This window comes from Chrysemys picta, chromosome 8, assembly GCF_011386835.1.
Source record: "Chrysemys picta bellii isolate R12L10 chromosome 8, ASM1138683v2, whole genome shotgun sequence".
NCBI lineage: Eukaryota > Metazoa > Chordata > Testudines > Emydidae > Chrysemys > Chrysemys picta.
Window position 1 is genome coordinate 31,623,083 of NC_088798.1, and position 123,763 is coordinate 31,746,845.

The following is a 123,763-nucleotide window of genomic DNA, read 5'->3' on the forward strand; positions in this document are numbered from 1 at the left end:
TGGATTTTTCACGCCCCTGAGTGACTGACATAAGTCTGTAATGTAAACTTGGCCTAGGTCACAATGAGGCACACTAGCTGAACAATGTGGAGAAATTTGCACTGCATCTCTGCACTATCTAAAAACTGTCTGTGCAGTTTTTAGATAAAGGACTTTAGTCTCCATTTCTGCTGTAGACCTTAAAGACAGTGGCTTAGACATGGATGAGGCCAAACAAAGGGAATAAGTTATCAAAATCAATATAAGAGTTCAAAATGTATCTCTCTGTGTACAGTAAGAGGGAGAGGAATACAGCAAGCCTCTCCTCTGCCCATTGTGCTGGGAGCTAGGCTACAGTTGCAATAAGGACAAAGTTGGCATGAATCTAGCACTGCTGGCAGTGATAGACGTCTCAAAGAGGGCAAGGACATATTCCTCTTCCACACTGGCCAACATAACTGAGAATACCTATGCTGCACCCTCTCGAACAGCAGCAGAGCTCCTGCTCTGGTACGTGCTCCTTGCTCTTCCGAATCAGCCAGAATGACTTTCACAGCTGTGCAATTCATTTCCCCTTCCTCCAATGCAAGCCATGGCTTGAATGTCACAATATAGCTCAAACTGTTTATTTCTGGTATTTGTAAAGCCTTTTGTATGATTTTATGTTCCTAGAATCTAAAAGGTGCCACACGCTACAGCAAAAGGAAGCATGTGAAAACTCTTCAATAGCATCAGAGCCCCAATTTCAAGTAAACAGATTAAGCATCCATACTAGTGGCAACTCTAAGTCACAGCTGTCAAAACTGCTTCAGAAATGTAGATCTCTTCATACAGGATACCACAGCTTGAATCTTAATGTCTTGAATACATCTTGCTGGGAGCTTATCTCATTTGGATGATGAAAGACAGCTGAAGTACAGTCTTTGAATCAGCCACCATTTGTTCCAATAAAGGAGGATTTGGGGAAGCTATCCTTGTGATTGGAAAAACAATGAAACAATTGAGACCAGGAAAAACTTTGTAAGAGTACAGTTGTACTACTCGGATGAATCTATGTATCTGGTAATAAGATTCTCAGAAAACTTAGGCCTTATGCTATAATGAGCCAGGAGCATAAGCACAGGGATCCATCTGTGCAGAACTCATTGCAGGGTTGAGGCCTAATACATTAAGACCTGATCCTATAATCAGGGCCGGCTCCAGGGTTTTGGCCGCCCCAAGCAGCCAAAACAAAAAAACAAAGCAAAACAAACAAAAAAAGCCACGATCGCGATCTGCGGCGGCAATTCAGCAGGAGGTCCTTCACTCCCAGGCGGAGTGAGGGACCGTCCGCCGAATTGCCGCCGAATACCTGGACATGTCGCCCCTCTCCGGAGCGGCCGCCCCAAGCACCTGCTTGACAAGCTGGTGCCTGGAGCCGGCCCTGCCTATAATCAAATTGAGTTCAAGTCAATGGGGCTCAGGATGGTGGCAAGGATCCACCTCAATGTTTTTGATTGCCGGACTATAGCCTTAATTTAAAGACACCCTACACTTTGTTGGTATTTAGATATATCAGTATTAAAAACAGTTAACCTAAATTAATTGTCATCTTAAATTCAAACAATCCAAGTTATAATTCTTTATAGAAACAGGCCCTGATCTTGCAACTGACTCCACACAGGCAGGCCCATGTCCAGACCGAGCCCCACTGAAACCTGTTGGGGCTCCACCCACACAGAGTCTGTTGCAGAATTGGGCCCATCATAATTTTTCATCAAATTATTTCTTCAGACTATTTAACAATCTTTAGGGAGTAAAATATAATTTTAGCCAGATTCTGATACTTTACATAGTCTTTAAATGAAAAGTAGAGCACTATTTACATGCCATACATACTGTACTTCAAAAATATATGCACAGGAAAAAACGCTGACCCCTTATATCATCCTAAATCTGAGTAATACAATCTGAACTCAAACATCATGCATTCAATTCAAGAGAGAATAGTGCTATTTTTGTCACCTCAGAGGACTGGATTGTAACATTTATATGAGTGTGTGTTGCATTCCAAGACTTGACAGCTGAAGCACCTTTTGATTGGAACAACAGCTGAATGAGGATGACTCGAGTCAGGCCACACTAGGAACCTGATCCTGCAATAGATGAACTAGCACAAATCCCTGTGCCTGCATGGAATCCCATTGACTTCCCTGAAACTCTGCACAAGTGGTAGTACATCCATTTGCAGCACTGACGTCTTAGTTTATTAAATTATAGCAGAGCAACAGCTAAGGAGAGAAGTGCATACATTCTTTGAAGTTCACAGTCTGCATCAGTTTAATACAGGTCAATGGCAGGCCACTGGTGCCTTGCCATTGGTACTTCAGTAGCAAGGTGGGATATGAGATCAGTCTGTGGATTTAATGAAGGGTAGAGGAAAGTATAGATTTTTTAGATGGTATTCTATGTGCAAATATGCAGGGGTTATAAAAAGAGTATGAAGTGGTTCTACATTTTACAACTGTGGTATTCTGTCTGGGCATAGGCTCAGAGTTTGAGAGTAGAGCAATTGCAAGTAGCAGTGAAAAGGCAGAGTATATGCGTTCTGAGTGTTGGGAGGTGTTGCTCAACAAGAACAGAGTTAAGGTTGTGTGAACATTTATCGTCACTCTGTATTTCCTGGTCTTCAGAAGTTTGAGTTTTGCAGAACTCTATGTTCTGGAAGGGCATGAGCTATCACCAGGCAACCTTAACTTTGTATTAACAATTTTTTTGCTATTTAATTTCCTAGTTTTTTAAACAGAAAAATAAACACTTGTTGTTAGGAGTTAATGGTCTGTAAAACCATGTTTGTCCCTTCCTGGTTGGAGGGCTGGTGCTAGCCAACATTGATTACAGAATGAGCCCCACCTTAGAGGAAACTGTGGCAATACCTGCAGAGGCTGTTGGAAGTCAGAAAGTTCAGCAGGGAAGGCCTGGGGAGAAGAACAAACTTGAGGAGCTGGGAGGCAGAAAGAAAGACCCTTGTGGAGGAGAGGCTGTGACTAACTGAAACTTGGATAAGGACAGTGAGTTTTTGTTCTATTTTGAAAAAACTTTGTTATTTTGGATTACCGGGAGAGAGACACTGAATTGGGTTTGGGGCCTGGAGGGCCAGTGGCCCTGAGGACTGAATAAATTGGACCCCAGGTGGGGAATGTTTAATTTCATTTGGACTGTGTGGAGTTTGTTTAAGAAGCCCAGAAGAAGGGGAAAACAGGCAGAGCACTGCGTGGGCACCCATGGCTACAAGGGCATGTTCTGGAGGCAGCTGGTCAGTTAGGCAACTGTTCTTACCAAGTTTGCAGTTGATATGCTACTGTGGCTAGGCAATAATTAAAAGACTTGGAGTTTATATAGTGCTTTACATCAGTAGATTTCAAAGAACGTTACATCATTATCCCCATTTTACAGATGGGGAAACCGAGGATCAAAAAGGTGAATTGACTTGCCCAAGGTCACCTAATAGGTCGGTGGTCTTTCCACCGCACCACGTGGTTGCTATGTGATTCTGTAGTGCTCCTTTCCCCAGCTCATCGTGTTAAGCCATTGGTTGGCAATGTAGAATTAACATATAAGAACTTGTTCCTTGCTGTCTCCCATCCTGTGCTTCATGGATTCCTATCACAGGCAGCAGCTAGAGGGGCACACACTACCTGGGTTATATAGCCTGAGCTGCATGTTGAGCTGGGCCCCTCACTCCCATTACTCTGCTCTAGCTGTGACTCCTGTTTCTGCTTTAGCTAGGCTTCCCCAGCCAGGCCGGGGGATCCCCCCAGCCTGCCCCTCCCACACACACTCTGGCCAGCCTCCATCAACCCTACATAGGGGTGATGTGTATCTTAACTTTTTGGGAGGGGATTTCAGATGTTTAAATTTGTTACCGTCAGTCCCCCCATTCCAGATCCCAGAGGAGGAGCAGGGAGAGGGGCTCAGACACCCAAGAGGAGCAGGGTCCCCCAGAACATATAGCTGAAAGTGAGAGGGGCTCAGATCCCTGCAGGGGAGAAGGGCTCCCCGAGATTCCAGCACACATGGAAGGGGAGAATTCAGGGCTGATTCCTCCCCCCTATCCCCAACTTCCTTTGCTACTCATCATATACTCCAACACCTCCTCTCTTCTCCTCTCCCATTCCCCCTTACCTGAGCCACCAGACCCTCTTCTCTCCCCTACCACCCTTTTATCTCTATCCCTTGCTGCAGAACCAACCCTCTCTTCCACTATTACCACCCACTTTTGTGCCAACTAATCATCCCTCTCCTCTCAGTGAGTACTTGAATGTGTTTCTTATCAAAAAGTTTCAGCACTGTCTCAAATTCTAAGGTACTCACATTTTGTTTCCCCCAAAATAAAACCCTCCTTTGATAGAGGTAGACTGGAGCAATATACCTGCCCCCCCTTTTTTTTTTAAACTTCAGATTTATACCTGGGTTAGATTCAAACTCTCAGTACCTGAGGCCTTGCTTGGATTTGATAATCATTGATGCCCTCAGAACCAGCTAAGTCCTGTGATTTGAGATAGTTTTCCAGATAGTTAGCGCCTCTCTGAATACATGCTCAGTATAATCCATTAGGTGTGTGAGCCTTCTCAAGAAGTTAACTAGAAAAGCCAACTCTTTCTGAAATAATGTTTTAATTTGATTTCCCCCAATGGGTCGGTGGGTGCCATGTATTCTATTAGAGTAACCCTTGAACTTATGAGACCCTGGTTTGATTTCTATCTGTGAACAAAAACACATTGCTAGAATGTTAACTTTAAGCAAAGCTGTTTTTTCTGGATACCATAAGTTGGGAACCCCTTGATTAAATGTCCCCAAATTTGGACTGCTAACAAAACCCTGCATTCTCATGAGGGACACCAAATGTCAAGGCAATCCAATCAACTGTATGGATTTTAGAGCACTTAAAAGGTCAAGCTTTAAACAGAAAGCTGGTCTTAACTTAATATGTATAAAATGCAAGCACTGCACAGACAATCTTATCAAGTGTGCAATGATCAATAATGGGGCAACAGTTCTATCATGGAAATAACTTGTAGAAAAGTTATGAATAGGTTTTATGAATAAAAGTAACCAAATAGTTTAAGAACAGACAAATACCCCTTATTTAGCAGCTTTAGTGCTATCAGTTCTACATTTCATTCCATGCCATAATCCCCTCCTCTGCATCATCAGTGACAGTCTCAATACTCCACTTATGCACCTCCCAATGACCCCATTTGGTGTGGAATTCCCTACACAAACTAGTTCACCAAATCAGCACCTTCCCTTCATTCAAATTCTTCCTAAAAATCCAGCTTTTCTCATAATGCCTATAAGAAATTTAAAAGAAAAGAGAGTTTTACATGGGGAAAAAAGCAGCTGCATTATCCTCCATTCTCATTTTCACTGCATGAGGTTTCTTTGAATGAGCCTCTTTTTAGACCACAACATATTTGAGATTTATTAAAGATCCTGAGTAGTTAATACATTTTTTTTCTTATTTCATAGTACATAAGAAAACCAAAGAACCACATTAAACTACAGCCCACCCTCAATAGCTTTTGTCCCTGAATAGAACTAACTGCGAACTTTTTAGAGTACAGCTTTATAACCCTTTAGTTCCCACAATAGGAAACAAAATTAAAAAAAAATATTTTCCAACTTTTCCCTCATGCTTCCATTAACAGGAAGGAAAATTAAGAGGAAAAACTAACAAAGAATAAAAATATGTTCCTATTACAGTGCTGAGTCAGCGCTCTCCATCTCATTTTTCCACACCCAATGAGCACACCCAGGAAAAAAAGAACCCCTGACTCCTCTAGCTTCATCTGCACATCTCCTCAGAGAACTCTGTGAGGTCTGCAAATTGCTGCTGCTAATCCTGGACCACTACAGCTATGCCTAATGCAGTGAGTCTGTGAAGAGCAATGGTAAGTCTAGAATTGTGTTGGATACAACACAGAAAATGGTAGTTTTTGTTGGGGATAGGTCAAGATTTGTTTGCTTGAAGTGTCTCCTGCCAACTCTAGGAAATACAGAGTTAAGGTAATGTCTCCCACACCAAATCCACACACAACATTAACTCTGTATTTCCTGATAGTCAAAGGCTGAAGATCAACCACGTTCCACATTTTGGAAGGGCATGAGAAAGCACTAGGCAACCTTAACTCTTTGTTAACAAAGTTTTATGACAGTGAATGTCCCTTGTTTTCTGAGGAAGTGGTGGTAATGAGTTCTGACTGAGTTCTGTGGACCTCTCCACCAGAGAACCAGTTCTTTTGGACTCTTGAACTGGCCTCTCTGGTGTCATTTTTATACCCCTGCCCCTTTTGTCAGACCAGTTTTCAATAAAATATCCTTATGCAAGCAGATTTTAGACTAACTTTCAATATACTCTAAAAATCAAAAGCAGGTCATTGTGCATGACTGTATGAGGCTGTATTTTGGGAACTCCTTGACCAAATGACTTTAAACTTGCACCACAAAGTTTACCCCAATCCCTGTTCTGGCATACCAATTTTCAAGATAATCTCCTTATGGATATGGAACTTAGAGCACTTCAAAAAATCTGTTCTAAATCTCTTCAATAATCCTGCCTACACTTGAGGCACAACTACCAAAAGAAAACTCTTTGCAGCTTCTCCCCCCAAGCAGAGTGCTTGCATAACCAGACACTTCCAGGTATTTGCAAAGGAGAAGACTTGTACTCTTAGCCCTTGAACAGTCTTGGGTGCAGGACAACTGCTTATTCCCCTATGCCAGGTGTAGTCAATTATTTTTTGTCATGGTCCAAATTTCTTGGTCAAGATATAGTCAAGATCCAGACTCCAGAGAAAATAATAAAAAAATTAACAATAATGATGATAATAAGTAAAGAAAAAGATTTTTGGGGTCTGTTCAAAAGTGTCTGGCAGCCCGCATTTGGCCTGCGGTTTTCCTATTGACTACCCCTGCCCTATGCCACCAAGTGACTGTCATGTGAGCTGAGCTCCATTCAGATGGTCATCACGGTACTGTGCCCCAAGCTTTAGGTGCACTAATCTAAAAGTGTATGTGCAAATCACTTTCTCTGGCATGCATCACAGATGTGTGCCAATTTATAGAGCCAGGAAGACACTTTAATAACTCTATTAAATATTTTTGGGGGAGATACTGTAGCTCTGGAATATCTTGGCAAAGTGATGCGACATTGTATCAGTGTCTGCATCCTCGGCCCAGATGAGGCAAACCAGTTTTCAAGACAATCTGAGTATACATGTGAACGCTAGCGCATGCTGAAAAACTGGCTCTTAAAAAGAGAGCTCAATTCAACCTATGATTTGGTAAAGCCGCTCCATGATTCCTGTGTGTAGTCTAAACAAATTAATTTAGTCTTGGACAACATTCTCTTTCTTTTCCTTGCCCCATAGAACAACAATCAGCCTTTTATTTAAGGTTCATTAAATAACTTTTAAGTTGCATAGTAGGTGAAAACTGGCTGAGTTGCACCAGCAGAAGATTTAGTATAACCCAAGAAGGGGATGCAAAGATTATTTTAAATCACCTTTTTGTTCCCCATACAGATTCTGAGTCAGTCCCCTCCCCTAGTACAACTTAGAGTAGCCTGAAGTAGGTTTATATGAAGGGTCTACCCTAAATATGGTGCTATAAATAAGATGAAGACTTGACATACCTGTCCTTTCTCGATCCATTAACTAAAAATATGACGAATTAAGTTCCCATGATAAAGTTGTCATTATTACCCAAAACTTTCTGGATGTGTGCCAGCGGGACCCTAACAGTAAAATCAGGACGACTAGTTATGCAGTTGCAGAGTAAACCTTGTTATATATTGTCTATAATAGTTGTTAGGAAATAGTTGTAATTTTTGTACATCAGCTTCAACGGGGCTACTTACATCTGAAAAGTTAAGCATGTGTATTTGCAGGATTCAGATTTAAGTAACTATGTTGTTATAAATAACTAGGCCTCATTTATATAAAGATACCCCTGAAATATAGATACAGATTGATCTGATGACTGTAGAACTATTTTGACAGCTTTGTTTTTATGTAAGAGAGACAGTCTGCATGTTCACATTTAATTATTTTTGCACTGCATGCCAGCTTCTGCTGGGGAGTGTTACTGCTTCCTTGTTGCTCAGCAGCAGTAGTATGAGTACACTCAAGCTGTTCTGGCCAATCTCTGTTGGCAAGCCCAGCCTGGAAATAATCATTGTAATTTATTGTTTGATTTTTTTATATCTGTGAAAACATAAATTCCAGTTCTAGAGTATGCAAGCTACATTTAAACCTTGTCTATACAAATAAATTACACTGGCTTAACTAACAATCTGTTTGTAAAGCAATTTTAAACAGGTGCAAATCCCTGTGTGGACATACTTCCATTAGTTCATAAATGGTAATGTCAGTTTAGACTGAGCAGCTACATTTACTGAAACAAGCTAAACTGATGTAACCCAGCGTCCACACTTGGCCTGGCACCAGTTTAACTAAATTTGTTTGAAATCCTGTTTGCAGCTAAATTGGAGCAACTTTGTGTTGGCTGTAGACCAGGCCTTAGTACCAGAGAGGAGGAAACAAATGGCTTGAAGGTGGGGTTCTTTCTGACCTGGGGAGGCAATGAGGATAACTGGCTGAGCCTAATCTCCAAATGTGGCAGAGATGCCCCTCCTGCCCAAATCCAGGCACAAACACTGCTGTCTGTATCACAGATATATTACTGAACTGCCCCTCAGTCTCCTTCGGGGCTGTGTTTGTGTGTTGTATTGCCAAATCCAAGTGGTAAGATTAGAAACTTAGTTTAAAGAAAGCTGAGCGTTTTACTTAGTAACAGGACTCCAGGAGCTGGGGATTTGCGGACTCAAGGCTTCACGCAAAAAAAACTAACAAAAATTCAGGAGTTGGCATCAGTGGGAGGCACCATCTTCTCTCATCCCCGCTTCACAGCGATGGGGGGCGGCCCCTAGGCCGTGCTGAGCGGCTGCCCCCTACACTCGGCGCGTCCCCGCTTTGCTCTAAGTGGAAAGTTGTAGGGTTCGCGCCCCACGAACCTGCACCCCCCCATCACGTGCTCATACGGAGCCGCAAAGCAGCGATGCGTTTGCGACAGGGTGACAGCCAAATGGTGCGACAGCCGCGGCGGGCGGCCCCAGCCAGCTGCGGTGGAGGCGGCGGCCGAGGGCTGCTGGAGCCGAACAAGGAGGAGCCAGGGCGGGGGAAGCGGCGCTCGGGTGGGCGGCCAGCCGGGGAGCGCAGCGCCCGTGCCGACCCCCATGAGAGGGGGGGTTCTTGCCCCTCCCGGATCCCCCAGGCTCCCGCCCGGGCTGAGCACTCAGCGCCCCCTCCCCCCGATTAGTCCCGGCCCCAGACCCGCCTCCCTCCCCTCCCCGGCGGCAGCGTCCAGGTGCGGAGTTCAAACCAGAGCGCAATGGCGTCCAACACGGCGGAGAGGGAGATTCTCCTCACCGACCTCCAGGTAAGAGGGGCCGGGGTCGCTCAGTGCCCGGGCTCAGGCCGCCGCGGGGAGCCCGCTCGCCTCCTGCCCCCGGGGGCCGGGCCCCGTTCCTGTCTCAGCCCCGCTGCCTGGAGAAACCAACCGCCCCCTGCCTCCTTCAGGCCCGGTCCCCGCGGCACAACGCTCCGCGGACTGGATGCTGAGACCCTCCCCCCGTCCCAGGCCGGTTCCGCGGGTGCTGAGGGGATGGACCCCACCCCATTCCGCCGCCCCGCCTGGGTCCGGCTCTGGTCTCCTCCTCCTCCTCCCCCTTTCCAGCGAGGGGATGCTGGGGCAGTCGCCTTCCCCTCCGCCAGGCCCCCAGCCCCGTCTGGGCTCCTGCTTAGCGCGCGCTGCCCGGAGGATAATCTTCTTGGCCAGAGCCGCTTCCCTCCCTCATCGGATTAATGCCCGGAGTGACTCAGGAAGCGTCCCCCCCCTCTGGGCAGGTTGTTTGAGAGTGAGCTGAAACGGCCTCTCCAAGCCTTGTCTCGAGCTCGCAAACAGATTAATAGCCCCTGAAATCCTTGTTCAAGTGGTGTGAGGTCCCTTCTCTTCCACGTGCCGCTGCCGAGATTTTTCTTTCCCCTTCTCGCTCCGTTCAGCCCCTTAGGTGCACATCAAGTTGTATTTACAAACACCCGAGTCGGTTCATTGAAGGAAATAAATGTAATTGGTTAGTCAGCGCTGGGCACCCTGTGCATAGTAGAGGATGTGAATAGAGCAACTTTTTCAGCTGTGTCACTTGCAAATGTTCTCTCCAGCAGGGAAACAGTCAGGTCTAATTCCAGTCTTTTTCTAGTAGAAAGTATTTTTCTTTGTTTTTTCATTCCCGTTGAAGTGCTTGATGATCATACCAGATGCAGCTTTTCTTGTATGTAGCCTTTGGGCTTGTAATCCATGCAGAGAAGAAAATGGACAGATAGAAATGTAGTTCAGTACATTCAGAGAACTCCTTTCTTTAGTTGTAGAATAATAACTGGTAGAATGTTATGAAAATGCAGCTGTTTGTCATTTCCAAGCCTCTCTGAAAACAGGCCAGTTTCCTTGACTTGTGTAAAGTATGGAGTTAGACTATGAACAGTGTAACTGTTACAGTTCTCCAATATGTTTTGACTACAAGATTAAATAGAGATCTTTAGTAGACTTGCTGTGTACTTCTACTGCATGTTAGATTATTTCTCAACTAGGAAATGGATTTTGGTAGCTCTTGCCCCCTGCTCCCCAACCTTCTGTTCAGACTTCATAACTTTAATTAATCTATACAAAATAAGGGGTTACAGTTTTTATAGGGCAAAGATGCAACTCTGAATATCACCTTCAAGTTAGTAATAGGACAATAAGCTAAAGTCTGTAACTGGAAATTATGTAATTTGAGTGGAAATGAACAAAAGGTCCCTGAAAGAAAAACGTTTTACTTTGAGTAATTTGTATGTAATTTTTTTAAAATGTAGTAGTGGTATTTACAGTATGTACATGCTTACTACTAAGAGTCTACGGCACGGTTGGGCAAACTTTTTGTCCCGAGGGCCACATCTGGGAATAGAAATTGTATGGCGGGCCATGAATGCTCACAGAATTGGGGTTGGGGTGCGGGAGGGGTTGAGGGCTCTGGGGTGGGGCCAGAAATGTGGCATTCAGGGTGTGGGTGGGGCCTCTGGAGTGAGGTGTGCCCGGGAGGTGAGGGCTCTGAGGTGGGGCTGGGGATGAGACGTTTGGGGTATAGGAGGGTGCTCTGGGCTGGGGATGAGACGTTTGGGGAGGGGAATCAGGGCTGGGGCAGGGGGTTGGGGTGTGGGAAGGGGTGCAGGCTCTGGCTGGGGTGCGGGTTCTGGGGTGGGGTGGAGGATGAGGGGTTTGCGGTGCAGGAGGATGCTCAGGGCTGGGATTGAGGGGTTTGGAGGGTGGAAGGGGGATCAGGGCTGGGGCCGGGGGTTGGGGTGTGAGGAGAGGCTCAGAGGTGCAGGCTCTGGGCAGCGCTTACCTCAAGCAGCTCCCGGAAGCAGCGGCATGTCCGTTCTCCGGCTCCTACGTGGAGGCGTGACCAAGCAGCTGTGTGTGCTGCCCTGTCCGCAGGCACCACCCCTGTAGCTCCCATCAGAGCGCTGGAGGGGGCCATTGGAGCGCGGTCATGCCGCTGCTTCTGGGAGCTGCGTGGAGCGGCCCCCAACCCTGCTCCCCAGCTGGAGTACTGTAGGGGGGCCATGCTGCAGCTTCTGAGAGCCGCATGGAGCGGCCCCTGACCCTGTGTGCTGGCCGAAGTGGGGCCATTTGGCTGCTTCTGTGAGCCGCATGAAGCGGCCCCCGACCTTGCTCCCTGGATGGAGCGCTGGAGCAGGGCAAGCTCCAGACCCCGCTCCCCAGTGGGAGGGCAAGGACCTGCTTAAAACAGCTGGTGGGCGGATCCAGCCCACGGATCGTAGTTTGCCCACCCCAGTCTAAGGGAAAGAATGTACAATGAATATTGAGCATACTTCATTTACTTACTGCAAGGGTAGTCAGTTATTTTTGTCATGGTCCATATTTCTTGGTCACGGTATAGTCAAGGTTCAGACTCTGGAGAAACATTTTTCACACCAATAATGATAATAAGTAAATAAAAAATGTTGTGGTCCATTCAAAAGCATCTGGCAGTCCAGATTTGGTACATGATCTGCCTATTGACTTACTGCCTATAATGAGAGCAAGACTAAAGACAAGGCACTACCTCAAAAGTTAAACTTCAATTGCTGGTTCATAACATGACTTTCTATCGAAAGAGTTTATACTAACCTTTCATAAACTATCAGTGTTTTAATACAAACTTGATATTGCTGATACCCAAGTTGTGTGACATTTTTGAAACATCCCTGTGGCAGAACAATACTTTAATTAAATGGTTGTCACAATGTTATATATACAAAAAAGTGAATATGAATAGAGGCAAAACTGAATTTATTTAGAAATACTAGAAATATTTATTAGAAACTTTGTAGCAGAACTGCATAGTAGAGAACAGTGACATTTTTTTATGGAAAACCCCAGAGTGGAACGAATCCTGTGTCTTCTGTATTTTCTACACTACGAGTAGTAATATATAATATGTACCAATATATGTAAATCTAGCTGTCAATACAGGAAGCTTACAATATTAACAAGGAAATCCAAATGAAGTTTAAATTTATTATTCTGTCAACTCTGCAAAATATAGAAAAGAACCATCGTATCAGAATGGACAACTTTGTGAAAGTTATATAATTTATTTTTACAGTGGCATGGATTAGTTTTATATCCCCTTTTCCTATCATTTTATATTATTCACTTAAACTGTGGTTTATTAGATTTCTACTTTTTTTCTGGAAAAATTGCATATCCGAATTTTGAATTTACCACTCTTCTTATTTAAAATAAGATTTAATGAGCTGTATTAAATCATATACATTAAAGTTTTTTGTTTGAGATGGTTCCAGTATAAGGCACTTAACTGTAGTTCACAACAGGAGTGCACAGTTGCACTCACGTTTCTTTAATTCACTGGCTCATTTTTTATCTACAAGTAACATCTAAAACTACTGTAATTGATATGGGTTAGGAGAATTTATTTTCACTTTTACTTTATGTATTTGACAGAACTTTGCCTAGTCGGTTTTCCCTAGGTAGTCAAGACAGTCTCCTTTTGTTCATGTGGGTCTTTTGGCAAGAAAACTTGGGAGCAGGTGTACTAGCTGAAACTGTTTCTAACTCATTTTTGTGACATTGACAGCTATTGGGTTGAAGGTCCCATACAGTGACCACTCTAAATGTCTCATTCAGTTTCCACTGTAATTTCATTCAGTCTTTAAAGACCATTTTTAAAGCCTCGTGTTTTCACGAGATACATTTCACTGTATTTTAGTCATGTTAGCTTGGGATTCTGCTGGGGGGGGGGGGGCGGGGTGATAAGGAACTGAAGAATGTGGCTTCCAGTGCATATGCTGGTGATCTGGAATTTCCCAGTAACAAAATCTACAACTTTGTTCTCTCTGCCAGTAACATCATTACAAGCAGCGGTAAAATATTTTATATCTATGCTAATGGAGAGTATTAAGAAAATGTTAAAAGAATGCATAGAACCAACTGATCTTATAGTAAAGATTCAAAGCATTACCTAAATCAGGTATAGTCTAAGTATTTGCTAGAATTCTGTAATTAGAAGGTAATGTTTAGTTTTTGGACAGTACTTCATTCTTGGCAAAATATGATGAGCATGATAAGGCGAAAACATTCACAAGTAGCTGACAGTACAGTTTACTAGGAACTGATGCAGCAGTTACTGTAGCAAATATGCTTGTTTCAAAATGAACTTGACCTACAAAGAGAGATTTTGCTAACTTTGACATATTAACTGGACATTTCTTATGTAACAAACACAAGGTTTGACTGTATATCTGATTAAATTGATTTTTTTTAAAAGAAATTAAACTTAAAATTTGTTTTGGCTTCCATATGTAAGTAGGAAAATAGATTTCAGTTGGTACCTTAATTTTCTATATCTGTCTTCAGTAAAATACAAAAAAAGTTGAGTACTGGATTGTTTACAGAATTATTAATGAAATATGGAAAAATCTTGCACTTGTCTCTAGGTTGCTGGTTCAGATTTGCCAAAGGTCAGAAATACAGATCAGTAGCTGTTGAATGAAAATACGTTAAATGAGTTTGGTGGTCTGTCAGATTTGTTCATAATAGGTTCTGTTTGGCATCCTTGTTGGCTTATCAGATGACACTGCCAAAGTCATGGAAAATAAACTACCTTTTTACCCCTACAGATAGTCCCTTCATGTCACACAATTCAGATACTTCTATAGGAGTGATGGGGTGAGGAAGAATAATCACCTAGGTATAAATCAAGTATTCAAACTCTTTCCTGTTGTGCTACATAAACAGTAGTAGTAATTTTGAGAAAAAGAGAGGAATTACTAAAAGCCTATGCAAAACCTGGTTTTATGACATTCTGTAGCTTACATATATAACATCATCTATTTCACAACTTAAACAAATATGTTTAAAAAAACCAACCCCTCCCTTCCAAATACTTACCATCTGCATCGTAAGCCATCCACATATGCTCCCCTTTTCAGCTTCACAGGGAAGAAGTCATTACAAATAAGGTTTTGTGTGTAGTGTTCTGTTTTCTAATTGTAAATTTGACAATTTGTACAAGAAGTCTTGTCTATTTCAGACTACTGGTGCTTCCTTGAGAGTGGTGAAGCTTAACAGAAGCCATATCGTTAAGAAGTTGTTACACAGTTGGATAATGAAAATACTTATGCATGTGAATAGCTTTACTCATGCATATTAAATTGTATTTATATGAGTAAAGTTACTGATGACCTAATTGTGTATAGGACCTGCTCCTTAGAGGTACAGGGCTTTGATTTTGCTCTTGAATCCTCTTTCATTGATATTCTAGAATATATTTAAATAATTAAATTTCATATTCATTCAAAATTTTGCCCCAAACAACTATTAGCACTTACCATTAGTTTGTTCTTTTGAGTTATGTCTACACTGGTAACTGAACGACCAATCTTTTGTCTTTCAGAGGTGTTAAAAACATACACGAAAGACAAAAGTTTTGCCGATGACAAGCGCCGGTGTGAACAGCACTGTGTTGGCTGACAACGCTAACGCTGCTTGTTGCGGATGGAAGTTTTTTGTGAGCAGGAGAGCTGACAAACAGTGGCTACACTGCACGCCTTTTGCAACGTGGTTGTAGCGAGACAGTCCTGTTGCTAAAAGCTGCGTAGTGTAGACATAGCCTAAGTATATTATTGGCAGCGGTTTTTTAATTTAAACTGAGTGGCAAAGAATTAGGACCTAACTCCACCATTACTACAGGCCATAACCTAGTATGATGAGGAGTCTCGTTTTCTTCAAATTGGGCTGCTGAAGTTCGTAAATTATTCACGTTTTTTCAGAATTGGGTCTTAAATGTGAACAAGTATATTTACCTAAATAACAACTTTATTTGTAAACGTCTTTTTCTGGAGTATACCTATGGACCTGAGCAGAATAAAGAAAAAAAATGTGTTTTATGTTTTCATAGAAATTTGATTTTGATGAAGTCTTCCAGCCAGCCCTGTTACCTGATTTACTAATCAGATACTATATTGCCAGCAATCTTTCCAGGCTAAACTTCACAAAAGAAACCTTTCATAAGTCATTTTAAATGTTTACCTCAAAATGGAAATAAGTTAAAAGGATATTACCAAGTTAATTTAGACAGAAGTGTGTTTTTATTGTTTGAAATGGCACTGAACATTATCATAACAGAATGTACAGGGAAAGTGATATACACAATGTGCCATTCAGTTAACTGAAATGATTATTTTTCTCTGGCAGTTAACTTCTCATGTTTGTGTTTGTTTTTTTCCACACCTCAACATGGGAGAAAAACACTTAGAAATGAATGTGATTTGGGGGGAAATGGCAAGGGTATCAATGACATGTGTAGTGCCTGAAAATAATTAACTTATTTTTGAAATAAGTTTTACAATTTTTTGAGTACTACTATAAAATTATTTTTGTCTTAAATGAAATGGAATATTTAGTATCTATGTTTTGGATTAGAGCACTGGGCTGGAGCTCAGGAGACCATGGTTCTATTCCTGGCCCTTCCACTGACCAGCTGGAGCTGGGTGATCTTGGGCAGTCACTTCATCTCTCTGTGCCTCAGTTGGGATAGGGATAACGAAACTGACCTCCTTTATTAAGCACTTTGTGATGTACAGTTGAAAAGCACTATATAAGAACTAAATATTATTTATTATTCAAACTTAGTTAAAATAGTTGGGTGAATTTTAAAACTGCACAAGAATCCTAGTTACTCTTTTGAATAGTGTACTACTTTCAGAAATTAAACTATAAAAGATTACCCTCAAATAACTTCTTCATCTCAGTTGTTCCTACAGAACAAAAAAGCCCTCACAGGTAAGCCTAAAATTGTCCTTGACCATCCTTTTGTGTCATAGGTATTGAAGTACCTGTAGAGTTGCCCAGTACTTCTCAGATCCTTGAATACTGTCCCCATAACATGGGTTTAGGGAAGAATTCCAGCTCTAATTCTAAATTTCTCTGCTTGTGTGGGTTTAAGATACACTTTAATTGTAATTGTTTTTAACATTTCATTCTCTTTAAACATTTTTAAAAGCTGGAAAAATTCTTAATGGGACAAAAATAATCCTTAAATATGTAGTTTTATTGATGTGTTAATTTTGAGTCACCTTTTGAACTGCTGTCCTGTCAGCTGATCTATAATAATTTTTGGCTACCTTTTCTTTTACTCAGCGGCAGTTGGTGCTTCTTGTGTCGTTGGATACAAGACTGTTGCTTTAACTTTTGTTCAGCATCCAGTTGCATGCTGATGGGCAATAGCGACATAGATATGTATTCACAACATGCGTAATAGCTCCTCCATCTGAGCAGTTTTGTATATTGTGAGATTGGGTATCCATTATGGTAGAATTCAAAATACCCTAGTAGAATTCCTTATAAAAGCTAATTGTACATGCACTTCATGTTGGGGGTGAGATGGCTCAAGGGATTAATAGTGGGATAGGCAATCTCCTCTCTAAATCCCCAGTTCAGCAGAGCATATAAATACATGGGTAAGTGCTTTAATGAGTGGGGATGAACTGCTGAATCTGGGCCTAAAACATCATTTCACATCTGGCTCAGGTTCATAGTGACCAAGCATTGTGGACTTTATACTGTGGTCTCAGTCTAATTTTTCCCCATCACCAAAACCACTGTTGCACTTGGCACTAGTTGGTTGTTTCATTGCTCTTCTTAGCTAAGGTGCCAGTGATTGAATGAGAATAGAGACTAAACTGGACTTTCACCTCTAGGGATGTTTCCTGCAGAACATGAATGAGACATTTGAATAGTGTGTTGAAGCTTTAATAAGCACAGGCAGTAGTATACTACTTTTGGGAATAGTGGGCTTAGTTTCTAATGCAGTTGAGCTAACTTCTTTCATAAGCGTTGCATTAACTTTTTAAAAATAATTCCTAGGTTGAGGTTTATATTAATTTCATATGCCTGATTTTATAACACTTTGAATAAGTGATTAAAAACTGCTTTATTGCAGCATAAGAAGTTGAGGCTTCATAAAGCCAACAAAACACTTGGAAAAACATGCCGTAGGAGCTCGGGGGGTATAGACTGGCAGGGACATGTAGCAGATGACTTACAAGTTTCATTTCCTTGAATCGGTGATTGAAAAAATTAATAAAATTTAAGATTGAGAATTTTGCATACACAAAGGTCAGGGAACTTAAATAAGCTTCTCACAGACCACTTATCTCTTCTGCCTTTAACATATAGTAACATCATCCAATAACCATACAAATATGATTAAAGTATTTTAGTATTTGTGATCAAAACTATATTAAAGTGTTTTTTAAGGGGAATAGATTTGTTGTATTTTTCATACCCATGAGCATGGGTATCTTAACATGTTTTGATTTCTTTTAAATGTAACTTGTACTCTGAATTTCTTGTGTTTATAATGTTTACAATAATTAATAATTTTGCTTAGGTGCAACCTAATTTCTTCAAATATGGCCAAACTCCAGATGGATAGTTAATTTGGTTTATATACACTACGTATATTTATTAGGAGCAGGATGAGAACATCATCTACATACACATTAATTTGTGTGGGTCTTCTAAGCAGCAACAGGTAAGAGAAAAAGTTTAAAAAGAAAGTCTGGTGTAAAACAAAATAAAACTGGCATGGGAACTGAGGAGAAGGTTATTTATCCCTTTTAAATGACTGGATTTCAAGTTGGAGTCCATTGAACAATGTGTCATTCAAGAAGTCCCTAAATAAATCTTTTTTTTTTTAAATAGTATGAGAAGAATATCTTCTGTTATTGATGAAGATGTTGCTTTATTGAGTGTATACATTTAGACACTCATTTTCTTCATGTTTATGGATAGGGCTCTACCAAATTTATGGTCCATTTTGATCAATTTCACCATCATAGGATTTTTAAAATAGCTGAAATAATGAAATTTACTATCTAAATCTGAAATTTGACCCCAAAAGGAGTTGTGTGTGGGGTCTAAAGGTTATTGTGTGTGTGTGGGGGGGGAGGCAGTGCTGCAACTCCCCTAAAATAACCTTATAACCCCCCCTGCAATTTCCTTTTGGGAAGGACCCCCAATTTGAGAAATGCCGGTCTCCGCCATGAAATCTGTATAGTATAGGGTAAAAGCACACAAAAGACTGGGGGAGACCAGCTTTCACAGTCCATGATGCATTTTTCATGGCTATGAATTTGGTAGTGCCCTATTTATGGCAGATGAAGATACGTCCTTGCACAACTCCCCTGAGTATGGGTTGTGCCAGTTAGTATGAGAGGAGTGTTATTTAATCTTTGTCTGTCTTAATTACGTTGATAAAGTTAGATGCATGTTCTTATGCCTTGCATTAAGGCCATATGTACACTAGCAGATGTAGATGTAGTTTGTTAAAGCAAAACTGTGCTTTTGCCTGCATAGCTAATTCCAGCCTCCTCTTTCTACTGGGTGAAGTAGGATAAACTGTTTGCCAATATATAACTGAGTCTACACTAAGGGCTTTTGCCACACAGGGTACGTCTTCGATTTATCCGGATCGAGATATTGCGTCTCGTTAGACCAGCCCACAGCTGTCGGTCAGGGATAACACCTCTTCACACTCTCTACTGACTTGGTTATGCTGGCAGAAATTTGTAGTGTATATATGGACTAATTAGCTAAAATTATCTCTTTTGCCTGAAGTCCTGTGGTGTGTGTGTGTGTGTTTTTTGTTTTTGGTTTAGAAATATGAGTTTCCTTTACGGTAGATTCTGTTTCTTGGAGATAGACAAACTGTTTACCTAATTTCTGAATAAGTACAAATCTGAGGATATGGTGGCTGCAGCTGGAAAATATGGATCTAATTAATGGCTGCTGTTCGTACTTCTATAGTTTACTGAAGTTTGTACAATAAACTAATGATCCTATTGAAGATTTTTTTTAAACCATTTTCTTTGTGAAGAGGTGGTAACAAGGATTATAGATTTCAAATTATGAGTGAACCTTATTTTCTGTGTCGCAGTAACAGTGTTTTTCCTGTTAAAGTTGAAAGGTATTTCTTTTGATAACTCTCTGACAGCATTTTTTTGGGTGATATGAAAAAGAGTAAAAAGAACAGGAGTACTTGTGGCACCTTAGAGACTAACAAATTTATTTGAGCATAAACTTTCATGGGCTACATAGAATGCATAGACTGGAACATATAGTGAGGAGATATATATATACACATACAGAGAACATGAAAAGGTGGGAGTTGTCCTACCAACTCTAAGAGGCTAATTAATCAAGAGAAAAAACTTTTGTAGTGATAATCAAAATAGCCCATTACAGACAGTTTGACAAGAGGTATGAGAATACTTAACATGGGGAAATAGATTCAATGTGTGTAATGGCTCAGCCGTTCGCAGTCTCTATTCAAGCCTAAATTGATAGTGTCTAATTTGCATATTAATTCAAGTTGAGCAGTTTCTCGTTGGAGTAACTGAAACTTAGGTCTAGAGCAGTAAGAGAGGAATTAGTAATATGTGCATAATCAGGTATACGTGCTTGCATATCATGGCTTCAGAACTGATCACAGAAGAGTTGTGGGGTCTATCTATTAGCATTACAGAAGTGTTGCAACTGTACCAGGTTGGAAAGAGTTACTTTTAATTTGGATTATAAATCAATTACACAAAAGTAATAGGTGGCAGAATTAATAAGTGTTGGGCAATGATCCAAAAATATTGTTCCAGCCCTCTAAATATAAGTGCTGATATACCTGTTTAGATGAGATTTATAGAAGTTGATATTCAGAAGTTTTAAAAAGGTTATGTTTTGCACACTGCCTTTATAGGCATAAGAGAACTACATGTATATGAACATTCCAAATGCATATATTACATCCCTGCTGTGTGCTTGTTTGTTAAATTACCAAAGGAAGTCGGTACTTAAACTAATGTGACAGATATTTGCCTGAGGTGGAAAGATATTTCTGGACTAAGTGGTTCAGATAACGCCTCCACATGCAAACAGGCACAAAGGTATATTGAGGGGTAGGGTGGAGGAATGAAATCTATCAGATCAATAGGCAATTTCTCATTTTAAGGTGTAGTTGTATTCTTGTGTAAATACTACAAAGAATCAAGTAAGACAGACCTGAATAAATACAATTGTGTAAATCGTCTATGGGAGTTGTTTGAGAAAGTTACTATTATGTACAAATATTGATAGAGATAATATAGCTCAGATCTTTCAGAAAGTTCCATGTCACAAGTTTCTGTAGGTATGGAAATATAAGGGTATACAAACAATCTTAACTGTGCTGTATACTGACACAATTTAAAAAAAAAAATCCTCTGATCTACCATTATACATAAAATTGTGTGGCTGTTGCATAGTGTCACAACAGGTCAGGTAAGGTTGTATGTTTGTTATAACTATGCATTTCTTTACTTTAATATGTGTGGATTGATTTTAATTTGAATGTTAACTCTGAATTTCCTAGGTTTATGCTTGGGTTTTGGGATTATAAAACCTACCTGCAACTTTTATACCCAATATTGCGCATATATACTCAACCTTAACTCCTTTTTAACGTAGTCTTTGATTATAAAATAGAAGTCCCAGTAATTATGCAGACTTTTATCGAAGGCAACTTGCCACATTTTTTTGGGAGAAACAGTGAGAAATTGAAAGTAGATCCCTTCTATTTTGCCTGTATCTAAAATTATTAAGTTATGTGAGAAGTTCTTTAGCACATCAAAACAAAGCTTCGTAGTTCCACAGGAATTGTAGTAATATTATGGGGTAGTCCTTGCTTACTGTGACCCTTGTATTATAGTTTAAAGTTGACCTATGATTTTTCAGTTTAAAAGCGGATTTTTTCCCCCCAAAGTGTTCTAAAATCCCCATGCATATATAGATTGTCTTGAAAATTTCTGGGCTTTAGTGGGGCCCAGGGTAGGTTTTTTGTTGTAAACTTGGGATCATTTTATCTAAGGGTTACAGAGAGAGAGAGCCCGGGGGAGGGGGAAAAAGCCTTGTCAGTAAACTTTTCCATTATTATTATTTTTTGTTTTTGCTTGTACCTATGGCTCAAACTATTGCACTGATTTCCCCCTCCCCCCCCCCCCATCCCTCAGCCCCAAGTGATCTCTGATTGGCTTTGATCACCGCTAGCATCTAGCAGAGGGTATTTTAAAAGTTTGGGGTTCATTCTAGCTCTTCAAACTGGCACCTCTGGGATAAACACTACGATGATTTGCACATATGCCCTGAAGGCTACTGCTCTGTGGCGAGTAACAGTGCATAGCAGCATGCCTGATATCAGTCAATGGATAGCTATAGGGAAGATACTAAAGAATCTGAACAACAGCCACATACTGTGAGTTCAAGTCCTGTCCTTGGCAGATTTCTGAGACTATTCATTTTGCGTTTTGTTTTGAGGGGCTCTGAAGAATCTAGTTCTGTGAAAAGAGGTAATATTTCCTTATCTCACGTATTTGGATCTCTTGCATAGCACACACCGGGGAAAAAAGAGGTTCCTGAAAAACTCTAGCTGCAGTTGCACATCCTTCAGATGGCAAGTCTGGTAATTTGCTACACCTAACACAATGAGGGCCTGAGTGTTTGAAGAAGCATGATGGCGTAGTGTAGAATTGTGTTGGATACAATACAGAAAATAGTAGGCTTTCTTAAGAAGTCAAGCTTTGCATAGTCCCAGTGTCTATTGCCAGTGACCGAGGGACAGAGTTAAATTTATATGGGTATGATATGGTGTGGGAGACATTACAGTAATTCTGTTTTTTCAGGTTTTCATAGGTTTGTGTTAAAACCATCTTCCACATTCTGGAAAGGCATTGAGGTAGCACTGGGCAACATTAAAACTATGTGTTAGTGAAACATTTTGGCAGTGAATTTTACGTCATTGAGTGAAAGGAAAACTGACTTGATGAGTGCGCTGCTGAAGGTGCACAATAAATAGAACATCAAACTTTTGGAGATGGAAAGAGCTCCTGTTGCCAAACTTCAGGATGGACATTTAGGACCCAAGAACTCTTTCAGTGTAGACCTTTAAAGTATGTGGAGGGTTTTCCTTACAGGCCTGACTGTTCTTGTAACTTGGGTAGCACTGTTGTCCAATACAGATCTTAAAGATGAAGTATCTGAGCTAATAAGTGGTAAAACATTTTCATCATATTTATCAGTTACTGAATAACAAATATTTTAAATGGTTCTTCACTGAAGAAAGCAAACAATCCTGGGTTTCATGTCTACAATATTATAGTATGCTCAGTGGTGGCATGAGTGATTGTATAAGGTACTTATTAGACCTTCCTTGGACAACTGTGTACAGTACTGGTTGTCATGCTTTAGATGCTTAGCCTGGCCAAAACTCCATAGCATATTGGTACAGAAATGCCTTGTTAGTTTCAAGTAAATCTGTTTATTTAAATATTGTTTTTAAGTTTTTGTTTTATTGGCTTCTATTTGGCAAAATATTGGCTTTCTTCCCCCACGCTATGGCCCCAGTCAATCCTGGATCTTTCTTACTTGTCATGATTGTTATCAGTGATGCCATTAGAGTTTTGCAAGTAGGATTTCTTGATTTACGGTCTCTGTTGGCTAGAATGTGGCTTTTCGGTAAGCAGAGCAAAATGATGCTCAGTGTTTTTCATGTCCCACAGTTCTTTACAAACATAATCTGCATAGCATCCCCACAAAGTGGTAACATTAACCCCAATTTACAGATGAAGAAACTAAATCACATGGAATATTGGTGGTCAATGAGAGAAAAAATCCTTGATCCCATCCCTGTGCTCTCACCCCTAGGTGACATCAACTCTCCAAGCCAATGCAGAACTTAGGTTTTTTGTTTCTCAGCAAAAGTAATAGATTATTTTAAAAAGTTTTGATAAGATGTGTGGACTAAATACTAAGGTCACACCCCTTCCCCAAGTTAATGTTAAATTGCTGATGCTCATAATTTATAATGTGTATCACACATTATAAGATAAAAGTAGTTTATCACTGGTTTAGTTTTTATAAACCTGATAGTATCAAGAAGTTGCCTAGAAAACTTAAAGAAAATTGTAAATTTTCAGTCTGGCCTTTGCTTATGGTTTTAGAAGCACCATATTTAAAACACTCAATAGCCTTTGAAGTTCTAAAAATGTTGTTTTTTCCTTTGACCTGTTTCAGTGAAAGATTTCTCTATAGATTTCTCTATAGATTTAATGTGTGTAAGGTATGACAAAATTATTATTTCCTAGTGATGCTGGATCTCAGATTGATAATAGAAGGAAAAGGCTGAGTAAATTGGGTGAATTTCCTTTAGAAAAGAGAGTTCTATTCTAGAGTTGTGAGGATACATTAACTGATATAAGATGCTGGTGACTACCAACCTTAAATACATGAAGGTGTGTGTAGTGGGGAGGGGGGGAAATGCATTAAATTACAGATTCTAAATAAAGTTTTTAGAAAGAAAGGAACTTGGAAAAAGGCAAGAGATATGTTTCAGTCAAGTAGTTTATATACTTATTATTTTATTACTTGACATATATAATTACTGAATTATGTTTAGATCAGCAGTGGTTTTAGAGATGTTCTAAAGTTAGCGGCAGCACTAGAAAAGTAAAAAGTACTGTAAATTGTACATGCCTGACTACTGCTGTAGTGTTCTTGAACTGCTGCCCATTTAGGACTCTGCAGTCTCCTTTAATGGAGACATGTTTTCTTCAATATTTGAGTTTTATTGCTAATAAGCTAATATGAAGTTAATGTTTTTAATCAAAGAATGATCACTTTTAACACTTTGCAGTTTCAGAATGATTAAAACTTCACTTGTAATCAGAATTCGTCAAGAAGATGGTTTCTTCATTTTTATTCCTGACACTATTCATTAAATTAATCAAATGTGACCAGTCCTGGCATCCTGAGTGTCTTTCAGGAAGAGATGGAAGGTTACAGTTTTGGAGCTGTTTTTAAAACATACGATACTACTTAATATTAAAACAAAACAAGGTTTATTCCAAAGTTTTGCTGATTACCATATAGTCTTATTGGGAAAAGAAAAATTGTGTGTAAGTGAAGAGCAAAGATGCATAGCCAATTCAAGCCCATAAACAGCGTGCCAAATGTTTGGCATAAATCATTTTAACTGCTTCCTTGATGAGAGTATAGAAAAACTTTTAAATAAATAAGGGATCGTATTTGAACTAAATCATGTTTGGGGAATTATATAATCTGAGTCCCAATTTCCCCCATATAGTATTTCCACTCCAACATACAAGGCTCTTCTTCATGCCAAACGTTTGTGGAGAAGGACAGCCAGGTGCCACTTAATACTGTTCCTATAATCAACTAAGGGGTTTGCTACATAATGACAGAGGCTTGTCCCTCGGAGGCTGGATCATAATGCACTCTCAGTACACCAGTTCTGGAGAAGAGGACCAAACTGGAAATCTAATCCCAACTGTGGCAATATACTGCGCTTCTGCCTCAGTATCGTGGAGCAAAGCAACCTAACTAAAAGACACAGCATTCTGTAAGATCTTGTGGTTGGTATTCTATAACCAACCATCACAGTAGTATTTGAACACCTTCCATGTAAAATCAAGAACAGTGGCAAAGTCTCTAGTGAACTGTATGGAGTATCTGGTGGTTCTTCTCTGCTCTGACTGAAGGAGGATTTTTTTAAATTTGTTGCAAAGATTTTTATTTTTTTAAGAGATTGGTTAAAAGGGGTGTCAGTGTTGTAAGAATCATTCTTAATCTGGAGGAAAGCCTTTTTGAAGGAGGAATGTTTTGTGGCATTTCTAAAGTTGGTCAGAATCTGGATTTGCTTAATTTCTTCTGGAAGTTCATTCCGTACTTAGATCCCCTTACTCGAAAATGTTCTGTCTCCAATTGTCATGCAGTTCATGCTGGGTTTTGATCTACATTGGCCCTTAGAGAGAGTAACTGTTTTGGCTGTTCATAGATAAAAAATGATATATTTTTTTAATATTGCTGGGGCTTGATCCGTTAATTGTTTTGCAGATTAAGGCCTTCAGTTTACATTGGAAACTGACTTGGAGCCAGTGGTGGGACTGGGAGCATAGACTTGATGTGCTGCAGTATCCTAGACAACAGAGGAGGCGGACAGCCACATTTTATACTAGCACTTTGTGCACTGTCTTTACATTCAATTTTGGATACAATGAATTACAGTAGTCCAGTTTGGAGTTGACAAATACATGGATCTTTGTGGCCAGGTCCTCTTCCAGGAGAAGGGGTGAAGTTTCTTAGTGAGCTGGAGGTATAAGAAGGTGTTTTTAGATAGATACCACCTGGTCATCCAGTTTGAATGAGTCAGACAGAATCCCATGGCTCTTCCCCACTTCGATGAATGGGGCTTGTTCATTTGAAGGGCGTCGGACAATGTCCTTGCTAGTTCTTCAAAGTATTCTCTCCCCCACCCCTCCCTTTCCACCCAGCATCAACTTTGGTCTTGTCTGGGTTCAGCTTGAGTTAGCTGTTTTTCATCCAAGAGCTGGCCATTAGTTGGCATGATGACATCTTAGTTAATGACAGGCGTCGCAACAGTAAAGAGTGAGAGATAGTTGAGTGTCCTCAGCGTATTATTGACAGCTGAGCTTTTGGCATAACTATCTTTCCCAGTGGTCTCATACAGATATTGATGAAAAGGGGAGATGGTATGAATATCGGTGGGTCTCAGCCGATGAAGGCCTGTGGAGAAGAGGAGCAGCTAGTTATCACCACTCTGAGCTCTGCTGAAGAAGAGTGACTGCAGCTACTGTTATGCTGTGTCATTTTCTCCTGTTATGTCAAGTAGGCAAGTTAGCAGTATCTGTTGGTTTTACTTTGTTAAAAGCTGCAAGAAATCCAACAGTATGAGCATGGGGACCTTGCCTGTGTCTGTGGTCATAAGGAAGTGGTCTCTTAGTGCCACTGGGGATGTCTGTGTGTTGTGATCTGGTCTGAATCCTGATTGTAAATCATCCACGATGTTGGCTGACATTGCATGTTGTTGGAGCTTAGTGGTTACTACTACCTCTAGTTTGCTCAGAAGAAGGTCATGAGCTTAGCAAGGGGTGAGTTTTGGTTGCTACCACCATGGGAGAGGGCAAAAAAGGACAGGATGGGCTAGATCCCGTGAGATTTCCAGATGCCACAGGACTTCTGGGGTAGGCTTGAGGTCTCATGGGATTTGGAACCATACAGTCTCACGGGATTTGGCATGTCATTTGGAGCTATGATAGGACCCTGTGCTCAGGGCCACTTCCTGTTTGCTGGTTTCCAGCAGCCAGGAATTTGAGTCAATTGATTCAGAGTACTAGCACAGAAGGCCAAAGAAGTGCCCAAACAGATGCTAGCAGCCCTAGGGAATCTTGGTTGCTAGGAGCAGTATCTGTGGCCAAGGGAGCACTTATACTTTGCACCTCTTTAGCTTACACAATAGCATTTGTGGAGTTCCAAGCATTGGGAAGGCTGTGGGTCTACCCAGGGCCTAGCCTATACCAGAACTCCAAATTCGGCAGTTAATAGTCTTACTATAGCTAATCAGTCATCTGGGGTGCCCTTTTACTGCAGGTCTGTGGGTCATCCAGACACTTGTCAGGGATTTATGGTCCGCAGGATGCTGGAGAGTTGGCCCCAGGCTGCCGGGACACAGAGTGGTATCAGGAAGCCAGTCACTTTGCAGGTCCATAGGCCGTTATAGGGGGCAGGGAGGCTGTACTTTTCAGGGCACCCTTTCTGTGGGCTTTCTTCGGGGCCTTTCAGGTCAGTGAGCTGGTCCCTTTGGCCAAAGGAGGCTCTTCAAGGAAGTCTTTTGAACTACAAGCTAGCTCATGGAAAGGTAATTCTCTATGGCTCAAGATCCGCAAGCTGAAAACTGATCAGATTGGGATTGGCGAGGCTGTTGCTTTGCACCACTATGGTGAGGGGAACTTGTGTCCTGTATGGGCACTGCAAGCATATGTGGCTCAATGGTCACCTGGTGAGGATGACCTGTTCCTGCAAGTGGGACTGTTCTTTCCTAACCAAATTCCATTTTGTGGGCGTTTTTAGATGGAGCTGTCATTCTTGGGCTCCTCACTGGGAGAGTATGGCTCCCACTTGTTCCAGATAGGGGCTGCAACACCAACTACCCAGTTGGGTGGATGCATCAGAGGTGCAGGCTACAGGGCATGGGCAATCCAAGGCCTATACATTCTTCATGTGGCTGCCTGAGGGGAGGCTGAAACAAGTGGTGGGCTGAAAGTGCCAGAGGTTTTTAACTTTGTCTGTGTCCTTCCCCATGTCTATCATATAAAATGTATTGGAACACTCCCAAGGCTGGATTTGTGGGCATAGCATTGTGCACTGGACTTACAAGAGAGCATGCAATTTAGGAAGAGGCTTGCAGCTGGGCCTCAGGCTGAACACTATTTTGTCTTTGCATGGCATATGGGGCATCGTTGGGACCAGCTCATGCCTCTTTTGCATGGGCTGATGCCTGATGAGGATACACCAGACATCTTTATCCACCTAGAGGAGAACAACCTGCGAACGTGTTCCAGGCTCAAACTGATTTGGAAAGCTAAGCAGGATATTGGACTGCTGGTGGACCTGTTTCTTGGTGCTGATATAGTATGGTTGGAGATGCTGGCCTGTAGGTTTGGCAGACCACAATTCATCCATGTAAAGGTGGATAGGGCCCGGAGGAAGGCCAACCTGAAAGTATCGGCATGGTTGTAGTTCACAGATGGCTTGGTTATCAGCCCAGAGTGTGGCTGAGCTGTATCGAGAGGATGGAGTATACTTCTCTGATATAGGTACCGATTTTGTTCCTGGGTGATCTCAGTATTGGGTTGGCCGAACTCCTAGGTAGCCCATGCTGGGTGGGGTGGACGCAGTCAAGCTGATGCTGGCACCTCCTTATGACAGGTGCCCAGTGCAAGAACTGACTGATTTAAGCTCCAAATCCAAAAAGGTAACATAGTGAGCATCGTGTCTAACCTCCTGGGGGAAAATGTGAACCAGGGACCAGGGCACTATCCCAGGGGACCACTATGCCAATGCACATGACAGTGATACTGACTGGGAGTTGAGGTCCCTTCTCGCTTCAACTCCTGAAGGGAGGAAGGATGCTAGTGAGTGACTGGAGGCACACACAGAGACTCTCCCAGTGTTGAATCCTCCCTGTGGTGAGAGAGCCCCCAAGAATTGGCAAAAGAGCAATGGGGTGCGAGTGATTGTGCTGGGCTGTCCCCCAACAGGAACCTTGGCTGTAACTTGACTAATAAAGCTGTAGCCTGGTTAAAACCCATGCCACATGTCCTTGTCTTCTTCCATGCAATGAGCACACCAAATCAGAGGTTGGAGATGGATGGTAGTTGGGAAGCTCTTCAGGATTGAGTGATAGATTCTTAAGGAAACTATTGTGTTTTTCAAGGAGTTTGGCAGGGGTATTCTGAAGGAGGCATTGACAATTTCTATTAATAGAAGGCATAGTTGTTTTTGGTTGGTTTTCACCAGTCACGATGGGCCTGGATCTGGTGGACTCATTGTTGCGATATTTTATTAGGGCTTCTTCGCTTTGGCATGTATGGTGGGGCAAAACTTAGTAGCGGTGGCAGAGTGGATAATATGATCTGCCCAGGAATGGGATTTTCTTTGCCAAGTAATTATAATTGTATTCATCAGCAAAGTATGCTGATCGCTCTTCACAGTGATCTGTTTAAGTCTGCCTGGGTTGATTAGTCAGTTCACAACTGATTCTGCTGTGTTGATTGCAGAGCCATAGAAGGCTCTTTACACCTGTACTCCACTGTAAGAATTATTTGTACAGTTGGCAGATGAATTTGGAATGCTTTTGGTGCCATTGGTGATCTCAGCTTTCTGCCTATGTGATTCAATTTCTGTTGTTCATCTGAACTATGGTGACCTAGGTCAGCATGGAAGGAGTTGGTGGCTTGGGGCGAAAGCATCTATGGTAGTGGTGATTGTACTGTTGTACTAATTCATTAGTGTTTTGTCTTTCAGTATTTGGCTTATTCTTCTAGGGTGAGTTGAAAATCTAGAGGGTTCAAGGGCATTTCTGTTATCCTGGTGGGAAGGAGGTGAGGCTCTGACTTTTGCCTGGATGAGGTGGTGGTTAAACTAGAAGATATGTCTCCCGTGTCCATTTCTAAGCTGACTATAAGATTCAGCATACGTCCTGTTGAATGTGGGGGTCTGGAGATTCTCTGGGAAAATCTCCTGGTTTCTACATGGGCCATGAGCAAAAATACTGTTGTATCCTTTTTATATGGAAGTTCAGATCAGAGAATCCTGGGAATCTGAGGGATTCTGTCACCGTAGTGGGCAGCGCTCTGTCAGTTTCTTGGAGGAACTGAGAGTTTTCTATCTTGAGGTCTATATGCTGCTAGGAGTCCTATGCTCCTCCTTGTTCTTCACCTCACAGAACATATGGGATGCACTCCAATATGTGGTTCTGGGTGGAGAATTTTCTGCATCGGGGTATTAGGAGAGCAGTAATGCTAATCTCTCTTCCCCCACCCCACCTCCCCCATTTTAGGGTCTGTCTTGGCTTATGATCTAGAAAGTATCCTCTGGGTACTAGCTGTGCTAGGGCAGGATTAGAAGTGGCATTGAACCAGATCTCAGTGACACAAGCAACATTAATTGCTTCATCCAAATTAAATCAGGAAGTATTTCTTCACACAACGCACAGTCAACCTATGGAATTTTCTGCCAGAAGATGTGAAGGCCAAGATTATGACAGGGTTCAAAAAAGAACTAGATAAGTTAATGGAGGATAGGTCCATCAATAGCTATTAGCCAGGATGGGCAAGGATGCAAAACCATGGTCTGAAGTGTCCCTAGCCTCTGTTTGCCAGAAGCTGAGAATGGGTGACGGGATGGATCACTTGGTGATTACCTGTTCTGTTCTTTCCCTATGAAGCACCTGGTGTTGGCCACTGTTGGAAGACAGGATATTAGGCTAGGTGGACCATTGGTCTGATTCAGTATGGCCATTATTTGTAAAATAGGTATCTATCATTGTCAAATAATTTGTTCTCTGATTATCTTGCATTCAGAGGCTGGACGTGCAGCTATTGTCATCTTGTGTTTCTTAGTGGTTTTGCTAATTAAGCAATTGACTCCAAGTGCCTAGCTTTTTGATTTATCCTAGTGTGTGGTGATGATGGAAGATGTCACCTCAACTCAGTGGCAATAAGGATTTGGCAGGTGAGGGGTAACTGAGTTTCAGAACCTTTGAGGATGCTGATGTTCCAGTTTTCCAGATCCTGAGGCTTGGTAGTGCTGTACTGTAGTCCAGAAGGTTTGAAGTAATGTTCCTTAAATGGGTGGTAAACCATGCCTCCACTGCTGCTATCATGGTAACACTGCTATTTATACTCTCAATGAGAGCTAGCACAAATATATATACATGAGCATGAGTAGACACAAAGACTATGCAATGAGGCTAACTGTGGTAGTCATTAGGTGGCTACTTTAGTTAGTTCATTGGCTATTTGGGACCAAGTTGCCCCCTTGCTGGTCAGACACTCAAGGTTGTGATTGCTCTGGGGCAGTGGCTGAAATTGGGAGAGATTTTATTAAAGTGCACAAGCAAGAAGTGGGTCAGGAAGTGACATACCTGAGGGCTGCAGTTCAGACCGGTTTCAGATGCCTGTAGAAAGATGTTGTCTTCTGCCAACTGTTCCCAATTTTCAGAAAAGTCAATTCTCCATCCTCATTTCAGGTCCCTGAGAGCCTGCTACAAGGGGTTTAGTTGGTAAGGGGCAAGAAAGTGGTAGTACACTCTGAGGCTCGTCTCACTTTTGACAACAAAATGAGACACCGCTCACAGTAAATTGTTCATATAACGGTCTCTCTTTTTAGGTGGTTTGAGTGAAGTAGTTAACAATATTGTATGATCCTTAGGTTTATCACCTTTTTGAGATTAACTGGAAAGTTCGTACTTAAAGTTTTTTGAGGTTATCTGTAGACTAGATTCAGGCAGACACAGTTGGTTCAAATAGTAACATAATTATAAACAAAATCAAAACTTAGTGGGAGCTGCTGGGTGTCCAGCTTCCTAGAAAATCAAGCTGTTAAGGAACTTTCATGCCCCCAAGATGGTGCCTCCATAGAAAAGTACCAGGTCAGGTCAGGCAATTGAATGAGACCAAGGTTAACCTCCAGTTTTGAAGGAGTGTATGCACCAAAGTAATTGAGCTCCTGTAATGGGATCTACAACCCACATACTGAGCACATATCGGGGGGAGGAGAGTTCCTCCTGTTTACAAGCAATGAGGCAGGAACCCACAGCTGCAACCAGTAGAGAAAACAGGACCTGCTATAAAGTGGAGAGTATAGAGAAGGAAAGGGAGGCAAAAAAGACTGGGATAGAAAAGGGGCAACAGCGCTGCTTCAGACTGCCTCCAAGAAAACAGCCAGGAGACTGCAAGCCCTAAAATTGAAGGTTTGATAGACTTAATTGAAGGTGAGGGTCCAGGAACTGACCCAAGTGAGAACAAACTAAGAAGGGTGTCAGGAGAAACTGAAAAAAGAACAGGAGTACTTGTGGCACCTTAGAGACTAACAAATTTATTAGAGCATAAGCTTTCGTGGGCTACTGCCCACTTCTTCGGATTTTCCAGCAGAGTCTGGAGAGCCTCACAATCAACTCTAAAATGTCAGGGTTCCATTGTGAGAGCAATTAGAAGGACAATTTAAGGAGTATAATGCAGGCGAGTACAGATACAAGGGCTTTTAAAAACACAAAAAGCATTAAACCCCCCTCTCCCCACCCAAAAAAACCTGGGAAGCAGGTTATTTGTACTTTCAAGTCTAAATCTATTATTACAGGCTCTGTGTAATTCATCCAGTGGAGTCTGTTTCTTCAGATTTCTTATCCCCTAATGCCCTTTTTGTAGTAGACATTGTCTCTGTTCATGTAGGGTCTGAGAGGGTGTCCGTAGTTTTCAGATGCCCCTATTTAGATTTTTATAAGAGCACAGTTGTCCTGAGTACTGTTCTTTCATTGACAAGTTCACTATTAACATTTATTAGAATCAGGAAATAGTCTTCCCTTCTGTTGCTCTTCTTAGATGTTAGAAGAGCTAGGACTTCTTTACATAAAAATGGGAGTTAGGAGTCAGAGTGGTGTTCACTTCTCTGAAAGAGCCAAAAAAAGAGATAAAGACCACAGAAATATGCTCCAAATATACATTCTGATTCATCAGCAATGTTCTGGGAAGATCTTGTCAAATAGTATTGTTTCTGGTAGAGTGCATCTTCTATCTCTTGAGCTGAAGCATTACTCCCATAGAGTACTGTAGAATGGGGGTGTGATTCTCCATATATTTTTACTAGACATGGAGTTAGATATCTATACCTCTGCAAACAGAATATTTGCTAAAACAGCTTTAGCCTTAGCTCTTGAAAAGTAATCTTCCTTGACAGTGGTGGGAGAAATATGGGAGGCTTTGCCTCCCCACCCCAGTAGCTGGGAAGGAAGGCAGCAGTAGCTTTCTCAGCTGGTCGGGGTGTTGAGTGAATTTTTGCCTCTTAAAAGGTCATTTCAGATACACAGCTCTCAGACAAAGCTACCCATGATAGATAGAGCACACAAAGAGTACTGGGATAATGCCTTAGTGCAAATCCCTTTCCCGTAATTAGTGTGTATAAGAGCACTGTTTTCAACAGTATGTTGCCACTGAACTTGACTGAGGAACTCACCTGTCTTTTATTGGTCGCTATTAGCTATCTGGCAAATTTTTCAAGCCCTGGTATAAAACTGTCCTAGAAAGCGCAAATGTAATTCCTTAACTGAGATCAACGATGTAGCCAGTTGGCCCATTGCCTCATAAAACAGAATTGTTGGTTTTTATCACTGATATGTATTGCCGCATTTATAATGGCTTAAAATAGTTGGCTGCTAAATATGATGGCATAATTAGAGTGGAATGTAGACGCTCAACTCTTTTGCTGGTTTTGTACTTGGCTAAAAATAACTCAGTTAAAATATAGTAATGCGTCACTTTTGCAAACTAGAATTTGCTATAAACAAAGTAGATTTTGAACATACCTATAATACATAACAAAAATAGAGCTTTGTATACTGGGGATAATTCAGATTTCTATTAAGCCACTGGTGTATTAGTTTATTTTAGTTTCAGTTGCTTACCATCATCATGACATTTGGGTAGATTAATAGGAGATCTCTTGTCTTTTAGTTAAGGCTTCCATTTACATAATTTCAATGGCTTGTGATTTTTTTTTAATGCGATGAAATATAGTATAGAAAAACTCCATTTGTACAGACTTTGTAATAATTAGGTCAATTATCAAATCATAGCATCACCCTTGGGTAGTTTAGCTAATGTGTAACATTAAACAATGATCATCCATAGATTTTTGGGGCTGTTCCCTTTTAATACTGGATTCCCATTTTATAGGTGCATTATTAACCCCTCTGTAAAAAATATGTGCATGGATAAAATCGAAAATCCTTGTCCTAATTAAGAGGAGCCTAATTTCAATTTAACTCATACAAAAAAGTAAGTTATCAAGAAAATTCTCATGTTTTTGATGGGCGAGTTCATCAGTCAATTTTAATGGTTTTTAGAACTTTCATCTCCTCCTGCTTAATGAGTCAAGTTACCATTACAAGCAGAAATTTAAAATACCGTATATACTCGATCATAAGTCCACTCCCCCCTCCCCAAGATGGATAAGTAAAAATGGAAAATTGTTATAACCCGTTCATAAGCTGACGCTATAATTCAGGGGTCAGCAAACTTTGGCTCCTGGGCCATCAGGATAAGCCAGTGGTGGGCCGAGATGGTTTGTTTACCTCGAGCATCCACAGGCACGGAGGTAAACCTAAGTAAACAAAGTGTCCCAGTGTGCCAGCTGCTTACCCTGACGGGCCGGGACAGCAACTTGTGGGAAAAATTTTGGGGGGGGAGAAGCTGGGAGTCAGGGGAGTAACCTCTGTGACCACCCCCCACATGACCCCACCCCTAGCCCGGGACCCCCACACTCCCCCTATTCCATCCCTTCCCAGCTTACCTGGGGAGGGCGTCTCTATCCTGGCTGGAGCTTCTCCGGCAGGCTGGGCAGCGCGGCCGCAGCCTACTCCGGTGGGCCAGACCGGGCAGCGCGGCTGCAGCATGTTCCAGTGGGCTGGGCTGGACAGCACGGCAGAGCTGCAGCTGCTTCAGAGGCTGGGGGGAGAGCAGCGTGGCCAGTTTTAAGCTTGTGGATGGAGTTCTCTGGGATTTCCACTGCTAAGGGGGTGTGCTGAATCAGATGTCTATAACATGCCCGTTACCACAGTATCTAACTGTATTCCCTGCTCATGTCCCCTTTCCAGATACAGCTACTTGCTGTTTGGGCTATTATAGCACATAAAAACATAAGAATGGCCATACTGAGTCACACCAAAGGTCCATCCAGCTCAGTATCCTGTCTACCGACAGCGGCCAATGCCAGGTGTCCCAGAGGGAGTGAACCTAACAGGTAATGATCAAGTGATCTCTCTCCTGCCATCCATCTCCACCCTCTGACAAACAGAGGCTAGGGACACCATTCCTTACCCATCCTGGCTAATAGCCATTAATGGACTTAACCTCCATGAATTTATCTAGTTCTCTTTTAAACCCTGTTATAGTCCTAGCCTTCACAACCTCCTCAGGCAAGGAGTTCCACAAGTTGACTGTGCGCTGAGTGAAGAAGAACAGGAGTACTTGTGGCACCTTAGAGATTAACAAATTTATTTGAGCATAGGCTTTCGTGGGCTACATCCCACTTCTTCGGATGCATAGAATGGAACATATATTGAGGATATATATATATATATATATATATATATATATATACACACACACACACACACACACACACACACACACACACACACACACACACACACACACACACAGCATGAACAGGTGGGAGTTGTCTTACCAACTCTGAGAGGCCAATTAAGTAAGAGGAAAAAAAACTTTTGAAGTGATAGCCCAGTACAGACAGGTTGATAAGAAGTGTGAGAGTACTTACATGGGGAGATAGATTCAATGTTTGTAATGGCTCAGCCATTCCCAGTCTTTATTCAAACCTAAATTGATTGTGTCTAATTTGTAAAATAGCCACCCGCAGGTCTGTCATTGAATGATCAGACAGGTTAAAGAGTTCTCCCACTGGTTTTTGAGTATTATGATTCCTGATGTCAGATTTGTGTCCATTGATGAAGAACTTCCTTTTATTTGTTTTAAACCTGCTGCCCATTAATTTCATTTGGTGGCCCCTAGTTCTTATATTATGGAAACAAGTAAGTAACTTTTCCTTATTCACTTTCTCCACACCACTCATGATTTTATATAGCCCCCTGCTGACTCCTACCCCCAGGAGACGGGGCCATTTTTTGCTGGTTCCACATCCCACTTTTAGGCCATCTGCCTTGAGGGTACTGCCCTGGTTTAATGCTAGCCAAAACTGGAACAACCCAGGGATGAACATGGCCAAATGTATGGAGTTAATGCTGGGATAGAAGCTGGAGATGGAAGTTTAGATGTTAATGTAATATCCTCCTACATTGTAATATTATTGAATTAGAAATATTTCCACATCATAAGCATAACTTCATCACTCTTAAGGCACTTTTCTTTAGCTCTTTCTCCAATATAATGTTTACACAATGTGACAAAGTTCCTTTTACATTTTAAAGGAGACTTTATTGTATGTATTAAACTTGTCCTGCTATTAGAGATGCAGCCAGGAACTCATTTGAGAGCACATGAGAATTCAACCCCATTTAATCAGCATCCTAATTGACACTGATTATCCTCATATAATGCAGTGCATTATGGTTATCTGTAACTTAACCAGATTGGTGTTACAAAGACAAGAGCTGTGACTCAGATTAAATTTAAATCCTGATTTGCTAGTGTGGTAGCTCAGTAAACTAATGCTCCAGTCTGTTTAAACCTTCAGTTTTTTGGTCTTGATATTGAGTGGGTGTTGAGATCTTAACATAGTAGCATTTGCTTCTAGGAGGGAGGAAATAGTCCATGTAGTTCCAGTAATTCAGACAAGTAGTCACATCTGGTTTTGTGATTGAGTTCTATAGATGAGAAGCTTGCAATTGATAAGCTTTGTTCTTAAAATCAAAGACTACTGTGTTTTGCAGGAATTACTATCATGAGCTTCAAGGAGCTTCGCAAGTAGTTGACTATAAAACAACTCTTTCATACAAAGAAATCCTTTAAATGTAGATATTTTAAATTGAATTTTCTTAGTAAAGTTTTCAAGCCCTAATTATATACCTTTCTGTACAATCAGTTTAACTAATCTCCAATTTTTCAGAACGCTGCAGGGAACTACAACACATTTAATCTTTCTGAATTCTAGTAGCACATTTGTCTAATTATGTATCAAGTGAAAATTATAATCTTCTTAGAAATCAATATACTGTTGTACTGAAAGATTGGTACTTAATTATGGCCACTAAAAGTAAACATTAGTTAGTTACTCTTATAATTCCAATGGAATGCAATATGGAGAATAAAGTACTGGTCAGTATGTTTTTGCAAGTCAGGAGAATGAGAGTGAACAGTAATGCTTTAAAACAAATATATGCAATTCTTATTGAATTTTCATGTGGCCTCTTTTCAAAACAAAATTAAATGTTTGCTAGCAGCAAAAATGTCTCAAATTTAATTGAATCTGCCTTCATGTGAGTTGCAGGTTATTTTATTAGCATCAATAAAAGCATTTTTTTTTTATAAAAGGTATCTACGGTGTTTTGAGAATAGTCCACAAAATGAAATAATTATGATGGCAGATTATATAACACTGTGACATTTGATTCTTATAAACCTCAATAAAATAAGAATAGCCTGAAGAATGAACAAACATGAGAGAAGAGGAATGGAAAATCAGTGAATGCTTAAATCTGCACTAAATAGATTTAAGTGCAGTTTCCAGAACAGATATCTGAACCCAAATGTTCAATACCTTTCGGGAGGTACACAATCAAGTACGATTTGATTTTTTTTTTTTGAAAATTTCTTAGAAATTTGCAAATTATTTTTTTCTTTACTCTCTTCTCCATTTGGAAAATATTAATTTCCCTCCATCACTTTTTTTGTAGGACACAAGCCAATGTGACTATGCCTTTTGTTTGATATCATTTTATAGTTATGTGATTTTTGATTTTTTTTTTTTAGTACAGCTCTAGAAATGGCTGAAATCTTGCTTCTTCTGCTTGTTTGCTGCATCTTTAATCATGAATAAATAGTGACTTCTCTTTTGTAACAGAAGGGTATATCCTAAACAAAAGATAATAGGAATTGGCAGATGTTTTCCCACTCAGTTACATGGATTACAATTTGGAGCGTATGCAATCTTACAGTGTGTCTTAAAGTACTAAAAGAATCACCTGCACTAGGGCTCATTTCCATACATTTTATGAGAACTTGATCTTTTCACTTCATAAGATATGAATTTCAGAGCACAGTGTTCCATACAATCTTATGCACTAAAATGCTGCAAAAATACTATGTTGAAGTTAGATCTTAAGCAGGTATGATGCATCTACTAGCAACTCTGTTCTATTTTCACTTAAGGTAGAAGAATAATCTCTGTTTCAATTTCCCTTTCTTAACAATGGGGGTGATTAATGCATACCTTCCTTTGTAAAGTAGCGATCTAGGGGTGAATATGAGAGGTACTGGGTTAAGTGACTTGCTCAAGGTCACAGTGATTCAATGACAGAGCCAGGAATAGGTCCCAGATCCCCTGAGTAACAGGGGAAGTCGAAGTATCTTAGATCCAATTACCTGGGGTCCACACAGTGCAGGATTGACGGCCGTGGCTCCCCCGTCGACTGCGCTACTGTCGCTCGCTCTGGTGGAGTTCCGGAGTCGACGGTGAGCATGTTCGGGGATCGATATATCGCGTCTTAATAAGACGCGATATATTGATCCCGGAAAAATCGATTGCTACCCGCCGATACGGCGGGTAACGAAGACGTACCCTTAGAGTGCTATATATTGAATCACACTGCCTGATCAGCTATTACCATTACATGGCTTTGCAAACTAAACTCTGTATTCTGGGTTGGAAAAATGGGGTGAACCTCTTTTTCTGTCTGTTATAATCTCCTGACTCTCCCCTTCTTAATATGGCTTTTTGAAAAATCTAGGTTCATATCCAAACTCTTCTCTGTTTATGTTCCAAATTATACTTAAGGTAGGTGGGTTGGTGGCTTTTTTTTTTTTTTTAATGATTAAATAAATTCCCAGCACTCCCTCTAAGCAACACCTTGTGAATAGAGTAAGTTGTAATTGTCTTGCAAACTAAATGCTTCAGAGCATATCAGAACTGAAAACTCTTCATGTTTCCACTTGTTACAACTAAATCAGAACTCTCTTCTAACTCCATGTTCCTTATAGTGAATAAATTGGATAAAACAATTCAGATACACCATGCTATCAAAAAGGTCACTACAGCATTCTCAAGTATCAATTCAGGACTGTAGGGCTATCCTTTCCTGCTAGCAGGTGGAAATTGGAGAATCTCATTTGAAATTGAAATTGCTTCCCTTTACTCAGTTGCAGCATTGATATCCTGATGCCTTCAACTCCATGCTAATCTCTCCCCAGCAGAGGAAACTGCATCAAGTTTCCATCCTTCACCAGTTTTAGGGTTTTTTTTCCGTACATTTTAAATTGCAGGTTGGATAGTAAATTCAATTTGCCCAGGAGGCTGATTCATGCATTATTTGGTTCAGAACTAACTGAGAAAGGGGTTAGGAATTTGAGTTTCATAGGTTGGCATCAGTAGTCACTTCCCCACATCAGGCACTATAGATTCCATAAAGGCTACAAAACACCACATTGCTAGAATACATACCAAAAGGTCTACGCTTACTTTCAGTAAGCATACTTGAAACGCTTTTGCCTGGTATGCAGAGATTTAAGGCCTACCATCTTGAATTTTAGTGTTTAAATAGTCAGTCTTCAAGCTAGCAACCCAGGTGAGGTTGAGCCCATTAAGCCACTGCAGTAAGATAGCTAGATCTGTGTTTTCCTATACAGTAACTCCTCACTTAACGTTGTAGTTTATATTCCTGAAAAATACGACTTTAAGTGAAACTATGTTAAGCGAATCCAATTTCCCCATAAGAATGAATGTAAATGGGGGGGTTAGGTTATGGAAATTTTTTTTTTGTCACACAGTACAGTACAATAGTTGGGAGGTGCCCCTGCCTTACCCCACACAGGCACAGCCCACTGGCACTGGAGACAATGAGGCAAGCAAGAAGGCTGAAGGTGCTGTAGGCTAGGAGAAGCACGTTGCACAGCAGCAGCTTCCCCCTACTCTGCAAGGGCCAGGGGGCTCAACCCTCGGGCCGCCCATGCCACCCCTTCCCCCACCCGTAACCCGCCTCTTCTTCCCCCCCTCCCCTTTACTCCACACACCATGTCCTCGCTCCTCCCTCCCCTTCCTCCTGCCCGCGGCAATCAGCTGACTTGCGGTGTTCAGGAAGGACGGGGGAGGAGCGAGGACTCATTGCGCAGCCTCCCCCCTCCCAGCGTTCGGGAGGGAGGGGGAGCCTGCGCGCAGAGTCCTCCCCCTTCCCTCCTGAACACCGCAAGCCAGATGATTGAGGTGGGGGGAAGAGGGGGAAGGTGCTGATCCGTGGGGTCTGCCGGCGGGTGGGAGGTGCTGGGGGGGGGGGCGGTAGAGGAGCTGATAGGGGGGCTGCCAGCTGTGGACAGAGCAGGCAGCCAAACAACATTATAGCGAAGCATTGCACAACTTTAAACGGAGCATGTTCTGTAATTGAGCAGGGACGTAAGATCAAAACAACGTTAAGCGAGAGGACGTTAAGTGGGGAGTTACTGTATGTTAGTTCTTAAAGTAATGGTATCTCTTTTTTGGCCCTTGAGGGTTTACTGTGTTAACAAAATTTCAGTCTGACTACAGGTTTAAATATGTTACTTTTTCAAGTAGTGTCCTTGTGGGTGTTCCACTTCAGGTATACGTGCTTCTCTTCAGCCTTCGAATGGAGATTTTTTTTGCTAGCTGTGCCTGTTTGGCCTCCTCGTGACGGACACTGAGATTATATAGGGATGTGTGGGCAAACTACCCTCAGTTCCTTCTCTACTTCCTTGGCCTGAGATGGAGCTCTAGCATCTCAGAATGTTCCTCCGCTATTTCTTCTTCTAACAGTTGTTTAAGATTAGTTAGTTGTTAGTAGTAGTTACAATTAGTTAGTTAAGTGTTAGAAGTGATAGGATAGCATTTATTTATTTATTTTCCCCTCCTGTTTCTTCTTGGGGAGCCTTGTCTTCATGGCAGGGCATGCCTGGCTTGCTAGGCTTCAAACTCTGCCTCTCCTGCTGAAAGGTTATGCCTGTGAGCAACAGCCACTCTTAAGTGTGTCTGTTGTTTGGGGAGTCCCACATGTCCCAGAAGTGCAATTTCTGATAAGCCCTAAGGTCAAAAGCAAGGAAGAACAGAGAGATTAATCTCAGACTCTTAATGGTGGAGTGCTCACTTCAACCAACATCTGAGTGAGGTCATGAAACATCCTCTGCCCCCATTCATCTGTCTCTGGACAGATCCAGCACCCCTTCTACCTTGGTGCAGGCTTCCTCTAAGAACAGGAGGTCATTGGAGGCTTCTGAGAGGGCTCCCAGAAAAAGGAGTACAGACTCATCTGAAGGATCACGCTCTAGGGAAAAAAAGCCCAAGTCCTCTGCAAGATTTACGGTCTCAGATGCCTCGACCTCTCAGCTCAGTACCGTTGAGTTGAAGGACGCATTTGATTCCAGCAGAGCTGGGAAGCCCTGGAGATGCATGGCTCTGAAAGGGCTTAGTACCCTAGACCAGGGACAAGGAGAGCAAGCATAAGCACCTCTGTCTGATACCATTGGGCTCAACCCTGCTGTTGGCACTTACTCATTTGGCATCTTCCATACTGAGGAAACAGCAGCACCAGGCTTCCTGTGCGCCTGCATTGGTATGTCCACCACTGACAGTGCCATCAGCTTTGGCTACCACATCCTTAGCTATCGTGTTGGTACCAGTTCCTTTATTCAGTACCTCAAGAATTTAGACATGCGAGGGGTCAGTCCATAACAGATGAGCCAGAGTCCCTACTCCTCATGGGTGCTGAGCATCTTTTGGTACTGAGATCTCAGTCTCCGGACTGCTACCATCCTCTGGTACCTCTGAACTCTCCATGATTTTCTCTGGGGGCTACTCCATTGGATGATTTTTAGGAGGATGAAGGAGACTTCCAGTCAGTCTCTCCTAGGGTTCCCCAACATATCCTGTTGGAACACGTTCTCATGCCGTCACAGGGAAGATTGTGGCCATCATCAAAGATGTGAAACCAACCTCTTGTATGCCATCTCCACTTCCTTATAGGTCCGCCAATGACCATATTGGGATCCCTGGGCTGCTTACCGACAGCAATTCTCCAGACCACTAGTACCATCTCAAAGTCTGGGGTTGTTCAGTCCTCTTTTCCCCAACCAATTCCCTCCATAGAAGGAGATGTTTGAGAAACAGGAGGCCAGGGCGGATAAAGAGGCCACCCTTTGAATGCCCATCTTAACTTGTCTCCAGGTGAAGCAATTATGCCTCAAGCACCTTCTATGTCTGATTTTCAGCAATTTCTAGAACTAATAAAGAAGGTAGCTGACACTCTTCAAATTCCACTTGAAGATGCAAGTGATTCACAACATAGTCAGCAACACCGCCCAATGTGGTGTTATTCATGGGGTGCTCCTGGATACAACTAAGACTGTGTGGCAGACATCTGCTACTATTCTACCAATATGTAAAAGGCAGATAAAAAGTATTGCATTCCCCCTAAGGACTCTGATTTCTTGTTCTTCACTTAACTTTGCCATGGGAGTCCTTAGTTCCTTATAGTCATCAGTCTTCAGCTGGTGCAATGCATGTCAGCTTGTATTTTCATGACCAATCATGCAAGGCTATGCCTGCGCTGCTTTCAAGGTCAGAATGACCTGTTTTCTAGTCAGAGACAGCTTAAATAGACAGGTGGTGGCTCCTCTACAAGTGGGGAACTCCTGGGATTGGTGGAAGGATCACTTGACGTCTGCATGGGCATTCCCTTCTGTCACCCAACTCAGTCTGTAACATTAACAACAGATGCTTTGCTGTTGAGATGGAGAGCCTTAGATCTCATGACTCAGGGCAGATGGACAACTCAGGAAACCAATCTGCACATCCCTGAGCTCCAACAGATTGCTGTCAGGAGCCTTTTCCTCCATGTCCTACCTCTCATCAGGGCAAATCAATCAGGGTCATGACAGCCAATGGGTCCTGCATGTTCTATATCAACAAGCAGAGAGGAGGAAGATTCCCCCTCTTTGTGTGGAGAAGACGTAAAGCCATGGAACTGATGCATAGCTCATCAAATCCAAATTTTGGTGGTCTATTTCCCAGGCATTCATAACACCCCAGCCAATGTTCTCGGCAGACACTTCTCACAGAACTACAAATGGGAGCTAGACTCTCAAGTTCTCCACAATTTATTCCAAAGATTGGGTCTTCCAGAGGTGGATCTCTTCACCACCTCCAGGAACAAGAAGTGCCCTCTCTTCTGCTCAAGAGGGGATCTGGGATACCACTCCTTCCAGGACAGAAGAGAGACATGCCCCAAGAAGAGTCTGCTTTGTGTTTCCTCCAACTCAGATGATACTGAGGGTGGTGAACAAAATCAGACAGGACAGGACCAAGGTTATCCTTATAATACCAACCTGGCCGAGACCAACTTGATACCCTTATCTCCTGCATCTATGTGTTCAATGCTTGAGGTTCTGACCACTCCTTTTCTCCTCTCACAAGATGTGGGTCACATGGTTCACCCCAAAACTCCTTCACCCTGGTTCTCCACCTCCAAGCATGGTTCCTCATTGGGTCGCAAGATTAGAATCAATCCTCATGCTCTGCGGAAGTGCAACGGGTATTACCGAATAGTAGGAAATCAGCCCATACTACTTGCCTGCAGAAATGGAAGAAATTCTTCCAATGGTGCTGTCATTGCCACTTCCTGCCTTGATCTGTGCCTCTTTCAGTCATCCTGGATTATCTGCTGGATCTGAAGAAATTGAGGTAGTTGAGGTCTGGCTGCAATATCAGCCTTTCAGCTGACTATACAGGGGTTTTCCATATTTGCTCATCCTGTATTGTCCAGGTTTATTAAGGGTTTGGGGAATCTCTACCCCCTGAGTAGAGCTCTCACCTTGACCTGGGACTTCAATCTGGTACTCAATTACCTTATGAAACATCTATTTGAATTTATGACAACCTGTTCTATACTTTATTTATCTGTGAAGATGACCTTTCTAGTACGTTTCAGAGTGGTAGCCATGTTAGTCTGTATCAGCAAAAACAACGAGGGGTCCTTGTGGCACCTTAGATACTAACAAATTTATTTGAGCATAAGCTTTCGTGGGCTAAAACCCACTTCAGTAAGCAGTATAAATATCACAGCACATGAAAAGATGGTAGTTGCCTTACCAAGTGGGGGTCAGTGCTTACCAAGTGGGGGGTCAGTGCTAATGAGGCCAATTCAATTAAGGTGGAAGTGTCCTATTCTCAACAATTGACAAGAAGGGGTGAATATGAAGAGAGGGAAAATTACTTTTTGTGGTTACCCATCCACTCCATTCAGGCCTAATTTGGTGTTCAGTTTGCAAATTAATTCCAGTTTCTCGTTTAAGTCTGTTTTTGAAGTTTTTTTGTTGAAGAATTGCCACTTTTAAGTCTTTTATTGAGTGTTTAGGGAGATTGAAGTGCTCTCCTACTGGGTTTTTGAATGTTACAATTCTTGACGTCTGATTTGTGTCCATTTATTCTTTTGCATAGAGACTGTCCGGTTTGGCCAGTGAACATGGCAGAGGGGCATTGCTGGCACATGATGGCATATACACCTCTATCTCGATATAATGTCCTCGGAAGCCAAAAAAACGTACCACATTATAGGTGAAACCGCGTTATATCGAATTTGCTTTGATCCACCGGAGTGCGCAGCCCCGCCTCCCCCAGAGCACTGCTTTATCACATTATATCAGAATTCATGTTATATTGGGTCGCATTATATCTGGGTAGAGGTGTAGCATATGAGTAGATGTGCAGGTGAACGAGCCCCTGATAGTGTGGCTGATGTGGTTAGGTCCTATGATGGTGTCCCTTGAATAGATATGCGGACAGAGTTGGCAACGGGGTTTGTTGCAGGGATTGGTTCCTGGGTTAGTGTTTTTGTTGTGTGGTGTGTAGTTGCTGGTGAGCATTTGCTTCACGTTGGAAGTCTGGCTGTAAGCGAGGACTGGCCTGTCTCCCAAGATCTGTGAGAGTGAGGGATCGTCCTTCAGGATAGGTTGTAGATCCGTGATGATGCGCTGGAGAGGTTTTAGTTGGGGGCTGTAGGTGACGGCTAGTGGCATTCTGTTACTTTCTTTGTTGGGCCTGTCCTGTAGTAGGTTACTTCTGTGTACCCTTCTGGCTCTGTCAATCTGTTTCTTCACTTCACCAGGTGGGTATTGTAGTTTTAAGAATGTTTGATAGAGATCCTGTAGGTGTTTGTCTCTGTCTGAGAGATTAGAGCAAATGCAGTTGTATCTTAGAGCTTGGCTTTCTAGTAGCTATCACACTGGCATTTAGAGTTGAGGAAACTGGTACCTTGATGGGAGTTTCTAACCTCCTCCTTTATGGTATACATCAAGGAGAAGGATTCTATAAGTCCACATGCTAAATTCTTACCTAAGGTTCTCTTGGTGTTCCCTCTGAATCAATCTATTTATCTACAAGTGTTTTTTTTTCTGAAGCCACATAACTCTCTGCAGGAGTCCTGGATGTTAGAAGGGTGCTGTCCTTCTACTTTGGATAGGATCGAGCAATTTCGAAGATCCCTAGCTGTTAATCTCCTTTGTGGATAGATCCAAGGGATCCACAGTTTCTGCTCAGAGACTATTGAGATGAATATCTGGATGTATCGTTATTTGCTATGAGACTTCAGGCATTCACCTTCTTCAAAGGGTGATAGCACATTCTACTAGCCTGCTTCCCTGCGGGCTGTGGAAGCACCTTCCAAAAGATACCTCCTCTTTTGCATGAAGCTACCAGAGGGGAAAAGAGACACATAGAGCCAATAACCAGTTATAGCTCATGTATTCTTTGTTCCAGCCCAGTTTTAGAACAGCTTAACCCCGACACACAACCTGGGAGGGAGAGTGTAGGAAATAGCTACGCAGACTCTACAGCCAATGGGGACTCCTCCATATTATAGTAATCCTTATCAGGGAATGTGTAGGTGGTTTCTGCTGCTTGCTTGAACAGAACAAAGGAAGTGGAATGATTCAGGGAACTTGCTCCTAAGTAGTGATTGTGGTCTCTTTTTTCCTTTGTGAAATAATGCTTGGCCTACAGGTGGAAAAGGTTGGATACCACTGTCTAAAAGCAATTTCCTAAATGGATGTTGGATTAGACATAATCATTACTAGAACAGAGTTTTTCCAAAAGCAAGAGATTTTTCTATTAGAAAGGTATGCTCCAAATCTAAGATAGGTAGTGAGTTAAGTATAAGATAAGTATCAATTTTCAGAACTTGTCTTTATTTAGCAAACCAAATAACTTAAAATATTCAGGTGAATGGGTGTGTTCTCTTGGTGAAGTAGTCACATTCCATAATTTTTAGTCATTTTGTTAGAGATCCTGGTCAGTTGCCTCCTTCAAGGGGTCTCAGTACACAGAACAATAAAAGACTGAACTGGGATCTAATGGTTATTCTCATACAGTACAAGATCTTCTCTGACCTTCATAGATTCCCAGCAACAAAACATAGCAAAGTAGTGGCCAGACTACTGGCAATGAGAACCTGTTTGCAAGGTTTTTTTTGCTGATATTTGTATGTGTGGTCATACAAAGAATTAAAGAACAAAATCTGGAATGAATCAGAATACTACACATTACATTTATATGTGGAAGTCCTTGTGATTTGGAAAGTGGGACACTATTGACAAGTCCCTATAACTTTAATTTACACTAATAGAATGTCTACAAAACTAGCTTAAAGCTTTTTTCTGAAGGAATGCTTAACAAAAAGTACTTGAAAATTAAGAGTACCAATAAGAGAATGCACTTTATTTCTTGAACCAGTCACCTGACCTGGGTCAAGGTTATAAAGATTAACATCCTTGTCATGTGACAGTCAGTATTCACTGACTTCAGGAGTTAGCTACATCTCCCCCATCCTTTTTTTTTTTTTTAAAAAAGGAAATGCTTATAAAACATACCAACAAAAAATAGCTACAAAATAATGCCAATTAATGAATCGGAAACTTGAGTGGTCAAGGGTGGAGTGGGGGTAAATGATCTGAACCACCTGACAGATGAAGACTGTTCTGCCTGTTGCTGGCCATCTGTCAGTAACTGTGGTGTCTGAATCTCAATGACTTTCTGATTGCATGGCCACTTCCTTTCAAGGCAATTTCTTCAGCCATAGCATGTTAATCTGCTCAGGTGGATCTGCCACATGTAATCTTTGGTTGTTGTTTTTTTTCCCTGAAAATGTATCACAGAGTCAATGACAACTCACCAGTATTATTACTAGCATTCTGGGAGTTATCAAGAAATGGGAGGCATCTCTTCCTTGGTTTTGTTTAGACATTTTGTGTTCCTCCTGTTTGACTGAATCTTGGGATGCTATGATAACCTTGGTATGGACAGTATAGCTGTTACCTTGACTCTTTTTAAATCTAACATTTTCTTTCACTTGACGTGATGGCACGCTTTTTGACATTTTTTATCATACTATTTCTGTTTTAGTCTCTTGGCATAGAGATATTTTGTAACAACTTCAAAATGGAATTGCCTTTGGCTCAAGAAGGTCGTTAGATGTTGGCACTAAGACTTTGGACCTTCAGGTGTGTGTTCATTAATTCATTTTATTTCTTTGTCAGTGTGACACCCTGCAATAAAAGCAGCATTTTGTAAAACATGACATCTTGCCCCTTGTGGAAAGCACTTTGCATTGTTATATTCCAACAGCTCAAAGTTTGGATCCTTTGAATTTGCCCGGGCTTTTAAAATCAAGTTATTTGCTGTCTGTAATGATTTTTGAGTGCACAGGCTTGACATGGTGTACTTGGACTGATGTATCAGAATTGCCAGATGATCCACTTGTGAATTGTGGGACCTTATGTATTAATTCATGTAAAATCCCATGATAAGTAAGCTGTAACTGGATGTCTTATCACCTTATTTGATACGTGTTGCACAGTGGTTGAATTTGAGTAAAAGTCCACTAACAAGATAATCTTTTCCATTTAATTCAAGTAGATTTATGCCAATCTTGGACCAAAGGCAAACGGGAATCTCTTAAAGTTGCTGTGGTTCTTATGCATTCTTTTTGCATTTGCTGTATATCTTGTACTTGGCTACTGTATCATCAGTGATGGCATTCATACTTACCAAGAATATAAGACATCTTGGATTCTATTGTTATACTTATTAGTAACAAGATGGGCGCTGTGGATTGTTTAGCATTGGGATACGCTGTAACGCTGGGCCAAATTTAGAGGTGATTTATAAAGTGGTGTAAATTACACCCACTTACACTAATGTAGGCTTTTAGCCCTATTCACTCCCATTCTACTGATTGTCTGTTGAGTTGTTCTAATTTACACACTGAAGAGCCAGAAGGTGTATAATTTTAAAGTTGCCCTCACTCTATTTTTAACACTAAGAAACCCTTCAGCTATTTTGAGAATTCCATGGAACTTTGAAGGACTTGTTGTGACAACGCTGCGCCCCAGAAGCGGCCAGCAGCAGGTCCACTCCTAGGTGGAGGGGGCCATGGGGCTCCGCACGCTGCCTCCACCCTGAGCACCAGCTCTGCACTCCCATTGGCCGGTTCCCCAAACCTGGAGCCCCCCCAAACCAAGAGCCCCTTCCTGCACCCAAAACCCCTCATCCCCAGTCCCAGCCCCACCCCAGAGCCTGCACCCTCAGTGCAGAGCCCTGACCCTCTCATGCACCCCAATCCCCTGCCCCAGCCCTGAGCCCCCTCCTGTAGCCCAAACTCCTCATCCCTGGCCCCACCCCGCAGCTCTCACCCCCACACCCCAATCTTCTGACCCAGCCATGAGCCCCTCCCACACCCCAAACCCCTCATCCCCAGCTCTGTTGGGTCGCGGGCATCAACAATTTTCTTCAACTGGGTTGCCAGAAAAAAAAGCTTGAAAACTACTGGTCTAATGAACACTTAGGTTGAAATGTGTACATTGCAATAGGTTTAATGGGTTAGTTGAACGCCCCATGCATATTGCTTTCTGGGATATTTGCTATTCAATAATGCCTCTTTCCATTGGATTGAAAAATAAACATGCTAATTTTATATAGCATACTTCCTCTCTATAGTTAGTATTGTAGTATTACTATCTAAAATATACAGACTGTGTATAGTGCATGATTCTTTCCACTCTCTCTCTGAGCAATACCCAGAGAAAGAATTAGTTACTAGAAACTTGCTAATACAGAATCAGTTACTAGAAAACATGGAGACTTCAACTGATTCAGATGAAAGTTTCTCATGTGTATTTAGAATCATAGAACATTAGTGTTGGAAGAGACCTCAGGAGGTCATCTAGTTCAACCTCCTACTCAAAGCAGGACCAACCCCAACTAAATCATCCCAGCCAGGACTTTGTCAAGCCGGGCCTTAAAAACCTCTAAGGATGGGGAGTCTTCCCTAGGTAGCTCATTCCAGGGCTTCACCACCCTCCTAGTGAAATAGTTTTTCCAAATATCCAATCTAGACAGACACACACACACACATACACCTCCTTGTTCTGTCATCTGCCACCACTGAGAACAGCCGAGCTCCATTCTCTTTGGAACCCCCCTTCAGGTAGTTGAAGGCTGCTATCAAATCCCCCCTCACTCGTCTGCAGACTAAATAACCCCAGTTCCCTTAGCCTCTCCTCATAAATCATGTGCTCCAGCCCTTTAATAATTTTTGTTGCCTTCCGCTGGACTCTCCAATCTGTCCACATCCTTTCTGTAGTGGGGATCTGAAAACTGGACGCAATACTCCAGATGTGGCCTCACCAGTGCCGAATAGAGGGGAATAATCACTTCCCTCGATCTGCTGGCAGTGCTCCTACTAATGCAACCCAGTATGCCGTTAGCCTTCTTGGCAACAAGGGCACGCTGTTGACTCATATCCAGCTTCTTGTCCACTGTAATCCCCAGGTCCTTTTCTGCAGAACTGCCACTTAGCCAGTCATTCCCCAGCCTGTAGCAGTACATGGGATTCTCTGTCCTAAGTGCAGGACTCTGCTTGTCCTTGCTGAACCTCATCAGATTTCTTTTAGCCCAATCCTCCAATTTGTCTAGGTCACTCTGGACTCTATCCCTACTCTCCAGCATATCTGCCTCTCCCCCGCAGCTTAGTGTAATCCGCGAATTTGCTGAGGGTGCAATCCATCCCATCATCCAGATCATTAATGAAGTTATTGAACAAAACCGGCCCCAGGACAGGCCCCTGGGGCACTCCACTTGATACCGGCTGCCAACTAGACATCGAGCCGTTGATCACTACCCGACGATTTAGCCAGCTTTCTATCCACTTTTTAACTTTCTGGAAAGACTACTGTAGGAGACTGTATCAAAAGATTTGCTAAAGTCTAGATATATCACATCCACCACTTTCCCCATATGCACAGAGCCAGTTATCTCATCATAGAAGGCAATCAGGTTGGTCAGGCATGACCTTCCCTTGGTGAATCCATGTTGACTGTTCCTAATCACCTTCCTCTCCTCCAAGTGCTTCAAAATGGATTCCTTGAAGACCTGCTCCCTGATTTTTCCAGGGACTGAGATGAGGCTGACCAGTCTGTAGTTCCCAAGGATTCTCCTTCTTCCCTTTTTTAAAGATGGGCACTATATTTGCCTTTTTCCAATTGTCCGGGACCTCCCCCGATCACCATGAGTTTTCAAAGATAATGGCTAATGGCTCTGCAATCACATCACCAACTCCCTCAGCACCCTTGGATGCATTAGATCCGGCCCCAGGGACTTGTGCATGTCCAGCTTTTCTAAATAGTCCTTAACCTGTTCTTTCACTTTTCATGTTTCTAGATCTAACTTTTTTAGAATTAATTTATTTTATTACTACTTTGTTTTTCAGGACCTAGGTTTTTAAAAATGGCTACATGTTGTATGTACATTCCTTGCAAATAGGTCTTAGCATACTTTGGGTACTAATGCTACATTGTTTATATGACTTACTTTGACACTTACTACCTGTTTTCCCCTCCAGTGAACTTTGTAAATTTTAGAATAGGACTTTATGCTCTGAAGTGCAGTAGAGATCAACTTATTTCTGTTTATTTTAATGGTGTTTCTAGGATGCTCATGACTATAGTAAATGGACCGTGTTTGGCTAGAAAGCCAAGTGCAAATTAATGTATTTGGTGGTGGTAGGGGAACCAAAAGAAAATGCTGTATTTTGATGTATCTTTTTTAAGAGCCAGCAGACTATATGTTAAATCTTGAGGTTAAGTGTTACACTACTAGATTTATGTGCCCTGTGGTGAACTGGGAAACCAGGGATCATGGTTTAAGTTTTAGATTCACTGTCTACATAAATACAAGCAAGTGGCTGAAACAAAATTCACATAGTAATTAGATAAAATAGTCACCAACATGTGGCCAGTTGCTTCCTTTTCCAGGTACCAACTATTCCTGTCCTCCACGATGGCCATACGTATTTGTATTAAATCTTGATAGCAGTTATTTAGTACTTGGACAGATCCACAGAAAATGTGAGTTCCTAACATGCTTACATATACAGCTATGCTATAGTCACATTGTGTATGCATAATGAATCTGCCCTACTGATCTTATTTTAGTTTGTACTAGGATAAATTATGTCTCCATAAGTTAGATAAGTTTCTTGTGTACTGTACAGTATAACTACATTTGCATGAACTTTCTTGAGTTGCTTAAGCAATTTAAAAATGACAAATCCTGCTTATCTGTTGTTCTTCTGTCCCATGCATGCTCATCGACAAATCCAAGGCCAGGTGGTGATTCTTGCGACTCCTATTATTTAGGAGATGTTTCTGTTTACAAAAATGGCAGCTAATGCCTGGATTTTATTTATGCTAGAAGTATTCTCGTAAAAGTTTTTTTTTTTTTTTTTAAGTGGCTTAGTGTACTTGTACAGAGGAGAACTTGTATCTAATTTTTAACAAGTTGTTAAAAATTGAGTAGTTGAGTCTGTTTGTGTAGCTTTATAGTACACCTATGCCCCACATCCTCTCCTATCCTCCCCCTCCCCCAAAGCGTATAAAGATCAGAATGTCCCTGACCACCTTTCACTTACCTCTTACTACCCGTAGCAGCAAGCCAGAACTCAGCAGTGTCTGCCTCTCATCCTGTAATGCCCTGTCATCAAATCAATTTTATAATTATTAATAATTACTAGAACTAGTGTAGACACACTTTTTTTCTGTCCTGTTTGCAGCCTCGTCTTCATTTTATTTCTTTCCTGCTTCTGACGATTAGTTGATGCCTAGGCACCTTTCTGCCTAATAGCCAAACCTAAGCCCTCCAGTTTCAAGCCATGTCTGGTGTATGACAGAAATATTGCACTAACTGGTGGATGCAGACTGTGCTTCTTCTGTTTGGGCAAGAGTCACTTTCCAGACTGTTGGTCTGTATGCTCATCCATCTTCACCAGAGCTCACTTTTCCAAAAAAAAGAACAGGAGGACTTGTGGCACCTTAGAGACTAACAAATTTATTAGAGCATAAGCTTTCGTGGACTACAGCCCACTTCTTCGGATGCAGTCCACGAAAGCTTATGCTCTAATAAATTTGTTAGTCTCTAAGGTGCCACAAGTCCTCCTGTTCTTCTTTTTGCGGATACAGACTAACACGGCTGCTACTCTGAAACACTTTTCCAAATATACTTTTCTAAAGATATGTCTGCTGGAGCAGTCGATGAAGAGAGTGTCTGATTTGGAAAGACATTCCTCTAATTCAGAAAAGGAACTCTCCCTCCTAGAGATTCATTTTTTCATTGCTCTTGTAAACAGGGACTCTACCCTTGAAGGCTCTTATTGCTGGTAATGAGAGAGGGTCTCCAACTACTGTGGAGAACTGAGGGCAGCTGACTAGACTAAGTTTGGCACTGGCTGGGAGCTCATTGCCAAATTCTGGTACCACCTCCATCATATTAAAGCAGGGCAGATCTGAACTCTGCTTTAAGGGTGACTCATGGCACCAATCCTCTTTGCTGCAGTGGGAGAGATCAGAGGTATTAACAGAGGATCATGGGCCCTCTGACTCTTCTAAGTCACAAGTTCAGAGGCCTGATTGCACTGGACAGGCTAGTGGGGCTGATCCTCTGCCTCACCTGGTGGAGTGGAACGAAGTATACTCCAGCACTGAAGCCTTGTACCAGCAAAGACTACTCACTGGCACATACCGGCTCTAGTAATGAGGGTGTACCTGAATCCTTAATGGTACCAGCAGATCTGTTACTGACTTCTGAAGTTGAGGACCCAGCACCAGCCTCAGTATTGATACCATTGACACAGATCTCTCTGGCACCAGAAGAATTAAACCTTCAGTACTGGTATCCTACCACTTACGGTATGTCTATACTATGAAATTAGGTCGATATTGTAGAAATCAATTTTTAGAAATCAATTTTATACAGTTGATTGTGTATGTCCACACTAAGCACATTAAGTCGGCAGAGTGCGTCCTTACTACCATGGCTAGCATCGACTTACGGAGCGGTGTACTGTGGGTAGGGTAGCTATCCCACAGTTCCCGCAGTCTCTACCGCCCATTGGAATTCTGGGTTAAGCTCCCAGTGCCTGATGGGGCAAAAACATTGTCGCGGGTGGTTTTGGGTACATGTCATCAGTCGCCCCTCCCTCCGTGAAAGCAACGGCAGACAATCATTTCACGGCTTTTTCCTGTGCAGACGCCATACCACGGCAAGCATGGAGCCCGCTTAGCTCAGCTCAGCTCACCGTCACCACTGCTGTTGTGTCATTGGGTGCTGCTATCAGCAGACAGTGCAGTAGGACTGCTAACTGTCGTCACCCACCACTTCCGCTGCAACTCGGCTCTCCGACTCTTGTAAATGTATTCAGTCTCAATAGCAAATTTCTTCAGATATTTGCGTGGTGCAAAGCATCGTCATCCACCGCTTCCGCTGCAACTCTGCTCTCCTGCAGATGCTACATACCACGGCAAGCATGAAGCCCGCTAAGCTAACTGTCACCGCTGCTGTTGTGAGCATTGTAAACACTTTGTGCATTATCCTTGAGTATATGCAGAACCGGGCTAAGAGACGCCAGCACGAGGAGGATTTTGATGAGGACGTGGACACAGACGTTTCTGAAAGCACGGGGCTGTGGCAATTGGGGCATCATGGCGGCACTGGGGCTGGTTGATACAGTGGAACATGGATTCTGGGCCAGGCAAACAAGCACAGACTGGTGGGACCGCATAGCATTGCAGGTATGGGATGATTCACAGTGGCTGCAAAACTTTCGCATGTGTAAGTCCACTTTCCTGGAACTCTGGGAATTGCTTTCCCCCACCCTGAAGCGCAGGAATACCAAGATGAGAGCTGCCCTGACAGTTGAGAAGCGTGTGGCAATAGCCCTGTGGAAGCTTGCAGTGCCTGAGTGCTACCCATCAGTCGGGAATCAATTTGGAGTGGGCAAGTCTACCGTGGGGGCTGCTGTGATCCAAGTAGCCAATGCAATCGTTGACGTTCTCTTACCAAGGGTAGTGACTCTGGGAAATGTGCAGGTCATAGTGGATGGCTTTGCTGCAGTGGGGTTCCCTAACTGTGGTGGGGCGATAGATGGAACGCATATCCCCATCTTGGCACCGGACCACCTTGCCAACCAGTACATAAACCGCAAGGGGTACTTCTCAGTGGTGCTGCAAGCACTGGTGGATCACAAGGGATGTTTCACCGACATCAACATGGGATGGCTGGGAAAGGTACATGACGCTTGCATCTTTAGGAACTCTGGGCTGTTCGAGCAGCTGCAAGAAGGGACTTACTTCTCAGACCAGAAAATTACCTTTGGGGATGTTGAAATGCCAATAGTTATCCTTGGGGACACAGCCTAGCCCTTGCTCCATTGGCTTATGAAGCCTTACACAGGCAGCTTGGACAGTTTGCTCCCCCATTAGCCTCAGCATCGCGTCCTGCCTCTGCTCTTCACACTCACTTGATTCTTTCCTGAGCCGTGCCCTGTCAGTGCGGGAGGACTGCATGAGCTCGGAAAACATGTCATTGCGAGTGCATTTGTTTTCGCCTTCTAATCTGCTATAACCACAGAGACGGAGATGATGGGGGAGCGTAGAAACATTTGCACCCGGAGGGAGATAAAAAGGGAGAGTAAAATTGGGTTGGCTTCTTATGCCTTCGTAACATGTGGGAAAGTTTTCAAACTGCAGTGCCCTCCTTTCCCTGAACAAGCAATGGGTTGGGTTTCACATTTAAAAGGAGGGGCTGCAGTATTTGGGTAAATGTGCAGCACACATCTACCCCCACCCTGCCACGTGGCTATTCTCCGGGATGATCCCTTTTAGCCAAGCACAAACAGCCCAGTATGAACGGGGCTTTTACTGTTCCCTTACAGAAATTCCCTTATTTCAACCAGGTGACCATGAACACTATAGCTTTTAAACCCTGTACTGTCGTTACAAACGTGCACTCACCAGAGGTGCCTTCTCTGGCTTCAGGGTCAGGGATCCCGCCTTGGGAGGGTATTGGCTCCAGGGTGATGAAGAGTTCCTGGCTGCCGGGGAGAACGGATTCACCACTTGCCTGCTGCGCATTTTCCTCCTCGTTCTCCTCCTCTTCCTCATCCGCAAAATCCTCCTCCGTGTTCCGTGAGACTCCTCTGTCTCTTCCCACCCCCCCCCCCCCCCCGCAGGTGTCCAGGGATAGTGGTAGGGTCCCCATCTAGAATGCCATGCAGCTGTTCATAGAAGCAGCATACCTGGAGCGACTGTTTGCCTCCTTTGTCTTTTGGTAGGGTTGCCTGAGCTCCTTAACTTTCACGCAGCACTGCTGTGTGTCCCTGGTGTAGCCTTTGTCCAACATGCCCTGTGAGAGTTTGGCAAATATATTTGCATTTCTTCTTTTGGATCGGAGTTCTGCCTGCACAAATTCTTCTCTCCATACAGCAGTCAGATCCAGTGTCTCTCTTTCGGTCCATGCTGGAGCTCGTTTGCGATTCTGGGACTGCATGGTCACCTGTGCTGCTGAGCTCGCCACACTTACCAAACAGGAAATGAAATTCAAAACTTCCCGGGGCTTTTCCTGTGTACCTGGCTAGTGCATCAGAGTTCAAAGTGCTGTCCAGAGCGGTCACAATGGAGCACTCTGGGATAGCTCCCGGATGCAAATACTGTCGATTTGCGTCCGCACTACCCCAAATTCGACCCAGCAAGGTCGATTTTAGCAATACTCCCCTTGCTGGAGAGGAGTATAGCAGTCGATTTTAAGAGCCCTTTAGGTCAACGGAACGGGGTTGGTTGTGTGGACGCGGTCATTTTTAAATCGACCTAACACGGCTAAATTCGACCTAACTCCGTAGTGTAGTCCAGGCCTTAGAGGTTGGCACTATTTCTATAATGTATTTACTACTACTCCTCTTCTTTCCCTGTCCGCTCACACTCTTTCCAGAGTCAAGCAGAGACCCTTCTCTTGACATCCATTTGCTTCCTCCTTGCAGGAATTGCTCTAGTGCAGCAACCCCCAGATCACACACAAAATCACTGCCATCAGATTTTGAGCCCTCCACCCAGATTTTCTGACATGCCTCGAAAAACATCATCTTGGGCCTTTTCAGTCTTATCCCTCTAACTTACCACTTTGGCATTACTGGACATTCTGGGGGGCCCTGTCTAGATCTAGGAGTTGCACTCTCATTCTTCCTACAGACCTAGGTTGCCTTCACGAGTTAGGTTCCTGACTAGACCATTCAGTGAAGTAGAACTCCATAGGGAATGATAGAGAGAACAACGTGAGGAGGAGGCAGAGGCTCAGGACGTAGAGGCAGAAGATATTGTTGGGTTTTTTAAAACATCCAGAAGAGACTTCCCTCAACCCTTTCTATCTGACTACTCCGAAAGATCTGCATTCCTCTGGTAGGGATGTAAAATGTTAGCTGGTACGCATTAGTTTTACCAGTTAATCTGCTTTAACTGTTAAACCCCCGGGCTGGCCAGACCAGCGGCCCCGTGCTGGCCGGCCCCAGTGGCTGGAGCGGCCCTTTAATCGGTTAACCATTTAAACAAAATATTTTAATCATTTAAACAGTTAACTTTTTAAAAACTGTATTTACATCCCTATCCTCTGGTGACATCCACTACAATACTATCATCTGACAACTTCAAGTCCTTCCAGGAATACTAGGAAGGACAGCAGACACAAGACACGCAATTATCTGTGGTACAGGAAAAAGCACATACATGTTTTATATTCACCATTCTAATCTCCCTGGCAGATTGGCAATGTCCATAAATGAAGGATTTCTAGAGCCCCCAAACACCTTTGGCAGACTCCAGCCTTTACTTTCTGCACTGAAACAAGCAGAGAAAACATATCATGTCTCCTTTCCACCACCACATCACTCTAAGGACATCTACTTGCATCTGACTCCTAGATCTAGCAGTATCTGCACTACAGGAGAAATCTGAAAAGACGGGACTACCTAAAACCACTCAAGGACAAAAGATCCCAAGAGACTTTGACCTCTTAGCAGAAAGGCCTGCCCCTCAGTGTCTCCCAACTGTGAATAAGCAGCTATTAAGCCTTAGTCTTTAAACATGACTACAGGACCTGGGACAGAGTATCATCATTCACTGACAAGGTCCCACAGGAAGTGAGGGCTGTCTTGAGATCCATCATTTCAGAGGGAGTTTGGAAGTTAGCCAGAACTTTCCACCAAGTAGTCCCGGGTGACCCTGATACAGCAGCCTGTTCAGTGGTCCTAGCCTTTGCCAAGAAAAGGGCGGTCCTGCAGATTCCTAAAGAGGTCCAAACAGATATTGAAGACCTTTCCTTCAAAGGGCCAGACCTGTTTAGTTGCTTCACAAATGAGTTGTTACATACCCTAAGGGACTCTAGGGCTACACTGAGATTCTTGGGTATCTGTACACCTGCAACTAGGAGGAGACCCGAGGGCTGGTTCAGACAGAGAACTTCCTCCTGTCGGCAACAGAGGTCTGCTGACTACACTTCTATAGGAAGTCTTGCTTCTCCCACATGAGCCCTGTCTTCTTCCTCTACTACCTTCACTGCATTGTCTTCCATATGGCAGGTTGAAGTTGAGCTTTCTGTCTGCTCCATTTTTGATTGCTGCCTTTTGCATTTCTCTTAAGCCTGGGCTGGAATTACTTCAGTTCAATGGGTATAGGAGATTATTACAGAAAGCCACATCATACAGTTCTAGTCCTTGCCCCATACCCAATCCCTGATCCCTCTTCAGAAATGCATCTTCCAAGAGACAGCTGAAGGAAGAAGTGGGTTCCTTACTACAACCTAGAAGCAACAGAAGAAGTACCCAGATGTTCAGAGGGTAGGGAAGGAAGGGTTTCTATTCCCACTACTACTTATTCCCAGAAGAAAACTGGAACTGCAACCTATCCAGTACCTGACGTGACTACACAAATTCACATGCTGACTTAAATTAAGAATGGTGACACCAGCCTTCATCATATCCTCTCTAGAAGCTCAGATTGGTTTGTGCCTGTCAACTTCAGGACACTTATTGTCATGTAGTGATTCATCCAGGCTACAGAAAATTTACTCCGCTGTATGCAATTTACTGACTCCATCAATCTGAGAGTGAATGATAAATAATAATCTCATTCCAACAAAATCCATAGAATTTATTGGGGATCTTCTAGATTCTAAGTCAACAAAGGCAAAATCCCTCTAGACTGATTTCAGACAATCACACCCCTCATCTCCAGCTTCAGGTATAATCTTGAAACAGCAGCAAGAAACTCTGAAATTATTATATCACATGGCATCATGCACTTATGAGATGCCTCTGGATGGCTGAGGTATGTTTACCAACCACCAAACTTAATTTATAAGAGTTGGAACCATACAAGTTCCCCAGATAGTTGCAAAGGAGTACCATTCTGCACCATAATCTCCCATGGTGATGCTGATTACAGATGCCTCCACGGCTGGTTGGGAAGGGACTATCAAAACCACCTACAAATTCAAAGCAGTATGGTCATGGAGAGAGTCCTTGCTCCATTCCAATGTACTTGAACTCTGGGTTATTCGGCTAGCTTCCAGAGTTTTCCACCATTCTTGAAAAGAACAGCAGAGATCCTGACAGATAACATTTCTCCATTGTAGTATAGCAATAACTGTGTGAGTGCGTGTGTGTGTGCAAATGTTGCCATGTTCACAGGATAAGTCCCATGATTCTTCACCTACTAAGAGCAAACAGCTATCTGGCAGATTACTTCCGCAGAACGTATTCAGCCAGGCATGAGTGGTGACTAATAGATTCCATTCCCAAGCCTTTATTCCACAGATGGGGCTCCCTGTGATAGATCTATTTTTGCCACCAGCAAGAACAAAAAAATGTATCTTCTGCTTCAGAGAATATACCATGCCAGAGTCCCTCCACGATGCTTCTCATCCCTTTTTCTGTTTTAATTCCAGTCACCCTAATACACAAGCTCATAAGACCTCTCTTTTTCCAATCTGCAAGATTTACTGTTGAGGCCAAATTCTCCAACCATGTCCCCATCCCTGTACCTGTTTGGAAGTTGACTGAATGAGCCCACAGAGAGGCTGTCTTGGACTTGTAGAACAATCCTTGACAGAGAGAAGGAAACCCTTTACAAGATCAGTCTACTGATGAAAGTGGAAAAGATCTTGTATCTGGCTTCACAACAAGGTCTGGACCCATTGCAAACTTCTGTTCCCAAGATTCTGGATTGCATCCTCCAGTGCAGGCTACAGGGCCTCGCCATCAGCTCCATTAGGGTCCATTTAGCTGCCATTTCAGCCTGTCGCCTTCACATTTAAAATTGTGTTCTTTCATCCCACTGTTTAAAAATTTCTAAAAGAAATGGTTCGCACCTATCATTCCATTCAATAGCCTTTCCCATCCGTGTAACTTTAGATTGTTCTTATGGAACATCCTCACCGCATTTAACTCTTATCCAAATGCTTTCTTTCCATTGGGGAGAGCTGTGGAATGCTAAACCATTTCTTCCCAGAGATTATCAGAGTGGATCAATCTGTTACTAACTAGCAGATATACACCTTCCTTCAACAGTCAACAACAGCCCTGGAAACCTCTTCAGCATACCTAAGAAATATTCCTGTATCAGACGTCTGCAGGGTAGCTACTTACAGCTCAGTAACATTCCTTTACTAAATGTTATGCCCTGGATTTGGAGACTAGATCACATTCCAAATTAGTAGACTAATTCTGCAATCCTTATTTAGCTAGCTGTAGATAAGACTCCTTAGACCCTCCTCCTATTAATCTGGGAACTAATAGCTAGTTATAAGGAGGGGATCTACATGGACAAAGACTGTCTTAATTTACAGTAACTGGTTCTTTGAAATACTTTGTCGGAGTGGCATCCACAACCTGCACTCCATCTCTGTTCTTTCCCAGTCCATCTTTACTGGGGTTCTGAATTAGCAAGGGAACTGAAATGGTCAGGGCTGCTTTGCCCAAGGTGAATGGAGCATTAGGGTATGCAGGGTACAGGCACAGCCCCAGCGAAACATGCAGAATAAGTGGGATCCACAGAAACAAAATATTTTGAACCACACTTGTTGTAATTTAAATAACTATTTTGTATGTCACTCTCCACTCCTACACTTTACAGGAACCTATTTTGATCAAAAAGAACAGGAGTACTTGTGGCACCTTAGAGACTAACAAATTTATTAGAGCATAAGCTTTCGTGGACTACAGCCCACTTCTTCGGATGCATACAGAGTGGAATAAATATTGAGGAGATATATATATATATATACACACACACACACACACACACACACACACACACACACACACACACACACACACACACACACACAGAGAGAGAGCATAAACAGGTGGGAGTTATCTTACCAACTCTGAGAGGCCAATTAAGTAAGAGAAAAAAAAACTTTTGAAGTGATAATCAAGATAGCCCAGTACAGACAGTTTGATAAGAAATGTGAGAATACTTACAAGGGGAGATAGATTCAATGTTTGTAATGGCTCAGCCATTCCCAGTCCTTATTCAATCCTGAGTTGATTGTGTCTAGTTTGCATATCAATTCCAGCTCAGCAGTCTCTCGTTGGAGTCTGTTTTTGAAGTTTTTCTGTTGTAATATAGTCACCCACAGGTCTGTCATTGAATGACCAGACAGGTTAAAGTGTTCTCCCACTGGTTTTTGAGTATTATGATTCCTGATGTCAGATTTGTGTCCATTAATTCTTTTGCTTAGAGACTGTCCGGTTTGGCCAATGTACATGGCAGAGGGGCATTGCTGGCACATGATGGCATATATCACATTGGTAGATGTGCAGGTGAACGAGCCCCTGATGGTATGGCTGATGTGATTAGGTCCTGTGATGATGTCACTTGAATAGATATGTGGACAGAGTTGGCATCGGGCTTTGTTACAAGGATAGGTTCCTGGGTCAGTGGTTTTGTTCAGTGATGTGTGGTTGCTGGTGAGTATTTGCTTTAGGTTGGGGGGTTGTCTGTAAGCGAGGACAGGTCTGTCTCCCAAGATCTGTGAGAGTAAAGGATCATCTTTCAGGATAGGTTGTAGATCTCTGATGATGCACTGGAGAGGTTTTAGTTGGGGGCTGAAGGTGACAGCTAGTGGTGTTCTGTCATACTTTCGTCTCCTCCTCTGCCCGTCTACCTATGCCAAGAAAGGAAGTTGCAACTTTTATTTCATTTTTTAAATCCCTCTAAATAAAAATTTAAAAGAAGCAAATCAGAAAGAGAAACTTGCATTCCAGTAATACATGTTCTAAAATACCTAGTATCTGTAAACACTGCTGTGTTTCTTTAAGCCTATGAAAGGGTTGCTCTATTTTTTTAAAATACTTTTTAATAGGATAACTACTGAAATTCTAAGTAAATGTATAGGAATTCTTCTTTGTTACTAACTGTAAGAATTAAATGTTACTGCTTAGATCCACTTAGTCTACTAAAGCTCACAATTAAATCTTGAAAAAATGCAAATGTGGCTCTAAGGCAAGGCATGCGTGCATGACAAATCCAGAGGTATTTAAGTATTTCTGTTAAAAATAGGCATAGTAAAGGTATCACTAGATTTAAAACAAATCTGTAACTTGTAAAGCATAACTTCAGTGAAGTTGTACAAGTTTATGGGCTTGTTGCTTTGTTGGGGCAGCATGACAGATAAATATTTAGTAAATGGCTTCTCAGGGTGTGTGTCTAACATATTCTGGACATGAGCCTAGTGTTTTTAGTCATGCAAGCAGCTAACCTTTGAGTATGCCTTTTTTTTTTTTTTCTTCTCTCCCTGTAGGGGGATGCCCGAAGTCTTCTAGTCTCGGAAAATGTAAGCATTGGCCAAAAATTGGACTTCTCAGACACAATGGTACAACAGAAGTTGGATGAAATAAAGGACCAAATCAAACGTGAAATAAGGAAGGAACTTAAAATCAAGGAAGGAGCAGAGAACCTGAGAAAGGTCACAACAGATAAAAAAAACTTGGCTTACGTGGACAACATTTTGAAAAAATCAAACAAGAAATTGGAAGAATTGCATCATAAATTGCAGGAATTAAATGCGCACATTGTTGTAACAGATCCAGAAGATGTTACAGGTACAATACAATACTAAAAACTATTAATTTTTTTCTTAGACATTTTGTACCTTTTATTTACATTGATTAAATGAAATCCTCTAATTATAAAGAATTGCTATTGTAACCTGGTTTTCAATAGCTTTTGAAGAATTACCAACATACATTTATATTTGCCTCAAATAATAATTGGAATAGTTTTAGATTTTTTAAGTAAGTTTTAAACTGTAGTCTTTCAGATGACTGGTGGTCCACAGAGCAATTGCTGGTGGTCAGGAGACCACTGGCTAGTCATGTGGTGCTTGCAATTACTTCCAATTACTAAAATGCTTAAGAAAATTAGAAAAATAATTTCCTAATATTGCTTTTCCATGCAGTTTCCACAAGGAATGTTGTGATTGCAAATGGGTGGGAAAGTGGTACGAGAGGTGTTTGTGATTTACATTATGAAAAGGTTTGTGAACCCCTTGCCTTAGTAGTTTGAAACTAAAATACTAGCTCTTATTTTTTTATTTTTTTTGACAAACGTGTTTGTCATACTATTCATTGGCTAACTTACAGTAAAAATGGCTGTTTGTCATAATAATTTGAATAAATCTTAGGGATTTTACATATGTAGAAGCTGTCATTAACCGATGAAATTTTAAACTTCATTATACTCTAACTTGTATTTTCCGTGAAAGTGCAGGGAGTTGGTATTAATTTTGAAAAATATCAAACTTGGCATTTCAAAATGGAATGTTTTGAAAGTAAACAGTCAAACAAATGCCTTTTTCAGTATTGTGAAATGACTTGGATAAGGACAGTATGGTGATTTGACATTAAAATATTGCTAATATGAGTCTGTATAAATATAAACGTGCCATTGAGGGTGTCTGTTAAGTGACTGTCAACTCTTGAGCAGTTTGGGCAACAGAATAAAAAGAACATATCAATCTTGTTTTAAAGTAAAGGATGCAGTGCGAGTCTTGAAACATCCTAGCAGGTGATTTCAGTAACTCACGATATCTGAGAATATGGCATGCTGCCAAAGTTCTGAGTTACTCTTGTTAAGCTTGTGTACATTTTATGTATGTCACATATATTTAAAAACTTGTATGTAATTTCTCTCATGAGTTAAGACATGCAATAATTGAGTAACAGAGCATTGCAGAGAACTAAAGTGGCTGATGAAGAGGTGAAGAAATAGGAGATACCTAGATTGCAGGTGGATTCTTGTTTAAAAATCTGTACAGACTTAAATTTGGAGTCTTTTTAAATAGAATGACTTCAGAAGTGGGAGAGTGGAGATACTTGTCACATCCCACTTTCTCTCTTAAGTGGAACACTTTAAAAGCGGTCACGTTTTTGAGATTTGCAGTGCTATTTGTCTACAGGAAGAATCATTATATGTATTACAATAGCATCTGAGATTGGGGTCTCATTTTGCTGGATGCTGTACGTAAATCAGTCCCTGCAGGTTTTACTCTGCAATTGGTATTTGAAAGGCTCACTATTGATTTTAAATGTAAACATTTTTTAAAATAAAGGTTTTGATAGAGCACTTTTAAATAGTATGTTTTGATTTCAAAAAGTCTTTAATTTTTTTAGTTTTCCCTGTTGCTATTCAATAAGGGATGGGAAAGGTGTTTGTCATGTTCAAGAGCAACAACACTAAACAAATGGGGCCAATCTTGCCTGTCTCCATTCCCCTTCGTTTCTCTCTTTGCACTCACCTACCTGCTAGCTTTTTGGTTTTAGTTTCAGCTTCTCTAGGACCAAGTAGCTTTCAGTTAGTAGTAAACATCTTCCACAGGGCCTGGGAAAGAATGTGCATACAGCTCTGCCACAAGAGAAGTTCAGCAGTGATGTTTACTAGTGAGTGATTCGAGAAGTGCAACTGACCATCAACAAAAAAGTGTAGCTCATGAGCTGGGTCAGAAGAACCAGGGGAAGGAGTCTGACTCTTCCTTTGATCCCTTCCTGAGAAGGCCAGAGTTATCCAGCAGAGGCTTCCCAATACCTCTTGCTAACAAGTGGTAGCTCCAAAACTCTTTGGGCCCTCTTTGTCTTCCATACTGGAGCTTTAAAGTGAAAGACACAGGAGATGACTCTTCTTCCCCCCCTCCCCCTCCCAGCATGAGCAGGGAAGACTGTATCCTCAGGTTGCTGCTCTGAAAGTTCTTGCAACAAACTACCAACCACAAGATTACTAGGTGTCTGCTTTCACTTGCTTTTACTTGGTGTTAATCTCACTATTTACTTAGTGCTATTTCTGAATTTTCTTTCTTATCTAATTGCTGTTTTTAAGTCCATACAGAGCTTTTACAGTCTTGCTTTTAGTGATTATTTCAATATTGTCCTATCAAAGTATGTCATCATTTTTATATTTTGATAATTACACATACACCTCTACCCTGACATAATGCGACCCGATATAACATGAATTCGGATATAATGCGGTAAAGCAGTGCTTCGGGGGGGGGGAGGGAGGGAATAGGGCTGCGCACTCGGTGGATCAAAGCAAGTTCGATATAACACGGTTTCACCTATAACGCAGTAAGATTTTTTTTTGGCTCCCGAGGACAGTGTTATATCGAGGTAGAGGTGTATACAGTAAATTCCTTGCATCTAGGGGTATGTGTACATATTTAAGTCTCCTGGGGTGGGGAGGTGTTTCTTATGAACTAGAGCTAAGAACAAGAAGATATATACATTGAATTCATATCAGTTATTCCTATGGAAGCCGTAAATTCTTTAACAACATATTTCGCAACCTTTCTGAAGACTAGAAACCTTAGGAATCTTGTTAGTGTTTAAGTTGATAATTGACGAAAAGCTTAGTTCTAATATTGAGATGTTTGTTTTTCTTGTACGCCATTTGCCTGTGTAATTTAAATTTATTTTCTCTTGGAACTCCTTCCATGTTAATTCACAGAAAAAACCTCCTGCTATCAGTAAATTTTCTGTCTTTCTCAAGACTGAGAATTGATGTGCTGATATAACCTCTTTCGATAATGGATGTACATGGACTAGGTGGTATACTGGGTTAATATTAAACTCCTGGCTTCGGTCATAAATTATGTGTTAGTGAGCATCTATCCATCGCAAAATCAAACTGGTAATCTTTGTTTGAAAGGCTCAGATGTATGAACTTTAATATCTAAGAGGAGGTGGCTAGACCGTGAAGATCACCATCTTTTTATATTCAGAGGACTGACTCTCTCTATCCTGGATCAAAGGTTTTCTCTTTGGAGTTTTCAGGGAAAGCTGATTGTCCACTTTTTCATCTGGCCTCTTTAAAGGTGCTCATTATGAACCCCAAAATTCATAATCTTTGAGGGTGCTGGGAATGCCTGTCTTTCCATCAGATAGCAGTACTCTCCTATTCTTAGTACATTTCAGACTTCAGGATTACATGGAAATTTATATTTAGCACAGAAGCTTGGGAGCCACTGTGAGTTCTGCAATAACCATATGCTAGATTGTGGGGACATCCCACCTAGCACGGGGACGGTAGGGAACTCCCAGTAGTTGCTTAGTTATAGATTAAACTACAGGTTACAACTTTTTCCTCCACAGTGTTCATGCATTTGGGGGACAGTTGTCCCTTGCCTTTCAGAATATGGGGAGAAGATACCCTAAGACTTGGTGACATGGTCTCAGAATGGCCTTGTGAGAGAAGAAGACTAACAGCTGCAAAAATAGCATTTGCTTCGGTCACCATGGCCTCTTTTTGGATCTTCAGTCATGTTTGTGGAAAGCAGTAAAGTCAACTTAGTTCTCCTTTACTTGCTGGATTCAGGGTTCTAGACAAATAAATTTCATAGTCCCACTTAAGAATAAAAGAACTGGGTTTTTGCAGGTCAGAATTATGGTATGTTGATTAAGTGATGTACGGATGAGGCACCTGAATGCAGTTTGATTCATTAGATAGCGCTGGGACTGGAACTCTGGAGACCCTGGGTTCTTTCTTTCTCTCTCTCTCACTAATTTGCTATGGTAATTTGGGAAAGTCATTTACCTCTCCTTGCATGTTTTCTTATCTATAAAATGTCTGTAAAGCTAATCTTTGTATAGCACTGTCAGGATTTACAGAAGGAAGATGCTACGCAAATGTTAGTACGGACTCTTATTATGGCACAGCATCTAACTGTAGCCAGTACAACTTTTTATTAGGGCTGTCAAGCGATTAAAAACATTAATTGTGATTAATCGCGATTAATTGTACTGTTGGTAATGGAATACCATTTATTTAAATATTTTTGGATGTTTTCTACATTTTCTAATATATTGATTTCAATTACAACACAGAATACAAAGTGTACAGTGCTCACTTTATATTTATTTTTGATTACAACCTAATACAAGCACTGTAGTGCAATCTCTTTATTATGAAAGTTGACCTTACAAATATAGAATTATGTACAAAAAATAACTGCGTTAAAATATAAAACAGTGTAAAACTTTAGAACCTACAAGTCCACTCACTCCTACTTCAGCAAATTGCTCAGACAAATAAGTTTGGTTACAATTTGCAGGAGATAATGCTGCCCACCTCTTGTTTACAGTGTCACCTGAAAGTGAGAACAGGCTTTCACATAGCATTGTTGTAGCCAGCATCGCAAGATATTTACGTGCCAGATGTGCTAAAGATTCATATGTCCCTTCATGCTTTAACCACCATTCCAGAAAACATGTGTCCATGCTGATGACGGGTTCTGCTCGATAACGATCCAAAGTAGAGCAGACCAATGCATGTTCATTTTCATCATCTGAGTCAGTTGCCACCAGCAGAAGGTTGATTTTCTTTTTTGGTGGTTTGGATTCTGTAGTTCCCACATCAGTGTTGCTCTTTTAAGACATCTGAAAGCATTCTCCACACCTCGTCTGTCTCAGATTTTGAAAGGCACTTCAGATTCTTAAACCTTGGGTTGAGTGCTGTATCTGTCCTTCAAAATCTCACATTGGTACCTTCATTGCGTTTTGTCAAATCTGCTGTGAAAGTGTTCTTAAAATGATCAGGTGCTGGGTAATCATCCGAGAAAAACATCCAAAATATTTAATAAATTTCAATTGGTATTCTATTGTTTAACAGTGCGATTAATTGCGATTAATTTTTTTAATCGCAGTTAATATTTTTGAGTTAATCGCATGAGTTAACGGCGATTAATCAACAGCCCTACATTTTTTGAACATCAGATTCAGTTTATTTTTTTTCACACACTCACATACTTGCCATAACTGTTACAAATTAAATTGCTAATAAATCTAATTTACAGAAATGTATATGAATTATAAAAGTTGTTTTGATGGTGCTTTGGCTGCAGCACTACGTCTTAATGCCATAAGAAATGATTTTCAGCAGCCACTTCAAGAGGAGGATTAGATGAGGAATTGGTATTAAACCTCAGTCATTAAGCACAGATTGCTCAAAAAGCTGTAGCATTGAACCATTAGGTTCAGCATATTTTCTCTGATGATTCAAAGGTAATAGCTTTTGCCACAACATAGAATAGGTTTTTTCTCTGTTACAGAGTTGCTGGTGAATCTAGCCTTGTTTTAGAAGTCAGGCTTTGTATCTAGATCTCTCGTTATCTTTGAGAATGTTACATTATTCAAAGTGAGAGGCGTAGTTTTAGGAAACTTAAGTCAATGTGGTGGTGTTTAACCCAGTAAAAAGTATTGGACTGTATTGGCTATGTGTAAATTATGCTTCATTGTCAAACAAGATTATGGATTCTTGGCCATTACTACTGAAAATCTGAAGGATTAATTCTAATCCAAAATATGGGCATGTTTGTTTTGTTGTTGCCTTGTGCATGTATGTAGTTATCTTAATACTCTCCCATGTATCTTAAGACTAGAATTTACATAGAACAGTTACTCAAGTAGCACAATGCTGAACTAGTTGACATGTAACACGTGAACAGTTTATTCATATAATACTTATAATATGCAGACTCCTGTTTCGCTAGATACCCCAGGAGGTACTACTGTATTGTTGTTGCAGAACACCTTTTGGGGGGGAGAAAATATGAGGCATTCTTCCTTACCTCATCACACTTTTTTTTTTTTTCTGTGCCTTATTTAATCTCTTCTTGTTACATGCTTACAGTTACACAGGATAGAACTAACGGGCAGGAGGTAGATTTAACCAAAATGGCAGGGAATGGGAAAGGTGAAAGAGAGCTATGATGAAGAGGGGAGACAATGTGGAGGACACAATTAGAAAGGCTAATGCTGCCTGAAAAATGATTTTTTCAGTGAAAGAACATGATAAAAATGGGAAGAAAATTAAAATAAGTTAAAAAAAAACTAAAAGATTTTGTGAAACACTTATTTTGTGCACCATTTCTGTGAAAGAACAATATTGATGGAATCTGAGACAATCTGATACTTACTGGCTGCTTTGGTGGTACTAAAATTTTCCCAGTTTTATGCTATACTTTGGAAGTCTCCATTAGGTTAGTGTTGGAGTTTTGCATAAATGTAGCTTCTGCATAGTATTCAAAAGCCACCAAAACAAGATTATTGTAGTTTATTAATAAGTATTATAAATTTTGAAACTGCTGATAACCATGTGGAACAATTTTTCTTATCCATTCCATTGCCTTTGAACTTACTTTGTATTCAAGGAAAGAGTACTGATGTGATCTCCTAGCATGAGCTGTTGGTAGTAAAAACACAGCAATGTGCATCTCAGGCGCTTGTTGGTATGACACTGAAGGAGCTAAAATACAATTAAATAATTTAAAATAAGATTAAAGTTAACTAGTTACCAAGGGTGCTTGCTTCTAATTGAATAGCTTAGCAGCATGCAGTAGTACCATCTGGGACACCAAATTCAGAAAGCAACCTGGGTTCCCAGATCTCATGCTGAGCTTGTTGAAAAGATAATGCACTTAGCATCCGAGGCAAGAATCCCCACAGAAATGCATGACAGTTTCAGAAGGAGATGAGTTCAATTATTCCACTAATGACTGCAATTTGGGTGGCAGTGTTCATCAAAGTGAGGATTTAGAAGCAAAAACCATGTTTGCTAATAAGTACTGTACAAATCAAGCTGAAGAGACTTTACCCCCCAAAAAAAAAAAGTCCAAAGAATAAAAAATAAATGTCATGGTCATATATTATGAACAGAAACATTTCAAACTGAAAATTACCATGATTCAAATTTAACCCTGTCTTGTTTAAAAATGTGAGAAATGGGTCATCAGTGAGTTAAAATATTTTCTTTCACTTGTTTTGTGAATTTGGTGAATTAGTCTCTCTCACAAAAGCAAAAGACTGAAACTGTTAAAAAAAGTATTATGTAGTGCAAGCAACTGATGTAAGTGTTGCCACTCAACCCTGCCAGTACCCACTAGTTTTAACCAAAAACACTTGTGTTTTCTAGTCTGAGCAAAAATTATCATGCTAGTTATGGGAACCAGATAGACATCCACTAAAATCTGTATTGAAAGCCAAACTACTTCATTCATTACATAAACTAACTTCATCTAGGCATCAGTAGGTGAAAGGCTGTTAATCCACAGTACAGTAAAACTCTCCCCATCTGTTGTAAGATTATGGGCTTCATTAGTATAAAAATTAAAGGATGCAGTATACAAATTAAATCCTGCATTTTCATTATTGTGCAAGCAAATGTGGCTAAATAATTGGAGAACCTTTTATTCACACATGCCTCTTCCACCTGAAAAATACTTTTTGTACCAGTTTAGCAAAGTACTTAAGATCATGTTTAATTTTAAGCTTAAATGACCTGGATTAATTTATTACTCTTGTTTTGTGTTATGGTAGTGCTTAACTGGCCCCAATTGAGACTGGAGCCACATTGTACTAGGTACTGTACAAATATAGAATGAGAGACTCCTGCCCCAAAATACTTACAACCTAAACAGACAATACAGAGAGAAGGGACATTAAAGGCATTGCTGGTCGTGCTGCCTATAGTTAAGGTTGCCCAACACTTTCAACTATAAGATCCTGTTTTCAGTTGCTTAAAACTTTAACCATTCACCTGAAATTTTCTATGCTAGATGCCTGCTTCAGGGTGTTTCCTTCTTTTTTTATTGGAGGTGGGGGAGGGGAAGAATTTCAGCAAAAAATGGTTCTATTGGTTTCTATTGTATTTTCAAAAATACATTGTTTTGCTCTTGTTAAATTCCAACAGCCATTTCCTTGAGAAGATCTAATGCCTCCATGCTTGGCAGCAGTGACTCAGAATTTACAAGGGCATTTGCCTTGGTGTTAGAGATGTGCCTTTTGCCTTCTGCTATGAAAGCCAAATTTGGGTTGGTTAAGTTGTCAGTTTCTGAAAAATTATAGTTCAGACATACACAGTAAAGGTCTGTTGGAGGCAGGCAGTATGCATAGGACCATGGAGTCCTAGGAGTGCTGACGCACCCCCTGGCTTGAAGTGGTTTCCATCATATAGAGGGTTTAGAGTTTGGTATAGTTGCTCTCAGCTCCCCCACTATACAAATTGTTCCAGCACTCCTGGCAGTATGTTCTCTGAGGATTGTCTTCACTGAGCATGCTCCATCCCCACAGAGCAACTGAATGTGCTCTGTCCTGCAGGGGCTAAGCAGAAATTTTCCTGCTTTTGTTCCTCTAGATTAGTGGTTTTCAAACTGTGGGTCACAACCCAGAATTGGGTCGCGGAATGGAAGGCATTGGGTCGCAGTGGCTCTGGTTAGCACCGCCGACCGGGCCGTTAAAAGTTCCGTCAGTGGTGCTGCCCGGCGAAGGCAGGCTAGTCCCTACCTGTTCTGATACCACGCTGTGCCCCAGAAGCGACCAGCAGAAGGTCTGGCTCCTAGGTGGGGGGCCCACGGGGTCTGCGCACTGCCCCCGCCCTGAGCACAGGAGCTGGGGGAGGGGGCGGTGCCTGCGGGCAAGAGCCGCGCAGAGCCGCTTGCGCACCTCCACCTAGGAACCAGACCTGCTGCTGGCCGCTTCTGGGGCGCAGCGCCTGCCTCTGAACCCCTGCTGTGCTGCTGACTGGGAGCCACCCGAGGTAAGCCTGTGCCCCAAACCCCTCATCCCCAGCCCAGAGCCCTGACCCCCTCCTGCACCCCAACTCTCTGCCCCAGCCCAGAGCCCCCTCCCACACCCTGAACTCCTAATTCCCGGCCCCACCTCACAGCCCTCACCCCTGCACCCCAACTCTGTCCTAGTCCTGAGCCCCTCCCACACCCCAAACCCATCATCTCCAGCTCCGTTGAGTCACAGGCATCAACAATTTTCTTCAACTGGGTCTCCAGAAAAAAAGTTTGGCCCCTAGAGCAGTGGTTTTCAATGTGATATCAGGCGGGGGCTCCCAGTGACTCTCTGCTAGCAATCAGGCATCAAGGAGGAAGCAACCTGACTTAAATGCAAAGGAGTCGGGGAAGGCTTAGGCAGGGGACAATAGGAGCTAGGTAGGGTAGTGGAATATGAGTTGGGAAAGAGGAGAGTGACTGGGAAAATAGGAGCACAAGCGCAGAAGTCTATAACCATTAGAGAACTCTCCCCTCTAAAACCTGGTAATAAATGTAAGATTCTGGAGTCTCAACATTCTTTGCTGTCTAGTATACAGCTTGAAAATCACTAGCAAAATGGATTTTTTTTCTCCTCTGGTAGTTGATCCACATTGAAGATAACAGCCTACTATTGCTACAAGTTACTCAGTAAGCTCAAATAAAGTGTTGTGTTGTGGCCCTAAAGGTCCCAACCCTGCTGATGACCCATGTAAGGGTCACTTTGGTTCTACCTGATGGAGGAATCATGTTGTTAAAAACTATTATTATGCATATGCACAAGGTGACTGAATTACAGTTGCACAAGTAACCTTAAATCTGATATTTCTTAATGTTTGAGTGTTTTACTCTGGAACCGTAATGTGCTTTTAATGTAGGGGAAGGGTTCCATAATTTCCTAAGTATGTGTGTTTTAAAAAGCAACTGTAAAAACAAACTTAATCATATGCAACTATAATGGCTCCACATGGGTCATCAGAAAGGTTGGAGACTTTACCACTTGAGCTAATTGAGTAACTGGTAATTATTCTGTGTAAATAATATGCAAGTAGAGTAGATGATGTGATGGCTTGCACAGGTTATGATAATTATGACATTGGTTTTGTTTACATTTTTGAGTGGGAAAATTGGTAGGTGAGGATTAGCTGAATGGAATGACCAAAAAAAAAAGGGGGGGGGGGAGAGGGAACATGGAAGCATGTGGGATAGGTTTATCTTAAACCAGTTTCCGTCATCTTAAACTAAGCTGAAATAAGACTATTTAAACAGAAATAGTTTCCAACCAGCCTCTGGAACTGGTTTAACAAAGACAGTTTAAAGAAACTTAAATTATACCAATGCAATTCTACACTTAGGCCGGGGCTAAGACCCAGAAGACAGGATGTCCTGGGAAACCCAGAAGGAATAACTTTGGTGGTTTTAAAAATGTTGTTACAACATTGTTTTTATTAACCTGAGCTTTTGGGCAGAAAGGATGAAGTAAGACTTTAGAAGGCACCTGAATGAGGAAAGTGTGGTGCAGAAGACAATTGAGAAAATTGCTGCACCAAAAGCAGTTGTTATGGGAAATCTGAGAGCAGCCTTGACAGAGATTGAAGTCTGGAAGAGAAAAATTATACAGTAGACTTGAAAGCAAATGCATTAAATCTCCAAAACTACTATATATGCTACTTATCAGACAGTTCTGCAGAAGTAATGTGAAATAGCAGATGCTAAAAAGTAAATGGCATTTGGAATTGGGAAGTTGCTAATGTAGTGCCTCTTTCTTTTTCTGTGTGTGTATATAAATAAATTATTAAAACAAGAAGTTCTCAGGAAGTTGAACAGCGAGCCTCATTTTAGTTCCAAGGAAAGTAATTGAAAATTTACGTAAGAATAGAATATCCCAATACTCCGTTAAGTATAACCTTCTAGGGACAAACCGGGATGGCTTCTCTAGTATAGTGCCTCTCTATTTTATTTCTTTTAAGCAGAAAATAATTTAGATGATGTGGTGGACGCAATTTACTTGGCTTTTCAGAAAGCTTTGGTTAGGGTCCCTATTAGCCACAGGTTAAAGGACAAAATCTTACTGGGGATTAAAACTGGTTAAGCAATAGGAAATAATCCAGTGAACTCTGATTCTTAGAATGGAGAGAAATTAGTAGTTTATGCTCCAGGAGATGGAATTTGGACAAGTGACTAACATACTTCTTATCTAGAGGAGGAAGTAGATGACAAGTCATGGAGCTTGTTGATGACAGTATAACTTGGTTGGTAAAAGCTGCAGCAAATTCTGTTAAAAAAAGGAAGAGGGATCTAAAATAATATTCCCAAGCAAGAATGTATCATTCTCCATTCCCAAGTTATAATTTTTCAGTAATCTGGCTGCTCAGTTAATTATCCAGATACCTGTGATTCCATTAGTTCCCCTGAATCAGCAATCAGCACGGTATATACATACTGTAAGGAAGAGTTCATGTTATCAGTTCCTTCATCTTGCTGTAAACTGCATATGGCATGTCTCTAATGATTGAAATAATGTTAGATATAATGTATTTAATGTATCTGTTTGTAGACCTTACCAATCACCATTGAATATGGTCATCCAGGAACCTTTCTTCTTTTTCTAGTTTAAGTTGGGTTGGAGAGTTTGGGAAGGCTTAATGGTAAACTACACTTTGCACTTAAACTTTAGACATCTTAGAAAAGACACATTCTCCATGGGGACAGATAAACAAAGCCGGGAGCCTTTTACCACCCCAGTCAGTGATTCATGTGTGTTAGCCCATGTGCAGGAATCACTGGGCTTTCACTGCGTTTTTCACACTAAAGCATATTTGCAATATTGTCTCAAAATATCTCTGCACAGTTTTAATATTTAAATACAAAGCTTTCTCTTTGTTAAACATTGTTTGAAGTATATTAGAAAAGCTTTATTGACTCGTTATGAAAATTACATCTTGTATTTAATTCACAGAGTGTCCCAGAACACCAGATACTCCAAACAGTGACCCTCGTTTTTCTACTAACAACAGATTGATGGTCTTAAAAAAGCAATTGGATATAGAACTGAAGGTAAAGCAAGGAGCAGAGAATATGATACAAATGTATTCAAATGGCTCTTCAAAGGTAAGGCTTTGGAATACTTATAGAACACTGAAATAACCAAAAATATAAAAATCATGTAGTTTGAACATATGAACAGTGTACTATTTTTTTATTTCAAGAAACTACATAGTAATGTAGAACTTAGAGACAATTAATATTATACCCTTCACCCCCAGAAGTGTGGTTTCATCCCATTGAAGGTGCTTATTAAGAGTAGTTTAATTTTCATCAGTTCTATCCCCATGGGTTTCAACCTACATAATAAATAGAGTTTATGAAATCTAGCACCTATTAATCTTTGATTATGCATGATTCACTTTGAAAAGCAGGGCAAGCTGTGTAGTGCGCTGCATGGTGTGACACATTGTGATGCTTATTCTGGGTATTACAGCTTTTATGAAGGGAAATCATGCCTCACCAATCTGTTAGAATACTTTGAGGGAGTCAACAAGTGTGTGGACAAGGGTAATCCAGTGGATACAGTGTACTTGGACTTTCAGAAAGTCTTTGACAAGGTCCCTCATCAAAGGCTGATAAGCAAAGTACGTAGTCATGGGATAAGAAGGAAGATCCTTCATGGATCAGTATCTGATTAAAAGATAGGAAACAAAGGGTAGGAATAAATGGTCAGCTTTTGCAATGGAGAGAGGTAAATAGCAGGGTTCCCTAAGGATCTGTACTGGAACCTGTTCTGTTTAACATATTTATAAATTATATGGCAAAGGAGGTGAAGGGTGAGGTGGCAAAATTTGCAGATGATACAAAATAGTTAAATCCAAAACTGACTGTGAAGAGTTGCAAAGGAATCTCACAAAACTGGGTGACTGGGCAACAAAATGATATATGAAATTGAGTGTTGATAAATTAAAGTAATGCACATTGGAAAATATAATTCCAACTATACATATAAAATGATGGGGCTCTAAATTAGCTGTTACCACTCAAGAAAGAGATCTTGGAGTTACTGTGGATAGTTCCCTGAAAACATCTGCTCAATGTGCAGCAGCAGTCAAAAAAAAACTACCTATGTTGGGAACTATTCAGAATGGGATATATAACGAAACAGAAAAATGCCACTGTATAACTCCCACCCACACCTTGAATACTGCATGCAGTTGTGGTTGCCCCATCTCAAAAAAGATATATTAGAATTGGAAAAAGTACAGAGAAGGGCAACAAAAATGATTAGTGGTTTGGAACAGCTTCCATATGAGGAGAGATAAAAAGACTGGGATTATTCAGTCTAGAGGGATTTGATAGATATCTATAAAATCATGAACCGTATCAAGAAAGTGAATAGGAAAGTATTATTTACCCCTTCACATAACACACAAACCAGGGGTCACCTAATGAAATTAATAGGCAGCAAGTTTAAAAAAGTACAAAAGGAAGTACTTCTTCACATAATGCACAGTCTACCTGTGGAACTCATTGTTAGGGGATTCTGTGAAGGCCAGAAGTATAACTGGGTTCAAAAAAGAATTTGATAAGTTAATGGAGGATTGGTCTATCTGGCTATTAGCGAAGATGGTCAGGGAATGTAACCCCATGCTCTGGTGGGTCTCTAAACCTCTAACTGCAAGAAGCTGGGCCTAAACACTGCCTTGTTCTTTCCCTCTGAAGCATCTGGCACTGGCTTCTGTCAAAAGATTGGATACTGAGCTAGATGGACCATTGGTCGGACCCAGTATGGCTGCTCTTATGTACATAAGAGTGGTGCATCTTTTTAATCCATTGGGCTAAAGGATGATTTGACCAAGATTTTTGAGCTCTAATGTTCATACCAGTCAAGCAGAATGTGTCTTTGCAAAATATGCCTATGAAAGGCATACATCTGTTTTCGTCAACAGTAACAGATTCTTGTACAAAGACAAACTTTCAGTCTTTTCCTCCCATTTTATAGGGAAACTATCCGGATTTTATGAATCTACTATTAATCTTTCTAAATATAAAGTGTATTAGTTCTTTTTAAGGTGTGATCGTTCTAATTTTTCTAATGTGGAGGAACACTTGGAAGAAAACTAAAGAGAAAACTTACTTAAATGTAAGGATTTTTTTTGTAGATGTCTTGATATTCTATATAGTAATAGTCTTACAATCTAACTTTCAGACATTAACAAATGTTACAATAGAGCTAAATAAATTATAAATCTGAATTTATATAATACACACATACAGTAGAATCAAAGATGTTAAAGGAAAAATGTATAGAGGAAAACTAAATGGCTTCTCTTTAATTTTGTGGCTCACATATTATTATTTTTATGATGTACATAGTTCTAGATGAGTCATCTAACCAAGGCTTTTTTAAACCAAACACAGAAATATTTATTTATTCGTGGATATAAAGGAAGTCTCAATATTCAAATGAGCAAAATCAGACAGCACCTAATACACTTCTTTCTTATGTAAAAACCCTTCCCCTCCCCCATGATATCTTTCTTGAGTGTAACTAAGAGTGGATGAATGCAACAGCCAATGAAGGGAAGTGCATTGATTCTCCAGCTGCACCCGCAGAAAGAGTGATAACAGAATATGCTAAGAGTATATTGTGACGAACTGGGACTGTTCTTACTGTGGTCTGTGAATGCTGACAGGGGAGTGTGGCTGGGATAGTCTGCATTGGGGGATGGGAGTCTGCCCGAGGGCGAATGCCTGAGCATGTAGCATGGGAGCCCAGGAGGGGGTTGGAGGCCAGGTGACACCTTGGCCTGGGAAACTGAACAAAGGCTGTGGGAGGGGTCGCTGAAGGCAGTGTGTTGGAAGCAGGCTGGAGAGATGGCTGGGAGGCAGAGATGGCTCTGACCCCCCAAAGGGGGGTGGGCTGGGATGCCCTGGGACCCCAAGCTGGACCTAACTGAGGGAGGGGCCCTGTTGTCTGTGCCTGCAAGACCTGTCTTGGACTGTATTCCTGTCATCCAAATAAACCTTCTGCTTTACTGGCTGGCTGAGAGTCATGGTGAATCGCAGGAGGCCGGGGGTGCAGGGCCCTGAGTCCCCCAATACTCCGTGACATATATAAAATAATGAATGGTATACAGAAGGTAGATCAGATGCCTCTGTTTTGTCACATAACACAAGACCAAGGGCACAGTCAATGAAATTGAAATGTGCCAAATTCAAAACTGATTTTTTTTCCCCCATACAAAACAGTCTAGTGCTTAACTACTCTGACAGTTAGGAAGTTTTTCCTGATGTCCAAACTAAACCTCCCTTGCTGCAATTTAAGCCCATTGCTTCTCGTCCTATCCTCAGAGGTTAAGGAGAACAATGTTTATTCCTTCTCCTTGTAACAACTTTTATGTACTTGAAAACTGTTGTCATGTTCCCCCTCAGTCTTTTCTCCAGACTGAACAAATCCAATTTTTTCAATGTTCCCTCATAGGTCATGTTTTCTAGACCTTTAATCATTTCTGTTGCTCTTTTCTGGACTTTCTCCAATTTGTCCATGTCTTTCCTGAAATTTGGCACCCAAAACTGGACACAATACTCCAGTTGAGATCTAATCAGCGTGAGGTAGAGTGGAAGAATTCCTTCTTGTGTCTTGCTTACTACACTCCTGCTAATACATCCCAGAATGATGTTTGCTTTTTTTGCGACAGTGTTATACTGTTGAATCATATTTAGCTTATGATCCACTATGACCCCCAGATCCCTTTCTGCAGTATTCCTTCCTAGGTTATCATTTCCCATTTTGTATGTGTGCAACTGATTGTTCCTTCCTAAGTGGAGTACTTTGCATTTGTCCTTGTTGAATTTCATCCTATTTACTGCAGACCATTTCTCCCGTTTGTCCAGATGATTTTGAATTTTAATCCTGTCCTCCAAAGTACTTGCAACCTCTCCCAGCTTGGTATCATCTGCAAACTTTATAAGTGTGCTCTCTATGCTATTATCTAAATCACTGATGAAGATAGTAAGCAGAACCGGACCCAGAACTGATCCCTGTGGGATCCCACTTGATATGCCCTTCCAGCTTGACTGTGACCCATTAATTATTGTTTGGGAATGGTTTTCCAATCAGTTATGCACCCACTTTATAGTAGCTCCATCTAGGTTGTAGTTCCCTAATTTGTTTGAGAAGGCCATGCGAGATAATATCAGAAGCCTTACTGAAGTCAAGATATACCACATCTACTGCTTCCCCCCCCCCCCCCCCCCCATTCCCCTCAATCTGCATGGCTTGTTACCCTGTCAAAGAAAGCTACACCTCTACCCCGATATAACACGGATATAATTCGGATATAACGCGGTAAAGCAGTGCTCGGGGGGGGGGGGGGGGGAGAGCTGCGTGCTCCAGCAGATCAAAGCAAGTTCGATAACGTGGTTTCACCTGTAACACAGTAAGATTTTTTTGGCTCCTGAGGACAGCGTTATATCGGGGTAGAGGTGTATTAGTTTGGTTTCACACGATTTGTTTTTGACAAATCTATGCTGACTGATATTTATCACCTTATTATCTTAGGTGTGTGCAAATTAATTGCTTAATTATTTACTCCATTAGCTTTCCAGGTACTGAAGTTAAGCTGACTGGTCTATAATTCCCCGGGTTGTCCTTATTCCCCTTTTTATAGAGTGGCACTATATTTGCCCTTTTTTCAGTCCCTTGGAATCTCTCCCATCTTCCAGGAGTGTTCAAAGATAATTGCTAATGGCTCATATATCTCCTCAGTCAGCTCCTGGAGTATAACAGGATCATAGGCGTGCGCACGGGGTGTGCCCAGGGACACCCTAACGCAGGGGTGGAAAAATGGCCCCACTCTCCCAGCGCAGCAAGCCGCGGGGTCCGCGCTCCCAGGCCGGAGTGCCCGGCCGAGCACAGCAAGTCGCTGGCCCCTCCCCCGCCTTCCCTCCCTCCCCTGGAGCCATGCCGCTCTGGGGGCCGGGGCTGCGCGCTCCCGTGGGGCAGTGTTTGGCTCCGCGGGGAGGCAGACACGCTCCCCGCTCATCAGAGCCATGCTGCCGCGCACGCAGTATTCTGAGGGGCGGGGCTGCCCGCTCCTGCGGGGCAGCATGTCTGTCTCTGCACGGAGTCAGACATGCTGCTAGGAGCCTCATGGTAAGGGGTCTGGGGCTGGGGGGGGTTGGATAAGGGATGGGGGCAGTCAGGGGACAGGGAGCAGGGTGAGTTGGATAGGGGGTGGGATCCCGGGGGGGTGGTTGGGGTGGAGGGCCTCTGGAGGGGGCAGTCAGGGAGCGGGGGGAGGGGGTTAGATGGGGCATGGGAGTCCCGGGGTCTGTCAGGAGGCGGTGGGTGGATAGGGGTCAGGGCACAGGGAGCAAGGAGGGTCCTGGGGGGGCAGTTAGGGTAGGGGGGGGTCTCTGGAGGGCGTGGTCAGAGGACCAGGAGCTGGGGGGGAGGTTGGATGAGTCGGGAGTTTTGGGGGTCCTGTCAGGGGGCGGAGAGCAGTTGGATAGGCTTGGGAGTCCCAGGGGGCGGGGATGTGGATAAGGGTTGGGGCAGTCAGGGGACAGGTAGGGGGTAGGGTCCTAGGGGAGCAGTCAAGAGACAAGGAGCAAGGAGGCTTAGATAGGGGCAGGGGTCCCAGGAGGGGGTAGTCAGGGGACAAGGAGCAGGGGGGTTGGGAGTTCTGAGGGGGGCAGTCAGGAGGTGGGAAGTAGGAGGGAGTGGATGGGGTGGGGGCAGGGCTAGGGCAGGCTGGAGGCGAGGCTAGGGCTGGGCTCCCTGGGTGCACACCCTAATGAAATGTGCTGCGCACGCCTATGAATAGGATGTATTTCATCAGGCCCTGGTGACTTGAAGATATTTAACTTGTTCTTTCCCTATTTTAGCCTTTGATCTTACCTCATTTTCACTGGCATTCACTATCTTAGATGTCCAATTGCTACTAAACTTTTTGGTGAAAACTGAAACAAAATAGTCATTTAGCACTTCTGCCATTTCCACATTTTCTGTTATTGTTTTTTCCGCCTGATTGATTAGCATTTCTAGTTAATAAACACAACTAAGGGCCTCCCACCAAACTCTTGTCCTTTGTTTTTAATATTAAAAAGCAATTTTCTAATAGTAATAAGACACACCAACACATTGGGAAAAACACCAACCCTGGGTGCACCAGTAACAGATCTGTTGTGATTTATTGATAGAGCACAGGTTTCCGAGTGGTAGCCATGTTAGTCTGTATCAGCAAAAAGAACGAGAAGTACTTGTGGCACCTTAGAGACAAATAAATTTATTTGAGCATAAGCTTTAGTGGGCTAAAACCCACGGCATAAGCTTTCGTGGGTAAAACCCACGGATCAAGTGGGTTTTAGCCCACTAAAGCTTATGCTCAAATAAATTTATTTGTCTCTAAGGTGCCACAAGTACTCCTCGTTCTTTTTGCTAGAGCACAATGTCCTTCTGAAATGCTTATCTCCTTTCCATGGGGTTCTGGGAAATTAATCCCCAGTGAGATCACATGACTTAACTTCACATACAGTGACCATCATAATTCCAGGTACCAAGACAGCTCTTCATCACAGGCTTTGTTTAAAAAGGCTCTGACTGTCAAAGCAGCATATGTATGTCAGTCTGTCTGGACCCTGGGACTGCGTAAGGGGTTTCTATTCACCACAAGAGCGCCACCTCCTGGACAAATCTGGCGTAGCAACTTTCTACCAGTAGTTAGTCACTGTGGTGGTCTCTCTTTCTGTAACTTTCAGTGTTCCCTCTTTGCACTCAGCCCTCTTGCTGGGTCCCTATATGGTCTCCCTTTCTGGGGTATGAAACTCTCACTGGATCAGCTCTCAGGATGGTGCCTCCAACAGTCCTGCTAGTGGCTTGTAGTGGAATCCAGACCTTCCCTCAACAGTGGGTTCCAGCCCAGGGACCTTATAATCAGCAGCCGCCAAGGTCTGCACAGTCTCCTTCCTTGATGCTGTTTCCCTTGGCTTCTTCCTACGCTGCAGTCTCAGGTTTTCCTTCTTCACAACTCCTCTGGGATTGGCCCTTCTTCTAGGGCTAGGATCCCAAGGCTTATTCTCCCCATGGTTTTCCTTCTCCCCACCTCTCTGCTCCCAGCGAGTGACTGCAGAATCTCCCTTTTCAGCCCCTGCTACTTCAAATTTCCTCTTTGTATTCCTTACCTAGTTCTCCCCTAGCTGGGCTTGATCAGCAATTAGTAATTTATGAATCTCTGGGTCTCCCTCCATATGCAACTATGAAGGTTAATTGGCTTCTTCTGGACCACCTTAACCCCTTCAGGACTGATATGGGTGCTTTGAAACGTTCTGCATTCACGGAGACTCAGGCATTAAAAGATCTAAGCACAACAGATGTTGCAACAAGTACTCAGCTCTGACTCTGAGGCTGGGTTTGTACATTTCTGTTAAAAGTGCATGATGTTTTTTACCCTGGATCTTCTCTCATGTAGGAGCTGGGGTGCCCACATCTGTATGCACGTTGTGCACAGTGCATACCACTGTTGGGGAGTAGGGCCACCCGGAGTGAGGGAAAAGGGGGAAGTTTGCCCCGGGCCCCCAAACCTGAGTGATGCTGCAATTCCATACACTGGGTCGCAACACCACTCACTGAAACTTGGCTCGGCAGCCCTTTGAGATGGGGGGGGCTGCCAGGCCAAAGCTGAGTGTCGCTAGCTGCCATGCTAAATTAAAGTGAGAGTGGTTTAGTTGTGTACCATATGAAAAAATTTGGAGGGCATCCACGTGTAGAAGTGTTACCAATAGTAAAATAGAAATCTGTAGCAGTAAGGGCATGGGAGAAAATCAGAGCAATAAGGTAAAAACAGGTCAGCAAAGTAGATAAAACTATGATCTTGCAAGGTCTGATGTTCCTAGACAATGTCACATTTATCCAGATTATTTCCAATAGAATGGCTTGAGGTGTTTTAATGAACTAAAAATATACCTCCACCCTAGCTTACTTTTCATTAATCTCCTAGAGTAGTTTGGTGAATTGGTCTGCTGTGTTATGTGATCTGTAGGACCCTACCAAATTCACGGTCATGAAAAATATGTCACGGACCATGAAATCAGACCTCCCCTGTGAAATTTAGCTATTGGAGGGAGGGAGGGAGGGAGAGAGAGCAACAGGGCTGGGGACACACCAGTCAGGGTCTCCTACTGTTCACCGGCTCTAGCTACTAGGCTGCGTCGGGCTGGGGAGGGACAGGACTTCCTCTTCCCCTGCACGGCTACTCACAGTGGAGATCAGACCCACCTCCACCTCTGGGAACCTCCTCCAGCTCTGAAGGCAGCAAAGAAGTGAGGCTGGCAATACCGTGACCACTCTCTACAACAGCTTTGTGACCCCCACGCCCATGGCCCCCTGTTGGGTTGATACCCCAGGGTTGCAACATTGAAATTTCAGGTGTAAACATCTGAAAACATGAAATTGACCAATTTTAAAACCTTCTGTCCATGAAATTGACCAAAATGGACTGTGAATTTGTTAGGAGGCCCTAGTGATCTACTTTGCAAACTTTAAATATGATTTGGGAATAAATATCAGCTGCTGCTAACTGAGTTTCTTCACCTCTTTGTCATCCTGAGTGTTTACATTTTAAAACTTCCCTCTTTTTTAATAGGATCGAAAACTTCTTGCTACAGCTCAACAGATGCTCCAGGACAGCAAGACGAAAATAGAAGTCATAAGGATGCAGATTCTTCAGGCAGTCCAGACCAATGAATTGGCTTTTGATAATGGTGATGAAGTAGAGAGGACAGAAATGTGCTTACTAATGTTAGAATTTTACATAGGGACGTACTAATATGCATTTATGACTGCAAGAAAACCTTGGCGGATGAGGAGGTCAGATAGAAGACAGGCTTTGTTTTTAGTGAACTTAAATAGTACAGAACAATAGAGATGCCACACTACATATTCAGACCTGAATGTGATTTTTCTAAAGAAAAGGTGCTTTCCCTTATTTGTAGTTTGCGGTTTGCTTTGCATTACACTTTTCACACGTCGGCCTTTCCATTTTGGCTTTTCCTTTAATAGTTCAGTTTAGATTAAGGTCCAAATTCTGCCCACCTAACTCATGTGGATAGTCTAGGACTATTAGTTCTATTGGGAACAGTTAAGAGAGTAAGGCAAATAGGATTTGGGCCCACATCTGGAAATTTTAGGCCAGGGAAGAAATGATGAGTTTTTACAAACCAAAGCACAAAATTGTCTCAGACCAAATCTTTTCATTGCTCAAACACTACATTTCAGAATTTAGTGGTGTGGTTTTTTGGGTTTTTTTGGGGGGAGAAAGTTCCCTTGCAGGCTGTGAGAACCTGTCTGCTATTTTTCAGTCTACAGGGAAATTTTACAGATAAGTTAAAGGCCATGAACTATTATAGTATGATGCTGTAAAATTATGAGCATAGTGGTATATCTCTTGATTTTAAATCTTGTACATGTATATCTTGTGAATTATTGAAATTGCCTGATCATCAGGGCTTGAAATATCCATTTGCTAATGATAAGTGGGAAGTCTTTTTACTGCGAAGTGTCATAAATTTTGTCAAACTACATTTCTAAATTTTATGGTTGCAAAGAGAACCTACCAAATGTAAACCAATGCAGTGTTATCTTCTTGAGTATGCAGACATGGACTGCAGTGTCTCCACTGCTGCTCCTAACTTTGCCAAACAGTACTAGAAGGTAAGGTAATATATTTTATTGGACCAACTTCTGTTGGTGAGGGAGACAAGCTTTTGAGTACACAGCTCTTCTTCAGGATATTACCCAACCCATCTTGTCTCTCTAATATCCTGGGATTGATACGGCTACAAGAACACTGAATACGTCAATAACACTGGTCATGTTCGCTCTTACTATTCTGAACTCTGGAGGCAGTAGTGAAACTGTCAAGAAATTATCTGCTGCTGCTTGGGAAATCTGAGCACGAGCAGAAGGAGTCACTAGAGTTACTGACCAAAAACAATTTGGGAAAGGCCTGGTGTAAGACCTCTCTCATCCCCCATTCTTGCAGCAGCCACAAGAGCTGGGGTGTGGTGTGGAATAGGGCAACAGTTAGAGCTTCAAATTGATCAGACATCATCTTGTCAGAGACTGATATGAAAGATGAAGTCTCCAATTTGGGTTCAGAGGCAGAAATCTAGAAGAAAAACTCAAAACCGTACCCTTTCCAGTAGGTAGGGGGCTGTGAGGGAGATTTGGCTTTTTGCAAGGGCATTGTCCCTTAATTTCCCTGCGGAGGATCACTGTCTTTGATATCCTCTAGTTAGTAAGTTTAGTTCTTTGGTTAGTATCAGTCTAGTGCATTTATCAAGCTCGGAACATAATCCTTTAAATGCAACACTTTGGATTTCATTATTGCTTCTATAACGTGGATATGATCTGCTTCTCTTTTACAGTCTAACAAAGCTGCATCTATTTTTCCTATACTGTTAAATTCTGCATCTATTAAATTATTTTTATTGCTAAATATTGAGAACAAAAGTAATAGATGGTATTCAGTGAAGATTAAATGTTTGTTTATTTGTAGCAAAACCTGTGATAAGCCCTCTTGAGCTTCGAATGGAAGAACTGCGGCATCATTTTAGGATAGAGTATGCAGTAGCAGAAGGTGCAAAGAACGTGATGAAATTGCTTGGCTCTGGAAAAGTTACCGACAGAAAAGCACTTTCAGAAGTAACTTTTTAATGTAGTTTATGACATTATATTTTAAATACTATGTTTGAAGAATGTGGATTGTTCTAAAAATCTTTTTTTTAATTTATATCGAACAAGGCTCAAGCAAGATTTAATGAATCAAGCCAGAAGCTGGACCTCTTAAAGTATTCATTAGAACAAAGACTGAATGAACTTCCTAAAAACCATCCCAAAAGCAGTATTATTATAGAGGAGCTTTCATTGGTCTCTTCACCAACACTAAGTCCACGTCAAAGTATAATATCTACTCAGAACCAGTATAGTACACTATCCAAACCTGCAGCTTTAACAGGTATGTGGTTTTGTATAATTTACTACTCCTTTTGATTAAACTTACTTGAGAATTCAAGTGACACATACATACGTTATTCTATATTGTCTGTAAAAGTATGTGGAAATAGCTCATTCTTACATGCTTTTCTTAAACAAAATAGTTGTAGGATATATGACCAAAACACACACAATAAAATGTTAAGCTAGATTTAGTAAAGATGTTACATAATTTGTATATAAATATAAAGGTTTAGTGCAGTGGTTCTCAAACTGGGTGTCGGAACCCCTCAGGGGGTCGTGAGGTTATTACATGGGGGGGGTCGCGAGCTGTCAGCCTCCACCCCAAACCCCGCTTTGCCTCCAGCATTTATAATGGTGTTAAATATATAAAGTATTTTTAATTTATAAGGGGGGGTCTCACTCAGAGGCTTATTGTGTGAAAGGGGTCACCAGTACAAAAGTTTGAGACCCACTGCTTTAGTGTTTGTAGTGGCTGATAGAATTGAGGTTCCTTAAATATATCTGATATGTACAAAGTTCAATTAAAAAAAGAAATGTTCTGGTCCTTAAGTAGGTCTCTAGAATAATGCTAGCACTTTTCATCTTTAGATTATCAAATGAATTATAAAGATGGATAAGTATGGTTATCTCCATTTTACAGATGGGGAAACTGAGGTGCAGATGAGTTAAATGACTTGCCTAGATCACATACCAAGTTAGTGGCAGAACTGAGAATAGAACCCAGGTCTCCTCACAGCCCCATACCTTATCCACTGGGTCTCAGTGGCTCCCTGGAAGGCGAGATTTATGTTTTAAAAAAAAAAAAAAAAATTAAAACTATATTTATAAAGTAGAGAAATGTTCAAATATTCCCTAATGTAAATGCACAAAAATATTAAGCTCTCTGTTTATTTGTGCTAATGGTTTTCCGAGATTAAAATAGCTAAGTATGAGGAATTAAGTGATAGTATTCACAGGACTAAATGTCTGCATAGTTGGTTATGAAAGTCAAGATTATATAGTCAGTCAATGTCTCAGAGATGCTGTTTGTCTTGAATTGTGGAACCTCATAAAGGTTTCAAGATATCTGGTATGTTTTTAATGAAGATCTCAAATACATCCCTCCAGATTTTACTTTGTTTACTTAAAGCAGGTGTTGAATAAAACTGTGTTCAGATATGTTGCGTTTATTGAATTATTAAATAAACTACCGAATTAGAAGTGCTAATCCAGCTGTTTTCCTTTGTTTTCCCCTACATGACTTTACCTTTAACTACTAAACTGAACTGTAACAGAGGAAGTTTGTCGTTGTCTTCCCCCCCCCCCCCCCCCCCAATAAAAAAAAAACAAATACAGGAAGTCAAATTCTGTCTTTGCAACACAGGGGCTATATGTGTATATCTGAGGGCAGAGTTTGGCCTTATGAGTTTAATTTTTAAAAAATTAATAAAACAAACACAAACTTTTCTTGGTATGCCAGGCTGCACCAACGTTAATAACGTGGAATGATTCTTCTTGTCTTACGTTTAGATCAAATAAGAAATGTAACAACTGGACAAAAAGCGGAGATACAAAGTTCTGCAAATCCCTCTGGCTATCTGTGTGGCGTTTTTACAGATTCAGCACAGTCTTTCTCCAAATCAATGTGATTTCACTAGGGATTTTTACTGGAGCACTGAGGATTTCAGTGTCCCTGGGTGGTATTAATGTCCTGACCCTTGCTTTTAAAACCATTTTATCTTTCTCTTAAATTCTAATCTTATATCAAGACAGGTGGCAAAATAGTTAATCTTTAAATATTTCTTACTGATAGTTTCATTAATTATCTTGCAGTCTTGACAAAGTGAATTTTAAAAAAATGCAAGACGCACTGAAGTGCAGCAAAGGAAATTGAATGGTTACTTTTTTGGGTTTTTTTAAACTGAACTGTTGCATTAGTGCTGCAAATAACCATGCATATATTTTTGCCCTCAACAGGAACAGACTCATGAGTAGAGTATATATTAATTCCCTGAATAATCAAAAATGATTCCAAACAACATGGCTTGGTTAATTGGGGTTTATTGCTCCCAGACAGTGATGTGTCAGCCTCAGAGAAGATGTGACATCACTAGTTTGTTGCTATCATCTGGTTGAGGATGAGACAAGTACCACTAGCTGCCTGTGGTATTGGGGACTGTGCCTTTAAGGGCTGAGCTTCCCAGAAAGAGTCTGAGCAGGGTGCTGTGAAGATCTTACTATGCACAGCCATTTGGAACGGACACAGGATAAAGCAGGGTCCTTACGCACTGATGCTCACCAAATACGACACTGCCCTCATCACATGGCAGCTGCAGGTGGAGGACTGCAGACTAGCAGGGGTGCTGGAACAATTTGTATAGTGGGGGTGCTGAAAGCCGTTGAATCAAACTATAAGCCCTGTATATAATGAGCTCCAGCACCCCTAGTTCCAGCACCTATGAAGACTAGTATAATTCAAATATAGTTAACTGCTTTTCAGGCTAATATACTTATTAGTTGGTGACATCCCTTGATACACTGCAAGAAAAGAATCTAAATCTTCATTTAAAGGAAAAATGCTTTTACAGGCGAGTCTCATCTTGCGCTGGGGTTACGTTCCGTTGTCAGTGCGAAAATCACATATGATCAAAATTACATTTAGTGTAATGGCGGGCGGAATCGCCCGCACTACTGGTACAGTATTTAAATTGTTATTTTTCTCTTTTTTTTTGTTTTGTTTTTGTTTTTGCTGACTGCGCAAAGCTGAATTCGCGCATGTTAAATGCACGTAAGATGAGACTCTCCTCTATTACATGAAATGTATTAAATGCTGAAGACTTTCATGTCATCAGACACTTTAAAATCTGTCCACATTTTAGGCCTTTGAAGAAATATCATGAGCACCTAGTGTTGTCTTTCAGGTGGAGCAGGGGGGGGCAAAAAACCTAATTGGCTTCAAGACTCAGTTTGATAAAGTTATGGAGGGGATGGGACTGCCTACAATGACACATAGTTGATCTGGGAGTGCTAGTAGCAAATATCCCCAAAGGCTAGTGATGAGAATCTAGATGGGGAGGGCTCTGAGTTACTACAGAGAATTATTTCTCAGATGTCTGGCTGTTTGGGTCTTGCCCAAATGCTCAGGGTCTAACTGACCACCATATTTCGGGTTGGGAAGGAATTTCCCCAGGGTCAGATTGGCTGAGATTCTGGGAGGTTTTCGCCTTCCTCTGCAGCAGGGGTCACGGGTCACATGCAGGTTTAAACTAGAGTAAATGGTGGATTCTCTGTAACTTGAAGTCTTTAAATCATGATTTGAGGATTTCAGTAACTCAGCAAGAAGTTATGGGTCTATTACAAGAGTGGGTGGAGTAGGTTCTGTGGCCTGCAATGTGTAAGAGGTCAGACTAAATAATCAAGATGGTCCTTCTGGCCAAAGTCTGTGAGTGTACAAGTTTTAAATGAATTTGATTGCATCAGTATGAACATTCTAACTCTAGAAGGAGGAGGGTGTCTTCTTGGATGTCCATTGGATGTATTGTTAATTCAGACATTATCATGTTACTGCAGAGAGGGTAAGGATTGAGAAGCAGCCTGAAGGCCTCATACCCACTTGTGTAAAAGACCATCTTCTTCAGCAAATCTAGATATGTTTAAGTTACGAAAGATCAAGAGATTTTAAATTATGCATATATTTAACTCCTGAGTTAAGTGTGCAGGAACAAAATTAGATTTGTTAATGTTTCTTCAACAAACTAGTAGTATCATTAGTCACTTAAAAAAAAAAAAGCATGCTGGTGTTCTCTTTAACTTTATTTTAGTTATATGATTTTTAGTAAGCTGAGATTGTCCCTTCAACAGAGAGTATTAATTTTAAATTTTTCTTATTAAATTGAAAACTCAAAAAATGAATTTAGCTTTCACCATTGATCTACTTACTTATTTGTATTTTTAACTACTTGGGAAATAAAATGGAGTTGCCAGTCTATTTAAAGTCAGTTTCCCTTTTTGCATTAGCACAATGCTGCAATGTTTAGGTTGCAAAAATAGCATTATAATGCTATCTAGAAACCTTGTTAAAAGCCTTATATTTTAAAAACATTCATAGGTTTTCATTGCTGTTGGGTTTTATAAAAGATTATTTTAAATTACCTAATTTTTGGGTCAAATATGACATGACAGTATCTCTTTAATTGCTGTACATAGGTAAGCATTTCAATATTGTCATAACTTAATGCTTTCATACTTAACATAATGAGTATTCGGGTTTTTTCTACAAAAAATAAAACCTGCCGCGCTTCAATACATGTGCTCTCATTCAGAAAGTAAATTATTTACTTTATAGTGTTGCTCATCACATTTTATTGACTAATGCCTGCTAGTGTACAGTAGACATCATTGTATCTGTTCCCTAAATTTAATATTAACACAGCTGTCATTTGTGAGAAAATTGCCTTTTCTTTAAATTTCAGTTGACAATTTCTCTTCTTCCCTACTGATGTAGTCATCAGTTGTGTTAATTTTCTTTTGCTTAAATATTAAGAATTAAGATCTTTACATGTAAGCATAATCAAATAGATTTTTTAAATTGCTTTGTGCTATACCACTGAATTGTAACCCCTGCTGATGATTGATTCCATAATTGTTTAATCTTGATGTTTTTAATTTCAGTGGATTTCCTTCCAATAAATTAACACTACTATCTAACTTGAGTCTCTCATCACTTATCTGAAGCAAATATCTGTGAATTCTATTACTCAGTAACTTCTGTATTGGTCAGAATGTGATGTTCTAATATGAAATCATTCACTAATCATTGCACTGTGTACATATAAGAACTTAGTATGTGACAAAAGCAATTGTTTTTATCTTGTTTCAGGTACTTTAGAAGTAAGGCTCATGGGTTGCCAAGATATTCTGGAAAACGTCCCTGGTCGATCAAAAGCTACGTCAATTACTCTACCTGGCTGGAGTCCAAGTGAAGCCAGATCATCTTTCATGAGCAGAACAAGCAAAAGTAAAAGTGGGAGTAGTCGAAACCTTTTGAAAACAGATGATTTGTCCAGTTTAGTATTCTTTTTATTTTTTAAACAGTCTAATTGAAATGCTCAGAAAAAGTTAATTGTTTGTTTAAAAAAGCCCTGCAATATAAAACCTGCTCAGCGACTGTACCTTTATTACAGCTAAACCTCAAGCAATCACTTCCTGTTCTGTTATGCATATTGCTCAGGAAGAAAGATGGCAGTAAAACAAAAATTGACATTGTTTTAAATATTACCAAAGTGTTAAGAGGGGTTCTTGGTGGGGCTGTTGCTACTGTATAGGACGAATGACGGAAGAGAAGAGCGTAAGAGAATTCAAAATTTCATCAGATTTACCAACCACATACCCACATGGTTTTTGAGAAAAGTGCATTTTTATATTTGTGGCTTGTGTAACTGAGAAATGGATTTCAAACTTAAAAATGGTCTAGCTCTTCATCTGATATGTTGATGGATCGAAAATTCTTTAATCCTAAATTTAATTGGTTCATGTGGGCATAATGGTATTTTTTAGTAAGGCATTAACACTGAAGTTTTTTTGTTTTTGTGGAAAATCCTCTTATACCTTTTAAGCTGAGTTTGTGTAACTTACTTACAGATGAAATCTGTGCTGTATTGAAGCTGGACAACACTGTGGTTGGTCAAACTAGCTGGAAGCCTATTTCCAATCAGTCATGGGATCAGAAGTTTACACTGGAACTAGACAGGGTAAAGACACTACTGTTTCCATTGATGGAGATTGTCAGTTCCATAGATTAATTTCATGCTTCTTTGTGTCTGTTCTTTTCAGCTGTTATGAACCTATTCAGATTCCCTGTATATAAGTATTCCTGTTCTTCATGGAAGCAATTTCATGGCATGAAGTGTTAGTTCTTCTTCGAGTGCTTGCTCATATCAATTCGTTAGGTGTGTGCGCGCCGCTTCCATGGAAGGTTTTTTTTTTTCCCCAACAGCACCCATTAGGTTGGCTCTGGAGCCCCCTGTAGTCGCACCTTCATAGCGCCACGTATAGGGCCCCACCGATCTGCCGCTTCTCCAGTTCCTTCTTACTGCTAGTGGTGGTTGTTGGACCGTTTCGTCTCTCATCTTCAATGAGCGATCCTCTAGCATATGTTCTGTAAATAGTTAAAGATAGTTTTAAAAATTGTTGTAGTTAGTTAGACATCTGGACTTGGGGTACTGGGGGGTATTTCCTTCCCCCGCTTCCCCGTCCCTCTCCTGGGCCCGGGGCATGCCTCAGACCCAGGGGTTTAAGCCATGCGGGGTTTGCCAGAAGCCTATCCCAAAGGGTGGCCTGCACTTGGCTTGTCTAAAGTGCTTGGGGGAGTCCCATTAAGCAGACAGGTGCAAGATCTGTAGGAGCTTTCGCCCCCTCACAAAGGAGGAGAGGGATCAAAGACTAAAGTTGCTGCTAATGGAAGCAGCTCTCCGCCCTCAGTCTGAGTCGAGCTCTGTGGACATGGCACCGGGCTCCTCAGTGTCGGTGCGCAGCGCACTGGCTTCAGTTGAGGAGGTGCCGAGGAAGGACTCTGGGAGCAGAGACCCTCGGCACTGGCATTGCCTTACGCCGAGCATGGCGCAGGATCAGTCTTGGCACTGCTCACAGTCTGCTGTCCCAAAGAAGCAGCACAGGAAGACTGATAGAGGGTGCTCCCCTTCCCACGCACAGGAACGTGAGCCCAAGGGAGGGAGACCAGTGCAAGACCGTACCTCCCCTCCAGCTCAACAGTCGTCACAGTTGACTCCGGGACCCTGGCACCAATCCCCAGCAGCGATGGGCACTAGAGCCACCGGCACTCCCAGTCAGCGGGGATGACCCAAACATTTCCCCCGGTACCGTGGCCACCACAATGGCAGGTACCAGCTCAGATGCCAACCCAGTGGCCCTTCTGGACCCCGAGGGCTTACCACCATTCCCAGGGGTCCACCTCGGTACGCTCCTTTTCCATCAGGTCCGAGAGAAGGACTGCGTCTAGGGGCAAGGATTTCTCCCGGGCATTAGCCACCGCTACCACTGCCAGTGCCACAATTGGTACCATGCCCTGCACCGACAACAGACCCAGCACCATGGCTATACTAGTATCACGGACGGTATCACGACCAGTACCAGAGCCAGCACCGAAGCGGACTCTGACTTGGGGGTGGAGCCACAGCGTTTTGAAGAGCCGGATGGGCAGGAGGGCCCCTCTCATATTCTGGACTCCTCATCATCGTCTCCAGATGAGGCGGTGGCAGGGATATCTTTGGGGCCCCTCTTCTTGACAGCAGAGCCCACCTTGAACTTCTGAGGCGGGTTGCTCAGAACTTCGGGGTACAGATGGAGGAGGTTACTGAGGTGTCAGACCCAGTGTTAGACATTTTATCCCTGGCAGGACCCACCAGGGTGGCCCTTCCCCGATAAAGACCATTCAGGAAAACACAAAACCCCTGTGGCAAATACCATCTACTCTGGTCCTACAGGTAAGGGAGTCGAGAGAAAGTACTTTGTGCTCTCCAAGGGCTATGAATACTTGTTTACCCACCCCCCGCCGGACTCATTGGTAGTGGCGGCTGTTAACGCAAGGGAAAGGCAAGAGCAACAAGGACCTACCCCTCGAGCTAAGGACGCAAAGAAGCTGGACCTCTTTGGGAGGAGGATATACTCCACTGGGAGGCGTCCGCTTTGGATTGCAAACCAGCAGGCGATCCTTAGCTGATATAACTTCAAGTCTTGGGACGCAATGTCCAAATTCTCGGACCTTGTCCCACCGGATTCTAAGCTGGAATTCTCTGCTCTCATGGACGAAGATGTGCCAGGACGTTGCTGCAAGCGGCATTAGACTCAGTGGACTCTGCGATGTGGATGATGTCTTCGGGCATCACAATGCGCCGTTGTTCATGGCTGCAGGCCTCGGGCCTCCCTGGGGAGGTCCCACAGACAATTCAGGACCTACCATTTGAGAGGGCCACATTATTTTCAGAGAAAACAGACTTGAGACTCCACAGTCTGAAAGACTCCCGAGCCACTCTAAGATCGCTGAGTGTGCACACTTCTGCCACCCAGCATAGACAATTTATGCCTCAACCTGCAACACAACCATACCAGGGGCAGTTTAGGCAGGACCAGAACCGCCGTCACCCAACCCCTGAATAACAGGGGGTCTGGATCGTCCAGGCAGCCACCAGGCCCTAGGCAGACTTTTTGAGGATGTGCCCAACGGTGTTGTACCAACCTTTCAACTGGATCCTTCTTTCCCGTTTTCGGAACATCTATCCCATTTCTACCAAGCGTGGTCCCAAATCACCTCAGACCATTGGGTCCTCCGAACGGTAGAGATGGGATATTCTCTCCAATTTTCCTTGCCCCCCTTTCCCGTCCCTCTTCACGGACCCCTCTCATGAGCAACTTCTCGTCCAAGAGGTACAAACCCTCCTATCAGCGGGAGCTCTGAGGTTCCACTGGAGCTCAGGGGAAAGGAGTTTTACTCCTGGTATTTCCTAATACTGAAAGTAAAAGGGGGCCTTAGACCCTTCTTGGACCTGCACAGTCTCAACAGGTTCATGAAGAAACTAACGTTTCTAATGGTCTCTTAGGCACTATTATCCCGTCCCTGGATCCAGGAGATTGGTATGCCACCCTCGACTTGAAGGACACACATTTCCATAATTCTGCCCTATAGGTGCTTCTTAAGGCTTACAGTTGGGAGTTCCCACTACCGATTCACAGCGCTACCGTTCTGCCTATTGTCAGCACTTCAGGTGTTCACCAGATGTATGTCAGTCATGGCCACATTTCTGGGGAAAAGGTAGATTCAGGTATTTCCTTACCTAGATGACTGGCTAGTCAAGGGCCGGTCCAGAACACAAGTGGATCAACATGTTTCCCTCATAAGATCCACCTTCAACGCAATGGGTCTCCTCCTAAACACTCAAACGTCAATGCTTACCCCTACTCAGAGAATAGAGTTCATAGGAGCAGTGCTAGACTCCGCACAGACCAGAGTGTTCCTGCCCCAATCCCGCTTCCAGGACATTCACATAATACAGGCTCTCAAACAATTCCCTATAACCACAGTAAGGAGTTGCTTAAAAATCCTAGGTCACATGGCATCTTGCACGTATGTAGTACAACATGTGAGGCTCAGACTCAGACCTCTCCAAGCTTGGCTGGCATCAGTGTATTGACCAAGCAGGCACAGTCTAGACATGGTGGTTACCCTTCCACCAGACGCTCTCAAGTCTCTTCACTAGCAGCTCAACCCACACTTGGTGTGCGCAGGGGTTGCGTTTTCCAAACCCGACGACCGATGCCTCAGCCATGGGGTGGGGGACACACCTTTGGGAGCACAGAACTCAGGGCCTCTGGTCTCAAGAGGAACTGATGCTTCACATCAATGTAAGGGAGCTCAGGGTGGTCCAGCTGGCATATCAGGCCTCTCCTGGGGAGGGAAAGTGCATATCAGTCCTGACAGACAATACAACAGCGATGTTTTATATCAACAGACTGGGGTGCACGCTCCTCTCCCCTGTGTGAGGAAGCCCTCTAGCAGATCACCTCAGCAGGTCTTTACACAACCATGAGTGGTCTATCCGCCTGGATGTGGTAAATAATATTTTCCAGAGGTGGGGAGTTCCCCAGATTGATCTGTTCGACACAAGGGCCAATAGGAAGTGCCTACAGTTCTGCTCCTTCCTAAACCACAGCCCGGATTTGTTGGCGGATGCATTTCTCCTTCCATGGAAGTACTGCCTGTTCTACGCATTCCCTTCCATACCACTGATTCACAAGGTCCTCCTCAAAGTCCGGAGCGACGGAACCTCAGTGATCCTGGTGGCACTGGCCTGGCCACGTCAGCATTGGTATACCAAGTTACTGCAGCTATCGGTGGACACTCCAGTTCCTCTACTGCTAGTTCCGGACTTCGTCACTCAATATCACAGAAGGCTTCAACACCCCCAATCTCGAGTCTCTCCACCTCTTGGCTTCGAAGCTGCATGGTTAAACCCGCTAGAGCTTATATGCTCAGACCCTGTTAGGGAGGTTCTTCTGGGTAGCAGAAAGCCTTCAACCAAAGCAACTTACCTAGCCAAGTGGAAGAGATTCGCGATTTGGTGCTTTTGGAATTGTATCCCTCCAACACAATCGTCGGTCCCCTTTATCTTAGACTATCTTCTAAAGTTGGAACAGCAGGGCTTGTCTCACTCCTTGATAAAGGTTCACCTGGCTGCCATCTCAGTTTTTCACCCAGGAGCGCATGGACGCACCATCTTCACTAGCGAAATGGTGCGGCGGTTCCTCAAGAGTTTAGACAGATTATATCCTCATATTTGCTAGCCCACCCCCGCTTGGGACCATAACTTGGTACTCTCGGGGCAGATGGGGCCCCTGTTCAAGCCCCTAGCTATGTGCTCACTCCTCTACCTTTCCTACAAGGTGGACTTTTTGGTTGCAATAACATCAGCCAGAAGGGTGTCTGAGCTCAAGGATCTCACAACCGACCCTCCGTATACCATTTTCTACAAAGATAAGGTGCAACTGCGACCCCACCTGGCGTTCTTCCCAAAGATGGTCTCGAGTTTCCACACCAATCAAGACATATTCCTTCCAGTTTTTTTCCCCAAACCCTATGCCAGTAGCCGCAAGCAGAGGCTCCATTCCCTGGATGTACAGCGTGAATTGGCTTTTTATACTGAACAAACTAAGCCATTCTGTAAGTTGAACCAGCTGTTTGTTGCTGTGGCAGACAGGATGAAAGGCTTCCCAGTGTCCACGCAGAGGATATTGTTGTGGATCACATCCTGTATCCAGTGTGTTATGACCTCGCTAAGATCCCTGCCCCCACTCTGACTGCACACTCCACCATAGCTCAGGCATCTTCGGCGGCCTTCCTGGCCCGGGTACCAATCCAGGCAATATGCAGAGCGGCTACGTTGTCTTCGGTCCACACCTTCACTTCACATTACACCATCACCCAGCATGCCAGGGATGATGCAGTGTTCAGCAGGTGGCTGTGTGCTTCAATCAGTGATTCCATAAACTCCAACCCCACCTCCTAGGTAAGGCTTGGGTGTCACCTAATTGGAATTGATATAGCAAGCACTCGAAGAAGAAAAATCGGTTACTCACCTTCTTGGTCTTCGAGATGTGTTGCTCATATCCATTCCAAACCCACCCGCTTCCCCTCTGTCGGAGTATCCAGCAAGAAGGAACTGGAGGCAGCGGGTCGGCAGGACCCTATATGCGGCGTCATGAAGGTGCAACTCCAGGGAGCTCTAGAGCCAACCCGACAGGTGCCACTAATAGAAAAACCTTCTGGTGAACTGTATATGCAGCACGCACACACTTAATTGGAATGGATATGAGCAACACATCTCAAGAAACAACAGTTATGAAAAGGTGAGTAATTTTACAAAGGGTTAATGTTCTAGCAATCTCAACTCTGATGATCTAGCTCAAATCTAGTTGTGGTCTCAGATAAAAAAATATTTAGCCTCATTCTATCCCAAAATGATGGATGTTTTGCTTAGATCTTACACAATTTGGAAAAACTGAACAAGACTGATAATTTTGTTCGACATGTCTGGGGCTGTAATGCAGGTGTTATAGAATACAGTTCAGATGTGGAAACTTGCACAATGTTTGTCCATGTACTGTCTAAAAGTAGAGAGAGCTGGTAATTCCATATCTTCATGAATATAATCAGAATTCACACAAATTGGTGGAAGCACTTGTAAAGTTTCAGAACAAGTTTATCTCCTACATGTAATTCTTAGGAAACAAGTATAGAACAGGATTGCACGCTTCACATTTCTTTACCCTTTCTTTTTGTCCATTTAATGTTGTTGAGGTCTAATTAAACTTTACTTTGTACTTGAATCTGTGTGGTTTTGTGTATATATACCAAGACTTTAAAAAAAAAAAAAAAAAAAAAAAAAAAAAAAAAAAAAAAAAAAAACCCTAAAGTTAGGCTCTGAAATAAATTAGGGTTAATTTTCAGATTGATTTGCCTCAAATGTTCCCTCTGAGATGTATTCCAAAGGGGGTCCCCAGTTTTGCTGATTTGTGGTTCCCCCTCTCTGAAGCTAAAAGCGAATTCCTTCCTCTTAGGAAACAAGCAGATTTACCCCTATTGGGACAATCCAGACTGCATACTCTGAAAACAGAAGTAGTATGGGATATATGTGGGGCCCTGTGGTCTTGGTTACTAAGCATCAGATTTAGCCTTCAGAATAAACACCACTAATCATCATCCCCTTATATTTACCCTCTTCCATTGTTGCTTTTAAAACATAGCTACCATTGTTTATTTCAGTTTGTCCTGCTGTCTATTGCTATAATTAATTCCATAAAGTGTGGTCATTATTTTGTAAAGTATTGCTCTTTATTTTTGGTAGCATCTTTCATAACAAGCATATAGGATTGAAAGAATTACTGAGATTGGGGTTTTACAGAGCAAGATGTATCAACAGTTCCAGTTAGTTGAAAAACTTAGAATTTACCCCGTGTGAGCCACAAAATGCTCTGCAAACGCATATCTGGTTCTAGAGTTACTATGCAGAATTGCTCAAATGACCACAGGCCACCTTGTGACTGAGATGTAATATACTGAGTATTTGTGGGTGACAGTATCTAAATTTTTTTCTGAAATTATAATTTATACAGAGTATTGAAGTGTTTTAAACTGTCCCACAAATAGCATACATATATATAAAACAAACTATTTTTACACATGATTGACTCTTGCTCTGTGAATTACTCCTAACAAGTAGCCTTTGTAACAGTGGAGAACTTTCTTCTTCACCTCCACCTTGACCAAAAGCCCTATCTTCTTGGAAAGACTTTATACAAGGGCTCCCTTCAACTGTTGGTATGGCCATACGTTCAGGCATCAGTGACGATTTTGCTTGATGCCACCAAAACCAGCATGGCACCCACTTTGGCACTGGCATTTACATTGACACCGATACCTTTCCTGTCAAAGGAGACCGCTCCATTGGAGCAGACAGCTTTCCCAGGCTTAACCTCATTTCTGGCACTGCTGCCTTTGAGGACAGCCATGTCTGAGTTGGAATAGCTGTGACCAGCAACTGTCAGCACCAGCATCTTTGCTGCCTCAAGAAGAGAGGCATGCTTCTGATGACTGGGAAGGAAGCTCCTTCAGGGAAAATGGAGGAGTCCCCCATAAGGGACTATATCAACAGTGCAACCCCTGATGGATAAATTAGGACTTGGTTCATCAGGAATAGAGATGGACTGAAGTGGTTTCAAGAGCTGATGTGGAGAATGGCTGACACTCCTTAGTTTCAGACAGGTTTCAGCACCAGACTCATCTAATTCTCTTTTGACGTCATGGAATGGCAGACAAAAGACAATGTCGCATTTCTTATTTTTCCATGACTACTCAATCAAGCAAAAGACATTTGGCTCTCTGCCCTCATTCCCAGTTTCAAAAAGAGCTAATCTTGTACGTTTTGTGCCCTCAAGGGACACCAGTTTTGTTACAATATCCTTCTGTAGGTTCCATGCAGGAATCTGCAGCCCAAGCGTTATCTAAAAGTAACAAGGGGTCCCTGTCTGAACCCTTGGACAGAGAGTAGCATAGACTGAATGCTGTTGGGAGGAAAGCCAATTATTCCACCTTTTTGGGTTTACAAATGGCAAATTACCAAGATGTCATGTCTAGATATAACTACACTATGGGACTCCTAGATTTCCATCTGTCATTTTATGTCGTCCTCCCTGTTTTCTTACCCTAATCCCATGTTCACCAAAGCAAGTCCCACTTGTACCCCTTAACACATAAAAAGAGCAATGTGCTATTAGCTAGAGAGGATTAAGTCTTTCCCAAAAATCAAACAGATTTGTTACCTGAGGAGAAAGGGGTAACCTATTAATTAGCTAATTCTTTCAGACTGGATTAAGGGGTGTATTGAGTAGTGTTACTTCTTTGCCAGGAAACCAGTGCCTCTTGACTTGAAGATACTCTACTAAGGCCACACCTGCCTTTGTATCCTGTCTGTCCAGGTGCCTGTTGCAAAGATTTGCAAATCAGCAACATAGAGTTCTGATGAATGAGCACAATGTTTACTTAAAAAAAAGTATGGACTTGGCATTGCAGTCCAGTGCTCAATCTGGTAAAATGATGGAGGAGTCCATTTTTGCCTAGATCTCCTCACCCACCATCCTCTAATGGGGACGCTGCTTGCTAATCATCCATAAATGGGAATGCACAGAGACACTAGAAGAAAAAAGAATGGTTATTTAGTGGTAACTATTATTCTTCAAGAGTTGCCCCTACATTCACACTATGCACCCAGCTTCACCTCCGCCTTAGAGGCTAAGGAGGAGAAACTGAGGTGCCTTAGGGTGGAAGGGAGGGTGCACTCCTTTATGTAGACTGAGCCAATTACATCATCCTAATGTGAGAGTGCTCCTGCATCCCCAGCTTTTGTATACAGCTGTACACCTCAACACAAGAGGAGCTAGACCCTGGAAGTATGACTGCACAGAGGCAACTAGTAAGTAACACTTCTTTTGTTTGTTTACTGTTGTAGTCACGTGAACTAGAAATTTCAGTTTATTGGCGTGATTGGAGGTCTCTGTGCGCAGTGAAGTTTCTGAGATTAGAAGATTTCTTAGACAACCAGCGACATGGCATGTGTCTCTATCTTGAACCACAGGGTACTCTATTTGCAGAGGTAAGAGCACTTAATGCAAAAACTCAACCACATTTGAAATAATTAAATTGCAGAATATTTTAAATGGCTTTTAATAAACTCTTAAGAATGCATTATATTCTGGAAGTGGAATTGTAATATACAAATTATCTGAACTGCAGGTTACATTTTTTAATCCAGTTATTGAAAGAAGACCAAAACTCCAGAGACAAAAGAAAATTTTTTCAAAACAACAAGGTAACAATTTATTAGGAATTAAAATTAAATTATAAAACTAAAAATGTACTACAGATTTGCATGTTTTTATGCACAGTCCTAAAATATAATTGCAAATAAAGTTGGTGATAGTTAAATCTTTAATATTACATTCAGAAATGTTTGTTTAGAATTATGCAGTAGCATTTAATGGTAAATTGTTGAAAATTGCTAAGGAACATGACAAATTCAGTTTGTTCTCCATAAATTATAAACTGATGAATTTTAATTATAGCTTTTGGTGATATGTAAAGAAATTACTTGTGCTCTATTTTCTTTATTCACAATATCTACAGGCAAAACATTTCTCAGAGCTCCTCAAATGAATATTAATATTGCCACTTGGGGAAGGCTGGTGAGAAGAGCTATTCCTACAGTAAATCATTCTGGTACCTTCAGCCCTCAAGCTTCTGGGCCTGCTACTGTGCCAGTGGTTGATACATGCATTCCTGAACTAGCACGGTCAGCTAGGTAAATGTCTAAGATTTTGAAGCCAGATTTACATACAAAAGTAATGGTGCAATTCTTATTTACTCATGTAAATGAAAAATCTTCCTTATTTATTCTACAAAATTTAAACCTTGACATTTTCTAGTTGGACATCCATTTGTTGTATTTATTTAAAAAAGGAAAAAGTAAGATTTTCTAAAAACACATTAAAACAGGTTTTTTAATACTAGTAAAACAGTCTCCATTGTACTCTGAGTGTGTTTATTTTTTTTTGTAAGTGACTCGCCTGTAGCCAAACTGGACTTTGAACTTGAACCTGAACCTCCGCCTGTTCCACCCCGTGCATCGTCCCTTGGAGAAATATGTGACTCATCATCTGAGAAAAAGGGACCGGATACACCCATTCAGGCAGGACATTTAAACTAGTCATAAAATGTTGCATATCATGTCACATTTTTAATCAAGTATTTAATATTTGTGTTACAACATTTTGTAGTTACAATGCATTTATTTCCTTCTGTTTTAAATAGAGAACGCTACAATTTGTGTGTATGAAATTTTAACAAATTGTACATAATTGCACATGGCATGTTTTAATACTGGCTATAGAGATTGGCCTTTTTCCATGGTTTTAAAGTGTTTATGTCACACTGTTTCCCTACTGGTAGCTTTATAGGCCCAAAACCCAATTCATGCAATTTATAGAGAAGTGTGTTAGTATTCACAAGGAGTGGAATGACTTTAGAAGAATAGGATTTAACAGAAGCCTGTCAGTAAATATAGCATTTTAGGCTCATTGATATTTTGAATTTCACACAGTTGAAGTTTTGCAGTATTTTTTACTTCTCTTTCCTTAAATATAGTACATTTCTTCATTCTTCAGCAGTCTCATTTTCTAAATCTTCAGATTTCTGTTTCTTCTACATATTTCACAGGATGCAGAAACTACTTTTGATTTTGAAAATGAGAGAGATAGTAGTGTTTCAAAACTCCAACCTGAGATAATTTGTGACCCTGAAATTCCACACACAGACATAAAGAGTACCAACATACGAGAGCCTGAAGATAGAAGGTAAAAAACACACTAGGTTTTTTGTTTTTTTTTGACTGTTTTGTTGTTAACCCTAACTTGAAGTTTTCTGTAACTTATTACATTCATTGCTGTTTTACAGAACACAAAGATTTCAATTTAGTCTGCAAGATTTTAGGTGTTGTGCTGTACTGGGTAGAGGTCATTTTGGAAAGGTAAATTTTTTAATGACTATAAGTGTATTCAAAAAAGAAAAACTCACCTGTTTGAATAAATCACTTATCTACTCTTTCAGGTGCTGCTGGCTGAATACAAAAACACAAATGAGATGTTTGCTATTAAAGCGTTAAAGAAAGGAGACATTGTTGCTCGTGATGAAGTAGACAGGTCAGTTTCAAGAAAGTAACTAATACATGATGATGTATATTTTTCCTCTGCAGGAAATAGTGACTGGGTTGTAAATGATCATAGATTTTAACAGAGTAATGTTACTGAGCCCAGAGTTCAGATTGTATTTAGCAGAGGAATTCTCATGTAAGGTATTTGTTTCTCAGTCCAGTTGTGTTTGTTTAAACAGTAGTATTGTGGTTATACATATGAAATATTCTCAAGTGGCTACAGTAGAAAGAGAAATTTCCCATTGTAGCTGCAAATTTGATTTTCATGAGTTTTGTATCAGTCAAGAACTGTTAGGTTTCCCTTTACCTGCCAATATAAATATGAACTTAACACACAGGAATTGGTGTTACTAGAGGCTTTCATCTTAGTCCGTTGATCTTCTGAGTGTAACTAGTCTCCTTTTTTTATTTGGGAGAGAACACAAATTACCCTACCACTGGGAGGGGCCATTATGGTATGGTCTGAGCTTACCATATTGAGGAATGTTACCTCAGCAGTCATTGCCCAAACATCGAAATGATGAGGTTAAAAAACCCTCCTGAATTCCAGGTCCCTATTCTTATGTTTAAAAAATCCTATAATTTCAGAGCCCAGGAAACAAACATGACCTTGAGAAGAATAAAATCAAGCAGGAGGAGAAATATAGCTAAAACTAATGGTCAGCTGTTTCTCTAATACAGGCGATCTAATGAAGAAACTCATTGACTTCAGAAACTTATTCCTTTCTTAGCAGTCCAAAGTAAACCACATCTTTACTGGATCTGCAGCTCTTTCAGAATAAATGTTGAGATCTCATTCTATAGCAATTTGAGGTTTACAACAGAATGTGAAAATCATCTCTACACTAAAATATTAATTCAAGAGTTACTTGGAAAAATAGTCCTGGAGGTTTTTTTTACAAACCACTTACTCTCAGTGAAACTTCTTGGATGGACAAAATTTCCAGCATCCTCTTCCAACAAATTACTACTACTCCATTTAGAGAGGAAATATGTGAGCAGAATGAAGGGCCTCAGAGGGAACTTCTATCAATTCTTGAAGCACTGAGTTGAGCTTGTGTGGAGTGACAATCAGTTTGTCTTAACTATTTGTATGTAGCTCTAAGAAATTTGATAACATTTGGTTATAAGCCAACAGGGGGTCCTCTCATTTTTGTCCAAAAGGAGACGTTTGCACATGCAGCATAATATCCTCTAAAACCTTTTATCAAAGATCTGTTTGGGAAAACTGGGAACATACTTGATGACACTCTTCTTTTTTCAAGCAAAAGAGAGAAACAAACTGGGGAATTCTGCCCAATTTCAATGCGTAGTTCAGTAGCTAATTGAACTCTCCAAACCATGTGGCCAAGGCAGTAGAGTTTTAAAAGTCCATCTTGTGTAATAATATACAAAAAGTGGGGAAATAACTACATTACATAGACAGATATGTGTTGAGGTTCTAGGATGTCAAACCAATTAGAGCATTATGTTTGCAGTTCTCTACCAAAACTGATCTGTGTATTCATAGAAGTAAGATAATACATTTTATTGGACCAACTTCTGTTGGTTAAAGAGACAAGCTTTAGAGCCACACAGAGCTCTTCTTCAGGTCTGCCTGAAGCAAGTACCTTCAGAGTGTTATAACACTGACAAACTGAAAGTCCATGAAACAAGTGGAATTCAGGAAGATAACTGAACAAAAGCTGCTGACCTCTGCACTGGTAGCATACATCAGATAGAATACAACATTTCCTGCTTCATTAGAGAACGTGGATGTTTCCCCAGGAGTTCAGATCCTGAAGAAGAAAGCTGGATCGTGTGATCATTGAAGGAAACTAAGAGCAAAAAGGAAGACTGATGAAAGCAAAAGAGAGAGCAATATTCCCATATTGTGATTAAAGTGGCAAAAGAAGCTTGGCTTGAAGAACAGTGCATCAACATACAAAATCCTTTTGTGGCAAATGCCACTAGGAAGGCCTATCAAATCATCAGAACTCTTTTTCTGAAAGGATTCTTGGCAGGAAAAATACCCTTTCACCCAAGAACTCTGTAATATGAGTGAAACAAATTCTAAGTTGGAAGTGAAAAAGGCAGAGGAGATCTATACAAGAGAGCTTGATTTATCCCGATCAACTACAGTTGAAAAAGCTGAGGATGTGGTGTAGACATTGAAAAGCAGTAAAGCCCCTCGAACATACAAATACAAGCAGAATTAATTAACAGTGGTGGAGAAGCACTCATCCAGGCATATACCGTAAGCTTGTCACTGTGATTTGGGAGTCTGGAAGACTTGGACACAGTCCCTGACAGTTCCTGTCATAAAAGGGGAGACCCAGCTGTTTTGTGGAAATGTCATTGATACATCCTAGCAAAATACTGCTGCATATCATCCTGAAGAGAATTGCAGCCAAGATAGAGAACTTTCTGACTGAAGAACAAGAGGTTTTAGACCCAGAAGGGGTACAGTGGAGCAAATGTTAAACTTGCATGTGCTATGTGAGAGAGTACTGGAGAACGATGGAAATTTTTGTGGATTTTGCTAAGGCGTCTGACAGCATATTGGACAAACCTCTTTGGGAAATCCTATGGCTGATCGGAGTTGGTGAAAATGTAATAAGGATGAAGGTAAACCTCTATGGAAGCATGATGTCTTTTGTGTTTGTGGGACTTGAGGATAGGTGCCAGCCAGGTGCTTGCTATCCATGAACCCTCTTCAACCTGTTACCTTGAAGAAATATTAAGAGGAGTCTCTGATGGAAACTTACAGGAGATGTCTATTAGTGGATAAAAAATTAGTCATCTGTGTTTCACCAGTGATATTGACCTGATTGGATTGTCACAAGAAGAGGTGCAAAAATTGCTAGAAAGAGTAGCAATGGAAGCAGACAAGATAGATCTAAAGATATATGGTGACATCTGTTTGAAAAGGTGAAAATATTTCTACGCAAATCTGAGGAACCATTGGACTGTGTTGAGCACTTCAAATGTCTGTGTAGTGTGTGACTGCAAGGGATGTTAAAAATCATGTAGCGATCCGACACAGAATTGAACTTATGACTACTGCTGCAGCAACACTCAGCCGTATTCGGAGAAGTGAAGATATTACCGTGAAGTGTAAAATGAAATTACTGCAATCTCTTGCCTTCAGCATCTTATGTGTATGGGAGACATGGACTTTAAGGAAACAGGACATTAAGAAGCTTTTTGTCTTTGAATTGCAATGTTATAGGGGACTGGTGCACATTATCTATATTTCAGTCGTTACTAGCCAGGAGACAATCGCCCAAATTTACAACATAACTGATGACAGATATCATCAAGACGATGAGACAAAAAAAAACTTGAGTTTGCAGGACATGTGGGTTGGATGAGTGGAGGAAGATTGCTGAAGAAAATTTTGCAGGGATTGGTGCCAGGGGCAAAGGGTGCCCGTGGTGTTTTTCAACTATGCGGCTGACTGGATGGGATACAGTATGGTGTGCTTCTCAAGGCTATGTGAAGACTGCAAAATATGGAGGAAGATTGCTGGCCAGTGACTCGTATTATTTACTGTTCATTGTGATTTGACTCTATGGTGCTTTGCACTATGAAAGAATATATGTGTGTGTGCATGTATAGTCATGACATGCAGAAAGAAAGACAACTGAATTACAAGACTCTACATTCATGGAATGGTTTTCATAACAAACACCAGGAGTAATACTTTGGCTATCTGTGCCCAAAATATGCAATGGAATTGTTTTCCCACTTTTTGAATATTACGTGCAAAGTACAATTTGTATCAGTTGATCTTAAATCTTATATTTTGTTTAAATTTGTGGGCATATTGAGAAATTCTAACAGGTATATTTTCAAAGAGTTTCATGAGATGTTAGCCATATGTCTCCCTTCAAAGTCAGTCAAGTTGTACGGTTAAAATCCTGCATTGCACTTTGAAATTTTAGTGTTTGCGTATCATATCAAATCAGAAAAAGATTCAGGTATTATGAAAGCTTTTGGGGGGGCGGAAGAATGAGGGAGGTCTTGTCAATTGTTCTGCGTGTTGAAATTTGTAATATAACAATAAGTGTTAAATTTTGCTATTAAAATATTTTCTGTTTGCAGCCTTATGTGTGAAAAGCGAATTTTTGAAACTGTGAATAGTGTACGGCATCCCTTTTTGGTGAACCTTTTTGCTTGTTTCCAAACCAAAGATCATGTTTGCTTTGTAATGGAATATGCTGCTGGTGGAGACCTGATGATGCACATTCATACTGATGTCTTTTCTGAACCAAGAGCAGTGTAAGTGTTCACATAGTTAATACCATTAAATATTTAAAAGCTTTGATATAAATTGTTCTGTCTTAGTGGGCTGAAAAACAAACACATACATTCAACTTTGCTTGCCTTTGCATGCTTGTGTATTGGATCACTTCACTGAGTACTGTAATAATCTTAAATGGACTAAAGATTAAAGCCTTGTTAAAATACATTCAACCCAGTTTGGTTAGAAAAAAAAAAATATTTTTCTGTTTTGGTTAGAATGGTCAAAACATTTTGTAGGCTGTCAGAATGCAAGCTTATATGCCAGTATGCTTAAATCTAAATATGTAATATTTGTAAATGTTGTTTTGAAGGATTAGTAGTCTGTTTAAAATGTTAGCTGAAATTAAAAGATTATATAAATGCTCCAGCTTCAGTGGGAAGTGTTGGATACTCCGGCAATGGGTGCCATAGAAGACTACAGTATAGGCAGGAGCAGCGCCAGGGTTTTTGGCGCCCTAGGCTGGGGGTCCTTCTGTGCTCCCGGTCATCGTTGGCAATTCTGCAGCGGGGAGGTCCTTCCGCGCTCCCGGTCTTCGGGGCACTTCGGCGGCGGGTCCCAGAGCGAGTGAAGGACCCGCCGCAGAATTGCCGACGACGACCTGGAGCGCAGACGGACCCCCCGCCGCCAAAATGCCGCCGCGCCCCCCCCCCCCCCCCCCCCCCCCCCCCCACAAATCCTGGTGCCCTAGGCAACCGCCTAGGTTGCCTAAATGGAAGCGCCGGCCCTGAGTATAGGCAGAGAAAACATGTTACAGGTTGGGCCACTTCTGTCTAAACTTTTGCCTGATAAAATTTAAAGCTTTGACTTAGAATTGTATAAAATTCTACATGTATCACGTATTAAAAAATCCTCTGAAAAGTTTCTGTATGCAGACTATCTGCACTCTTCTGAAAGTAATTAATAAAAATACAGATTGATTAATTAAGCAAGACTGAAATTCTAGCTTTATTTAATTATTCAAACAGGTTTTATGCTGCATGTGTGGTTCTTGGACTCCAGTATTTACATGAGCACAAAATAGTTTATAGGTAAGTAATCAATACTTTCTCAAGACTTGAATTTTAACAATTTCTCCTTTTCTTAACACTGTTTTTCTTCATCTCTTCCTTGATTTGCTTACCCAAAGCATTATCTTTTTATTTCTTACATTTCTTTCTATGCTAGCAGAAGAAGTTTGTTCTGACATACTTATGAGTGTAAACCATAAGTTACTGATGAAAGTCTTAAATCAGGAAAGGGGTAATTAAAATTTAAGAGGGGCATTGCACTGCTCTATTTTTAAATAATTTTTTTACCTTAGAATGAATTATTATTGAGTACCACTATAGGCATATCAGTAATTCCATTTTACTTTCAAATATCATTTTTTAGAGATTTGAAGTTGGATAACTTATTGCTGGATACAGAAGGATTTGTGAAAATAGCCGACTTTGGCCTTTGCAAAGAAGGTAACTGCTTTTCTTTTAAATGATTTTTCAATAGGATTACACTTGACGGTTAGCAGATAAGCAGTCCTAGAGGTAGGAGCACCTAGCATATTTACTCTGTCTATATATCACTGTAGAAAAATATCTCTGGGATCTTCTCAGCTGGAGAACAGTGAAAGCAAAAGACCCTCAGTGGGGAGATCACCTGAGTGTCTGCTATGATGGCTCCCCTCTTCTTTCTGTCAGAATGACTACGGAAGAGGGGTATTACTTTGTCATATCTGCTTGTTAACAATAAGTCATATCACATTTTGCTAAACAGTACTTTGTCCTGTTACAAGCATCATCCAATAATATCTAGAAGCATTCATTTTCTTCCCATCTACACCAAGTCACTGTTCCCTTCTCACTAATTCATTGTCCACTTTCAACAACTTTCAAATATCTCACACCACTAAGTGCAGTGAAGTAGCTCCCTAAATAGAGCACCACTCAAAATAGGGAAATATCTTCAAAAGGACACTCATTGTAATAGTCAGTTTCTGGCATCTAGCTGCTGGAGGTGCTTTCTTGCAAATGAGACATAAAACAGATCTAGCAGCCATAATTCAGATTCTCTGCCTACATTGGGAAATGTGTCCCCTTTTCCAACAACTCAGTGGGGGAGAGGGAATGGCCATCAACAGGAGGAATCTAACTGGATTTGTTTCTTTCTTTTCCAGCTTGCTTTACTTGTCCGACAACTTTCCAGGTCCCAGCACTGTGGGAAATGGAATTTAGTAAATTGAGGGCAGTAGGTCAAAGATTACAGTTGAATTATTTGCATATCTTTGATACTAGTTATGCGACTATTCACTATAAACAAAAACTTCCTAAAATTGACAAAGGGTCATGTTATAAATGTAAAAGATCAATAAGAGACAGATTTCCTCATTTTTCAATAAAGTCAAGCTCTATAGGACACTTATTAACATGGAGAATCATTCTTTTACTTTGCAGTTCACCTTTAAAGTTTGGCACAGAGTTTGTACCCACAACCTCCTAATACCACAACAGTCCTTGGTGCCATTGCCATAATGCTAATCCTACACTTTCTGCAGATGTAATATTTGGGGGCATGGGGTAAAAAAGCATGAAGACTGCACTAGTACTGTATAATTGTTCAGAAGCATGTTTTGGGAGATGGAATGTTGTACGTCACTCTGAAGGTGTGGGCAGTCCATGCATGCTTCCTTGTGGTCTGATACGGTGTTGCAGATGAGCTGCACCTTAATTTCCCCAAGCAGAGCAGCAGTAGATTCATTTTAACAGCCCAAGGCACGGAGAAGCCACCATAAGTTAACCAAATGCCATGTCACTTTTTAAGAAGGTTTCAGGACAGGAATCATTGCAACGAACAGTTCACCAGGACTATTATTCAGGGCTTCCAAATTTACAGTTCACACCAAAGTCTTTGTCAGTTTAGGCTTATCTATAGGCGCCTGAGAGAGAGAGCTCCACTCACAGTAGCCAGCCTGGCTTCTACTCCCCTCAACTTCTGTGTGTTTAAATAGCCCAGCCCCAGGAAGAGGCAGGGCCTACTTGATTATCCCTAGACTGTTGGCTCCAGCCTGTCCCTTAAAGAGGTAATACACTTTTCCCCATACACTTCCACAGTCCCAACCACCTTGATGCCCTTGAGTATTGGTATCATGGCTCACATATATACATAGTGATGTCTACAGTAATACCATTAGTCAGCACTGGTGCAACATACAGCACCTATCCCAATAGGAGCCTGGTCTGTAACTAGGGCCCCTAGGCACCGGGGTAATACAAATAATAATCATTGCAACTTTAACCAAGATTTGCTATATTGCCTCATTTATATACTGTGTATACCTTCAGCTAAATTCTGTGCAAGACTTTCTCTGACTTTGACATCATATGCTAGAATCTGGTAAAAGAAACCCTAATAATTTAAAGTATAGTTCTGCTGTGAAAAACGATTATGTAAAATGAAACCTTATTCAGCAGATTCACTCACTGTACATATTAATCTTTTTTGCTTATTTGAGTGTCAAAAGTAAGTGTGTGCTACTTTTTACTTCTGTTACCTGCTCTGGTTGCAGTGCTGCAAATGACAAATGTGTTCTATTTCCTCTTGTGTGCCACCAGAATTGTTTACAAAGTTCCACTTTGTTGCATCTCTCCAAGGGCATTGTCTTCAATGTGATGACCAAGGTGTAACTGAGGGGCTAATTTGGCTTGCAGAATCATCATTACTGGTAGTCATGTACAAACAGAGAATCCAGCTTAATGCACAGGGCCAAGATGGTGTTTGCATGGCTGGCAAATGGGGGAAAGATTTGTAAACTGAACTCATTTGTTGAAGTCATCAGCACAAACATGGAGCCCAACAATCTTTTTTTTTTTTCTTCTTCTTCTTCTTCTTTACATAGTTGCTTTGAAGAATAAATCTTATTGACTGAAGCAGTTGTTTACTTGGAAGGGGAGTAGTAAGAATACGGCTTGTTTCTTATGAAAATCGTAACTTTTTCAGGAATGGGATTTGGAGATAGAACAAGCACCTTCTGTGGCACTCCAGAATTTCTTGCACCAGAAGTGTTAACAGAAACATCCTACACAAGAGCTGTGGACTGGTGGGGTCTTGGTGTACTCATCTATGAGATGCTAGTTGGGGAGGTAAGCACTGTTGTAGCAAAAAAAATGTGATACACACATCCAAGTCTTATGGAGTAAGCAAGCTTACAAAACCTAGCATGATTACAAAAATAAACTTGATATCTCAAGCTCTCGAATTCTAGAATGTCCTACCTTTTTAAGCTTACAGCTATTGTATGATATAGGCCTGGTTCCATATCCTGTATTTTGTATGGATTTTTATGGTGTAATGAGAAAACTTGAAGGTGTAGCTTTTTGTTGTTGTTAAAAATAGAGGAATAGAAAACACCATAGGCTATAGGCCAGATCTTCAGCAGGTATAAATCATTGTAGCTCATTGACTACAGTGGCACTATACAGTTTGAATACCATACTTACTCATTCATAACTTTCAAGCCACTTAACCAGTTATCTTCAGATTAGACTGAGTATGAGGGAGATTTACCAAAACAAGGTTGAAGTTCTAGCATCAGCCATTTTTAACACTGGAGCATGCATGCAATTTCAGATCAGAACATATGGAAAAAGTATTGGATTCTTCTTTTTAAAGATCAAAGATTGCAAACCAAATTGTTTTGTTTATTTTTAAGCAAAATTAGATAAACAAAAAAACAATATACCACAACTTCGGCCTGAATGCAAGCATGGAAAATTTCAACTTAACAGTTTTGGGGAGAAAATCATGAAATTCTGAAGGGGAAAAGTTACAATGGAAGTTGGAATTCAACCTTAAACTGTAATATGCTCTCGCAGCAACCTGCAGGTCATGATGCGAGACACATTCATTTAGCATTTGACTTACTGTTTTTCTCTTGAGAGACAAGGTAGTTGTGGTATTCTCTGTTGATGGCTTGTTCCTTCCCCCAACAGAAGTTGGTGCAATAAAAAATTCACCTACCTTCTGTCTTTATATCCTCAAAGCTCATAACATGGTTACAACAACACCATTTTGCTCTTCACGCTTTTTGTGAATGTCCTATCTAATTTGTTTTCTTTGTAGTAGCCTAGAAATTCTGCACCACAGACGTTAGCATATATAAATGATTATTACCTCCCCTCCTGCCCTAATTGCAAAAACTCCTTAAAGGTGATACAACTGCTAAAGTTGAAAAACAGTAATAGAGAAGTATTTATTAATAATAACTGTCTTTAATGCCATGTGCATTTTGTCCTTTTAGAAAAAAAGTTAATCACACAACCTACTTCTGTCCTTTTTCATCTTCACCCCAAACTAGTCTGTTTCTTCAAATGGAAATGAAGCGCGCCAACACCATATGACCTACAAATGGTCCATAAACCACAGTTTAAAAACTGCTGGGTGGTATGATGTGGTAAATGTTTTATCCAAACGAATTTGGGATGACCACATTACCTTGGAGTGGCAGCCACCCGAAACAAGTACTAATAAATGCTTTACCACATTAGATAGATTATTATTTATGCCTCAGTGCACAGGAAAACTATTTTATAAGTGTGTTTAAAAAAAACGAACATCTAAAAAAAAAAAAGATTAAGGAACAATATTTTGTGGCCTGCCTTGTCTGTCTATAAAAAGTATTACTATCGCATTTTCCCCTATAGAAAGCTACATTATCTATTACAGGGAGAGGGAAAATAATTTGACACACTGAGACATCTAACTCTAAACTGGCAGCTGAATGTGAAATAAGGCAGTTGTGCTCCTTTTTGCTCTATCTTAAATACGGCAGCAGCAACAAATTGCTTTAGTTTATTTAGAAACAATAGGTTGATTTTAAAATTTAGCTTCCAAAAATGAGATTTTTTTTTTTAAACTACTTTATCATAGTCACCCTTCCCTGGAGATGATGAAGAAGAGGTTTTTGACAGTATTGTAAATGATGAAGTAAGATATCCACGGTTCCTTTCTACAGAAGCCATCTCTATAATGAGAAGGGTAAGATTATAGGAAACAGTGAAATATTTTCATTTTTTTGTTGTCTTATTATTGTTTTCCTTGAAGAGGGGAATTTAAGTGCCTGCATTACATTTGACATTGTTTTCGTCAGATTGGTTTCAGTACTGCTTCACTAATGTTACTTTTTAAAATCAGCCTCACCATTTTGGTCTAACGTGAAACTTAAGTGTTTGACTATTTATTTACATTCTCTAGTTAGTGTAAAAAAAATTCATTTTCATTCATTAAAACTTCTTACATCACATTTTTGTAATTATTTAAACCTCTTGTTAATCCCTTAACACTGAACCAATTTCTTCTAGACCCTTTCTTTCCCATCCACATCTAGCTAGGAAATTCTTCTGGTTCCTTTTGTAACAGAACACCTTCCCAGTTACTCACACGGTAGCTCAGTACTTCATGAGTATTCTATGCTAAGAAAAGACTGGGATTTTCACATTTCATTCTGTCAGGGGTTGGAAATACCACACACACTACATCTAAAGACTCTTCTCATAAGAATGGGAGAAGGTGCACAATTGTATAGACACAGCATAAGTGAAATACCTTAGGCTAAAGGGTGCAGCCATATGCTCAACTAATATACAGTGTGTTTTTCCAATAGTATAAGCATTTTGGCCAGACACACCAGGGCAAACCCTTAAGAAAAAGGCATTGCATTGGCAATGTCCACAAAGAACAGACAGGACCATTACTTTTCATCCAGAAAATGTGCAAAATGAACTTTATTTTGCTCAAATTAACCTCAGAAAACAGATTCCAGTACAGTACCTGAGTAGACACTGCATGCAGTTTTGTGTTTCAAACAGAATGCTTAGGTCATTAGATCACCCCCTCTGGTGAATTGGGTTATTTCATTTATCTGCCTTCTGAGATGCTAAATTATTTCACTGTTTAGGAGGGACAGAAGATAATTTTGCTAACAAATATTTAACCTTAAAATTGAAGGAAAGAAATTATATACAGCAGATTAAAAAGCCCCTGTCAATTCTCTCTCTTGAAATGTGATTACAGAGCTTTGTTCCTTTAAATCTTACACTTAAAATCAAGTATCAGAGGGGTAGCCGTGTTAGTCTGAATCTGTAAAAAGCAACAGACTTCTGTTAGTCTCAAAGGTGCCACAGGACCCTCTGTTGCTTTTTACACTTAAAATGTTTCAATTGCTGGATAAAGCATACTGTACAGAGTCATAGGACTCAACCTAAAACTATTGACATCTATATTTAAATCTTTTCCATATGCACTAGATTTAAACTGACCCCATGTAGATAATCTCTTATTAAGAGGAAGAGAACTCCAGTCTAATACACCAGTAAAGGAAGACTGCACTATCTAAGATTGCGTTACAGGATCTTTCAGTCTGAAGCTGGGCACTTCACTTCATCCCTTCTGTCTATACCAGATAGTTACATCCCCAGGAGGCTTAGCTATTCTCCTACAGTATTCGGGCAATAAAATACATCCAAGCAGTTCCCAATCCTTCATAGTAGGGCTGTCAATTAATCGCAGTTAAGTCATGCAATTAACTTAAAAAAAATTAATCGTGATTAAAAAGATTAATCACAGTTTTAATTGCACTGTAAAACAATATACCAATTGAAATTTATTAAATATTTTGGATGGTTTTCTACATTTTCATATATATTATATTGATCTCAAAGTATATATTTTTATTATAAATATTTGCATTGTAACAAGTACTGTAGTGCAATCTCTTTGCTGTGAAAGTGCAACTTACAAATGTAGATTTTTTTTGTTACATAACTGCACTCAAAAACAAAACTGTAAAACTTCAGAGCCTACAAGTCCACTCAGTCCTACTTCTTGTTCAGCCAATCGCTCAGACAAACAAGTTTGTTTACATTTGCAAGAGATAATGCTGCCTGCTTCTTGTTCACAATGTCTCCTTAAAGTGAGAACAGGCATTTGCATGGCACTTTTCTGGCTGGTATTGCAAGGTCTTTACCTGTCAGATATGCTAAACATTCGTATGCCCCTTCATACTTTGGCCACCATTCCAGAGGACCTATTTCCATGCTGACGATGCTCATTTAAAAAAAAAAAAAAAGCGTTAATTAAAGTTTGACTGAACTCCTTGGCAGAGAATTGTATGACCCCTGTTCTGTTTTGCCCGCATTCTGCCATATATTTCATGTTATAGCAGTCTCGGATGATGACCCAGCACGTTATTTATTGTAAGAACACTTTCACTGCAGATTTGACAAAATGCAAAGGTACCAATGGGAGATTTCTAAAGATAGCTACAGCACTTGACCCAAGGTTTAACAATCTGAAGCGACTTCCAAATTCTGAGAAGGTCAAGATGTGGAACATGCTTTCAGAAGTCTTAAAAGAGCAACACTCCGATGCAGAAACTATAGAACACGAACCACCAAAAAAGAAAATCCACCTTTTTGCTGGTGGCATCTGACTTAGATAATGAAAATGAACATGCGTCAGTCCACACTGCTTTGGATTGTTATCGAGCAGAACCCGTCATCAGCATGGACGCATGTCCCCTGGAATGGTGGTTGAAGCATGAAGGGACATATGACTCGTTAGCGCATCTGGCGCGTAAATATCTTGCGACGCCTTTCTCACTTTCAGGTGATATTGTAAACAAGAAGCAGGCAGCATCTCCTGCAAATGTAAACAAACTTGTTTAAGCAATTGGCTGAACAAGAAGTAGGACTGAGTGGACTTGTAGGCTCTAAAATTTTACATTGTTTTATTTTTGAATGCATTTTTTTGTACATAATTCTACATTTGTAAGTTCAACTTTCATGATAAAAAGATTGCACTACAGTACTTGTATTAGGCGAACTGAAAAATACTATTTTTTTACCATGCAAATACCTGTAATCAAAAATTATAAAGTGAGCACTGTACACTTTGTATTCTGTATTGTAATTGTAATGAATATATTTGAAAATGTAGGAAACATCCATAAATATTTTTGTAATTGCATGATTAATCGCAATTAATTTTTTTAATTGCTTCACAGCCCCTCTTCATAGATTTTAAAGCCAGGAAGGACCAGTGTGATAATATAGTCTGACCTCCTGCATAACACGTAAGCCATAGAATTTCACCTAAGAATTCCTGTGTCAAGCTCAATAACTTCTGGTTGAACTACCGCATATCTTCTGGTCTTTAAATCAAGATTAGATGTCTTTTCAGAAGTGATGGAGAATCTAACACTTTTTCCTTCGTAAATTGTTCAAATGGCCAATTATTTTCGCTGCTTAAAAATAGTTGTTCCTTATTTCAAGTTTGTGTAGCTTCAGTTCAACAAGTTAGATCACTTTGCCTTTGTCTGCTGTCTATCAGAAATCCCCAGGTACTTACTGACAGTGATCAAGTCATGTCTTAACCATCTCTTTGATGAGAGAAAAAGATGGTGGTTCTTTAGACTCTGACTGTAAGGTTGGTTTATCAGACTGATCATTTTTATTGCTCTTTACTGAACCTTTCCCAATTTTTCAATATCCTTCCTGAAGTCTGAACACTAGATCTTAGACACAGAATTCCAGTAATAGTCTCATTAATGCTGTATACAAAGATAATAGCACCACCTTACTATTATTCTATATTCCAATTTCTACATCCAAGAGTTGCATTACTTTTCTTAGTCGCAGTATCCCATTTGAGAGCGCACATTCAGTTGGTTATCCATCATGATCCCCTAAGTCCTTTTCAAAGTCAGTTCTTTCTAGGATATAGTCCCCTCACGTCTTGTAAATGTGATCTTACTTTGCATTTAGCTTCATTAATACATGCCAGGAAATGGGACTTCCTTTTTGTTCAAAACACAGGTTGTAAGGAAGGGAACAGAAGCCTTGCAAGTCCAGTCCAAGGTGGATGAAATTACTTATTATGGAAAGTTGCAAAGGAAGTCATAAAAGTGACCATTAGCATTCATTTCATTCATGCTATGGTGACTTCATGGGCAAAAAGATATTGGTTATCCTATGAAATTATACAGAAATAGTAGTACCTCTGCACTCCTTCACCTCAGTGGCTAATACTGCTTTTGGGTGGTGGGTTATCTAAGCCATTGCTGACCACTGAAACTTTTCTTATGCTGCTGATCTGTCCTTAGCCCAATGAAAGAGATGGGCCTTAGAGAATAGTCACTCCAAACTGGACACTTAGGGAAGACACTTACTGGCAAGAGCAGAGTTTTCCCATGTGATCATCCAGGACCTGTGTTAGGACTTGCCTGTTAAAGATATAGCAGATATTAGTTATCCTCTTAGTTTTAACTCGTTCTGTTCTGTTCAGGCCATGGATGAGTGTGGTATGTGACACTTTAAATGTCTGTTCTTCGGTTTTGTTTTATTAGAACCTTAACACACGCATAGAATTGTGTTGTTGGCTTATGGGCTCATCTATAGAACAACATGCTTCTACATAGAGATGAGAATTTAGTTTCTAGGGTTTGCAGTGACTGGAAGTATCTCACATTTCCCTCTGTCCTCCTTCTGCAGCATAGCATGAAGCAGTTTTCAGCCTTTTCTAACAAAACTGAACTCTGTGAAATGGGGTATGGGGCGAGAGGTGTGGAGAAATATGGATGTTGTAAGGATCCACTTTCTCCCAGGTTAAATGAGGAAAAAGATGACAAGCTGATGTAAATTTTACAATTTGTAAAGAAATTAAGCAGTTTTAGAGTTTCTCTGCCTCTTCTGTGAGTACTCTTTTCCAGTAAATCTAATCTCCTTGCTCCTTTAGTCTGTACTATCAGCTACCTAGTATATATTTTTTCCCCAATTTTGAGTGCTAAGATCTTCAAAATGTTTTGTTAGCTGCTACGAAGAAATCCAGAGCGGCGCCTTGGAGCTGGTGAGAAAGATGCTGAGGATGTGAAAAAGCATCACTTCTTCCGGGTATGTAAAAGCTAGTGTAGTTTGTAAAACATTAATTCTCAGCAAAGCAGGAAACTAACCAACAATTGATTGTTTTACAGCTAATAGATTGGAATGCTTTGCTGGCTAAGAAAGTGAAGCCCCCTTTTGTACCCACCATTAGAGGAAGAGAAGATGTTAGTAATTTTGACGATGAATTTACCTCAGAAGCACCTATTCTCACTCCACCCCGGGAACCAAGGATACTTTCAGAAGAAGAGCAGGAAACGTTCAGAGATTTTGATTACATTGCTGATTGGTGTTAATTTCTAGACACTGTGAAATCATAGCTAACTGGCTCACAAGAATGCCTCTCAGAAGAATACCGGCCCTTCAGTTGCTCTCTGTGCCACCTGTAGCTTCTGATTTTTATTCACATGAAGATTCTTTAACGTACTGTTTTTAATACTCTTGTGAAGAGTGGCCTCCTTGTCATACTTTTATCTGAGCACTGGAAAGCAGTTCTATAGAGTTTTTAAGCTGAGTTGGTGAATACAGGCCACATTAAGCTCTCACATGGACACACTTGGATCTGTACTGTAATTTTTACTTTTTTACAGCAGATAACATTGTAAAATACATGCCTTAAGTGGGGGGAAACCGATTTTGAGCTAGATTGATAACCATTTAACTTTATTCAGACATGTTAAAATAGAAATTGGGGTGCTATTGACATTCATGAGAATATGATTTTATGTGGAGAAGGCAAATGGTCAGTTTTTTTTAAATTACTGTAATGTCCAAAAATGTTTAATTTTAGACTTATGCACACTTTCAGCTTGAGTTTTAAAATAATGGAAATTAAGAACTGATGCCTTGTTTTGTAAATTTTCTATGGTATTTATTAGAAAAAAGTGTTAAATGCCTTGCCTTTGTGAGAACAGTAAAAGTGCTTCCACAAAAACAAAACAGACAGGTCCTGAAAGTTTACCAAAGCCACTTGCCAAACAGTTTTTGCCTTTAAGCATGGCTTTAAAAAGGAAGGGGGGGAAAAAGACTCAGCAGATATGAAGAATGTAGTAAGAATGTCTGTTCAGTCTTATCAATAGTGTATGTGTTCCCAAGTCCATCTACTTCTGTACTCTTGAAATCCAAGCCTTTTTCCACTAATTGGACAAATCTTAAGTTAATCATACCATACTTGGCTATCTAGTTCATCTTGTCTACTATATATCATATCTTTAAAAAAACAAAGATTTTCAATGTATACATGGTGTGAACATGTATATTTGGAAGTTGTAATGCATTCTTAATTGCAGGCATGTAATTTAATTGTACCACTTCATGAATTTTGCACAGTGGCCATGTGAACACATCATAGAACTCTGATTTAATAGACTAACATTTGTATACATTTTGGGCCACTGAATTCCAGAACTTAGATTGGCAATTACTGAGGGTAAAAGCAATATGTTGTAACAATGTATAAATATTTTTGATAAGTGTATATTTTATAAACCTCAACACTAAAAACTGTACCTCAAAAGTCAATGTAGACCAGATACTGTGTGTGCTTTTAAACTCCATCAGAGACCTATTTTTGGCTGTCAGTGTTCTGTAGGTAAACAGCCACTCTCTTGGAAAACAAGTTTCCAGTGTTTTCCTTAACTCACTAATAACATTTATATTTGATCCTGTGCTTGCTTCTTGTAGGTTCATCCTGGTCTCTGGAGAGCAAATGGTTAGCAAAGACTGTAAGAATCCAAAGTCAAATGAGTGCAGATTGTGGAATTAAATATTCCAAATAAAATATATAAGAAACTCAAACCATGTTGATCTTCAAAGAATGGAGTAGTGAAACTCCAAGGTGTTACTTTTGAAAAGTGAACCTTTTGTAAGTAAATGACTGTTGGTTAGAACACTACAGATCAGAAGTCCTGAACCAAGAGGCCTGTGGGAGAAAATGGGTTGATAAACTTGAATAATGTACAAGACAACTGCCTTTTAGGCCAAAAGGAAGAATGGCAACAGGACAGAATATAGAAATTATGTTTTTGGTTTATTAAATGAAGGTCTTAAAGTGGGAACAATGTAATTTAACCTGTTTCAAGATGCTGATTATCTTTGAGGTGAGAGAGAGAACTTAAATTTAACACTAAACACTTTTGAGGTACAGTCTGTTTACCCTTTTGGGCTCCCAAATATATATATAGAAAAGTATCTAAAAGAGGATGCTTAGATTTTTAAAAAGCACCCTGGGAAATACCTTTTTGTAACTACATCTTGTACAGAATTATTTTTCATCTAAGTAAATCACTAAAAAAAAGTTAGGGCAGGGTATGTTCACACAGTTAAGCTGAAAGAAAGCACTAATTTTATCTCTGTAGTTTTTTAAGATTATTTTTAGGCAGATTAAGATTTTAAACTAGATTGTAAATATATTTTGCTATACTTTATTGTATGTGGCTGCTCAAGCACTTTGTAAGGAAATTAGGATATTTTAGAATGGTACACTATGCATTAAAATGAAATGTGCCTTTACCAATGTCATTCTAAGTGTTTTGCAGTCATTAATATCACAAATTAAAGTTTAAATAGTTTGTAACTTGTGTCCCAAACATGATTTTACTGGTTGATTGAGTAGTGACTTACATATTTCACTTTTTCCCCCCACAGATATCTTTCTGAATATTTATCTTTTGTTACTAACTGCTGCTTACTTTACAGTGGTATGCAGTCCTAGGGAGGTTAATATGACCATCTGTGGAAGAGCACCCTTTATAATAGCTTAATGTTAAGAGGGACAATGGTATTTAAAGATTTTGTTTTTAAATTAATAGGAACATGGTTGATTCCTGACTAGGCAAAAAAACAAACTTTACCATTGTTCATTTGTAGCAACTTTTCACTTACATTTTAATTAGTATGAAGACAGTAGGCATTGCTCAGCTGCTGCTATAGGTGTCTATAAGCTACTTTAAATCTAAATGCCCAGGTCATTGGTGGTGTGGTACAGGAACCCTGCCCCTTCACTAATTGGGCTGATAGAGCATGCATCATGTGCTGTACTATTTCATTCTTTCCTAAACAGGTGCCTCGATAAGCTGGACCATGAGTATTCTGAACACGGGTTATGTGCTGAACCTAAAAAGCCACTCTCCTTTCCAGAGAGCAGCCCAAGGGGACCAGAGTAGGAGATCTCATGTTCCTTTACATGTTTATTTAAAAAAAAAAAATTACCACCACCACCCCCCATAAAACATCAGGACCATTCTTTAGCATCACTCAGTTGAGACAGTTGATGTCAGTGTAGCATATCTTATACTTTCTTGTAGAAGTATAAGGTTAATGTTCCAGAAGCCTGGTGGTGCTCTCCACTAATAGATTTCCTACAACTGGTATAAAAAATGGTGTAACTACATGTACACTGACCAGCAAAAGCATGTATTCTGAATTATTAGAGGCAAGCTTTTAGGCCAAGGTTCTTAGTCTGCAGATGATGGGTGGGCTATGGATAGTTCTGTCAGGGTGGCAGCATATGAGAGAAGGAAGGGCCACCCACCTAATTAGTGGAGCTGTGGAGGTGGAGCTCCACTAATCAGATGCCTGGACCCTGGAGAAGACATGTGAGGTGGGGGAAGAAGATGGCCCTTTCCCTCACCACAGCTACAGATGAGGTTGGGAAAGAAGGCATATCCATTACATTAGAAAGGTGACATTAAAAGCACTATATAAAAAAACCTTTTCTAAAGTGCTTTACAATAATTAGCTAATGATACAAATGTTTGGGATGTTCATTAAGTGGTCCATGGGGGGGGGAGTTTATGTTGCTGTTTAGACCAGTGGTTCTCAATGTGACATGCATGGAAGAACTCATAGTTAAGAATAAACTTTCAAGAGTATCTAGGTGAGTTAAGCTCCAAATTGTATATAATTATCAGTTTTAACCTAGGATCTTGTTTTTAAAAAGATGCTTATAAAGCACCACCAGGGCAAACAGTGGGATGAAAATATTCTACACCTAACCCCTATTTACTCCTGTAGTAGAACTGAGGTATCCAAAGGAAATTTTTTTCTAGGCCTTGCAGCCTTTATCTGCTTCCTCTCTTTCAGTAATGGACTAGCTTCAACCTTGAATGGTTTGTAAGAATTGTTAGACACTTGCATGATCTTTCTCCCAAAGGGGTTCCCCTAGACAGCTCTTCTAAAGGCAACACCTTGCCTCTAAGAAACCTATCAAACTTCCCATCCAGTTACCAGTGTTGCTATCTTCTGTATGTTAAGTACCTTTTACTTTCAGAAAATCTCTTCTATAGCACCTCTATTCTAGCCTCTGACAGGCTAGAAAAATCATTAAACATTGAGGAAATGAGGGATAACACTAAGCATTACCTTTACTCTGTTTCAGACTAGTAAAAGGCTTTTGTCTGGAACATTTCCCCCCCTAAATGTGCTTTTGCTGGGTATGGAAAGGCTAGGGGGAAGTTTTACATCTTGGCACTAGCTTTTTAGCTAAATGGGAACACAATGTTAACTTTGTACTGTTGCTTTTTATGTTAACTGAACCACTTTGCTTCAGGTATATTTATTCAAGAGCAACATTCACATTAAGCTTTCAGATCAATTCTGCCTTGTAGAGATGAGGAATAATACACTTTACTACAAGCCTCCCATACTTCTACCTTACCTCAGTCCCCTTCAAACTGCTCTCTAGTTCTAGGATTTTTGTGCCTTTAAGTGGCTAGAGGGTTGCCTCACTGCCACTACAGCAATCCTCAAAGCAGGCTCCTACTTTTCTTCTCTCTGGTCTTCAACAGTTTACCACACTCTGTCTGTGCTGGAGGGGCAGGCAGGATGACATCTCCCTCATTCCCAAATTTTATGTAAAATTCTTCTTTAGGTCTAAAGCTAAAAAGTTCTCTGGATTACCTATGAAGGTGACCTACCTAAGGGTACATCTATACTTACTTCCTGGTCCAGCTGTAAGCGATCAATCTTCTGGGATTGATTTATGTCTTGTCTAGATGTGAAAAATTGATCCCGGAAGTGCTCGCCGTTGACATCAGTACTCCAGCTCAGCAAGAGGAGTATGCGGCATCGACAGGGGTGGGTGGGGGGGGTCCTGCCTGCAGCATCTGGACCTGCGGTAAGTTCAGACTAAGGTACTTTGAATTCAGCTAAGTTATTAACGTAGCTGAATTTGCGTACCTTAGTCCGAAGTGGGGGGTTAGTGTGGACCAGGCCTTATAGTACTTTCCACTTGAAAATGTATGTCCCTGCAAAGTTTTTAAAAAAAATCAACTCTTAAAATAAGAGTGTACATCTATTTCAGCTCAAGCACAATACATGTTAAGGTTACCTTAGCACACAGTGCACAACACAAGTCAACCTGTTAAGAACCTTAACTATTCAGTACATGGAAAGCCCATCTTTTACCTCACAGGCAATGGAACTAACAGCACACGCCAGTAGTCTAGGGCAAGAATAGCATAGCCTATTGACAATCAAGGGAAAATTTATGAAGCTTGAATACAACTTATCCGGAGTAACTGGGTGGCAATATGAGGGATACCACCTTTTAATCCTATGTAATGGGAACTTTAATGATCACATGTAGTTAGGACTTCAATGGCCTAAAAACAAAACTTAGAGCTGCCATATTTCAATAGTCTTCAGTGAGAGAAAGATTAAAACTGAAGCAGCAAGAAAACAGTCAGCACTATTGACAATTAGTACTGTTAGCACTGGGCACAAAGCCCTTCCTTGGATGGATTAGGACCAGATGTGTAGCAGCCTGACCCCCTCAGCTGTTCATTTTGATTAAATAAGTCTTGCACCTGTGATGCAAATTTTGTTCAGAAACCAGAAGTACATTTGTTGCTTTGAACACAAAGGGACACTGTCAAGAGACATCCAGTTTTGGAAGCAATTAGTTTGGGGGAGGGGAGACAACTTCTGACTTAACTCCTCAGCACCTGGACTATCATTTCAAATACTAAGTGCTAATTTAGAATGCATCAGTGCTAGAAGCTTAGCTAGTAATATAGATTAAAGTGACAGGACAGTATCAGTATTTGACATACTTGATCATCTTTTGTAGAATACCAGATGTCAAAGTTCCCAAGAATTCAAATAAGTCAGTCTTTGTGGTTGTAGTAGCTTCAGAGTTAAGTGAAATTCACAGAAACAGGGTGAGACCTCAATGAGAATCAAGGAGGCTGTGCCAACAATGACTAATCTTTTCATAACAAGTTCAGAAACCTTCAGCAGCAGTTGTGCAAATATTCAAGCTGCTTTTGGG

General features: G+C 41.2%; 1 protein-coding gene and 1 long non-coding RNA gene across 7 annotated transcripts; one reads left to right on the forward strand and one right to left on the reverse strand.

Moving 5' to 3' along the window:
• Window positions 1–9,124: 9,124 nt before the first annotated feature.
• Window positions 9,125–120,067, forward strand: PKN2 (protein kinase N2). Of its 6 annotated transcripts, XR_010589693.1 has the most exons (23): window positions 9,125–9,459; window positions 62,194–62,494; window positions 74,435–74,586; window positions 83,115–83,232; window positions 85,029–85,174; window positions 85,274–85,487; window positions 90,348–90,533; window positions 91,109–91,218; window positions 100,045–100,188; window positions 100,329–100,404; window positions 100,719–100,893; window positions 101,151–101,280; window positions 101,808–101,944; window positions 102,045–102,117; window positions 102,198–102,289; window positions 106,387–106,563; window positions 107,554–107,616; window positions 107,960–108,036; window positions 110,558–110,700; window positions 112,487–112,594; window positions 115,620–115,688; window positions 117,424–117,504; window positions 117,585–120,067. XR_010589693.1 is itself a non-coding variant. In XM_005298100.5 (22 exons), exons 1-22 carry the CDS (start codon window positions 9,412–9,414, stop codon window positions 117,786–117,788), a joined length of 2,955 nt encoding a protein of 984 aa, XP_005298157.2. In that variant the 5' UTR covers window positions 9,125–9,411; the 3' UTR covers window positions 117,789–120,067. The 6 variants fall into 6 exon arrangements, 2 of the variants coding, with proteins under 2 accessions (XP_005298157.2, XP_042696467.2); XR_010589694.1 differs by lacking the exon at window positions 115,620–115,688 and having other exon boundaries at window positions 110,457–110,700; XR_010589696.1 differs by lacking the exon at window positions 110,558–110,700.
• On the reverse strand, window positions 91,403–93,230 carry LOC122172193 (uncharacterized). The gene is made up of 2 exons (XR_006172266.2): window positions 93,101–93,230; window positions 91,403–91,625 (listed from the first exon to the last, which is right to left on the reverse strand). It is a non-coding gene; the product is annotated as an uncharacterized LOC122172193 (long non-coding RNA).
• Window positions 120,068–123,763: the final 3,696 nt, after the last annotated feature.

Bases quoted from the DNA above. Each gene is read 5' to 3' on its own strand.
- PKN2 (XM_005298100.5), top strand. From the start codon at position 9,412: ATGGCGTCCAACACGGCGGAGAGGGAGATTCTCCTCACCGACCTCCAG. The intron at 100,189-100,328 runs GTAAGAGCACTT...TCTGAACTGCAG, and splicing joins AGGGTACTCTATTTGCAGAG to GTTACATTTTTTAATCCAGT. The intron at 100,894-101,150 runs GTAAATGTCTAA...TTTTTTTGTAAG, and splicing joins GAACTAGCACGGTCAGCTAG to TGACTCGCCTGTAGCCAAAC.